Source organism: Rutidosis leptorrhynchoides, chromosome 3, assembly GCF_046630445.1.
Source record: "Rutidosis leptorrhynchoides isolate AG116_Rl617_1_P2 chromosome 3, CSIRO_AGI_Rlap_v1, whole genome shotgun sequence".
Lineage (NCBI taxonomy): Eukaryota > Viridiplantae > Streptophyta > Magnoliopsida > Asterales > Asteraceae > Rutidosis > Rutidosis leptorrhynchoides.
In genome coordinates, this window is record NC_092335.1 from 85,694,610 (window position 1) to 85,838,788 (window position 144,179).

General features: G+C 32.1%; 5 protein-coding genes across 5 annotated transcripts in view; 2 read left to right on the top strand and 3 right to left on the bottom strand.

The window, feature by feature from the left end:
- The window catches only part of LOC139896439 (ribonuclease III domain-containing protein RNC1, chloroplastic), a 5,617-nt gene extending 567 nt beyond the window's left edge, over positions 1 to 5,050 (bottom strand). Inside the window, exons 1-5 of the mRNA XM_071879087.1 lie at positions 4,099 to 5,050; positions 1,591 to 1,795; positions 1,275 to 1,478; positions 1,095 to 1,181; positions 1 to 98 (exon numbers count right to left, since the gene is read on the bottom strand). The exon at positions 1 to 98 is cut by the window's left edge and continues 567 nt beyond it. Coding sequence (XP_071735188.1) covers positions 1 to 98; positions 1,095 to 1,181; positions 1,275 to 1,478; positions 1,591 to 1,795; positions 4,099 to 5,006 — 1,502 coding nt within the window. The 5' untranslated portion in view covers positions 5,007 to 5,050. The remainder of the gene's footprint in view (positions 99 to 1,094; positions 1,182 to 1,274; positions 1,479 to 1,590; positions 1,796 to 4,098) is intronic.
- Positions 5,051 to 6,293: 1,243 nt separating this feature from the next.
- LOC139896440 (uncharacterized) lies at positions 6,294 to 9,154 on the bottom strand. Its single transcript, XM_071879088.1, has 3 exons — positions 8,975 to 9,154; positions 6,970 to 7,160; positions 6,294 to 6,617 (listed from the first exon to the last, which is right to left on the bottom strand). Exons 2-3 carry the CDS (start codon positions 7,141 to 7,143, stop codon positions 6,546 to 6,548), a joined length of 246 nt encoding a protein of 81 aa, XP_071735189.1. The 5' UTR covers positions 7,144 to 7,160; positions 8,975 to 9,154; the 3' UTR covers positions 6,294 to 6,545.
- A 1,270-nt stretch (positions 9,155 to 10,424) lies between these two features.
- LOC139896441 (casein kinase II subunit alpha-like) lies at positions 10,425 to 14,575 on the top strand. The gene is made up of 10 exons (XM_071879089.1): positions 10,425 to 10,793; positions 10,928 to 11,057; positions 11,842 to 12,036; positions 12,748 to 12,905; positions 13,138 to 13,228; positions 13,466 to 13,531; positions 13,716 to 13,798; positions 13,884 to 13,947; positions 14,037 to 14,105; positions 14,256 to 14,575. Exons 1-10 carry the CDS (start codon positions 10,447 to 10,449, stop codon positions 14,310 to 14,312), a joined length of 1,260 nt encoding a protein of 419 aa, XP_071735190.1. The 5' UTR covers positions 10,425 to 10,446; the 3' UTR covers positions 14,313 to 14,575.
- A 207-nt stretch (positions 14,576 to 14,782) lies between these two features.
- LOC139900160 (uncharacterized) lies at positions 14,783 to 115,621 on the bottom strand. The gene is made up of 15 exons (XM_071882954.1): positions 115,591 to 115,621; positions 113,702 to 113,839; positions 113,319 to 113,416; positions 23,593 to 23,680; positions 23,248 to 23,501; positions 22,413 to 23,163; positions 21,978 to 22,316; positions 21,663 to 21,730; positions 21,158 to 21,512; positions 20,062 to 20,996; positions 17,100 to 17,219; positions 16,864 to 16,981; positions 16,453 to 16,752; positions 16,258 to 16,336; positions 14,783 to 15,155 (listed from the first exon to the last, which is right to left on the bottom strand). Exons 1-15 carry the CDS (start codon positions 115,619 to 115,621, stop codon positions 14,783 to 14,785), a joined length of 4,047 nt encoding a protein of 1,348 aa, XP_071739055.1.
- An 18,797-nt stretch (positions 115,622 to 134,418) lies between these two features.
- LOC139900161 (uncharacterized) lies at positions 134,419 to 135,438 on the top strand. The gene is made up of 2 exons (XM_071882956.1): positions 134,419 to 135,045; positions 135,130 to 135,438. Exons 1-2 carry the CDS (start codon positions 134,419 to 134,421, stop codon positions 135,436 to 135,438), a joined length of 936 nt encoding a protein of 311 aa, XP_071739057.1.
- Positions 135,439 to 144,179: the final 8,741 nt, after the last annotated feature.

The following is a 144,179-nucleotide window of genomic DNA, read 5'->3' on the forward strand; positions in this document are numbered from 1 at the left end:
CAAAACTTGTTTAGAAGAAGCCGTCGGTGTCTCTCTTGCAACCATTTTCCTGGTGCGTCTATATGCTTTATAAGCAGTCTCTCGGCCATTACAAGGTCCTGAAACGTTGAACATTCGTTCGGTTCATACATTTTCATCATGTAAACATTCTTAAGGGAGGTTTTGCTAATTGAAAAGTAGAGATAAAAAGGACTAAGTAATTCAAAAGTAGAGACATTATGTAAAAGGGAACTAATTCTCAAACTTGGTTTTGGAAAGGGGTATGTAAATAATTTGATTTTACCCCAAGATAGTCACTATTGTTGCTAATGGACTACTTGCCAGTGTTGTAAATGGCGGCCGTCTCGGTCAACTAGTCAGTTTAGTCAGTTTGGTGACTAGTCCGTCCCGTTTTGTTAACAAATGTCTAATAAGTCGGTCAACGATAAAAAGTCGGGTCAGAGTCGGTCTGAGTCAAGTCCGAGTCAGTCAATGTTGGTCAAAGTTATGTCAAAATTTTTATATTTTTATACTCATTTTTTGTGTCCTATACATCTGTTTGAAATATTTATGTGTAATAATATATATATGTCACATACAAAGGGGGCCAATCAAGAAAGAAGTAAAGGGAAGAGGCAAGTATTCTTTTATTATTTTTTTTTAAAGAGAAGTTAGTTATGAATGTCAAGATCGGGTGAAAATATGAACATTTAAAAAGACACTTAGTGATAAATGTTATTATTTTGACCAGAATACGCTAGGAATAACATTCATCGTGATGAATGTTATTCTTCGAGCGTTTTCTGATCAAAATAATACTAGCATTTTCACAAGGTGTCTTGCGTCAGGTATAACATTCATCGTAATGAATGTTATTTTTCGAGCGTTTTCTGATCAAAATAATATGGGGTAACATTCATCACAATCACAAAGTGTCTTTTTTAAATGTTCATATTTTCACATGATTTTGACATAACTTTGACCAGCCTTGACTTTGAGCCTTGACTTTGACTGACTATACACCAATATTGCAGACCGATTATAGACCAATATTCCATCCGATTATAGACCAATATTCCATCTGAAAGCTTAAAGTTGCTGCATTAAAAGCTTACCTGAATCTTTTGGCCGACGTATTCAAGTCTTTCAAAACAAAACCGGGGATGCTCAAACTTGTGCTTTGATGGGTGCAAGAACGCAAGCTGCATCGTAAATAAGAATGAGACGAATGCATACTAATACTAAAAACATTTAACGCAAACAAATAATAATAAAAAATAAAATGATAACTTCACCTGTAGCCCAAGACCGAGTTCTATGTTTCTAGCATTAGTAATTTCAGGGATCCTATCTTTAATATGTAATAACGGATATCCTAACGCATTCATAACTTGAGGTCTAGCGTCATAATCCCATATATTCCCTCGAAACCTATGCATGCCAGGTGGCACACACGCGCGAAATAGTCTCGGGTGCGTGAAAAGCGCGTCTTCCGGAGGCTGCAAAATGAATAAAAAATATAAATACTTTGTCACTTTGCAGAATTATAGAAGTTATATACCAATATGATGATGTCATGATGATATAACCATTAAATTTATTAGGGCTTACCTTGTACGCAGCGACTTCTTGCCAACTCAGCTTTTTTCCTTCGAATTCAGCAGAAACATAGTCAACATCTTCGAGTTGTCTTCTTAATTTAGGTTGGCATTCTTCATCTTCGGGGTCCATTCCAAATACTTCAAACAGAACACGGTATACTTCGGGCATACCAAAACAGAGATATATTGCACCGAACAAAGCCCAAACCACAGACCTGTTAATAAAATAAAACACAAATGGAAATTATAAAGCTAATTTGTCAATTAACACAGTTAAAACATCTTAATAAGATGTAATAATGTTTGCTACACTACTATAAATGTAGCATTTTCCAAGACAGAGTTCAAATTAATTATTAACATAGGAAATTTCTAAAGTTTCATCTGTTAATGATTTACCACACAAGAGCAACAACCTAAACAGAAACTAAGATCTTTATCTCCCACTTTCGAACTAATCTCTTACATGTAAACTATTAGAAAATGCTAAATATGTACACCGAAAAGTGTGCTTAAAGACATGATTGGTTAATATGGTAAAATGATAGGTAGAAAAAAGAGAGAGATAATACGTTATGTGTACACGAATTATAAGTATACTTTAGGCACATTTAGTGATCAATCCTAGATTATCCTATAAAGGCTAATCAAGGATTGAGTGCAATGAGGGGGTATAATGGATGTCGATTAGGATTTTGGGACCTTATTGTCATATTTCGTTAAGTGCTAAACGATCAACAACCATGTCCCGGTCTTCGTAAATTACCTTAACCAACAAAGATCAAGTCTCGGGCAAACTCACGAGAGAGATCAATATGGCTAAAGCAATTCTTCCAGAATCAACAACCTAAAACGAGAGGCCAAGCTCCCTATTTATAGGTTTGAGATCTGCGCGGAAGTAAGATGTGCGCGCACTTAGGCATTCCGCACAAGTACTGCGAGAATCCTACGCACTCTTTAATATTCCGCGTAATCTCACCGCATTCAATAACATTTACCGCGGTTCATCAGTTTCGCGCCTTTGCCTTTAAGCAACATTTCGCACTAAAATTATACATATACATATGTATGTATATGATCAAGTCCCCCCAGTTTATTGTGTTACATTTTCGCAGAAAATGTAATACAATAAACTCTTAAAAATAAAAATTGTAGTGTACATGATCCTTTTAAAAAATATCCGCATAGGTATATTTTGATATGTAGTGACGCACATTTTTCAAATGATTCATCTGCATCGTATTATTCATTCCAACGGCTATATTTTCAACCGTTAAAATCCCTTCGCATTTTAATAGCCGTTGATTCGTGATGATTACATTTAAACGGCACTTTGCGATCTTGATAGTATAAATAGAAGAAATAACCGCATATTTGAAAGTTCACTTTCCCTTGCCATTTTCTCTCTCAAAAACTTACACTTATAATCTTCAACATAATTTTCTAACTTTCTGCGTTTACTCTACATTTGCGTGCTTACACAAAAGCCTTTATCTTATACCTTCAATATGTCTGCGACACCTTCTCCCTCCCTCTGCTGCTGGTCCATCCGTTAACGACTTTGAGTCGCTTATTACGGATGAAAGGCTTACACAAATCAAACTCAACTATCCAATGCTTGAGTTATTTGAGCCTACTGCACCTATAGTGGGCACCACTGCTAATAATCCACCAAAGGATTATTTTGCTGTATACGAAACTTCAATATATTTGAAAATTACCAGTCTTAACTTCTACATGAGACACAGAGATCTGATTTCGGCTGTTATATCATCAATTTTGGATGTTAAGATTAAGTCCAATCATGATCTTCATCTATAAGCACCAGAGTAGAAACTAAAATAACTATCTACTAATATTTAAAACACAGCTAATTAAATACTTGGTTATCAAGATTGTCTTAGAGTGATCAAAATTTTGCTTTTTGACTCAATATTATGTAAACATAAATTATAACTGTTTCATACAACCACCACCCCCCCCCCCCCCCCCCCCCCCCCCCCCCCGCCCCGCCTTTCAAAAAAAAAAAAAAAAAAAAAAAAAAAATTAAAATTTACAACCTCCCCCTAACTAAAGATGACACCCCCAAATTTCATCTCAAGAAAACGATAATCAAATTCTAATTTCTAATCCTAATTATAACCAAAAGATTATTTTCATCAAAGTTATCGCTAAAACACACTCAGTATGATAAATCATAAGCTTTTACATCAATCTTCTTTCCGTTAAAAGATTAATCCCGAATTCAAGGTTACTTCACCAACATTCAAATCTAGATTAGTCTCAACGGTATCAATCAATTTATTTAGCAACCATTTTGACTTTAAGTTTAGGTCCTGAATGATTCACTAATCATATTATCGAAAAAAAGATTAAAGTGGACATCAGAACACTCTGCCTGATCAAATATTAAAGCATCCTATTCCTATCTAAAGACCAAACCCCAATTGTGCAAGTCTTTTAGTATACAATACAATATATAGATAAAATATGAAGATTGAAATGAATGATAACTTACTTTACAGGCGGTTCTCGCTCTTTTCGAATAAGCTTATCCATCTCATCATACTGAAAAATCAAGTTATGCAAGCTTGCAGCTTTAACCCATTTAGGCAAAAACCTCTTCCCAATTAAAGCATAAACCCTTTCCCTCATCGGACCCGGTGATTCTCTCGGATACCTTTGCAAGAAAAACTCAGCCATTGCCAATTCAAGAACATATTGACCCAAAAACCCTAACCTCGAATGCCCAGACCGAACATGTCTCGTATTCGTCCTATCGCAATGCGGATGCCCGAATGCTAAATACAACAATGTGTCAAATTGCTTAGCTGGATTATCATCATTTCCATAATTTTCAGATGGTTCTAAAGGGTACCCAAGTGCTTGTTTTGCTTCAAGTAAATACTCATCAATCCATGTTTTATCAGCATTGTTTAATTTCATTGAGGGTAAACAAGAACTCAATAAAGGAAACTGCTTTAGTGATAATTGTGGACTATTAAGGAACCTTTGAGCTAATTTAGCATCATCTAATGGGGGTTTTAGTATAAATCTTTTTGGGGGTACCCTTTTATTTGGGGAAATAAATTTCTTTCTTTGTGAGAGTTCTTTGAGTAGTCTTTGTGGGCTGTTTTGAGGAAGTTGTTGTTCTTCTTGTTTTTCTTGGGAATCAATTGCAGAGAAAATTTTAGGGTTTTGTGAAAAGGGTTTGGGAAATTTGCGATTTTGGAAGTGGGTTTTAACTGGAAATGGTGAAATCGAAGATGAGAAAGAGAACTCGTGGGAGTGATGAAATATTACTGAATTTGAGGGTTTTAATGAAGAAGAAAGCTCCATTTGTTGGTGTTTGATTTTTGAATTAGGGTTTTGAATTGTGAAGGTTTGGGGGAAACAAGGTGATTGATTGATGATGGAGGTTCTCATCGGTACTTCGGAGTCGGATAAGGTTTCAGTTCATGTTTTGTGTGTACATGATACAATGAAGATGTTGAATGTAATGGGTTGATTTATGGATTTATCATATGGGCTATTTTTAGCGTGGTGAAATTATTGGGCTTTCTGCGTTATCAAGCCCGATAAATATAAAGACTTCTAAGGGAAATTAACTTAAAATACATTTTTTAAGTTGTTTAAGAAAATACATTTTTTAATTTTTTTTATTAAGCTTATATTCCTCCACACAATACTTGTTCACAGCTGAGACTAATTTTTTCCGGAAAGAGTAACAGCATATACGTACCCGTTAACCAAGTTCGAACAAGTATGAACACAAACATGTTCAAACACGAATACATTCGAACTCTAATCATCATGCGTTAGAAAGGGTCAATGCTCTACCATGTTACAACCTAGCACATTGGTCGAACAACATATAATTAAGGTCATTCTACACTTGACTAGGTTAGAACATTGGCATGTTTTAGCTTAGATTTATAATGGTGTGATCGTAATTTGATATTTTTCGACTCGTATACTAAGTTAGAAAATTGACATGTTCAAACACAAAATTGTGATTTGGTGATTCGACCCGTGTACTAGGTTAGAACGTTGACATGTTTTAACGCATGATGATTGGAGTTCAACCGAACCCGAGTCCGAACATGTTCGGTTCGAACTTGGTTAACGGGTATGTAATAGTTGTTACTAGGTAACATTCCATAAAAGCATGTTACAACAGGTCCAAATAGTGATTGTGCGGACGAATGATGAATTTTTTTAAAAAAAAAATGGTAAAAATGTATTTTCTTACAAGACTTTGGAAAAATGTATTTAAGGTTAAAAAGTGTAAATTCATATAAGATCTGCAGGTAAACTCGTGATCTACGAATGTCCACGGGAATAAGCATAAATCTAACAATTAACTTGTAAATGAAGATCAGTGAGTTAATTGATTGAAAAAAAAAATAAAATCCGGCAAGTATAAGTAATGGATCTAGTGGATCTGCACCATGACGAGCGGGTGCCACCCTAAAAGATCTGTACAAATACATTAAGCATCTATAGTAGACACGTACCATGGTATGCATTCAAATAATGATCATCATCTAGTTGCAGGATTGAATATTGTTGTCGATGTCATTTCCATTTTACTTTTTTTTACCCATTAGTTTGGACAAAAATCATCATCATCAACAACACGGTTTACATATCCACAATTTGTAAATCGACTATACGTGAAGATTAGATTCACTGATTCAGTAAAGTCTGTGATCATAAAAAAGTGTCGAATAGTGAATAAACATAAAATGATACTATTATTTCATGTAGCCAACGCTTGAAAACTTGGTTCTTGTAATTTGCTTACCGAACATAACAATAATATATTCATGTAGAAAAACACTACCGATTTATGATCATTGCGAAAATTGCAAAATAGAGCATAATGGTTCGTTGAAAGACGCCTGAAAATCTGTAATCGCTGCATTAGACGTAATTAATATTATATTCTTCAAACAAGCAAAACTACTTCCTTCCTTTGTTGAGCCTCTGCAAGTGATAATTGAGGGTTCCCCAGGGTTTTTTCTTTTTACCCGTCTGCAAAACATCAATCAGGAACTAGGAGTGTTATCACTTATCAATAGAGAATCAGATACAAATCGATAATTTAGGGGTGACAATTTCGCCCCATTTTCTTTTGAATGGGTTGACTATGGTACTGTTTTAACTTTAACGGGTCAAATGGGTATAAAAGCAGTTAGCAAAAAAAGATAACTGGTCAAACAGATTGAAGGATCTCTGAAGTGTATTTTACACGAACACACTCAGGAAGTTGAATAATATGTACACAATAATACAAAATATATGAAAAGTGTTTGTTTTGACCCGTAACATACATTTAATGATGATTCACCACTGTTGGTGAACATAGTTGATATGAAATATTTACCTGACTCTCCAAACAAGCAGCTAGCTGCTGCCTTTGACGAGCACACTTTTCATCATTGTTATGATTAAGGGACAAGCAGCCAAGAAAAGCCGTCACATCCTTAAGACACGGTTTCGTAAGATTGCCACCAAACTTCTTTGCATTTATAGTTAGCTCACCAGCTTTTTTGCCCATGTTTTTAGAAGTAAAATCTACAGCCCAAATCAATAACACAACAGGTTTACAAAGGTGAACAGACAAAATTTTTAATGCTATGAAGATCAACAACATAAGTGACATTTCTTGATTATAGAAATGATAGTTAAATAGTTACATGGGCATAAGATGTTCAGTATTGCAGTGTTAACATATTGCTCAGAGTCAAGAAGAGGGAATTCAGAGCTTTTAAGAAAAACATTGAAAATGTATGATTTTGTGATAAATAAAAATATATGATCATAAATGCAAGAAAATCATTTTCCCTGTCACTATAGAATCACACCAAGGCCCAGTATTACTATAGCTCACATATGATACTCGTACCTTATAGAACAAAGAACAATACAATATAAATTTGTGATAAATTACTAAACAAACTAAAGCAGTAGCAGGTAACTTTGAAGATAGTAATGTATGAGTGTATGACAAATAAAAGACATATAAAATTGTAGACATTACAAAGCAAATCGGCTAAATACAAAGTGCAAACTATCTCGTAACTGTTATTGGTGGTATGATGATGTTAGAAAAATTAATCCACGTTCTTCTCTAGTTATATTACCTGATCTTAAAATATAAAACAAGATACAACTCTACAGGAATTATAAAGTTACAATTTATAATCTTAAACAAGGCTTAAACCTAAGCACATGAATACAATATTAATCTTCAAATTTTTTTATTGAAAAAGGTTGAAACTTGAAGTTTTTACGCATATATTCGGCAACTGGCATGTGGAGCTAGATCAACTATTATATATAAATTGCTAACTCCATATTTCTCAGTTCTCACAGGTGATTAATGTCCTAGTATTGACGATTTTTAAGTAATCTCCTTAACGCTAATCATAACATGTATTCACATATACACACACATAAGACAGCACATGTGTCTGCTAATAGTCACCACTACAAAACTTATAAACACCAGCTCACTGTGATATTAGTGATTCACATCCTAAAAATGATGCTCAAAAATCTCAGTTCTCACATCACATGTGTAACAAACGACAACATTGCACAAAAACAACAAAAATACGCCTTTCAAAATTCACATCCTAAAAATTATGATCTTTTTCACACTTAAAACTCTAATTCTAGGTATTCAAAACCACACGAATAAAGGTCAGCATACGAGATTCCAATCTTTTATGCTAAACCTTGGAAAAGACTTTAATGTAAGCTTTTTAGTTTCATGGCCATGTACAAATAAATCTAAAGTGCACTTAACTAGAAAACAAAAATTGTACAGCATAGATAAAGCATTCTAAAAATTTGGATATACCTGCATATGTTATTTAGTAACATAAAGTGCTTATCTAAATAGCTAATATTCATGATCCAACCATGAATATAAATACATAATCCTAACTTTACATCAGATCCAGGAAATAGAGCTAAAATGATCCGAACATAGGCAACTATTAGCTCGTTTTAAAAGCTTAATAGTAGTTTAATGACTATGTTTTTACTTTCAATAAACTTTCCATTAAGCAAAAAAATAAACAGCACATCAAAATTCAATATTAAAACAGATTAACAAAGTTAAACATGTTACGTAGTTAAAAATGTCTTCAACTGATTTATAATATTTTCTAAGCGATTCTTATGAAAAAAATCCTATCGATTTTAAAAAATAAAACCCTAACTCCCAAAATAAAACTGAATACCGATGAAAAGCAACGAATGAATGCAATACACACAAATCACAACGTTTATGTCGTAACAGTAACTTCATTCAGTCTTCATATCATATAATACATATAAACTAAACCGAATCGTGAAAACCAAATTGAATAAGTACTTACAAAAATACTAGAGCACTGTGTATAAATGAGACGTGGACGTTAAGAAGGAAAATAAGGAAGCTTCTGGAAGAGCACTCCGATGGGTAGCAGCGGTGATAGTGGTGACGGCGGGAGATAGAAGATGAAATCGAGACGATGCACAGGTTATTTTTTCTTAAACGAAATGGAAAAAGACATCATAAATATTTCATATTAGACCTTAAACTATTACGATATTTACTAAACTAGTGCATCATGACATTGGGCCGGAGCACAATTAAAAAACATGTTCAGAATCCAGACCCATTTATTTACTAAGTAGCGGATAAACGGGTCATGAGACACGAGTACTCAGATCTCCATTTACTTATGAAACATTGGATAACTGTGTTTTTTCAAAGGTATTCAAGTTTTTTCCAAGTATACGAGTCGGGTAATCGGATATATAGGCTGAGTAATTGAGTTCACGGGCTGAGTATATGCCTAAGGCCTTTTTTTTAGTATACGGATCGAGTAATCGGTTTTGTGTCTAAAATCATCCCCGAACCCGCGAAAAAAAACCTCACATACCCGGCCTAGACCATTTACCCAACCCAAACCTAGCCTAAAAACATCAAGTTTCGAATTTTCAATTAGATACGAATTTTTTTTGTCATCTCTAATTGCATTTTAATTTAACTTCTAAAGTTTTTCCTCTTGATCAACCCATTATTATTTACTACGATAAAATTAAATTTCACTTAAAACAAACTTTTATCATGATAAATATAATATGATATAATATAATCAATATAACATCTAAAAAAATGCCCCAATTAATTTTTAATATGATGAATGTTAAATTTCTACTAAAAAGTTATATAATATTTTTTATACATGAATTTATATATTATATATTTAAATTAAAAACACCGATTAAATTATGATGTGATATTTGTCTATATTTTCAATTAATCATTAGTAATAACTAGTGAGAAAAAATTTAAAAAGAAAGAAAAAAACGGTGTATCATAGTTGAAAATATTTACCATGAGATGCCACTGTGAACGGTGACACTCTCATGGTAAATAGTATTGTTGGCAATGGTAATGATAATTATTTTGAATTTTTGATGATTCATTTGAATTTGAACTTTTAATTTAGTAACGGGTAATTTAAATATATATTTGTTTTGTTATTATTGTTCTTGATTTTAAAAGCTTCGCATTAATTATAATTCTAACATTATTTTTTGTGATTGTTAATAAATCATACTCTGTAAATTTTAACTTTATTTTGTGATTATTAATTTTGTGAAGTTGTGAGTAACAAATAAATAAATTAATTATAGTAAATTAGTAATTAGTAAAATAAATTAAAAAGATAGGAAAAGAAAAAGATAAAATGAAAAAGGAAAAAAGAAAAGGATGAGGGTTGGGATCTTGATTGAGATTTGTGTTTATTTTTTAAGACTTTTTGTAACATTATTATTAACACACCCTTCCTTTTGTTTGATGGCCGTACGGCCTTCTCTTCAATTCATCATCCCCAAATTCCCTCCATCATTTTCAACCTTACTCCGCCCTCTCCGTCACATCGCATCCGCACAACCACCGCAACAACATCGTAACAAACAAAAACTCAAATATCCTCATCAAAACCAAACTCCCCGTCAACCACCTCCACCTTCCTTTTACAACAGCCTCCGGCCGACGCCATCTCTACAGGAAACCCTGGCTCAGAAGATTGGTAAAGCTACTCGCCGTCCTGGCGCTCCCTCCAAATCTAGGGTTTATACCGATGTTAATGTTATCCGTCCTAAGGAGTATTGGGATTACGAATCGTTGACCGTTCAATGGGGGTTAGTTAGGGTTTCTGTTTTCATCAATTTCTGTATCTATATATTTAGCTCGTGTTTGAAAGTTACATCATAAGCTGAGTAAATATAAGCTAAAAATTGTTGCTTTTTATTATGATTTTTTTTTTTTGTTTCAGGGAGCAGGATAATTATGAGGTGGTAAGGAAGGTTGGAAGAGGGAAATACAGTGAGGTTTTTGAAGGATTTCACTGTACGGATGACGAAAAATGCATTATTAAAATACTTAAACCTGTTAAGAAGAAGAAGGTTAGTCTATATATGATTGTATTCTTTTATGCTACATTGCTACTGCATGATTAGTTTCTTATACCTTAAATTTATTTCAAAGAATATAGATGGACTTTCATTAGGTGTCTACAGATTAATTACTCCAACAGTTGCATGTTGGTTGAGATTAATCTAACCGATTGGATGTGTACTGCAAATAGGTTTATTTAGCTGTTAATATTAGTAGTTTGACATGTATGGAAATTCAAACTGTTATAAGATAGAAGAAGGATGTGAAAGTTCTTTGTTATGATGTTTAGCTCAGTTACCAGGAGTAGTTTGAAGTGTCTTCGATTTAGATGTGTGTATTATCAAACGATCTTGGCTAGAATGAGTGTTGGAAGTTGCCATTTGGCCCATTTTACAAAGTTTACAACTTGTAATTAGGAAATATGCTTAGCAAGAATTGTGGATATTCATTTGCTAGGGGGTTATAGCTAAAGCTCACTTATGGTTTCTTTTGCATGCAAATCATGTTGCCTTGTTAAAGAAAGTTCTTATGGGCTTTGGCTGATCATATTCAAAGTTCATGTCGCCAAACTGCTTTTGTTAATCCATAAGATACACCGGCTCTGTATATAAGAATTTATAAAAAAGTTCACTTGATCAGTTTATGTGGAGTTGTGAATTATATATGTGGTCAATTCTGTAGATCCATTGTCTATTATTACTTACACTATCTTCTCTCTTCTCATATTGCACTGTGTAAAAGACAAACTTTTAGTTCCATTTTTGATTTCAACATTTTTGTTGTCGAATGCAGATTAAGAGGGAGATCAAAATTTTACAAAACCTTTGTGGTGGGCCAAATATTATCAAGTTACTGGATATTGTTAGAGATCAGCAATCAAAGACACCGAGTTTAGTATTTGAGTATGTGAACAACACTGATTTTAAAGTGCTGTATCCAACTTTATCTGATGCGGATATTCGCTATTATATATACGAACTTTTAAAGGTAAGCATTTCAAGTGCGTGCTTCTTTCGTCTGCCATCTGTTTAATAGAACACACATGATTAAGCGAGTTGTGATTATTCATTTTTCTCTTTAGGTATATGCTATAGCCTATATGTCTTGTGTTGTGCATGAATGAAGCATATACTTGTTGTTCCCTGTCTTCATTCAATTAAATAACATCTGAATTTAGTAAGCCTGTTTTGAATTTAGATAATATTTTTCTATCATGTTGAAACTGCGGCTAAATGCTGCATACACATGTTAACAGTTTTTGGCTACTTATATGTGTACAACAATTTCTTATTTTCCACCTTGGTAGTAAAGATAAGTTAGCAATTTTTGGCCACTTATATATGTAAAATGGACACATGGGCAAAGTTTCTAATTTGTCAGTAATTGATTATGGGAATGGGTAATATTTGATAAGGTTTTATTTGGCATATAAGTGATAACAATGTGTGGATGTAGCACACTTTACATTTTAGTATAAGTCTTAAAAATTTATGCTTGTGAGGTGTAACTGAGTATTTGATATTATGGTAACATTCTTAGTGTCTATGTCGGTGAATTGCGCTTCTGTGGGACCTTTAGTTACTTGTTCTTTTGATTTTTATGCCTATACTCATCTTTATTGGTTTGTGACTCTTCGTGTGACCATTTATAATATGAAATTTTACATGTTTCTAAAGCACTTTGTGTTGATGTGTGTAGGCATTAGATTACTGTCACTCTCAAGGAATCATGCATCGAGATGTGAAGCCCCACAATGTAATGATTGATCATGAAAAGCGTAAGCTTCGTCTTATAGATTGGGGCCTTGCAGAGTTTTATCATCCAGGCAAGGAGTATAATGTTCGTGTAGCATCTAGGTATGTATTTATTTATTTTTATTTGTATAAAACTCATATTTCATAATCTTTATGATGTTCAGGGAAGCAATGAACTTATCCTATTAAACTATCTACCATCCATTTCAAGATGCAAATCTATATTTTCTTTCACATGTATCTGTACTTAATGCAAAATGTTTTATTGTTTTGTTTGTGTTTTATTGCTTTCTATCACGTGTATGTTCCACTTACTCATTTTAGTTAAGTGCAGATATTTTAAAGGTCCAGAACTGCTTGTCGATTTGCAAGATTATGATTACTCATTAGACTTATGGAGCCTTGGCTGTATGTTCGCTGGAATGGTAATTATGTTTTTCTAACCTTATCTTTTTGCATGATGTCATTCATTTCTTTTATTTTTATAGCTGACGAACCTTTTTTAATTCATTGTACTATAGGTGGCACGTTTTCTTTATCAGTCACTATGTTTATGATTAAACCATTTGTACTCCTTGATTGTTATGATTAAGTGTAAGTTGGTCTAGGAATTGCTTATGCCTTAATTCCATTTTGCTTTAATGGCTGTTTTTTTTGTACAGATATTTCGCAAGGAACCATTCTTCTATGGACATGACAATTATGATCAGCTGGTCAAAATTGCCAAGGTACAGATATTAATCATATTAAAGTCTGCATTTTTTATTGTCTCACGTTTTTAATCCCTAGGGAAAAAAGAGTTTTTATTTTTATTTTTTATTATTTATTTATTTATTTTTTGTCTAGAGTACTTTTACCACCAAATAAGCCAATGAAAAGTGTTGATGTTGTATATGGTCTTTATTGTGACAGGTGTTAGGTACGGATGATTTAAATACTTATCTACAGAGGTATCGCTTAGAGTTAGATCCAAATCTCACTGCCCTTGTCGGGAGGTATGTAACTAAATACCCATTCCAGAACTAAGCTTCATTAGTCATTAACTAATGATTGTTACGTTTTTTTTGGTTAATCATGCAGGCATAGCAGGAAACCATGGACAAAGTTCATTAATTCTGATAATCAACATTTAGCTGTCCCCGAGGTACAAAAGTTGTTGGATAAGTGACATAATGATCTAACTGTTTTCTGTTGTGAGCTTATGTTTTACACTTGTAACTGTTTGTTGAACAGGCAATTGACTTTCTTGACAAGTTGCTTCGGTATGATCATCAAGAAAGGCCCACTGCTAAAGAAGCAATGGTATATTTTTATTGGTCATTTATTCACTGAGCAATGTTGGAAATATTATAACATAACTAGCGTAGAAAATCATTTAGATTTACAGGGTTATATACTTATATATGCAAACACAAAGTGATATATGGGATTGTTGTGGTTGGTATGATGCAGGCACATCCGTATTTTTACCCAATAAGAAACGCAGAAAGTAGCAGGACCCGATCATAGTGGAGAAAAAAAGAATAGCTATTGTGCTCCCCTCTCTATGTTATGGCTCGATATTGTTCATCATACTTTCTTTATTATTATTATGATTATGATGTTCCTCTTGTATTTACTTGCATGAGAAACGTGTTAGTGTGTGTGTTTGATTGTATTTTTCTTTCAAGTTGACTTTATTTAAAGGTAAAATGGTTGAGGCTGCTCTATACCCAGTGTTGTAAGTTTTGGAACTGCAAAAATCAATCTATTAAATATAGTACTTGTGCAACTGTGCTCTTTTTCCTTTTCCCTTTAAATCTGAGTTGTTCTTATTTATTCAGAGGGTAATTTACTAGTTTTATTATGGAGTGATAGGAAAAGCTGCAAAGAAATACACAAACCTTGAAGTCCGTTTACATTTATGTATTCAATTTTTTAGTAGTCATCTGTTATATTCATAAGGCCATTTGTAACGCGTTCTCATATGACGGGTGTTTTTATCTGAGGTGGAGCATCGACAACACATGAACACTTCTAATTGGGTGTTTGGGCTGAACTTCTTGACAGCGTACAACTTTGAACTGGCAAAGAAGTCTGCAACTAGACGTTTTCCGGAAGTTTTTGTGTTGGAACTTGGAACCATCCATGAGTGCCCTTTGTGGGCAGTGGACACAAAATTGTGCAAGTACATAAGAAAGTGGGGAGACATACTTGAGGTAGCGACAACCACAATGGGTCCCCACACTGTCGAGTAAACCTATAGGTGATGAGCTCCTGAGCGACGAGACTCGTAACTGAGTGAATTGCGCACCCCTAGTCGAGAGCCCAATTGGACATACTTCACATTCATCTTTCACAATCTTCTCTCGACTACACTCATTTTTCACAACTTTCTACACTACACTCTTTATTACTACAATTGTTACATTATAGTCGCAATACTCAAAAACCTTCCAAAACTTTGTCGTGTCACACTAACTACTAGAAATGTCTAATATGCTTTTGTTATGTTATTAAGATATACTATATATTTTAAGTAGTAGGTCTGTTGTTGTAATTCAATTCTTTACATGTAAAATCAAATTCAGGATTAATTTAAATAATACTCCGCAGGAGATTTTTATATTATCAATAATTTGGTAGACCAAGTTGATATGACGTCACACTTGTATTATATTAGAGATGCCAAACTGCCAATTAATTTTTTTATAAATATATAACAAAATAAGCAAAACACGCAACAATGGAGTATTTCTACAGTTCAACTATATGCAACAGATTTATACTATAATATACGTCGTATATGGTTCGATGATATGAGACGCATATTTTGGTATTATATTTGTTCACTTGTTTTTTTCTCACAAATTTTGCACGATATATAGTGTATCGGTTAATCTTTTGAAGTATATTAAGACATAAGAGTACCAGGAGTAGTGATGGAGTCATTGAGAGTGTACATGTGGAACTATGAGAAGTCGAGAACACTGTCACCAAAAAACGGAAGGAGCAGGAATAATGTTCAATACAATGTTAGTGATTAAAGTTATATGTTTAATGTTTATTTTTTAAGATAATAAAACAGTTAGATAATATGAATTAATTAATAAATCACTGTAAGAATTTAAAGATTCAACAGAAAAATATCAAACTAACATCAGATTGTACAAATCAACAATCTGAACACAATGATTCTCAACAATCTCTCAATCAGAAACAATATACAAACCTTCACAATATACAAACCTTCAGAAAACTCACAACCTATCAAGATTGAACAATATGTTCAATCTAAAATTACAGCCAAAATTGAAAAACGAGAGCAAGATGAATGTGAGAAAAACCTAGATCGAATGATATGAGAGAGAACAGAATAATGAGAATGAGAATACAGAAAAATAAATTAGGTATATAAATAAATTAGTCTTGGGCTTAAAATATCTTGGGCTGGTACATTTGGGCTCCATCTTACACCTTGTGCTCCAAGCTAAAATAAGCCCACTTCCAACTATCTTTAATGCATGCAATAACAGCAACAATAGAGAAATAACCTACAAAACACCAACACAATAACTAACAGAACAAAATATGTTTCATGCTGGATTATCATTTTAACATTCCCCCTTAATCTAGGCATGAAACATATTAACAAGACAAAGTTTGTCACAAAGAAAATTATGTTGATTAATTCCCAACCCTTTTGTAAATATGTCAGCAGTTTGGTTTTCAGAATCAATTTGCACAATATCAATAACACCAGAAGTACATTTATTCCTTACAAGATGTAAGTCAATTTCAAAATGTTTTGATCTTTCATGAAAAACAGGATTAGCTGCAAGTAAAATTGTAGATCTGTTATCACAATGAACAGGAACATGTAAAAGATTTGTATAATTAAGATCTTTTAAAACTTTAAGAATCCATAAAATTTCACAAGTGATAGAAGCTAAGGCTCTGTATTCAGATTCTGTAGAAGATCAGGATACAGCAGCATGTATTTTGCTTTTCCAGGAAATAAGTGAACCACAAAAAAAAATAGCATAACCTGTAACAGATTTTCTAGTAGTTAAACACTTACCCCAATCTGCATCTACAAATGCTGTTAAAGAGATACTATCAGCCTTTTTTAACAGAACACCTTTACCAGGAGATCCTTTCAAGTATCTTAGTAACCTTAAAGCAATATTTAAATGAGACTGTAGAGGAAAATGCATAAACTGACTACGACATTGTACAGAAAAAAGCAATATCAGGTCTGGTCATAGTCAAATAAATCAATTTACCAATTAGTTGTTGATATTTAGTAATATTTACTAATGGAGGATCATTATCTGTAGGTTCAGAAACAATGGAAACATTTGTTTCTAAAGGTGCTCCAACAGGTTTACATCCAGTCAAACCAAATTCATCAAGCAACTCAATACAATATTTCCTCTGACTTAAACACAAACCATCTTCAGACTTAATGTAACGACCCTGACTTTTCCATCTTTAAATAATAATGGTTATTATTAATACTTGTGATTTAACGAATGTATTGTTATACATTTACTTGCTACCATACATGATTCTTGAATGCCCGAAACGACTTTGTGACACACAAAACTTTCACGAATAATATTTTAGAATATTATTTACATTCATGATTAAGTTTATTAATCATTTTAATTAACTAAGGTTTCTAGTTAATTACTTGGGCTTTTGTTGGACTTAATTTGTTAATCACTTGAACTTGGGCTTTCTTTAGTATTATTGGACCTTATGAGCCCACCCTACATCTTTATGGACTTAATTAGCCCATCACCACATGTAAGTACTACTTTCAAACATAACTAAGTGATTAATACATGAAGAATCTTGTTACTAGTTAGTTACTTGTTCTTCCCATGCAACAACCATCTAATAACCAACTTTTAAGACTTTACATACAAGTAACTAGTGAACAAAACCCTCCCTCTTCTCTTCCCCCAAAACCGTGAACTTTGGTGTAGCCAAGGGAGGATTCAAACTTTTTTTTTTATTACTTATCAACTAGCTTTCTTTCATTACTCTCTCACTTTTACACACACAAAAAAATACTTGCATCTTTCCTCTCAACTTTCTCTCCATTCTTGTAAGTAAAATGAACAAGTTTTCCTCTTCCTTTTTCTTACTCAAAACCGAAAACATACATACATATCATCATCATCTTTTGTTCTTTGTTTGTTGTTGATACTTACTAGTTGTTGTTACTTTGTTACTTGTTATTATTTACTTACTAGTTTTCAAGAACCAAACTTGTTAGTTTGTTCTTCATTTATCTTGTATTTACAAGAACACACAAGAACATAAACTTTCTAGTTTATGATTTTACACTTAATATGTTAAAAGATTTTAAGTTCATGGTTGTAGAATCATTACTTGTAAGTCATGATTGTAAACTTAAAGTTTACATTCTTAAAGATCAAACTTTGGTTTGAATCTTTAAAGTATGAACAACCCATGAACTAGTTACTTGTTTACCTAGCTTGTTTCTTTATATTATGCACTTTAAATTCATGTTTGTTGGTTAAGATTGGTCAAGTGTTACTAGTTAACTTTGATCTCATTAATCTTGAACTAAAATTAACTTTAAAAGTTCAAGAACATGTAAGTAAGCTTTCTTTAATTATAACTTTGTACACTTATGTTAGATCTAGACTTTTGAGTCTTGGATCTTCAAGATCAAACTAAGAACTATGTTCTACATCTTAAGATCTTGATTAGTTAGTTTATTTTCAAGTTTGAAGTTCTACATTTCTTTTATATTTCATGTATGTGTTAAATCTAAGACTTTGATGTAACTTTGGTTCATCAAAACACTTGCAACACTTAAGTGAGTTGTGCTTCATGTCTTAGACTTACACTTGGGTTATGATGGTCAAACCTTGGTGAAAATGATGCAAACACATCAACGAGTTGTACACTTGAAGCTATATGCATCAAGGATGAGAACCATGATAAGCATCGAGCACCAAGAACCACCTGAACCTACTGACCCTACTGTTTTACCGTTTCTGTGTCTGACTCGTATGACCTGGGCTGCTGTAATTATGATTTTAAGATAGCTCTGTTCGAGTATATAACTTTTCATATAGGACTCGTCTTAATCCGAGTTTCGTTTTAGGATTTATGGCCCTCCGATCGTCCCTATGTCCTTTTAACGTTGTGCTGAAAATTCTGACCTACTCGTACTTAGACCGTCGCCACGGTCAAACGAAGACGAGTTTGCTTCTGTAATTTTTACCACAACTAAAGGACTCATATACGGAGCCATGACCACTTGTCTCACTTTATTTCAGTAGGTATAGAGGTCGTGGTGACTGACCGAACTCAGCCTTTGTTTTAAACTCTTTTCATGAACGAAACTTACTTTACACCTTTTGTTTGATGATGAATGATGATGACCCTTAAGACCTTATTTACATACTTTTAAACTTATTCGGACGATTTACTGACTTAGTACTATTTGACTTAGGTTGAGGACCCATTTGGACAACCTTCATTACTTGCTTACTTTCCGAGTCATACTTTACCGCTACTTTATCATTGTGAGTTATAACATTCCCTTTTTACTTTAACTTATTTTGGAAACTCAGAATACATGCGGATTTTATGTTTTACATACTAGGCATGAGTACTTAAACTTTATATATGTGTGGGTTATACAACGGCATAAACATTCCCTTTAGCTCGGTAACGTTTAATCATTGGTTTTTGAACCGTGAACGCGAATCTTAGATATGGATCCATAGGGTTTGACATCCCCACTCGGGCTAGTCGCGCTATCATTTAACGAGTGTTTAATACTTCGTAAACATACGCACTTGCCAAGTGTACTTTCAGGGGGTGATATATTATTAAACGTTAAGTTAGTTACCGAGTGCCCACGGTTGAGCATATACTTAAACATACTGATTTGGATTACTGTTTTGAAACGCTCTTTGTAGCACAGAAATCTCGTGGCCTACCTCACATTACTGTTATACTTAAACTATAGCTCACCAACCTTTGTGTTGACGTTTTTAAGCATGTTTTTCTCAGGTGCTTAAGGTTGCTTCCGCTGTTATACTAGTCTTGCTGTTGATGGTCCGTACATGATGATTTAGTTCGGGGCATCACACTTAAGAACTTCAATACCAAGAAAATACTTTAATTCTCCTAAGTCTTTAATAAGAAATTTGGATTTTAAAAAAGATTTAAACTTAGAAATTTCAGACTCATTGTTACCAGTAATAATAATATCATCAACATATACCAGTAAAGCCAGAAACAGAGAATCAGAACATTTAACAAATAATGAATAATCATTTAGACTTTGAACAAAACCATTTTCTTTTAATACTAAAGTTAACTTTTCATTCCATTGTCTAGGTGCATGTTTAAGACCATATAAAGATTTTACAAGTTTACATACTCTAGTCTTAGTAGGAGAAAAATAACCTTGAGGTAACTCCATATAAACATCTTCAGACAAATCTCCATATAAAAAAGCATTATTAACATCAAGTTGATACAAATTCCAATTATTCTGAATAGCAACAGTAAGCAAACATCTTACAGTAACCATTTTAGCAACAGGAGAGTAGGTTTCCTCATAGTCAATTCCCTCTCTTTGACTATAACCCTTAGCAACAAGTCTTACTTTATATCTTTCTATCTCACCACTAGACTTATATTTGATCTTATATATCCATCTGCAGCCAATGGGGTTTCTACCCCCAGGTAAGTCAGTTAATATCCATGTATTATTTCTATATAAAGCCTCCATTTCATCATTCATGGCTGTTACCCAATTAGGGTCAGTAACAACTTGTTGATAATTTTTAGGTTCTATTGACTTATTTAACACAGAAGCAAACACATAATTATCATGACTTAGTTTAGATAGGTTAACAACTCTTTCTAAACCATACTTAACTTTACCTTCAACAACATAATCATCAAATTTCCTAGGTAACACAGTCACCCTTTCAGATTTCCTTTGATTAACTGGCTCATTTACATTTTCAGAAGTATTTTGATTAAAAAGATTACCCTCAGGGAGTTCATTTTCATGAACATTATCATCAACTGAGTCACCAAGGTTACTATCACTCTCTGGTAATAAACTACCAGTAGGTGTTGCAACCTGGCAATCTACATCTGACATTGCTCTCCCTTCATCATTGGGATTTTTATTTACCTTGGCATCTTTTTCAGAATACAAATCAAAAAAATTTAAATTGTTTAAAGATGAATCACTTAAATCATTTTCTTTTGAAGAAACAAGTTTAAAAGGAAAAACATTTTCAAAAAATTTAACATCTCTAGAATAAAACACCAATTTTCTTTCTAAATCCAAAGTTTGTAACCTTTTTTTGAATTAGAATACCCAATAAAAACAGCTTTTTCAGATTTAGAATGAAATTTATCAAAATCATTTAAAACTTTAGAAAAAACAAGACAACCAAAGCTTTTTAAGTGGGAGAGATTAGGTTCAAAACCATGAACCAATTCAAAAGGAGTTTTGCCAGCTAGAATCTTGGAGGGTGTCCTGTTAATCAAATAAGTAGCAGTTAATACACATTCAGGCCACATAATAAGAGGAATTTCCCCCTGAAACATAAGGGACCTAGCAACATTCAGAATGTGTCTATGTTTCCTCTCTACTACCCCATTTTGTTGAGGAGTATAAGGAATAGTGGTCTGATGAATCATACCCATGGACTGAACAAAAGAATCAAATTGATTATTACAAAATTCAGTTCCATTGTCTGTTCTAATAATTTTGATTCTTTTATTAAATTGATTTTGTATTAAGTAAAACAAATTTGAAAATTTTTCAAAAACTTCAATTTTACTTTTTAACGTATATACCCAAACAGCCCCAGTATAATCATCCACAATGGTCAAAAAAATACCTAAATCCTTCTTTGCTAGTAACCCTATAAGGTCCCCACAAGTCCAAATGCATTAAATCACCAAGTTGTGTAGACTTATGTTCACTTAATTGAAAAACATCTCTAGTTTGTTTAGCTTTCAAACAAATCTCACAAGGAAAATCAAAATCTTTGTCATTAATTTTAAGTTTATTTTTAAGAACATGCATAACAGGACTTGAAGGATGACCTAGTCTGCAATGCCAAAGTGTAGCAGACTCAAAACAAAAACTATTACAATTAAAATTATCACCTTGATGTTTATTAAACACATACAATCCCCTAATGTTACTACCAGTCACCAGGGTGTTTCTTGACATCAAATCCTGTACGTAACATTTATGCCTATCAAAATCAATGAATAAACCACTATCTGCAGCTAATTTACTAACAGATAACAGGGATACACAATATCCAGGAACCACCAACACATCATACAAAACAATTTTAGATGTAAGTTGAAGGTTTCCTATTTTGTTTAATTTAGCTTCTGTACCATTAGGATGAGAAACTTTAAGATTAAAATCAGAAATGTCAACAACATTAAAAAGACTATTTTCAGACACAGTCATGTGTTGATTTGCTCCTGAATCTATAATCCATCCCAGATTATCATTAACATGTGAATTACAGTTAAAGAAGGTTTGAAAATTATCATTAAAGAATGTATTCATATTAAACACACTACCTTCCATATTAGAACAAGCATTAGATGACTGCACAGATGGCTCATTCAACAAACTCAGAAGCTTAGTCATTTGATCATTGGTTAAGGAAAGAGGACTAGAAGAAGAACTGGAAGGCATATCACTAACAGAAGAAGCATTATTAGAAGTTACAACATTATTACTACTAATTGACCTGTTATTATTATTCTGAGGTGTCCTTTTATAACTAGATGGATAGCCTATTATCTCAAAACATCTATCAATAGTATGACCAATCTTATTACACTTATTACATTTAAGATTAGGATTAGGACCTTTCTTAAACTTATTATAAGATTGAGTTGATCCAGTATTTCCAGAATTGGTGCTTTTAAAATGAGACAGAAAAGCAGAATTTTGATTTTTATTGGATGAATGATTAGAGGCAATTTTCCTATGAGATTCTTCCCTAGATATAACTGCAAAAGCAGTTTTAACATCAGGAATTGGATCTCTTAAAAGAATATTGCTTCTAATCTGCATAAATTCATCATCCAATCCCATAAGAAATTGATTTAATCTCAAAATTTTCGTATGCTCTTTTAATTCATTAGAAGCAGCACAAGTACAAGCAAGAATTTTGACCATCTCATCATATTGTTTCCAAAGAGTATTAAGACTGTGATAATAATCAGAAATTGGAACACCATTTTGTTTTAAAGAATTTATTTTAATGTGTAAATTAAAAATATTGGATCCATCAACCTTATTATAAGTTTCTTGCAATTCATTCTAAACAACAGAAGCAACAATAGAAAAAATTTGACTAGAATATAACTCTTCAGATATAGACCCAAGAATCTAAGACAAAACAACAGAATTACACCTATCCCATTGACTAGCAAGCACAGGATCATCATTATTCTTAACACAAGTAGCATCAATAAACCCTACTTTATTTTTAGTAGATAAAGCAAGTTTCATAGATCTACTCCAAATAGTATAATTCTCAGTCCCTTTAAGTTTAATAGGTATAATAGGTGTACCTGTCGTATCACTAGCATGCAAATATAAAGGATCACCAAAATCTATCTTACTAACCAAAGTAATAGCAGAACCAGAACCATCATCTGCAGACATGATGAACAATAGCAGATAAAACACAAAAAAATCAGATAAAACATATAGCAGGAAACAAATAATCCTAAAAGGCCTACAAACACAGAATCCTACAAGTAGCACCAATGGCTACCAGAAGAAGAGAAATACTTACACCCTCAGCAAGCAATTGGTTTATAAACCAAGCAACCTGCTAGTGTTAGAAAATAACAAAGATATATAGAAAAATGTGACAACCCTGAAATTTCCGACCAAATTTAAACTTTAATCTTTATATATTTCCGACACGATAAGCAAAGTTTGTTAAGATGAATCTCAAGAATTTTAAACTGTGTTCATACATTCATTTAACCTCGACCAAATTCCAAAGATTCACGAACCATTATAGGAACGGACATGGTTATATATGTATATATGTATATATTATAACTTGAAAACGTTAACAAGTATTAGACGTATAATACTTTATGTGATGACCCGGAAATTTCTGACCAAATTTAAACTTTATCTTTAAATGATTTAATGTTTTGGACACAATAAGCAAAGTCTGTAAAGTTGAATCTCAAAATTTTTGAACTACTCAATTACCCTTCGATTGTTCTCAATGATTCGCGAACAATTATATGTAAATAGATACATATATATATACTATAACTTGAAAACGTAACAAAGTACTGTGTATATGATACTGTGCATTAAACTTATTGGTTTGATTATCCGATTGATATAATTAGATAAGTTAACTAGAACGTTTAAGATGAACCAGTAAAACACTAAATTGCTACAGTATTTTCGAATTGCTACAGTACCCGAAAAGCTACAGTGTTTTCGAAAATCACTATTTGCTACCGTAAAAAAAACTTTGCTACAGTAAAACACTATTTCAAAATGAAAATGTATATATGTATATGTATATACTACGAGACGATGATTTATAGAAGCAAATAACCAAAACACTTAATTGATTAAAGTTACACTTCGAGTGACATAGTTTATCAATGATTAAGTTTAATTTTTGATAAAGGTACACGTCGAGTAACGAAAACTACTAGTTTTCTCAGTGTACGAAAGGACGTTCGAAAAACCGGAACCGGGACATAAGTCGAGTGACGACGTACGACTTATCGGAATGAAAATTACAAGTTAACTATGCACGTGAATTTAATATAATATATAATTAATTATATAAATTAAATATATTATAAATATAATTAATAAATATGTCGACGAGGTACACGATAAAACATTGTGAGCTGTAAAACCAATCCATACGATCGCATGGGAATTGGTCATGGGAGCCATGCGATCGCATGGTGACAGATCCCAGCAAACATCTATAAATTTCGACGATTTTTGTTCATTTGTTGCACAATTACTCCCTCTGTTATATTATTATTATTATTATTATTATTATTATTATTATTATTATTATTATTATTATTATTATTATTATTATTATTATTATTATTATTATTAAGATTAATATTATTATTAATCTTATTATTATTAGTATTATTAATAATTTGTATTATACATAAAATACTACGACGATGTTATGAGCGTGTCACTTTCAAAAATGGGTTTTCGATCAGGATAGAGCTAAGGAAATTATGGGCTATTGTCATGGAGGTTATGGGTAATGTTCATGGGTAATATTCGCAAGTCAAACCTAGTGTTTATCATCTCCGTTGCGTCTACGTACTTTCCTGCAATATTGAATCACAATATTGATACGTGAGCATTCATATCTTATCTTTTATATATTAATTGTGTATCTATGTCTAGTGCTCAAGTATATATATTTATGCATGCATGTATGCTAAATTTTGTCGTTAAACAGTTTATAATGAATCATGAATTAAATACATATATTACTGGTAAATGGTATATGATATACATGTTTTTGGAAAGCTGGCGAAAAATCAATAACTTTTCATTTAGATATCGAATAATTTCAATGAACGGATTAAAAGATATGATCAACTGAATTATGATTGACGTTAATTGAAATTGCTTTTGAATCTACAATTAAGATTTAAACAACTTGTTTACAAGATTGATAAATTGGATTTTTTGAATATTACTAACTGAGTAAATGAATCCTTATATAAGGTACGTCTCGTTTTGTTAAACAACTGTCAAAATTGACTTTTTGAAATGACTTTGGATAACTTTTGTATGTCGATATCGAGCATTAGGATTGTGATACACTATGACCTGACCTAGCTTGATAGACATTTATTGACCAACATATGTTCTCTAGGTTGAGATCTACGGTTATTTGGTAATTCGAGTTTTGATCACATTTTGGTGAACGACTTTATATGCTGCTAAGGTGAGTTTCATTTGCTCCCTTTTTAAATGCTTTTGTAATATATATTTTTGGGCTGAGAATACATGCACTTTATTTTAAACGCAATGGATACAAGTACATACTTAATTCTACACTGAGTTTGAACCGAAAATCCCTTAGCTTTGGTAACTAGTAACTGTCAGTTATAAGAACTGGTGGGCGCGAGTAGTTGTATATGGATCTATAGGGCTTGACATCCCCGTCTGTTCCAGGTATAGAAACCCTAGCCTGAACTATAAAACAGACGTATACTATTTGAGTTTAGTACACGTTGTATTGCGTGTATTGTACATGTTGGTTGCATGTATGTTAAAACAGGGGTACTTATTATAACGTTAAAGCTTAGTTACCAGGGTGCTCAATCTTGTAGAATATTTGATAAACGTTTCTGGATGAAACAACTGAAATCTTGTGATCCACTTGTATATACAGATTATGCGAAACACTAAAACTATGAACTCACCAACCTTTGTGTTGACACTTGTTAGCATGTTTATTCTCAGGTTCCTAGAAGTCTTCCGCTGTTTGCTTATATGTTAGACAAGTTATGTGTATGGAGTCTTACATGGCATATTTATCAAGGAAACGTTGCATTCACCAAATCATCACCATGTATCTTATTTTGACTGCATTGTCAATGGAAGTACTATTGTAAACTATTATTTACGGTGATTGTCTATATGTAGAAATCATCAGATGTCGAAAACCTTTGATTTAAATATTTATTTATGGTGTGCCTTTTCAAAAGAATGCAATGTTTACAAAACGTATCATATAGAAGTCAAATACCTCGCAATGAAATCGATGAATGACGTGTTCATCCATATGGATTTGGAGCGATCGTCACAGTTGGTATCAGAGCGTTAGTCCTAGTGAACCAGGTCTTGCATGAGTGTGTCTAACTGATAGTTGTTAAGATGCATTAGTAAGTCTGGACTTCGACTGTGTGTGCATGTCAAAAGTTTTGCTTATCATTTCTTATCAGAAATTACCTGTCTATCATCTTAAGTCTAAACGCGTCTTATTGCATTGATTGCATAGATAGTGTATAGACCAAATTTCATATCTTATCATATCTGTTACTGTCAACTTTACCTGACAGCTTTCGAAAATTTCTCCGTAATTTGCGGGATCCCTTGTACTATATATTGGTGTTCTATGTAATTAGAATATCATCCGATACCCAAAAATTATTTCATACCAAAAATCCTTTATCTAATCGTGTAAGATGAATCCCGTATCTAGTTCAAATTCCTTAAACTCCGACAGCTATTTCGATATGGATATTCACCTGAATTCCGAAGACAGTGTAACCGGAATGGATCAACCAATTAGTTATCATCTATTCTGGATGAATTGAGGATGGGTTCGTAGTCTACTTAATTATTGGAGACAAGAAGAAGGTGATCCATTCCATTCACCACATTGCCCTCTTGGCGAAGAACCTGAAGCACTTACCGGCGAACCTGTTCGTAATACCATTTTCTCTATCATCTCCAGAATATCTCGTCATGATCATATACTCTCTCAAATTCTGGATCTTATTCATCTGCTCGTTCGAACCGCCAATCATCCAGGTGTAGTAGAAGAAGTCAACGAGCTTCGCGCTCGGGTAGTGGCTTTGGAGAATACGGTGCAAAGGTTACAAGCACCAGCAGCATCACCGGTATCAACAGTACCACCGACAACAACACCAACAGTACCATTACCACCACCAACAACATCCGCATCGCAAACCTCAACTTCACAATCTATTCCACAAGCATCAACGTCATACGCACCATAGTTACCAATAAATACCAGCAACAATAACCGATGAAGTATTAACTCATTTTCCCTGAAGAAATTTTATGTATATTTAATATATATGAATTTTGAAATCAAAATAAATCTTTTCGTACTATGCTATTACGTGTGAATCTTAACTGGTAGGTACTACTCGGTTAGTTCATATTACTAATATGCAATGATGTACATCCTTCCTTAACAACTTAACCATTGTTAACTACAATCTCTGTTTCAACTTAATGAATTCCATTTCATAATAAACCAAGTGTATTATTCAATTACATAATTGATTTTACTTTTTCATTTTCGTTATACTCGAAACTTTATAGAAAACATCATTTGTACCTTGCGAAGTTAGCAAGAGTTCCATAAGCACCAACATGATTCACTGAGGAAATATCAATAAAACTGAATAACGAAGTATTGATTACATTAGTAAAATACTCCACGAAGATTATGAAATCTTTAATATTTTAGAGATTATTCATTTCTAATCCAGCCAAAAATTAAATGAGCTTAATATGATATTAACTCATTAAATATGTGTTACATCTGAAGAAAATATACATACATATATTTTCATAAAGACGGTAATAAAAATTCTTTTGTACAAAGTATTAATTGTGAAATCTTTAATGTAGTGACCCGAACTTTTCCATGTTTATATATATTAATTGAGATTGATATTTACATGATTAAATGTTTCCAACATGTTAAGCAATCAAACTTGTTAAGACTTGATTAATTGAAATATGTTTCATATAGACAATTGACCACCCAAGTTGACCGGTGATTCACGAACGTTAAAACTTGTAAAAACTATATGATGACATATATATGGATATATATATAGTTAACATGATACTATGATAAGTAAACATATCATTAAGTATATTAACAATGAACTACATATGTAAAAACAAGACTACTAACTTAATGATTTTTAAACAAGACATATATGTAACGATTATCGTTGTAAAGACATTTAATGTATATATATCATATTAAGAGATATTCATACATGATAATATCATGATAATATAATAATTTAAAATCTCATTTGATATTATAAACATTGGGTTAACAACATTTAACAAGATCGTTAACCTAAAGGTTTCAAAACAACACTTACATGTAACGACTAACGATGACTTAACGACTCAGTTAAAATGTATATACATGTAGTGTTTTAATATGTATTTATACACTTTTGAAAGACTTCAATACACTTATCAAAATACTTCTACTTAACAAAAATGCTTACAATTACATCCTTGTTCAGTTTCATCAACAATTCTACTCGTATGCACCCGTATTCGTACTCATACAATACACAGCTTTTAGATGTATGTACTATTGGTATATACACTCCAATGATCAGCTCTTAGCAGCCCAAGTGAGTCACCTAACACATGTGGGAACCATCATTTGGCAACTAGCATGAAATATCTCATAAAATTACAAAAATATGAGTAATCATTCATGACTTATTTACATGAAAACAAAATTACATATCCTTTATATCTAATCCATACACCAACGACCAAAAACACCTACAAACACTTTCATTCTTCAATTTTCTTCATCTAATTGATCTCTCTCAAGTTCTATCTTCAAGTTCTAAGTGTTCTTCATATATTCTACAAGTTCTAGTTACATAAAATCAAGAATACTTTCAAGTTTGCTAGCTCACTTCCAATCTTGTAAGGTGATCATCCAACCTCAAGAAATCTTTGTTTCTTACAGTAGGTTATCATTCTAATACAAGGTAATAATCATATTCAAACTTTGGTTCAATTTCTATAAATATAACAATCTTATTTCAAGTGATGATCTTACTTGAACTTGTTTTCGTGTCATGATTCTGCTCCAAGAACTTCGAGCCATCCAAGGATCCGTTGAAGCTAGATCCATTTTTTTATTTTCCAGTAGGTTTATCCAAGGAACTTAAGGTATTAATGATGTTCATAACATCATTCGATTCATACATATAAAGCTATCTTATTCGAAGGTTTAAACTTGTAATCACTAGAACATAGTTTAGTTAATTCTAAACTTGTTCGCAAACAAAAGTTAATCCTTCTAACTTGACTTTTAAAATCAACTAAACACATTTTCTATATCTATATGATATGCTAACTTAATGATTTAAAACCTGGAAACACGAAAAACACCGTAAAACCGGATTTACGCCGTCGTAGTAACACCGCGGGCTGTTTTGGGTTAGTTAATTAAAAACTATGATAAACTTTGATTTAAAAGTTGTTATTCTGAGAAAATGATTTTTATTATGAACATGAAACTATATCCAAAAATTATGGTTAAACTCAAAGTGGAAGTATGTTTTCTAAAATGGTCATCTAGACGTCGTTCTTTCGACTGAAATGACTACCCTTACAAAAATGACTTGTAACTTATTTTTCCGACTATAAACCTATACTTTTTCTGTTTAGATTCATAAAATAAAGTTCAATATGAAACCATAGCAATTTGATTCACTCAAAACGGATTTAAAATGAAGAAGTTATGGGTAAAACAAGATTGGATAATTTTTCTCATTTTAGCTACGTGAAAATTGGTAACAAATCTATTCCAACCATAACTTAATCAACTTGTATTGTATATTATGTAATCTTGAGATACCATAGACACGTATACAATGTTTCGACCTATCATGTCGACACATCTATATATATTTCGGAACAACCATAGACACTCTATATGTGAATGTTGGAGTTAGCTATACAGGGTTGAGGTTGATTCCAAAATATATATAGTTTGAGTTGTGATCAATAATGAGATACGTATACACTGGGTCGTGGATTGATTCAAGATAATATTTATCGATTTATTTCTGTACATCTAACTGTGGACAACTAGTTGTAGGTTACTAACGAGGACAGCTAACTTAATAAACTTAAAACATCAAAATATATTAAAAGTGTTGTAAATATATTTTGAACATACTTTGATATATATGTATATATTGTTATAGGTTCGTGAATCAACCAGTGGCCAAGTCTTACTTCCCGACGAAGTAAAAATCTGTGAAAGTGAGTTATAGTCCCACTTTTAAAATCTAATATTTTTGGGATGAGAATACATGCAGGTTTTATAAATGATTTACAAAATAGACACAAGTACGTGAAACTACATTCTATGGTTGAATTATCGAAATCGAATATGCCCCTTTTTATTAAGTCTGGTAATCTAAGAATTAGGGAACAGACACCCTAATTGATGCGAATCCTAAAGATAGATCTATTGGGCCTAACAAACCCCATCCAAAGTACCGGATGCTTTAGTACTTCGAAATTTATATCATATCCGAAGGGTGTCCCGAAATGATGGGGATATTCTTATATATGCATCTTGTTAATGTCGGTTACCAGGTGTTCACCATATGAATGATTTTTATCTCTATGTATGGGATGTGTATTGAAATATAAAATCTTGTGGTCTATTGTTACGATTTGATATATATAGGTTAAACCTATAACTCACCAACATTTTTGTTGACGTTTAAAGCATGTTTATTCTCAGGTGAATACTAAGAGCTTCCGCTGTTGCATACTAAAATAAGGACAAGATTTGGAGTCCATGTTTGTATGATATTGTGTAAAAACTGCATTCAAGAAACTGATTTCGATGTAACATATTTGTATTGTAAACCATTATGTAATGGTCGTGTGTAAACAGGATATTTTAGATTATCATTATTTGATAATCTACGTAAAGCTTTTTGAACCTTTATTTATGAAATAAAGGTTATGGTTTGTTTTAAAAATGAATGCAGTCTTTGAAAAACGTCTCATATAGAGGTCAAAACCTCTCAATGAAATCAATTAATATGGAACGTTTTTAATCAATAAGAACGGGACATTTCAGTTGGTATCCGAGCGTTGGTCTTAGAGAACCAGAATTCTGCATTAGTGTGTCTTATCGAGTTTGTTAGGATGCATTAGTGAGTCTGGACTTCGACCGTGTTTACTTGAAAAATGATTGCTTAACAAATTTTGTTGGAAACTATATATTTTTAACATGTGAATATTATGTGATATATTAATCTCTTAACGCGTTTGATATTATGTGATAGATGTCTACCTCTAGAACAAGTCCCATTGACTCACCTTATAATAATGAAGAGTCAAATGTAAATTGGAATGATTCGTGGACTGATTCACAAGTTCCCGAAGAGGAACCGGAAGAAGAGTCAGAACCGGAAGAAGAATCGGAACCGGAAGAAGAAATAGAACCGGATGAAGAAATAGAACCGGTGGGGGAAATAATAAAACGGTTAAGTAAAAGAAAATCCTCAACCAACCGACCAAGGTTAATTATGGTCAATGGTGTTTTCGCCAAGGAAGCAAAATATTGGGAGGATTACCAATTCTCCGATGAATCGGATTCCGACGAGAATTCCGATGATGTTATAGAAATTACCCCAACTGAATTTAAAAAGGCAAAAGAAAATAATAAGGGAAAGGGCATAAAAATAGAGAAATCTAATTCCAACCCCGATGAACTTTATATGTATCGTCAACCCCCGAAGTCCTTAAGTTGTAACAATGACCCGGGAACCTCTAAACCACCAGGTTTTTCTAAACCAATGTGGAAAACGACGGCTCGTATTAGGGGAACATCATATATCCCTAGAAACTTGGCAAAACGAACCAAAATCGTAGAAGAAGAAACAAGCGAGTCGGAATAAGATAGTTGTATTCGTGTGGTGTAATATATGTAATATAGTGTGCTTATGCTTTATGATATATGTAAAAATTGCTTGTATTAATAAGTATTTTTTTTATGAATCTAACTCTTGTCTATTTTACAGTATAAAAACACAAAATGGATAGACAACCCAATATTTTAAGAGACCTACCCGGAGACATGATTGATGAAATCTTGTCTAGAGTCGGTCAGAATTCTTCGGCACAACTATTTAAGGCGAGATCAGTTTGTAAGACATTCGAAGAACGTTCCAAGAATGCCTTGGTTTATAAAAGGCTTTCGTTCGAAAGATGGGGGATATCACATTGGGAAATCCATAAGTTACGATGTGTTTACTTTGACGCATATATTGCGGGGAACCCAAATGCTATTTTACGCAATGGGTTAAGAAATTATTTTGACTCAATATATCCGAATATTGGACTTCGTGATTTAGAAAAAGCGGCTAACATGCAACATAAAGAATCATGTTATGCTTATGGATTAGTAATGTTCGCTTCTCACCAAAGTGAGAACAAGAACATCGGGCTACAACTATTAAACAAAACGTTCCCACAAGTGACGGAGTCGGTAATTGGGGTAAGAAATGAGGTTTTTAGATTGTTACGGGACTGTTGGACATTACGTAACCCTCGTCCCTTTGACGACGTTACAACACGCTGTCTTATCAACGGCCATAACGGTTATGTTCCACAAGACCAAGGATGGGAAGTAGTCCTAGTAAAACCAGAATGCATGACTTATTTCTGGACGTATGAATTACGTGTCTTTATTGCCTTTGCTGAACGACTTGTGTACTAGCTAGAATTATCTTCACAACTATCTTGTATCAAAGTTATTGTGTGCTATATTTCATGCTTTATGTAAAATAAGCGGTATTGTAAGTTTGTAAAATATTGTATAAAAGTTTGAACGCGAAATATTATTATAATCAGTTTTTCATATAGAATTGTAGTAGTTGAATTGTATATTAGCTACTAAGTATGAACTTAACGGGTAGGTACTACCCGAATTTAAACTTATAAAACGCTAATATGAAGAAAAAGCTTTTATAAATGAGTTCATATTATGCTACGAAATACTATTAACTACTCTTAATATTCTGTATGATTAACTTGTTCCATTTGACTATTTTGAAGGAAATGGCACCGACTACTCGACACACCGTGAATATGAATGAAGAGGAATTCCGTACTTTTCTAGCTTCAAACATAGCCGCAGTACAGGCTGCGCTACATACCAACAATAACCTTGGATCTAGCAGTACAGGAAATCGTGTAGGATGCACCTACAAAGAATTCACTGCCTGCAAACCTTTGGAATTTGATGGAACCGAAGGACCGATCGGATTGAAACGGTGGACCGAGAAGGTCGAATCGGTGTTTGCCATAAGTAAGTGTACTGAAGAGGACAAAGTGAAGTACGCTACGCATACCTTCACAGGTTCTATGTTAACATGGTGGAATACCTATCTAGAGCAAGTGGGACAAGACGATGCGTATGCACTACCGTGGTCAGCATTCAAGCACTTGATGAACGAGAAGTACCATCCCAGAACCGAGGTCAATAAGCTCAAGACAGAACTTAGAGGGTTACGAACCCAAGGATTTGATATTACCACGTACGAAAGACGATTCACAGAATTGTGCCTATTGTTTCCGGGAGCATTCGAAGATGAGGAAGAGAAGATCGACGCGTTTGTGAAAGGATTACCGGAAAGAATCCAAGAAGATATAAGTTCACACGAGCCCGCCTCCATACAACAGGCATGTAGAATGGCTCACAAACTAGTGAACCAGATTGAAGAAAGAATTAAAGAACAGACTGCTGAAGAGGCCAATGTGAAGCAAGTCAAAAGAAAGTGGGAGGAAAACGGTGATAAGAATCACCAATACAACAACAACAGCAATTACAACAATAATCGCAACAATTATCCCAACAATCACAACATCAATCGCAACTACAACAAACGGCCCAACAACAACAACAACAACAACAACAACTACAACAATCATCCCAACAACAATAATAACCGCAACAACAACAACAATCAGAAGCAGCTATGCCAAAGGTGTGAAAAGTATCGCTCGGGGTTCTGCACCAAATTTTGCAACAAGTGTAAAAGAAATGGTCATAGCGCGGCGAAGTGTGAGGTATACGGACCAGGGGTTAATAGAACGAAAGGAACAAATGGTGTCGGAATGAGTAATGGCGGAGCAAGTAGTGTCGGAGCAAGTTATGCCAATGTAGTTTGTTATAAATGTGGAAAACCGGGCCACATTATTAGAAATTGCCCGAACCAGGAGAACACGAATGGACAAGGCCGCGGAAGAGTTTTCAATATTAATGCGGCAGAGGCACAGGAAGACCCGGAGCTTGTTACGGGTACGTTTCTTATTGACAATAAATCTGCTTACGTTTTATTTGATTCGGGTGCGGATAGAAGCTATATGAGTAGAGATTTTTGTGCTAAATTAAGTTGTCCATTGACGCCTTTGGATAGTAAATTTTTACTCGAATTAGCAAATGGTAAATTAATTTCAGCAGATAATATATGTCAGAATCGAGAAATTAAACTGGTTAGCGAAACATTTAAGATTGATTTGATACCAGTAGAGTTAGGGAGTTTTGATGTGATAATCGATATGGACTGGTTGAAAGAAGTGAAAGCAGAGATCGTTTGTTACAAAAATGCAATTCACATTATACGAGAAAAAGGAAAACCCTTAATGGTGTACGGAGAAAAGGGCAACACGAAGCTACATCTTATTAGTAATTTGAAGGCACAAAAACTAATAAGAAAAGGTTGCTATGCTATTCTAGCACACGTCGAGAAAGTACAAACTGAAGAAAAGAGCATCAATGATGTTCCCATTGCAAAAGAATTTCCCGATGTATTTCCGAAAGAATTACCGGGATTACCCCCACATCGATCCGTTGAATTTCAAATAGATCTTGTACCAGGAGCTGCACCAATAGCTCGTGCTCCTTACAGACTCGCACCCAGCGAGATGAAAGAACTGCAAAGCCAATTACAAGAACTTTTAGAGCGTGGTTTCATTCGACCAAGCACATCATCGTGGGGAGCTCCTGTTTTGTTTGTCAAGAAGAAAGATGGTACATTCAGGTTGTGTATCGACTACCGAGAGTTGAACAAACTTACCATCAAGAACCGCTACCCACTACAGAGAATCGATGACTTATTTGATCAACTACAAGGCTCGTCTGTTTATTCAAAGATTGACTTACGTTCCGGGTATCATCAAATGCGGGTGAAAGAAGATGATATTCCAAAGAATGCTTTCAGAACACGTTACGGTTATTACGAGTTTATGGTCATGCCGTTTGGTTTAACTAATGCACCAGCTGTGTTCATGGACCTTATGAATCGAGTGTGTGGACCATACCTTGACAAGTTTGTCATTGTTTTCATTGATGACATACTTATTTACTCAAAGAATGACCAAGATCACGGTGAACATTTGAGAAAGGTGTTAGAAGTATTGAGGAAGGAAGAATTGTACGCTAAGTTTTCAAAGTGTGCATTTTTGTTGGAAGAAGTTCAATTCCTCGGTCACATAGTGAACAAAGAAGGTATTAAGGTGGATCCGGCAAAGATAGAAACTGTTGAAAAGTGGGAAACCCCGAAAACTCCGAAACACATACGCCAGTTTTTAGGACTAGCTGGTTACTACAGAAGGTTCATCCAAGACTTTTCCAGAATAGCAAATCCCTTGACTGCATTAACGCATAAAGGGAAGAAATTTGAATGGAATGATGAACAAGAGAAAGCGTTTCAGTTATTGAAGAAAAAGCTAACTACGACACCTATATTGTCATTGCCTGAAGGGAATGATGATTTTGTGATTTATTGTGATGCATCAAAGCAAGGTCTCGGTTGTGTATTAATGCAACGAATGAAGGTGATTGCTTATGCGTATAGACAATTGAAGATTCACGAACAAAATTATACGACGCATGATTTGGAATTAGGCGCGGTTGTTTTTGCATTAAAGACTTGGAGGCACTACTTATATGGGGTCAAAAGTATTATATATACCGACCACAAAAGTCTTCAACACATATTTAATCAGAAACAACTGAATATGAGGCAGCGTAGGTGGATTGAATTATTGAATGATTACGACTTTGAGATTCGTTATCACCCGGGGAAGGCAAATGTGGTAGCCGATGCCTTGAGCAGGAAGGACAGAGAACCCGTTCGATTAAAATCTATGAATATAATGATTCATAATAACCTTACTACTCAAATAAAGGAGGCGCAACAAGGAGTTTTAAAAGAGGGAAATTTAAAGGATGAAATACCCAAAGGATCGGAGAAGCATCTTAATATTCGGGAAGATGAAAACTGATATAGGGCTGAAAGAATTTGGGTACCAAAATTTGGAGATATGAGAGAAATGGTATTTAGAGAAGCTCATAAAACCAGATACTCAATACATCCTGGAACGGGGAAGATGTACAAGGATCTTAAGAAACATTTTTGGTGGCCGGGTATGAAAGCCGATGTTGCTAAATACGTAGGAGAATGTTTGACATGTTCTAAGGTCAAAGCTGAGCATCAGAAACCATCAGGTCTACTTCAACAACCCGAAATCCCGAAATGGAAATGGGAAAACATTACCATGGATTTCATCACTAAATTGCCAAGGACTGCAAGTGGTTTTGATACTATTTGGGTAATAGTTGATCGTCTCACCAAATCAGCACACTTCCTGCCAATAAGAGAAGATGACAAGATGGAGAAGTTAGCACGACTGTATTTGAAGGAAGTCGTCTCCAGACATGGAATACCAATCTCTATTATCTCTGATAGGGATGGCAGATTTATTTCAAGATTCTGGCAGACATTACAGCAAGCATTAGGAACTCGTCTAGACATGAGTACTGCCTATCATCCACAAACTGATGGGCAGAGCGAAAGGACGATACAAACGCTTGAAGACATGCTACGAGCATGTGTTATTGATTTCGGAAACAGTTGGGATCGACATCTACCGTTAGCAAAATTTTCCTACAACAACAGCTACCATTCAAGCATTGAGATGGCACCGTTTGAAGCACTTTATGGTAGAAAGTGCAGGTCTTCGATTTGTTGGAGTGAAGTGGGGGATAGACAGATTACGGGTCCGGAGATTATACAAGAAACTACCGAGAAGATCATCCAAATTCAACAACGGTTTAAAACCGCCCAAAGTCGACAAAAGAGCTACGCTGACATTAAAAGAAAAGATATAGAATTGGAAATTGGAGAGATGGTCATGCTTAAAGTTGCACCTTGGAAAGGCGTTGTTCGATTTGGTAAATGAGGGAAATTAAATCCAAGGTATATTGGACCATTCAAGATTATTGATCGTGTCGGACCAGTAGCTTACCTACTTGAGTTACCTCAACAACTCGCGGCTGTACATAACACTTTCCACGTCTCGAATTTGAAGAAATGTTTTGCTAAAGAAGATCTCACTATTCCGTTAGATGAAATCCAAATCAACGAAAAACTTCAATTCATCGAAGAACCCGTCGAAATAATGGATCGTAAGGTTAAAATACTTAACGAAAACAAGATACCAATTATTAAGGTTTGATGGAATGCTCGTAGAGGACCTGAGTTCACCTGAGAGCGTGAAGATCAGATGAAGAAGAAATACCCGCATCTATTTCCAGAAGATTCGTCAACACCTTCAACAGCTTAAAATTTCGGGACGAAATTTATTTAACGGGTAGGTACTGTAGTGACCCGAACTTTTCCATGTTTATATATATTAATTGAGATTGATATTTACATGATTAAATGTTTCCAACATGTTATGCAATCAAACTTGTTAAGACTTGATTAATTAAAATATGTTTCATATAGACAATTGACCACCCAAGTTGACCGGTGATTCACGAACGTTAAAACTTGTAAAAACTATATGATGACATATATATGGATATATATATATATAGTTAACATGGTACTATGATAAGTAAACATATCATTAAGTATATTAACAATGAACTACATATGTAAAAACAAGACTACTAACTTAATGATTTTTAAACAAGACATATATGTAACGATTATCGTTGTAAAGACATTTAATGTATATATATATCATATTAAGAGATATTCATACATGATAATATCATGATAATATAATAATTTAAAATCTCATTTGATATTATAAACATTGGGTTAACAACATTTAACAAGATCGTTAACCTAAAGGTTTCAAAACAACACTTACATGTAACGACTAACGATGACTTAACGACTCAGTTAAAATGTATATACATGTAGTGTTTTAATATGTATTTTTACACTTTTGAAAGACTTCAATGCACTTATCAAAATACTTCTACTTAACAAAAATGCTTACAATTACATCCTTGTTCAGTTTCATCAACAATTCTACTCGTATGCACCCGTATTCTACTCGTATGCACCCGTATGCAACCTCAAGAAATCTTTGTTTCTTACAGTAGGTTATCATTCTAATACAAGGTAATAATCATATTCAAACTTTGGTTCAATTTCTATAACTATAACAATCTTATTTCAAGTGATGATCTTACTTGAACTTGTTTTCGTGTCATGATTCTGCTTCAAGAACTTCGAGCCATCCAAGGATCCGTTGAAGCTAGATCCATTTTTCTCTTTTCCAGTAGGTTTATCCAAGGAACTTAAGGTATTAATGATGTTCATAACATCATTCGATTCATACATATAAAGCTATCTTATTCGAAGGTTTAAACTTGTAATCACTAGAACATAGTTTAGTTAATTCTAAACTTGTTCGCAAACAAAAGTTAATCCTTCTAACTTGACTTTTAAAATCAACTAAACACATGTTCTATATCTATATGATATGCTAACTTAATGATTTAAAACCTGGAAACACGAAAAACACCGTAAAACCGGATTTACGCCGTCGTAGTAACACCGCGGGCCGTTTTGGGTTAGTTAATTAAATACTATGATAAACTTTGATTTAAAAGTTGTTATTCTGAGAAAATGATTTTTATTATGAACATGAAACTATATCCAAAAATTATGGTTAAACTCAAAGTGGAAGTATGTGTTCTAAAATGGTCATCTAGACGTCGTTCTTTCGACTGAAATGACTACCCTTACAAAAATGACTTGTAACTTATTTTTCTGACTATAAACCTATACTTTTTCTATTTAGATTCATAAAATAGAGTTCAATATGAAACCATAGCAATTTTATTCACTCAAAACGGATTTAAAATGAAGAAGTTATGGGTAAAACAAGATTGGATAATTTTTCTCATTTTAGCTACGTGAAAATTGGTAACAAATCTATTCCAACCATAACTTAATCAACTTGTATTGTATATTATGTAATCTTGAGATACCATAGACACATATACAATGTTTCGACCTATCATGTCGACACATCTATATATATTTCAGAACAACCATAGACACTCTATATGTGAATGTTGGAGTTAACTATACAGGGTTGAGGTTGATTCCAAAATATATATAGTTTGAGTTGTGATCAATACTGAGATACGTATACACTGGGTCGTGGATTGATTCAAGATAATATTTATCGATTTATTTCTGTACATCTAACTGTGGACAACTAGTTGTAGGTTACTAACGAGGACAGCTGACTTAATAAACTTAAAACATCAAAATATATTAAAAGTGTTGTAAATATATTTTGAACATACTTTGATATATATGTATATATTGTTATAGGTTCGTGAATTAACCAGTGGCCAAGTCTTACTTTTCGACGAAGTAAAAATCTGTGAAAGTGAGTTATAGTCCCACTTTTAAAATCTAATATTTTTGGGATGAGAATACATGCAGGTTTTATAAATGATTTACAAAATAGACACAAGTACGTGAAACTACATTCTATGGTTGAATTATCGAAATCGAATATGCCCCTTTTTATTAAGTCTGGTAATCTAAGAATTAGGGAACAGACACCCTAATTGATGCGAATCCTAAAGATAGATCTATTGGGCCTAACAAACCCCATCCAAAGTACCGGATGCTTTAGTACTTCGAAATTTATATCATATCCGAAGGGTGTCCCGGAATGATGGGGATATTCTTATATATGCATCTTGTTAATGTCGGTTACCAGGTGTTCACCATATGAATGATTTTTATCTCTATGTATGGGATGTGTATTGAAATATGAAATCTTGTGGTCTATTGTTACGATTTGATATATATAGGTTAAACCTATAACTCACCAACATTTTTGTTGACGTTTAAAGCATGTTTATTCTCAGGTGAATACTAAGAGCTTCTGCTGTTGCATACTAAAATAAGGACAAGATTTGGAGTCCATGTTTGTATGATATTGTGTAAAAACTGCATTCAAGAAACTGATTTCGATGTAACATATTTGTATTGTAAACCATTATGTAATGGTCGTGTGTAAACAGGATATTTTAGATTATCATTATTTGATAATCTACGTAAAGCTTTTTGAACCTTTATTTATGAAATAAAGGTTATGGTTTGTTTTAAAAATGAATGCAGTCTTTGAAAAACGTCTCATATAGAGGTCAAAACCTCGCAACGAAATCAATTAATATGGAACGTTTTTAATCAATAAGAACGGGACATTTCATTTAACGGGTAGGTAATACCCGAAAAATATATAAGTTCACAATTAATATGTTATACTGTACATTCTTTAACTTTGATTCAAAAAAAAAATTATTAACTATGCTCACAGCGATATACAATCGTTTCCATACAAATTCAATTACATATTCTGATATTGACGGATCAGAATCCAAGTCAAGATTTAACAAGTGATATCATTCTTAGATCTCTACATCTTTCAAAGCTATACTTTGACTTCAAAACGGTGAAAGATCCTTTAGCATTGTTATTACCGAAAATAATCTTGAAATTTCTTTTCAAAGTATCCAGTTTTATCACACTTCCAACTAGTCAACTTCGACTTTTCAGATTAGCCTTATTATAACCTTGACATATACGTTCTTGTTACTGGAGAACCTTTCATGTTCCACCACATTAGCAGTAAATTTACCAAACAACTTTATTAATCCTTGACCTTTCGAAAAATCCTTATACTCATTGAAACCCTATCATGTACTCATCCAAATCTTGTAACAATAATTGCCATACCAACCACCGGAAATTAGCAATCAGTATTTTGAATCTCGCAGCATTTTCTACGACAACAGTTATATATAGATAACATCTACCTTCTAGACTTACATACTTCAAATGTGAAGTTTTAGAAAAACACCCCAAACTACGAAACTAGTTCTTCGAATTTTGGAAAAATGCTGATGAAGCAGCAAAAACTGTAAACGACTTTAACAGTCGAAAGTTTGATGATAAAGAATAGTATGGTGGTAAAGCTGAGAAAAAGAGAAGGTTTGGAACTGAAAAACGGATTGAGCAGACCATGAAGGAGGATGTGGACAAATCACAAAGACGAAATCTACCTTTAAAGAATACAAATGATTCAGTGTCTGCTGAAACCATTAGTAAGAACCTTACTTCTTATTCTAAACCTTCACAGACAGATTTTCCGCATCATCCTCTGATATTAGAAATTCTAAGATATCATCGTATCTTCCATTATAAATATCCTCCATATTTCTGAAGATATTTTCATAACTATTCTTATCTGAAATCATTTATCTCTTCACGCTATCGGTGTTATATCATAAAAGAAACTATTTTAGTTTCTAATTTCTGAAAATTTCGAAAAATGAATGTTTTTGAAGTAGTGTTGGGAATTGAAGCACGAGTTAGTATAATATAATGACACTTGATCAACGTGATTATATTACAGTAAGTCATGCTGAGTTTCTAATGGAACGTGATAAAGGTTCACAGATCACACCCTCATCATAAACCATGTTACATAACTCTTTCATTCTATTTAATCTATAAATATATCAAGAAAATACTTTTCTTGATGATTCGGTCTTTTTCAGATATTCTGGTAATTTGACAAATCAAGATCGTGTTATTACAATTTCTTTCTTAGAACATTAACTATGTTCATTCCGAAATGTATAGCTACGAATTCTGGACCATTATTCGATTGACTTGAAGTCGGGAAGGAAAAATGAAAGCATGGAGTTCCTAAATATAATGGAAAATATAAAGCCTGACAACAACACATATATTACAAACCGTTTATATCAATGCGTATAGCAATATAAAAACATGGGAGAATGAAAAATACTATAACCCCAAGGTAATAGTAGAAGAAAATAACTTCCTCTGGTGGCAGATGAAAAAGAAGAATGAAGGATACGATAGCCAAGAAAATATCAAGAATCAGAACTGGATTAAGCATTTCACAATCTTTTGGAAGTATGAAATAAGTAAGAAGATGTAGGAGTGGTGAAAATAATAAAATGGAAGTGGTTAATTTCTAGCGAAATATCAGACATAACAATCGAGGCAGATTACGCATTTAAAGGAAATCTTAATTTCCTTAAATTTCGAAGAATCAAATCGTATTTAGATTATGAAGATTTTCTATTCCTTAAATTCTAGAAATCAATCTTAACTACGTCAAAAGTTAAGACGAATCTCTATTCTTTCATTTCACTCTTTTACGATAACTTCTCTCATACGCTTCAAGAAATCGGATTGTTTTATTCATATTATTCAATGGTGATAAAATTCTATTTATCAACTCATATTCGTAATGAAAACATTTTTATTGTTAGCCATGATGACCTCACTTAAATTTCGGGACGAGATTTCTTTAACGGGTAGGTACTGTGATGACCCCGAAATTTCTGACCAAATTTAAACTTTATCTTTAAATGATTTAATATTTTCGACACGATAAGCAAAGTCTGTAAAGTTGAATCTCAAAATTTTTGAACTACTCAATTACCCTTCGATTGTTCTCAACGATTCGCGAATAATTATATGTAAATAGATACATATATATACTATAACTTGAAAACGTAACAAAGTGTTGTGTATATGATAATGTGCATTAAACTTATTGGTTTGATTATCTGATTAATATAATTAGATAAGTTAACTAGAACATTTAAGATGAACCAGTAAAACACTAAATTGCTACAGTATTTTCGAATTGCTACAGTACCCGAAAAGCTACAGTGTTTTCGAACATCACTATTTACTACCGTAAAAAAAACTTTGCTACATTAACTTTGCTACAGTAAAACACTATTTCAAAATGAAAATGTATATATGTATATGTATATACTACGAGACGATGATTTATAGAAGCAAATAACCAAAACACTTAATTGATTAAAGTTACATTTCGAGTGACATAGTTTATCAATGATTAAGTTTAATTTTTGATAAAGGTACACGTCGCGTAACGAAAAGTACTAGTTTTCTCAGTGTACGAAAGGACGTTCGAAAAACCGGAACCGGGACATAAGTCGAGTGACGACGTACGACTTATCAGAACGAAAATTACAAGTGAACTATGCACGTGAATTTAATATAATATATAATTAATTATATAAATTAAATATATTATAAATATAATTAATAAATATGTCGACGAGGTACACGATAAAACATTGTGAGCTGTAAAACCAATCCATACGATCGCATGGGAATTGGTCATGGGAGCCATGCGATCGCATGGTGACAGATCCCAACAAACATCTATAAATTTCGACGATTTTTGTTCATTTGTTGCACAATTACTCCCTCTGTTATATTATTATTATTATTATTATTATTATTATTAAGATTAATATTATTATTAATTTTATTATTATTAGTATTATTAATAATTAGTATTATACATAAAATACTACGACGAGGTTATGAGCGTGTCACTTTCAAAAATGGGTTTTCGAGCGGGATAGAGCTAAGGAAATTATGGGCTATTGCCATGGAGGTTATGGGTAATGTTCATGGGTAATATTCGCAAGTCAAACCTAGTGTTTATCATCTCCGTTACGTCTACGTACTTTCCTGCAATATTGAATCACAATATTGATACGTGAGCATTCATATCTTATCTTTTATATATTAATTGTGTATCCATGTCTAGTGCTCGAGTATATATATTTATGCATGCATGTATGCTAAATTTCATCGTTAAACAGTTTATAATGAATCACGAATTAAATACATATATTACTGGTAAATGGTATATGATATACATATTTTTGGAAAGCTGGCGAAAAATCAATAACTTTTCATTTAGATATCGAATAATTTCGATGAACGGATTAAAAGATATGATCAACTGAATTATGATAGACGTTAATTGAAATTGCTTTTGAATCTACAATTAAGATTTAAACAACTTGTTTACAAGATTTATAAATTGGATTTTTTGAATATTACCAACTGAGTAAATGAATCCTTATATAAGGTACGTCTCGTTTTGTTAAACAACTGTCAAAATTGACTTTTTGAAACGACTTTGGATAACTTTTGTATGTCGATATCGAGTGATGTTAAAGCTAAGGGGTATAAAATACTATTAAATTTTACAAGGAAATAATATTAAATACGATACAATTTTACACAAGATATTTATTTATTTAGAGAATGGATATACTTAAACCTTGCTACAACACTTATAGGCAGTGTACCTAATCGTACAGTAGTGTAGTTTTTAGTAAGTCCGGTTCGTTCCACAGGGAATCTTTTAATCAAAGCTTAACGCTATATTAGTTTTATTTTATAAAAATACAAATATATATATAAGTAATATTATTATTATAAAGGGGGCTTTTTACCATTTAATGACCGGTTTGTCGATTTTAAAAACTTTAGTTGCAGTTAAAACAAAATGTAAAATATTAAAAATAAATACAACTTAATTTAAAGCGTAAAGTAAATAACGATAATGAAATTGCGATAAAATAAACTTGCGATAATTAAAAAGTACGATAATTAAAAGTGCAATTAAATACAATAACAATAAATAAAAATGCGATAATTAGAAGTGCAATTAAATATAAAATAAAGGAAATTAAATATGAAATAAAAGAATTATGCTTATTTAAACTTCCGTAATCATGATGTTTGACGTGTTGATTTTAGTTTTATGTCCATGGATTAATTGTCCTTTGTCCTGGATTATTTAATATGTCCGTCTGATTTTTGTCCATAACAGTCCATCAGTCATAAATATAAAGTGCGAGTGTCCTCGTTAAATTATCCTTATACCCGAAGTTAAATATTCCAACTAATTAGGAACTTAAACTGTAACAAGGTTTTAATACTTTGTTTAATAATTACACCAGGATGTCGACTGCGTGTAATCCAAGGTTTTAATACTTTGTTATCAATTATGCCAAGTGTCCTTGTACATAATTTCACCCCTGTTTTAATAATTCTAGTGGTTATTAATCCGTTCCCGTGTCTGGTTAAATGAACGATTATTCGTACATATAAATATCCCGCCCATCGTGTCCGATTGAGTGTATATGGTTATTTATAGGGACGTCTAATTGTAAATCTTTATATTAAAATTAACAAACTATCATTTAGTTAAACAAATATAAAGCCCATTAATAGCCCATAGTCTAATTTCCATAAGTGTCGTTCTTTTGTCCAAATCCCAATTATGGTACAAAGCCCAATTACATAATTTTAGTAATTAGCCCAACATCATGATTACTTCGTTTTAAATAAGCATAATAATAACTTAGCTACGAGACATTAATGTAAAAAGGTTGAACATAACTTACAATGATTAAAAATAGCGTAGCGTTACACGGACAGAATTTCGACTTACACCCTTACAACATTCGCTAACATACCCTTATTATTAGAATTAAAATTAAAATTAAAATTAAAATTAAAATTAAAATTAAAATTAAAATTAAAATTAAAATATAAATATTTACGTATAGATATAGAGAGATTGATATTTTATGATATTTTTTTTCGTCGAACTGCGTTGGCTTTTATAGGAATTTGAGTCCAGGTGAACTCCGCGAGTCGCGTAATTTTTTGCCTTCAAACTCCACAACTCGCGGAGTTTGAAATTACAGCTCACCCAACTTTGGCTCTTTGTTTGCCGACGATTTATAAATATATTATAATATATATATTAATTTTAAGAATTAATTATATATTATATTATATTTATATACATAGTTAACTTGTAATTTTTAGTCCGTTGCGTCGAGTGTTGAGAGTTGACTCTGGTCCCGGTTCCCTATTTTCGAACGTCCTTGCGTACAATTTAATATCTTGTACTTTGCGTTTTGAATCTTGTACTCTTGCAATTTTGAGACGTTTCTTATCAATAATTGGAACTTCTTTGATTGTATTTTGTACTTTTGAGCTTTTTGGTCGTTTGCACCTTCAATTCGTCGAATCTGTCTTTTGTCTTCACCTTTTATTATTTAAACGAATATCACTTTTAAATAGAACAATTGCAACTAAAAGCTTGTCTTTCTTGAGGAATAATGCTATGAAATATATGTTCGTTTTTAGCATTATCAAATATTCCCACACTTGAGCGTTGCTTGTCCTCAAGCAATATAGTCTTGAAATACTAGAATCACTTCTTTATTCTTCACACTTTGTACATCAGTGATTTCTATACGGCGGTATAAACAATGGTAGTAGCGATATGGTTTACAGTCCCACATGACTATAAAATTTAGATCCATTAAGGAAATTGGATCTTTATGAAAACATTTGATCTTTTGAAAATTAAATCTAGTTTTTTACCCTAGATAAGTTTTCCGGAATAACCCTTCACCGTTGTTTGCAAAATATTTTTATGGGTTGTGTGGGTTTCAGATTTGAAAATTTTAGCTCAACACTTGTGGTTTTGTGTTACCCACTTGCTAACCTTGTATTAGAAAAGCAACACGTCCAGTTCACTTGTCCCGTATATTACCTTTCGATAAACTACCGTCCGATTGTAAAGGAAAGCGTTGAACAAGCAACTGTTAAGGCAATGTCCCCTGACATGCTTTTAATTATGGTCTATAACATGTCGGACGCAATTACTATCCTTGGTAGGAGCAATAGTAAAGCTCACCCTTATGATTTTTCGGTCTGGCACAAGGTCCTGTCTTTGACCATGCTATGCAACCACCGTTCTTACGGTTGACACCCGATTTGGTTCAGGTGACCTAATGAATTCCAGGTGAATTCCTAGGATTTTACGTTCAATGGTAATGAACGCATTGAAAATGGGTTTTCAGAAAACAAATCGGTTTGTAATTTGATCAAAATATTTTTCTCGTTCAAGCTCGAGTTTAGATATCATTGAATTCCATGAGTTTGAATTCTCAATCTTTAAGGTCAATCTCAAGGATTGAGTAATATCAGGCTTATAAGCTGATTTTTAATCTTTAAGGAGATTATCCTTTCTGGGGATCTGATTCATTAGTCTTATCAAGCTAATTTACACGGTGCCCCCCATTGTACGAGATAAATCCTTCTCATGGTTAGGATAAATCTGACCACTTGGCGACCATGTTTTATGCTGAGGTCTGTGGATTTCCTGCTGATTTTAGAGATGATTTTTCTAGATTTTTCATCAACCTACAGCTGGTCTGGACGACAACTTCATGACCTAAATCAAGAAGCGCGTGTCTTTTTCGGAAGACTTTACTTCCTTTTAATGATGGAATTGATTCATCGTGTAGATCCATCTTTCATTACAGTAAATCGGGTAAAACAGTTAATTTAGTCCAAAACAAAAGTATTTTCAATTATTTGTTACAGAAATATGTGACATATGTTTAAGATAACTAGGTAATTTTTCCCACACTTGGCTTTTATTTTCCTTTTTATTGTCCTCTATTCCATTTAAATGAATTTTAACATTTTGGTTTGTTTCTCAATTTATGTTCTTTCCGAGGTAACAATAATTTCGGTGTTAATACCTAATTTTATCATTCATAAATATGTATAAACATGATTTTGAGTTCATTTAATTGAAAATTTTGAAAAATTTTACTAGAATTGGGTAGTCAGTATATAAGACTAGGGCTGTTCTTTATTATCAGAGAGCACTAGATTCTAATACAACTACTGCTTTACTAGTATTTTTAATGGTAACCAAGTGTTTAAGATAAAAAATTTTAAAAATCCGAAAGAATTTAACCCCTTCCCACACTTAAGTTCTTGCAATGCCCTAATTTGCAAGAAATCAGCAACAATTTAAATTATTGAGGGTGATTAGTGTAGAATTGATTAAATTTTACCAAAGTTTCCAAACATATTTGTGTTTGTTTGCTGAATGATAAATGGTGCATATCATTTGTTCATATCTTGTTGTTCCATGCATAACCATATGTGTTATAAAATACTTCGGCTGGGTTATACGTAGGATACGGTGGTTGGATCTCTATAGACCAGGGAGGAAATACGGGCGATGGAGTAGGAATATAGTTTCTACCTACATGTTGGCAATGAGCTATGATTTGGTTTTGATGAACTTGCCAATCTTCAAATGCTCGATGTCTAGCATTTTCATACTCTTGTGAAGCTATAAACCTTTGCATTTCTGTCATTTCATTTCCCCCTCCCACATTTCCTGGCTATTGGTTTCTCTCAACCTGTGGATGTCTACCATGGTATTGTACTGTGGCGTTATTTCGCCTCTTCAAAACCTTCGCACCATGGTATACATTTAAACCTATTGTATCGCGGGGTTCTGGTTCTTCGACTAATAATCCCCCCCGACTTATATCCACACCGAGATATTCAGCAATCAAAGTAATAAATATACCACTTCCTATTATGCTAAGCGGTCTCATCCCCCTAACCATAGCTGATAAATAATAATCCACACAATAAGGTATACTTACAGCGCTTTGTGGGTCTCGAATACACATGTGGTAAAATAAATCCTGTTCATTTACCTTTTCCTTATTCTTACCTCTTTGTGTAATCGAATTAGCTAAAAACCTATGAATTACTCTTAACTCTGCTCTATCTATATCCAAATAAGAGTAATTTCCCCCTTTAAATCGGTGATGGCTAGTCATTTGACTCCATACACCATGCGTATCAAAATTTTCATCAATTTTTCTACCGTTCAATATCAACCCTCTACAATCGGCAGATGCTAACTCCTCAGGCGTATATATACGTAAGGCCTGAGCCATGTCTAGTAGAGACATGTGGTGCATCGAACCTTCTAACAAAAATCTAATAAAAGATCGATCGGTTAAACTAGCTACCCGATCATTTATTTCTATACTACACAATAATTCTTCACACCATACTTTATACACAGGTCTACGCATGCTGAATAATCGTACCCAATCGTTAAAAGTAGAATTACCATACCTCTGTGTAAGTAATTCCCTAATTGGCCCGGCCAATTCTACAGCTTCTAACGGTTCCCATTCTATTACCCTAGGTACTTCAACAGCTTTAGAATGAAGAGTATGCAAGCCCCTTTGGTATTTTGGATAATCTATCCAACGTCTGTCAAATCTCAAGTTCGGGTGCAAATCTTCCAAGTGTATATCAGAAAATGTCATAACTGGATGAGGTATTTATTGTTTGTAGTAGTTATCCACCTCCTGTTGTTCCGCATTCTCAGCAGGAGCATTGCGAGCTTAGGATGAAGATTCACCCCTTTCAGTCTGCAAAACACATCAAACACAATTTTTGTGCATCCAAATATGCATTAGTGTCAGCAAAATCATCAATCAAAATAATTACAATGACATGTTCAATTTATATCATACTTAAGCTCATTTTCATATATTTATCAAATCTACACTTTTTCAAATAAGCATATACGAAAATGTTCGCCAAGTTCATAAGCATTCAACTCAAATAACATGTCAAAATAATCATTACTAGCAATTAAACAAGTTTCAAATGGCATTATCTCTTAAAAATCAAGTTCATGAATTTTAGACTTGAAAAGTCCACTTTAATTCTCAAAATCATGTTTAGGCTCAAAGTTTGGATCATTTAACTACCTAAATATGTTACACTACTTAATTTAGCAACAATTCATGACAAAAATCGGCCATAACCTGTTTATATCAAAAAGCCCCAAATTGCTCAAGAACACAAACCCTAGATTACTCAAAATTTGAAGTTTAAGGCTTCTAATCATGTTAAATAGCATCAATCTAGGTTATACAAGCATAATACACAAGTAATTTAAGCATAATTACACTAAAAAGCATCAAAATCGAATTGGGTATAAAATTGCTCAAGAACACTAATTTTCGGATTAAATGGTGTTTAGGTGTAGAAATTTACCATTTTTCTTGAGTAATTCTTTGATAGCATCCTTCTCAACATGATTTTAGTAAAAAATGTGATGATTTTTGGTGAAAAAATTCGATTTTGTGATGTGTTTGTGTGTGTTTTTCGCAGTATTTTTGAGTTGGGTTTTGTGGACTGATCCATTCGTTCAGCTTTTTATTTTTTCTGGATTTTGCAAGCTCCGCGACTTGTGGTGTTTGTGTTCTTCAAACTCCGCGAGTCGCGACCATATTTTTTTTTATTATTATTTTTTTTAATAAGCCTTAACTTATAAAACAAATATAAAATAAATTTAAAATTTTGTTTTCCTTTGTTTTAGGACGAGGTCGTTTCGGATCGATGTCCTAGTCCGTCCCTCGACAAAATTTTAAAATTTGTCATTTTGTAGCGATTGTTTTAAAAGCTAAGATTTTTGGGTTTTTTAAATGTTTTTGGCATACTTTAAGTCAATAAGATTAAAAATAATGATAATAAAAGTTCTCGTCCTTCCCTCGGGTAAAGCAATTTCGGTTCAAAGACCTAGTCATCAACTTACGACGAATTTTAAAAATCATATTTTTAACTTAGCGAAATAAAGTAAATTTTTGCTTTTAAATTCACACCAAACTTAAATTTAAAATGCATAAAATTTTAAATTCACACCAAACTTAATTAAAAATTCATATTATAAATTCACACCAAACTTATATTTAATTTTGTTGTTATACATACAAACTTATATTAAAAATATTAAAAATTTTCAAATATTGACAAACTTAAATATATTGATCTTACAAAGTTCACAATATTAATTTAAGATTTATATATTAATTTTAAAAACATGGTAAAAATAAAATTAAAAATCTTTTTTGGCTTTTATCCCACTTTAATCAATCAAATATTATTAAAAATATACGCCCCTCTTTCCGGTAAAGTAATTTCGGTTCCATGACCTAATTTAACTCATGACGAATTTTTGAAATATTTCAGGTTGATTGATTAAAGATATTTATACCTTAAGAATAAACGTTAAATTTCGCAGTGATGTAATAAATTTTTGAATGATATCAATAATTTCGGTCGCCAAACCTAATTTTATTCAATACCAATTTAATACTTTATAGCGAACAAATTAGCGTTTATTATCAAAAGGTTAAAAATAAAAATAAAAACTGTACAGACTTACCTGTGAAATATATTTCTTAGTTATATGATCTATCCCATTCATAAGATAGTCGGTTTAATTGGTTTTCCATAGCTACATAAGCGTAACCTTGAGCATTCAGTGTTTTTTCTTCTAAACATACGAACGGTCCGTCTCTGCATAAAGTAACAAATTCGGTGTTTGAATAGGTTTGATTATTTGAACATTTACCTCCATGTGACCATTTTCCGCATTTGTGACATCTTTCAAGGTGTCGTGCTCTTCTTTTCGCTGCGGATTTTGATTTTCCTTTACCAAATTGTAACTTATTATCTTCGCATCTGGATTCTTTTCTTACTCCGTCCAAACTTTCTCTGATTACTGATACTATTTCACTCGGCAGTGTGTCATTATTACGTTTAGTGATCAAATCGTGTAGCATTAGACCATGGTTTAGTTCACAGGAAGTCTTCATTTCCTAAAAAAATAAAAATTCAGAATGGGGGGAGAAGACTAGTTCTTTAGGGTCTGCTAGGGAAAGACCATTCGGGTTCCATTTTCGAGAACTACACGAAAACAGACAATCTAACTTTAACAGAAATACATATTATCCTTTAAAGACTTGATTCTCCCCACACTTAGTTAGCTGTGGTATCGAAATTGTGATTAACTTCATTATTGATTTCCATTGGACTATCTATGTAATGTTTAACTCTGTGACCATTAACCTTAAATTCAATCCCATTTGAATTTATTAATTCTATCGTTCCGTATGGAAAAACTCTTTTGACTATGAATGGTCCAGACCATCTTGATTTCAATTTTCCAGGAAATAGCTTGAATCGTGAATTGAAAAGAAGAACTCTGTCTCCTTCTTTGAATTCTTTTGAACTTCTGATTCTTTTATGATACCATTTCTTCGTTCTTTCTTTATAGATTAACGAATTTTCGTATGCTTCATGTCTTAATTCTTCTAATTCATTTAATTGACTTAACCGTAGACGTCCAGCTTCATGTAAATCAAGATTACATGTCTTCAAAGCCCAAAATGCTTTGTGTTCAATTTCTACTGGAAGATGACATGCTTTTCCATAAACGAGTCTAAAAGGTGTGGTTCCAATTGGAGTTTTGTAGGCTGTTCTAAAAGCCCAGAGTGCATCCTCCAATTTAATGGACCATTCCTTCGGATTTGATCCTACAGTTTTTTCTAGAATACGTTTTAAAGCTCGGTTGGTATTTTCAACTTGTCCACTTGTTTGTGGATGATATGCGGTGGAGATTTTATGAGTTACTCCATATCTTTTGAGAACTTTCTCAAGTTGATTATTACAGAAATGAGTACCCCGATCACTTATTAAAGCTTTCGGTGTTCTAAACCTTACAAAAAGACGTTTTAAAAAGTTGACTACAACTCGTGCATCGTTAGTTGGGAGAGCTTGTGCTTCCGCCCATTTAGATACATAATCAATGGCTACGAGAATATAGAGATTATTATGAGATTTTGGAAATGGACCCATAAAGTCAATACCCCAAATGTCAAATACTTCACATACTTGAATGACATTTTGTGGCATTTCATCACGTTGACTTATTTTTCCGACCCTTTGAAAAGCATCACAGGATTTGCAAAGAAGGTGTGCGTCTTTGTAAATTGTAGGCCAATAGAATCCAGCATCATAAACTTTTCTTGCTGTTAGTTGAGGCCCATAATGCCCTCCTGTTGGTCCTGTGTGACAATGGTTTAAAATTTTACTAGCTTCATCTCCGAATACACATCGGCGTATTATTTCATCTGGACAACTTTTAAACAGATGTGGATCTTCCCAGAAATAGTGTTTTATATCACTGAAGAATTTCTTTCATTTTTGGTACGATAATCCTATTTCAAGGAATCCACATACTAAATAGTTTGCATAGTCTGCAAACCATGGAATTTCATTATAATCTATCTTCAATAGATATTCATCAGGAAAATTGTCTTGTATGGCCGATTCATTTAGAACTTCTAATTCAGGATTTTCAAGACGAGAAAGATGATCAGCGGCGAGATTTTCTGCTCCTCTTTTATCTCGGATTTCAATATCGAACTCTTGTAAGAGTAAGATCCAACGGATTAATCTTGGTTTGGCATCTTGTTTCGAAAATAGGTATCTAAGAGCAGAATGGTCGGTATAGACCACCGTTTTTGCTGGAACGAGATATGAACGAAATTTGTCAAAAGCAAAGACAATAGCAAGGAGTTCTTTTTCAGTAGTTGTGTAATTCGTTTGTGCTCCTTGTAACGTCTTACTAGCATAATATATAGGTTGAAATCGTTTTTCAATCCTTTATCCTAAAACGGCTCCCATTGCAAAATCACTTGCATCGCACATTAGTTCAAACGGTAAATTCCAATTCGGTGTTATCATGATCGACGCATTAGTGAGTTTCTCTTTAATAATATTAAAAGATTTGATGCATTCATCTGAAAAGATGAATGGAGCGTCCTTTTCTAGGAGTTTATTCATAGGAGTGACAATTTTAGAAAAATCTTTTATGAAACGTCGGTAAAAACCGGCATGCCCTAGAAAACTCCTAACTCCTCTAACATTGGTGGGATGTGGAAGTTTAGCAATTACATCTACTTTAGCTCTATCCACTTCAATTCCTTCTTTTGAAATTTTATGTCCAAGAACGATGCCTTCTTTAACCATGAAATGGCATTTCTCCCAATTAAGAACTAGATTTGATTGTTCGCATCTAATAAGCATTCGTTCAAGATTAGCTAGACATGATTCAAAAGTATCACCGAAAACTGAAAAGTCATCCATGAAAACTTCCATGCATTCTTCTATCATGTCGTGAAAAATCGCCATCATGCACCTTTGAAAGGTTGCAGGGGCGTTGCAAAGTCCAAATGGCATGCGTTTGTAAGCAAAAGTACCATAAGGGCACGTGAACGTGGTTTTTTCTTGATCTTCGGGTGCTATTGGAATTTGAAAATATCTGAAAAATCCATCAAGAAAACAATAGTAACTGTTTCCGGCTAATCTTTCCAACATTTGATCAATAAAAGGTAAGGGAAAGTGATCTTTTCTGGTGGCGTCATTTAATTTTCTATAATCAATACACACACGCCATCCTGTTACAGTCCTAGTAGGAATAAGCTCATTTTTTTCATTTGTAATGACAGTCATGCCACCCTTCTTAGGCACGCATTGAACTGGGCTTACCCATGGACTATCAGAAATTGGATAAATTAAACCTGCATCTAGCAGTTTAATTATTTCTTTTTTAACAACATCTTGCATATTCGGATTTAGTCTTCGTTGGCGTTGCACATACGTGTTATGACCTTCTTCCATAAGGATTTTATGTGTGCAATACGAAGGACTTATTCCTTTTATATCATGAATCTTCCATGCAATGGCTGGTTTATGAGCTTTCAACACAGAAATGAGTTGCGATTTCTCATTTTTGGTAAGAGAAGACGATATTATTACAGGTAATTCAGATTCACCATGTAAATAAGCGTATTCCAAATGGTTTGGAAGTGGCTTTAACTCTAATTTCGGAGGTTCTTCTATCGATGATTTATATCGATATCTGTCTTCTTCTTTTAGCATTTGAATTTCTTCTGTTGTTGGTTCATATCCATTAGCTATTAGTGTAGCTAACATTTCAGCTTCATCAATTGGTTCAATTCCTTCTCCTAAAGAACATTCTCCTGTTCCTTGTAATTCTAGAAATTCTTCTAATAATTCTGCATGTGAATCTATAGTTTGAATATAATAACATGTATCATCTACAGATTGCGGTTGTTGCATTACTCTATCAACTGAAAAGGTAACACTCTCATCCTCTATACTTAGGGTCAATTTCTTACCAAACACGTCTATCATTGCTTTAGCCGTGTTTAAGAATGGTCTTCCTAATATGAGAGGAACTTGAGAATCTTCTTCCATGTCCAGAACAACAAAATCTACTGGAAATACTAAAGTATCAACTTTAACTAGCATGTTCTCCATTATCCCTCTAGGATATTTTATTGATCGATCGGCTAGTTGTATGTTTATTCTTGTTGGTTTCAATTCTCCGAGGTCTAGTTTAGCGTATAGTGAATACGGCATTAAATTTATACTAGCACCTAAGTCTGCCAATGCTTCTATTGAACTAAGACTACCCAGAAAACATGGAATTGTAAAACTTCCTGGATCAGATAGTTTTTCTGGTATCTTATTCAACAGCACTGCTGAACAATTAGCATTCATAGTAACAGCCGAGAGTTCTTCCATTTTCTTTCTATTCGAGATTAGATCTTTCAGAAATTCAGCATATCTAGGCATTCCTGAAATCACATCAATGAAAGGAAGATTTACATTTATTTGTTTAAACATATCCAAGAATATGGATTGCTCGGCTTCAAGTTTCTCTTTTTTCATTTTACTCGGGTAAGGAAGTGGTGGTTGGTATGGTTTAACATAAGGTTTATCCTTAACTGTGTTATCTTCATTAACCTTTTCAACTACCGGTTCTTTTTCCTTATCTTGATCAGGTTGTGGTTCTTGTGGAGTAGGAATAGCTTCATCAGAAGTTACAGGTATTTCAGGTGGTTTAAGTGTTGTACCACTTCTTGTGGTAATAGCTTTAGCTGTTTCATTCCGGGGGTTTGCATTTGTATCACTAGGTAAACTTCCCAATTTTCTTTCACTTATTAACCTTGCTAGGTTACTTACTTCTTGTTCCAAGTTTTAAATAGAAGCTTTTTGATTTCTAAATGCTTGAGCATTTTGTTCATTGGTTTATTTCGGAGATGTGAAAAACTGCGTTTGAGTTTCAACTAGCTTCATCATCATATCTTCTAAATTTGGCTTTTTATCATCGGTTGGTGGTTTGTTTTGAAAATTAGGTCTTTGCTGGTTGTAAGTATTGTTGGATACTTGTTGATTGCTAGGACCTTGTTGGTTGTTGTATGGAATATTTCGATTATAATTCTGGTTTTGATTGTAGATCGGTCTTGGCGGTTGATAATTATTCTGATAATTATTTCCAGGCCTTTGGTTTAGATATGAAACATTCTCTCTTTGTTCCATTGTTAGTTCAATACTGAGACAATCTTTTGTCAAATGTGGTCCTCCACACTGCTCACAACTAATTCGTATTGAGTGTATATCCTTAGTCATCTTTTCCATTCTTCTCTCGACAGCATCTATCTTTGCAGAAATGGAATCTAAGTCATGGCTAGAATCGGCTCTAGCTGCTTTAGATGATCTAACGATATCTTTTTCTTGGTGCCACTCATGTGAGTGGGAAGCAGTGTTATCAATAATTTTGTAAGCATCAGTTTCGGTTTTCTTCATAATAGAACCACCAGCTGCTATATCTATGTCTTTTCTTGTAGTGATGTCGCATCCTTGGTAGAATATTTGTACTATTTGACAGGTGTCTAAACCATGTTGCGGACATCCTCTTAATAATTTTCCAAATCTTGTCCACGCCTCATATAGAGTTTCATTCGGTTTCTGTGTGAACATAACAATTTCTCCTTGAAGTCTTACGGCTTTAGATGTCGGAAAGAATTGTTTAAGAAATTTTTCAACTAAAACATCCCATGTATCAATCGCCCCTTCAGGTAACGATTTCAACCAATCTTTGGCTTCTCCCTTTAAAGTCCAGGGAAATAACATGAGATATATCTGTTCATCCTCCACTTCTCGGATTTTAAATAGAGTGCAGATCCTATTAAAGGTACGAAGATGTTCATTTGGATCTTCCTTCGGCGCACCACTAAATTGGCATTGATTAGTCACCATATGTAGAATTTGTCCTTTGATTTCATAATCTGGAGCATTAATGTCTGGATGAGTAATTGCGTGACCTTGGCCAGTGCGTTTAGCTCTCATTCGGTCTTCCATACTTAAAGGTTCCATTACTTCCATAATTGAATTTGTTGAATCGGAATCACTAGAGTATTCTGATTTAATGGTTCGTTCCTCAACAATCTCTGTTTGAATGATTGGTGGTTCCGGAGGAAAATTTAATGGTTCAGGATCTATGAATTGTCCCTGAATATTCTTCGGATTCTCAATTGTGAGGTCGGGTTCAAAAAATGGATTATCGGAAATTTGAATTGGAGTACTTGGTCGACTGGATGACGATTCTAAAGAAAAATCAACGGCGGTAATATTTGCTAAATGTCTTGATCTAGTTACAGGTGGTGAACGTACAAAAGGTGGTGAACGTCTTACTCGGTGCATTCACTGAATATCCTATTAATTTTTAAAAGGAAAGGAAAATTATATAAGTTATCCAATTAATAGACTTTTCTGATTTTGCCCACGTTTCGAATAGCCAAAAGATGCAGCAGAGGGGCAGGATTCATTTGGTCTCAATATAATTGAGGACTGTTTGGCTCCAATAACCCTGGTCCACGTACAAATCCAACTATTACTACGAACCAGAAAATTTTGATGTCTATCAATTTAACCACTTAAAATAAAATTTTCGTAATTTTAAGAAATTTAGATAAGAAGTAGAATAAAAATCTATGTCCTAAAAACTAGAATAGCGAGAAATAAGAAAGAAAAAGAGCGCGTCGAAAAAGAAAAGGGTTGAAAAATAAAAGGCGTCAAAAAATAAAAAAAAATGACTTATAGAACTTAAAAACACTCGATTAACCCAACCTTATTACTACCACTAACTTAAAATTATAATCGCAAATTGAGATTACTAATTGAAATGATAATTGATACATAGGTAAAAGGTGTCTAAAAATATTAAAGCTTACAGGAAAAATTATATCCCAAATGGCAATATCTTAAAAAGGAACTAAAACTTAAAAAGACGTCGCAAAATTCTAAAGCACCTATATCTTAGTCTAAAGAAAAAGCACTTAAGGAATTTTACGGCAAAGCCTAAAAATCTAGAAATAAAAATAACTATGGCAAAAACTATGAATTAAAACTAAATACGAGCGAAAAATACAAAAAATTATGCTAAAACAATTAAAAAGGGACAAAATATTAAAATATACTAAAAGTTGTAAAAAGTACAATTTTTTATAAAAATATTATTTTTATATTATTTATTTTATAAAATTATTAATTTTATAATTTAATTAAACTAATTTAACTAAATATATAAATTAAATCTAAAAATCTAAACTAAATAATAAATTAACAAAAACTAATTAGGGTTTAATTAAAAATTAATAATAATAATTACTCCGTAATAAATGCTTTTAGGGTTCCTGTGTACCCGTGTCAGGGCTGCTCCGCGAGTTGCGGTGCCCAAAGCTGGAAAACTCTGCGAGTCGCGGGGTTCGAAAATTCAGATTAGGTGCAGGTTTAAATTCAACAGGTCAGTTTTATTTATATTTTATTTATTTATTTTTCTTTTTTAAATAAAATATATTTATATAAATTTAATAAATCTTATATTTTAAAACCTAAAATAGAAATATTTTATAATTTTATAAATAAAACTCTTAAAACTAGATTTATAAATGTTTTTTTTTTGGTTTTTTTGATTTTATGTTTATAATAAAAACAAAATAAATAAAACTTATATTTTTATAAAATAAAAATAAAGAAACTTTATAAAACTTAAATATTTAACAAATTCTTAAAAATATTTATATTTTTGTTTTCGAATATTTAAAACGTATTTTTACAAAAGCAAACTAAAAATAAAAATCTTTTTTTTCTTCTTTATATTAGCGTTGCGCTTCCGGCTTTTAAACTAGAAATTGAGTTCCCCGGCAGCGGCGCCAAAAATACTTGATGTTAAAGCTAAGGGGTATAAAATACTATTAAATTTTACAAGGAAATACTATTAAATACGATACAATTTTACACAAGATATTTATTTATTTAGAGAATAGATATACTTAAACCTTGCTACAACACTTATAGGCAGTGTACCTAATCGTACAGTAGTGTAGTTTTTAGTAAGTCCGGTTCGTTTCACAGGGAATCTTTTAATCAAAGCTTAACGCTATATTAGTTTTATTTTATAAAAATACAAATATATATATAAGTAATATTATTATTATAAAGGGGGGTTTTTACCGTTTAATGACCAGTTTGTCGATTTTAAAAACTTTAGTTGCAGTTAAAACAAAATGTAAAATATTAAAAATAAATAAAACTTAATTTAAAGCGTAAAGTAAATAACGATAATGAAATTGCGATAAAATAAACTTGCGATAATTAAAAAGTACGATAATTAAAAGTGCAATTAAATACAATAACAATAAATAAAAATGTGATAATTAGAAGTGCAATTAAATATAAAATAAAGGAAATTAAATATGAAATAAAAGAATTATGCTTATTTAAACTTTCGTAATCATGATGTTTGACGTGTTGATTTTAGTTTTATGTCCATGGGTTAATTGTCCTTTGTCCTGGATTATTTAATATGTCCGTCTGGTTTTTGTCCATAACAGTCCATCAGTCATAAATATAAAGTGCGAGTGTCCTCGTCAAATTATCCTTATACCCGAAGTTAAATATTCCAACTAATTGGGAACTTAAACTGTAACAAGGTTTTAATACTTTGTTTAGTAATTACACCAGGATGTCGACTGCGTGTAATCCAAGGTTTTAATACTTTGTTATCAATTATGCCAAGTGTCCTTGTACATAATTTCACCCCTGTTTTAATAATTCTAGTGGTTATTAATCCATTCCCGTGTCCGGTTAAATGAACGATTATTCGTACATATAAATATCCCGCCCATCATGTCCGATTGAGTGTATATGGTTATTTATAGGGACGTCCAATTGTAAATCTTTATATTAAAATTAACAAACTATCATTTAGTTAAACAAATATAAAGCCCATTAATAGCCCATAGTCTAATTTCCACAAGTGTCGTTCTTTTGTCCAAACCCCAATTATGGTACAAAGCCCAATTACCCAATTTTAGTAATTAGCCCAACATCATGATTACTTCGTTTTAAATAAGCATAATAATAACTTAGTTACGAGACATTAATGTAAAAAGGTTTAACATAACTTACAATGATTAAAAATAGCGTAGCGTTACACGGACAGAATTTCGACTTACACCCTTACAACATTCGCTAACATACCCTTATTATTAGAATTAAAATTAAAATTAAAATATAAATATAAATATTTACGTATAGATATAGAGAGATTGATATTTTATGATATATTTTTTTCGTCGAACTGCGTTGGCTTTTATAGGAATTTGAGTCCAGGTGAACTCCGCGAGTCGCGTAATTTTTTACCTTCAAACTCTGCAACTCGCGGAGTTTGAAATTACAGCTCACCCAGCTTTGGCTCTTTGTTTGCCGACGATTTATAAATATATTATAATATATATATTAATTTTAAGAATTAATTATATATTATATTATATTTATATACATAGTTAACTTGTAATTTTTAGTCCGTTGCGTCGAGTGTTGAGAGTTGACTCTGGTCCCGGTTCCAGATTTTCGAACGTCCTTGCGTACAATTTAATATCTTGTACTTTGCGTTTTGAATCTTGTACTCTTGCAATTTTGAGACGTTTCTTATCAATAATTGGAAGCTCTTTGATTGTATTTTGTACTTTTGAGCTTTTTGGTCGTTTGCGTCTTCAATTCGTCGAATCTGTCTTTTGTCTTCACCTTTTATTATTTAAACGAATATCACTTTTAAATAGAACAATCGCAACTAAAAGCTTGTCTTTTTTGAGGAATAATGCTATGAAATATATGTTAGTTTTTAGCATTATCAAATATTCCCACACTTGAGCGTTGCTTGTCCTCAAGCAATAGAGTCTTGAAATACTAGAATCACTTCTTTATTCTTCACACTTTGTACATCAGTGATTTCTATACTGCGGTATAAACAATGGTAGTAGCGATATGGTTTACAGTCCCACATGACTATAAAATTTAGATCCATTAAGGAAATTGGATCTTTATGAAAACATTTGATCTTTTGAAAATTAAATCTAGTTTTTTACCCTAGATAAGTTTTCCGGAATAACCCTTCACCGGTGTTTGCAAAATATTTTTATGGGTTGTGTGGGTTTCAGATTTGAAAATTTTAGCTCAACACTTGTGATTTTGTGTTACCCACTTGCTAACCTTGTATTAGGAAAGCAACACGTCCAGTTCACTTGTCCCGTATATTACCTTTCGATAAACTACCGTCCGGTTGTAAAGGAAAGCGTTGAACAAGCAACTGTTAAGGCAATGTCCCCTGACATGCTTTTAATTATGGTCTATAACGTGTCGGACGCAATTACTATCCTTGGTAGGAGCAATAGTAAAGCTCACCCTTATGATTTTTCGGTCTGGCACAAGGTCCTGTCTTTGACCATGCTATGCAACCACCGTTCTTACGGTTGACACCCGATTTGGTTCAGGTGACCTAATGAATTCCAGGTGAATTCCTAGGATTTTACGTTCAATGGTAATGAACGCATTGAAAATGGGTTTTCAGAAAACAAATCGGTTTGTAATTTGATCAAAATATTTTTCTCGTTCAAGCTCGAGTTTAGATATCATTGAATTCCATGAGTTTGAATTCTCAATCTTTAAGGTCAATCTCAAGGATTGAGTAATATCAGGCTTATAAGCTGATTTTTAATCTTTAAGGAGATTATCCTTTCTGGGGATCTGATTCATTAGTCTTATCAAGCTAATTTGCACGGTGCCCCCCATTGTACGAGATAAATCCTTCTTATGGTTAGGATAAATCTGACCACTTGGCGACCCTGTTTTATGCTGAGGTCCGTGGATTTCCTGCTGATTTTAGAGATGACTTTTCTAGATTTTTCATCAACCTACAGCTGGTCTGGACGACAACTTCATAACCTAAATCAAGAAGCGCGTGTCTTTTTCGGAAGACTTTACTTCCTTTTAATGATGGAATTGATTCATCGTGTAGATCCATCTTTCATTACAGTAAATCGGGTAAAACAGTTAATTTAGTCCAAAACAAAAGTATTTTCAATTATTTGTTACAGAAATATGTGACATATGTTTAAGATAACTAGGTCATTTTTTCCACACTTGGCTTTTATTTTCCTTTTTATTATCCTCTATTCCATTTAAATGAATTTTAACATTTTGGTTTGTTTCTCAATTTATGTCCTTTCCGAGGTAACAATAATTTCGGTGTTAATACCTAATTTTATCATTCATAAATATGTATAAACATGATTTTGAGTTCATTTAATTGAAAATTTTGAAAATTTTTACTAGAATTGGATAGTCAGTATATAAGACTAGGGCTGTTCTTTATTATCAGAGAGCACTAGATTCTAATACAACTACTGCTTTACTAGTATTTTTAATGGTAACCAAGTGTTTAAGATAAAAAATTTTAAAAATCCGAAAGAATTTAACCCCTTCCCACACTTAAGATCTTGCAATGCCCTCATTTGCAAGAAATCAGTAACAATTTAAATTATTGAGGGTGATTAGCGTAGAAATGATTAAATTTTACCAAAGTTTCCAAACATATTTGTGTTTGTTTGCTGAATGATAAATGGTGCATATCATTTGTTCATTCCATCTTGTTGTTATATCACATTTATTTTGCATCTTGTCGTCAAAATTAGTTGCTTTTGCTGAACTTAATGTCAGTCTTTGAAAATACGTTGTTTTACCCTGTTGTGTACATAAGATAAACTGCAAACATATATACATATTTTTGAAGTTTGGTATATTACCCCACATTCAAAAATTATTAAAATCTAATAAAAAAAATAGAAAATTATAAAAACTATTACAATATTAACATAAGTATTAAATGTATCAACATTACAAATTATAAAATAAATAAAACTAAGTAAACTAGGGATGATACTGATACCAGTAGGGGTTCCATGCATAACCATATGTGTTATAAAATGCTTCGGCTGGGTTATACGTAGGATACGGTGGTTGGATCTCTATAGACCAGGGAGGAAATACGGGCGATGGAGTAGGAATATAGTTTCTACCTACATGTTGGCAATGAGCTATGATTTGGTTTTGATGAAATTGCTAATCTTCAAATGCTCGATGTCTAGCATTTTCATACTCTTGTGAAGCTATAAACCTTTGCATTTCTGTCATTTCATTTCCCCCTCCCACATTTCCTGGCTGTTGGTTTCTCTCAACCTGTGGATGTCTACCATGGTATTGTACTGCGGCGTTATTTCGCCTCTTCAAAACCTTCGCACTATGGTATACATTTAAACCTATTGTATCGCGGGGTTCTGGTTCTTCGACTAATAATCCCCCCCGACTTATATCCACATCGAGATATTCAGCAATCAAAGTAATAAATATACCACCTCCTATTATGCTATGCGGTCTCATCCCCCTAACCATAGCTGATAAATAATAATCCACACAATAAGGTATACTTACAGCGCTTTGTGGGTCTCGAATACACATGTGGTAAAATAAATCCTGTTCATTTACCTTTTCCTTATTCTTACCTCTTTGTGTAATCGAATTAGGTAAAAACCTATGAATTACTCTTAACTCTGTTCTATCTATATCCAAATAAGAGTAATTTCCCCCTTTAAATCGGTGATGGCTAGTCATTTGACTCCATACACCATGCGTATCAAAATTTTCATCAATTTTCCTACCGTTCAATATCAACCATCTACAATCGGCAGATGCTAACTCCTCAGGCGTATATATATACGTAAGGCCTGAGCCATGTCTAGTAGAGACATGTGGTGCATCGAACCTCCTAACAAAAATCTAATAAAAGATCGATCGGTTAAACTAGCTACCCGATCATTTATTTCTATACTACACAATAATTCTTCACACCATACTTTATATACAGGTCTACGCATGCTGAATAATCGTACCCAATCGTTAAAAGTAGAATTACCATACCTCTGTGTAAGTAATTCCCTAATTGGCCCGGCCAATTCTACAGCTTCTAACGGTTCCCATTCTATTACCCTAGGTACTTCAACAGCTTTAGAATGAAGAGTATGCAAGCCCCTTTGGCCCGGCCCCTTTATTTTAAACGTAATGGATACAAGTACATACTTAATTCTACACTGAGTTTGAACCGAAAATCCCTTAGCTTTGGTAACTAGTAACTGTCAGTTATAAGAACTGGTGGGCGCGAGTAGTTGTATATGGATCCATAGGGCTTGACATCCCCGTCTGTTCCAGGTATAGAAACCCTAGCCTGAACTATAAAACAGACGTATACTATTTGAGTTTAGTACACGTTGTATTGCGTGTATTGTACATGTTGGTTGCATGTATGTTAAAACAGGGGTACTTATTATAACGTTAAAGCTTAGTTACCAGGGTGCTCAATCTTGTAGAATATTTGATAAACGTTTCTGGATGAAACAACTGAAATCTTGTGATCCACTTTTATATACAGATTATGCGAAACACTAAAACTATGAACTCACCAACCTTTGTGTTAACACTTGTTAACACGTTTATTCTCAGGTTCCTAGAAGTCTTCCGCTGTTTGCTTATATGTTAGACAAGCTATGTGTATGGAGTCTTACATGGCATATTTATCAAGGAAACGTTGCATTCACCAAATCATCACCATGTATCTTATTTTGACTGCATTGTCAATGAAAGTACTATTGTAAACTATTATTAACGGTGATTGTCTATATGTAGAAATCAGCAGATGTCGAAAACCTTTGATTTAAATATTCATTTATGGTGTGCATTTTCAAAAGAATGCAATGTTTACAAAACGTATCATATAGAGGTCAAATACCTCGCAATGAAATCGATGAACGACGTGTTCGTCCATATGGATTTGGAGCGATCGTCACACTTTACATGAACGTTGTTGTTTTAAAATATATTTAATAATTATCGATGAAATTAAAAGATAATATCAAATGATTGAATTATTAGATACATTGAATTATGATTACAAGTCTTTGTTGAAAGGTCCACTATGATTTGAGAAAATCTATTCCTCTTAACCATATTCGAAAAATGGTAAAGTGATTCACAAGTAAGAACAAAAGTGTCATTAACAAAGATTAGACAAAAGTTAGTGGTAGACTAAAGTTAATAAGAATGATTTAGTTACAAGTGTACGAAAACGTTTTCGATATAATTAAACTTGTTTATTAAAATATCTTTGTTTAAATAATGTAAATTGGGATATTGATTATTAGATATATATATATATATATATATATATATATATATATATATATATATATATATATATATATATATATATATATATATATATATATATATATAGAAAACTTACAACTTGTATTTAAAATATATGTTTTCTAATTAAGTACACGATAGTAACACTCACTTAGTAAATGCGATTGATATTTAAAACGTTAGTGTATAAATAAATTGTATCTATTTAAGCTTTAAAGTATAAACGAAACGTGTTATTATATTTTTCTAAAAGATTATAAAAATAAACTTTGAAATATAAATGGTTTTGAAAAACTAAATGTTATATTATTAAATAAGGATTTTGAACACAAGCTTATATTTCTGAATATGTATATGAATATCTATATATTTTAACTTAGTCACAAAACGTCCTAATTTAAAATAAAATATTTTGACAAACAACGAGCCACTGATTTATAGAAGCAAATGACCACAACACTCAATTTTATAAGTTACATTTTTATAAAGTAATTTGTTGATGAGAAAGTCAAATTATTAATAAGGGTACTTGTTGTACTTAGAGTCGAGAATAGAATAAAAAGGCAAAGAGCTCCGAGATATAAAGGAAAATATAAAGCTCGACAACAACACATAAATTACAAACCGTGCATATCAATACGTATTACCACGTAAAGGTACGGGAGAATTAAAATTACTATAACCCCAAGGTAATAGTAAAAATAAATAAAATCTTCTGGTGGTAAATGAAAAAGAAGAATGATAGATATGAAAGTTAGGAGTATATCGAGAACCAGAACTGGATGGAGCATATTGACAAATGATTCAAAGTACGAATTAAAGGAGAAAGAATAGAAGGTGTGAGTGGTAAGGAAATGAAGGGGTGGATTTATAGTAAGATATTCGACAGAGCAATCAAAACAGATAATCGCATTTAAAGGGAATTCTAATTCCCTTGATTACCGAGGAATCAAATCTTATCACGAAGATTTTCTCCAAATCCCTTGAACTCCGGAAACCAACCATACCTACGTCAAAGGATATGACGAAACATTATTTTTCTCATTTCACTCTTTTGTGATAGCCTCACTTATACTCTTCGTGTAATCGAATTTTTTTATCCATATTACTCAATGATGATAGAACTCTAATTTCTAGCTCATATGCGTCATGAAAACATACTTATTGTCAGCCATGACCATCTCAATCAAATTTTGGGACGAAATTTCTTTAACGGGTAGGTACTGTAGTGACCCGGAAAATTTCGACTAATTGTAAACCAAACTCTCGATACGATTTAATATTTTTAGCACGATAAGCAAAGTCTATTAAACCGAGTCTTGAAATTCTTTGAACTATTTATATGTAATCAGTTACCCTTTTGACTATTCCCGACGATTCACGAACATCGATGTATAAATAAATATGTAAATATATATGAAATCTATATATATGTAATATTGTAACAAATGTATATGTAATTAATAAATAATAAGAATTCAATAAAATTATATAGTTAAAAGATATTATAATAAATAATAAACTTAATTATAAGCTGAATATAATTGTTATATTAATACTATTATCATTATTAGTATTATTATTATTAAGTAACATTATCAATAATATTATTAAATAGATTGTTATTATTATTATTATCACTCTTACTATTATTATTAACATTATTATTATTATTATTATTATTATTATTATTATTATTATTATTATTATTATTATTATTAGTATTTATATTATTATAATTATAATTATTAATTATTATTATTATTTATATAAAAATCATATATACTACTTTAGAATATGAGTCTGTTTAGGGTAGTAATCAACTGTATTAGAAATTTGTCTTCTGACTATAATTTGTTACAAATCGTTTTCAAGTGATCACATTACAACAAATTTCATTGAGGGTCTCAATCTACTTTTATTTTTTTATTTTTTTTTCTTTCTTTGATGTACGATTGATTCTGTCCAAATCATGTTGAGATTTTAATCCTCATATAACAAACGACCAACTAGTGGATACATTAAGCTCCTTCAATTTTCTATCAACAAATATCAATTATAACTGATAAAGTTAAACAATTTTTTTTTTGAATTCGTTAACTCTGTTCTTAACCATAATTTGCAATAGTTCGATTTCGTATTAAATTTCAAAATCTTGAAATGTCATTTTGTTAGGAATCATCCATTTCAACTATCTGCAAATCTTGAGTCTCCAATTCTTTTTCTTGATGTCGAATTTTGGAGTTAAACATTTAAATTAAAAAGTCAACCAAATTGTTCATAAGGAAATTCGAGTTCGTATGGATGTTTTAAGTTTAACTGACGATTCCAAAAGTTTCTAGGGTTGATTTAAAAAGTATTTCGTTTTATAATTTTGGTTCAAAACGTTCTCAAAAGGGGAATCAATTTCTTTGTTCTTCCTATTAAACAGCGACGGCAGTAGGAGTGCTGTAAACTCTATATTTTTTTTCGTTTTTAATTAACTCAAAAATCATTATAAGTTGATTATATTTCGTTTGCAAGTTAAAAAAAAAATCAAACTTATTAGTCGTAGTTATTGATTGGTGGAGTGTTGGTCGATGTACGCTGTGAAGGAGAAGAAGAATAAGGGAATAGATAGATACAGAATATATTAATTATTAAGGAGTATAAATCAGAAAAGTAGAGGTGGTGGAGTGGTGATGAGTGTGTTCGGGTGTGCGAGAGGTCAGGGGTTCGAGTCTGATTCACGACTGTATTTTTTTTAAAAAACAAGCTCCTTTTGAGGTAGTCATTTAATTAACTAATTATTTTTATCATTTTCATTATTATTATTATTATTATTATTATTATTATTATTATTATTATTATTATTATTATTATTATTATTATTATTATTATTATTATTATTATTATTATTAATCTGATTATTGTTATTATCATATTATTACTTGTATTAAGGATATTATTATTGTCACCATTATTGCTAATACACGTAATAAATATTATTTACTCAGTGTAATCTTACTAATATAAGTATTTGTACTAAGTAATGGTATTATTATTGTAGTATTATTATTAGCTCAATTATTATTACTAGCATCATAACTAAAATTATCGTAACCAATTAACCATTAGTAGTATTATTATTGATACTATGATCATTATTAACTATTGTTATTGTTATAACATGATTTTTTTATTATTATCATTTTTAGTTATTATTAGGTAATATCGTTATGAACCAAAAGTATTATTAATAATACAAAGTAGGAGTATTATTATTATTACGAATATGATTATTATTATTATTGTTCCTACGAAAATAACACAAACTATTATTATTATTATCATTAATATTAGTATCATTGTAACTTATTATTATTATTATTATTATTATTATTATTATTATTATTATTATTATTATTATTATTATTAATAAAAGTATTATTACAAAGATTATCATTAGTAATAAGATCGTATATTAATAATTAGTACTATTAAGTATTATGTACTATTATTAAAATTATTATTTCCATTATCATTATTATTATTAAACTTATCATTTTATATAAAATTTGCATTAATAATATTATTATTAAATCTAATATTATTATCATCCATATCTTAATATTTCATTAATTTAACTAGCAAATGATATTCATATAACAATATATTTAACAACACAAAAGTAAACTATATTAATATCTTATTTATTAAAATAAATAAAACGAATATAATGAAACATATAAGTTATTAATATTAAAACTTATATTATTAATAACATACACATTTGTCTGATTACAAGTATATGTATTAATATATATATGAATGATATAGGTTCGTGAATCTGAGGCCAACCCTGCATTATTCAGTTTGTCTAATGTCGTCATATGTATTTTTACTACAAAATACATTATGTGAGTTTCATTTGCTCCCTTTTACTCATTACATTTTTGGACTGAGAAAACATGCACTGTTTTAATAACTGTTTTACAATATTTATATGCGTGAGTTTCATTACTCTCTTTTTAAATGCTTTTGCAATATATATTTTTGGGACTGAGAATACATGCGCTTTTATAAATTTTTTACGAAATAGACACAAGTAATCGAAACTACATTATATGGTTGAATGATCAAAACCAAATATGCCCCTTTTTATTAAGTCTGGTAATCTAAGAATTAGGGAACAGACACCCTAATTGGCGCGAACTCTAAAGATAGATCTATCGGGCCCAACAAGCCCCATCCAAAGTACCGGATGCTTTAGTACTTCGAAATTTATATCATGTCCGAAGGAGGATCCCGGAATGATGGGGATATTCTTATATGCATATTGTGAATGTCGGTTACCAGGTGTTCAATCCATATGAATGATATTTTTGTCTCTGTGCATGGGACGTATATTTATGAGAAATGAAAATCCTGTGGTCTATTAAAATGATGGAAATGATTATTTATGTTAAACTAATGAACTCACCAACCTTTTGGTTGACACTTGAAAGCATGTTTATTCTCAGGTACGAAAGAAATATTCCGCTGTGCATTTGCTTATGTTATAGATATTACTTGGAGTCATTCATGGCATATTTCAAAAGACGTTGCATTCGAGTCGTCGAGTTCATCAAGATTATTATTAAGTCAATTATAGTTAGATATATTATGAAATGGTATGCATGCCTGCCAACTTTCGATGTAATGAAAGATTGTCTTTTCAAAAATGAATGCAATATTTGTAAAATGTATCATATAGAGGTCAAGTCCTCGCGATGTAATTGTTGTGAATTATTTATAATCGATATGGACTTCGTCCGGATGGATTAGGAGGGGTCATCACAGTTGGTATCAGAGCGGTGGTCTTAGCGAACCAGGTCTTGCATTAGTGTATCTAACTGATAGTCGTTAGGATGCATTAGTAAGTCTGGACTTCGACCGTATCTGCATGTCAAAAGTTTTGCTTATCATTTTTGTCGAAAATCATCTGTTTATCATCCTTAGGAAATTATCTGCTTATCATTCTTAGTCTAGACACATTTTACTGCATTGACTGCATGAATAGTGTATAGACAAAATTCATATCTTAGCATATCTACTAATCCATATCTTAGTGTATCTGTCACTGTAGACTTTATCTGACACGTTTCCTTAATTTTCTCCGTAATTCACGGGATCTTTGGAAGTATGTATAGATATTCTATATATAATTAGAATATCATTCGATATTCGAAAATCATTTCATATCAAAACCCTTAACTGATCGTGAGCGATGGATCCTACACCTAGCTTGGATTCCATTAGTTCCGGAAGTGATTTCGAGATGTATATTGAAGCAGACTCCGAATTCAATGAACCAGAAGTGCCCCAATCATTTAGTTATTTTTCTTTCTAGAGGAGATGGGGGTGGGTCCGAGACTTACTTACTCGATAGAAAAATGAAGAATGCGAGCCCTACCGCGAACCAAACTTACCTCCTAACATCGGAGAAAATGATGTACTCACCGGTGAACCTATGCGCAACACTGTTTTCACCCTTCTTGCCAAAATTTTCCACCTCGAAGGTCACATTACTGCAATCTCAGAAAATATTCAACCTCTACTTCCGAATACCAATCGAAGGGGAATATTAGAAGAAGTTAGGGAACTTCGAATTGATAATCAAGATCTATTGAATCAGATGAGTGGATGGATAGAAAATGATAGAGGGTAGGATAGAAACCCTGAAAAGAATGGTGCGTGATCTACAAGCTATACTTACTACACCAACATCATCACCAACCTCAGCACCAACAACACTTGTAGCACTGACAGCAACAGTACCACCATCAGCAGCACCAGCAGCATAAACCAGTACCAAAAACAACAACATCATTACACGTCTCAACCTCACAATCTATACCTCAAGCATAATCATCATTCTACGAATCGTTCTACATAAACTATCTTCGTCCTTCATGGCAATTATGTAATCTCTAATGTTTTAGAGATTATGTACTCTAGTTCTAGCCGCAAATCTGATGAGTTTAATATCACATTGACTCATTAAATCCATGATTATGTCCGAAGAAAATATATGTATATATGTTTTCATAAAGATTGTAATTAAAAGTTTTATTGTACAAACTGTTAATGGTGAAAATATTTTAACGGGTAGGTAATACCCGAGGAATATTTAGATTCCACATTAATAAGTTACACTGTACACTCTTCGAATCTGGTTCAACAGTCATTTACTATTCTACTTACATCCACACATATACGTATCCATTCACCGCAGAATAACCATTTTCATTCAATTTCATATTTGGATTTTGATTTATCATAATCCAACAAGTGGCATAATGAAGAAAACATTTGACAAAAATAAAATTTGTTAGAAACAAACAAATTAACTATGAGGAAATTTGTTAAGAATCCACGCTAACTGTTCCTAGCTAACTGTTCCTAGCTAACTGATTACATTTTACTTTATCACAATTTATTTATCGCAATTTAATTATCACAATTTGTTTATCGCAGTTTATTTATCGCAATTTCTATTCTCGCAATTTTATTTATCGTCATTTAATTTCTGTTATTTATTTTATGCACTTTAAATATCGGGACACGTATACAACGTTTTGACATATCATATCGACCCATCTATATATATTATTTGGAATAACCATAGATACTCTATATGCAGTAATGCGGGAGTTAGCTATACAGGGTTGAGGTTGATTCTATAATAATATATATACTTTGAGTTTTGATCGAGTCTGAGACGTATACGGGTCACGATACGTATTAAATAATTCGAATATTATATATTAAACTATATATGAATTATTGAATTACTAACTGTGGACTATCAACATTGTGGACTACCAACATTGGACAATTAAAATGAATTAAAATATTGACTATAACATATGAAACTAAACAATTCTTTAAGTTTGCCACTTGATTTCATCTTAAACCTCATTTGTATCTTGACGATTACAATCTGCATTCAAAACCTTTCATGACTCATGGAAACACCTCAATCGAGAGGATGAACCAACCACACTTCATCTACAAAAGGAAGAACTTATGCATATAGTTATGCATCTGAAAACACTAGATACCTGAGTAAACGTTTAACACATATCTGTGCTAGCTCCTTTGACGTTATTGTTACCGAAAATAACTTTGCAACTCCTGTTCGATTAGCCAATTTTGTCACAGCTCCAGCAAATCAACTTCGATTTTTATTCGAATTAGCCTTATTATAACCTTGATATACGAGTTTGCCTTTCGTCATCATCACCGAAGAATCGTTTATATTCCACCACGTTAGCATTAAACTTACCAGCAACTTCACTACTCATTGACTTAAGTCTCTCCGAAGAATCATTATATTTGTTCATTAAACCCCTATCATATACTTATCCACATCTTATAACGAGAATTGTCATATCAATTACCGAGAATTAGCAATCAGTATTTCGAATCTCGCAGCGTTTCTACATCAACAGTTATATGTACACATATAACATTTATCTCTTAGAATTATGATCTTACACACTGAAATTTTGAAAAGCACCCAGTCTACACATCAATACTTCAAATTCTGAAAAAGCTGAATACAGCAGCAAAAACTGTACAAGCTGAATACAGTAGCAAAAACTGTACACGACCTTAACTGTCGAAGGTATAAAGATAAAGAATAGTATATTGGCAAAGCTCAGAAAAGTTGGAACTGGAAACCGGATTGAGCAAACCATGAAGGAGACTCTGAACAAATTACAAGGACTAAACTTTTACATAAAGAATCCAGATGATTCTGTTTCTGATGAAATCTTTAGCGAATACCTTACTCCTTAACCACTCTAAATCATCGTGAATAAATTTCTTCATCACAATTTGATTCTGAAATCCTAAGATATCATCGTACCTTTCTTTATTAATATCCTCAATATTTCTGAAGATATCTTCATAAATATTCTCGTTCGATATTAATTATCTCTCTGCGCTATCCGTATTATATCATAAAAGGAACTGTTTTAGTTTCTATATTCTGCGAACCTTCAAATTTAAAATATGAATGTTTTTGAAGTAGTGTTGGAAACTAATGCATGAGTTAGCATACTATAATGACACTTGATCAACGTGATTATATTACAGCAAGTCATGCTGAGTTTCTAATGAAATGTGATGATTCACAGTACCATCATCATGTGCCATGTTACACGACTCTTACATTCTATCTAATCTCTAAACATATCAAGAAAATATTTTTCTTGATGATTCGGTCTTTTCCGGGATATTCTGTTAATTTGACAAATCAAGATCGTGCCATTACGATTCGTTTCTTAGAACACTAACTATGTTCATTCTGAAATTCATAACTACGAACTCTGGACCATTACTTGTTGTACTTAGAGTCGAGAATAGAATAAAAAGGCAAAGAGCTCCGAGATATAAAGGAAAATATAAAGCTCGACAACAACACATAAATTACAAACCGTGCATATCAATACGTATTACCACGTAAAGGTACGGGAGAATTAAAATTACTATAACCCCAAGGTAATAGTAAAAATAAATGAAATCTTCCGATGGTAAATGAAAAAGAAGAATGATAGATATGAAAGTTAAGAGTATATCGAGAACCAGAACTGGATGGAGCATATTGACAGATGATTCAAAGTATGAATTAAAGGAGAAAGAATAGAAGGTGTGAGTGGTAAGGAAATGAAGGGGGTGGATTTATAGTAAGATATCCGACAAAGCAATCAAAACAGATAATCGTATTTAAAGGGAATTCTAATTCCCTTGATTACCAAGGAATCAAATCTTATCACGAAGATTTTCTCCAAATCCCTTGAACTCCGGAAACCAACCATACCTACGTCAAAGGATATGACGAAACATTATTTTTCTCATTTCACTCTTTTGTGATAGCCTCACTTGTACTCTTCGTGTAATCGAATTGTTTTATCCATATTACTCAATGATGATAGAACTCTAATTTCTAGCTCATATGCGTCATGAAAACATACTTATTGTCAGCCATGACCATCTCAATCAAATTTCGAGACGAAATTTCTTTAACGGGTAGGTACTGTAGTGACCCGGAAAATTTTGACTAATTGTAAACCAAACTCTCGATACGATTTAATATTTTTAGCACGATAAGCAAAGTCTGTTAAACCGAGTCTTGAAATTCTTTGAACTATTTATATGTAATCAGTTACCCTTTTGACTATTCCCGACGATTCACGAACATCGATGTATAAATAAATATGTAAATATATATGAAATATATATATATGTAATATTGTAACAAATGTATATGTAATTAATAAATAATAAGAATTCAATAAAATTATATAGTTAAAAGATATTATAATAAATAATAAACTTAATTATAAGCTGAATATAATTGTTATATTAATACTATTATCATTATTAATATTATTATTATTAAGTAACATTATCAATAATATTATTAAATAGATTGTTATTATTATTATTATCACTCTTACTATTATTATTAACATTATTATTATTATTATTATTATTATTATTATTATTATTATTATTATTATTATTATTATTAGTATTTATATTATTATTATTATAATTATTAATTATTATTATTATTTATATAAAAATCATATATACTACTTTAGAATATGAGTCTGTTTAGGGTAGTAATCAACTGTATTAGAAATTTGTCTTCTGACTATAATTTGTTACAAATCGTTTTCAAGTGATCACATTACAACAAATTTCATTGAGGGTCTCAATCTACTTTTATTTTTTTTTCTTTCTTTGATGTACGATTGATTCTGTCCAAATCATGTTGAGATTTTAATCCTCATATAACAAACGACCAACTAGTGGATACATTAAGCTCCTTCAATTTTCTATCAACAAATATCAATTATAACTGATAAAGTTAAACAATTTTTTTTTTTGAATTCGTTAACTCTGTTCTTAACCATAATTTGCAATAGTTCGATTTCGTATTAAATTTCAAAATCTTGAAATGTCATTTTGTTAGGAATCATCCACTTCAACTATCTGCAAATCTTGAGTCTCCAATTCTTTTTCTTGATGTCGAATTTTGGAGTTAAACATTTAAATTAAAAAGTCAACCAAATTGTTCATAAGGAAATTCGAGTTCGTATGGATGTTTTAAGTTTAACTGACAATTCCAAAAGTTTCTAGGGTTGATTTAAAAAGTATTTCGTGTTATAATTTTGGTTCAAAACGTTCTCAAAAGGGGAATCAATTTCTTTGTTCTTCCTATTAAACAGCGACGGCAGTAGGAGTGCTGTAAACTCTATATTTTTTTTTCGTTTTTAATTAACTCAAAAATCATTATAAGTTGATTATATTTCGTTTGCAAGTTCAAAAAAAAAAATCAAACTTATTAGTCGTAGTTATTGATTGGTGGAGTGTTGGTCGATGTACGCTGTGAAGGAGAAGAAGAATAAGGTAATAGATAGATACAGAATATATTAATTATTAAGGAGTATAAATCAGAAAAGTAGAGGTGGTGGAGTGGTGATGAGTGTGTTCGGGTGTGCGAGAGGTCAGGGGTTCGAGTTCGATTCGCGACTGTATTTTTTTTTAAAAAGAAGCTCCTTTTGAGGTAGTCATTTAATTACCTTATTATTTTTATCATTTTCATTATTATTATTATTATTATTATTATTATTATTATTATTATTATTATTATTATTATTATTATTATTATTATTATTATTATTATTATTATTATTATTATTGTTATTATTATTATTAATAATCTGATTATTGTTATTATCATATTATTACTTGTATTAAGGATATTATTATTGTCACCATTATTGCTAATACACGTAATAAATATTATTTACTCAGTGTAATCTTACTAATATAAGTATTTGTACTAAGTAATGGTATTATTATTGTAGTATTATTATTAGCTCAATTATTATTACTAGCATCATAACTAAAATTATCGTAACCAATTAACCATTAGTAGTATTATTATTGATACTATGATCATTATTAACTATTGTTATTATTATAACATGATTTTTTTATTATTATCATTTTTATTTATTATTAGGTAATATCGTTATGAACTAAAAGTATTATTAATAATACAAAGTAGGAGTATTATTATTATTACGAATATGATTATTATTATTATTGTTCCTGCGAAAATAACACAAACTATTATTATTATTATCATTAATATTAGTATTAGTATCATTGTAACTTATTATTATTATTATTATTAATAAAAGTATTATTACAAAGATTATCATTAGTAATAAGATCGTATATTAATAATTAGTACTATTAAGTATTATGTACTATTATCAAAATTATTATTTCCATTATCATTATTATTATTAAACTTATCATTTTATATAAAATTTGCATTAATAATATTATTATTAAATCTAATAGTATTATCATCCATATCTTAATATTTCATTAATTTAACTAGCAAATGATATTCATATAACAATATATTTAACAACACAAAAGTAAACTATATTAATATCTTATTTATTAAAATAAATAAAACGAATATAATGAAACATATAAGTTATTAATATTAAAACTTATATTATTAATAACATACACATTTGTCTGACTACAAGTACATGTATTAATATATATACGAATGATATAGGTTCGTGAATCCGAGGCCAACCCTGCATTGTTCAGTTTGTCTAATGTCGTCATATGTATTTTTACTACAAAATACATTATGTGAGTTTCATTTGCTCCCTTTTACTCATTACATTTTTGGGCTGAGAATACATGCACTGTTTTAATAACTGTTTTACAATATTTATATGCGTGAGTTTCATTACTCCCTTTTTAAATGCTTTTGCAATATATATTTTTGGGACTGAGAATACATGTGCTTTTATAAATTTTTTACGAAATAGACACAAGTAATCGAAACTACATTATATGGTTGAATGATCGAAACCAAATATGCCCCTTTTTATTAAGTCTGGTAATCTAAGAATTAGGGAACAGACACCCTAATTGACGCGAACTCTAAAGATAGATCTATCGGGCCCAACAAGCCCCATCCAAAGTACTGGATGCTTTAGTACTTCGAAATTTATATCATGTCCGAAGGAGGATCCCGGAATGATGGGGATATTCTTATATGCATATTGTGAATGTCGGTTACCAGGTGTTCAATCCATATGAATGATATTTTTGTCTCTATGCATGGGACGTATATTTATGAGAAATGAAAATCTTGTGGTCTATTAAAATGATGGAAATGATTATTTATGTTAAACTAATGAACTCACCAATCTTTTGGTTGACACTTGAAAGCATGTTTATTCTCAGGTACGAAAGAAATATTCCGCTGTGCATTTGCTCATGTTATAGATATTACTTAGAGTCATTCATGGCATATTTCAAAAGACGTTGCATTCGAGTCGTCGAGTTCATCAAGATTATTATTAAGTCAATTATAGTTGGATATATTATGAAATGGTATGCATGCCTGCCAACTTTCGATGTAATGAACGATTGTCTTTTCAAAAATGAATGCAATATTTGTAAAATGTATCATATAGAGGTCAAGTACCTCGCGATGTAATCAATTGTTTTGAATCGTCTATAATCGATATGGACTTTGTCCGGATGGATTAGGACGGGTCATCACAAATAGTGCTCGAGTATATAGGATTATGCATGTTTGTACTTTTGATATTGCCTTTAGTTAGGTTATGTTGAATCCTGAATTAGTTATATATGCGGTTGAGATAGGGTATAAGATATGCATGTCGTTGGAAAGCTAGCGAAAAATTAAGAACTTTTCCTTTAGATATCGAATGGTTTCGATGAACGGATTTGAAGTTATAGTCAATCGAATTTTTGTAAAAATGATTATTATTATCGTCGTTATTATCGTCGTTCTAGTTTTATCTTATTATTATTATTATTATTATTATTATTATTATTATTATTATTATTATTATTATTATTATTATTATTATTATTATTACCTTGATCAATAAAAGGATTTATCATTAAAAATTGTTATTTTTATTATTATTACTATTCTTATTATCGTTAAAGTTATAATTAATATTATTATTATTAATATATATATCATTATTTAAAAATGGTTATTGTTATTGTTATTATTATTATTATATTATCATTAAAATAATTATTAGTATTATCGTTAACAATGTCATAGTAATTATCATTATTAGTATTATTGTAATTAAAACTAATATTAATAACACCTAATTATTTTGATTATTATTATTATCATTATTATGCACACGATATAAAAGACGATTAAAAACTATTAAATGAAACAATTATGAAATAATGAGTAAGTGTATCATGATGAAATTAAAATATTATAAGATATTGATTTAGATAAAATTATCGTTCTTCTTATTTTTTTTATTATTACTATTATTATTAAAAGTATCGTTAGTATTAAAACTATCATTTTAACAAAAATTATCATTTTAATATAAATGTCATTGTTACTATAAAATATCATTATTATTATCATTTTAAATAGAATTATTATTTTAAAAATAATATTAAAAAGTATCGTAAATATTAAAGTTATCATAATTAAAATTATTATTTTATCATAATGTCATCTTAGTAATTATAAATATTGATATTTTTATGATTATTATTACAAAATAATACAACTTTTACTTACTATTATTATAGATATTGTTTTATCAAATAAATATGTGATACAAACATATTTTACTACGTGTAATAAATTACTTTAATAATACCTATCATATTATCTTTATGATATTAAATAAACTCTATAAATTTTATTACTTAATAGATATAAAAGTATATTATAAATTTTAATATAAAATTTTATTTATTAATAAATGAATTATATTATTTACTCTAATAGATCTTTTAAAAATATTTAAAAATATAAAACGACGATATTTAAAATATATTATAATCATGTATAAATTTTGGAAATCATTTTGAGTCAAATTGACTTTTGTTGACTTTTGCATAATAGTCTCGAGCATTAGAATTGTGGTACACTATGACCTGACCTAAATTGCTATACAAATAATGACCAACATATAAATATATATATACTTAATTTATGTTCGTGAATTCGAGGCCAACCTTGCACTTGTTCAATGACGTTATATGTATTTTTACTAAGAAATACAATAGGTGAGTTTTATTTGCTTCCTTTTTAAATGCTTTTGCAATATATATTTTTGGGAATGAGAATACATGCACTGCTTTTATAAAGCAAATAGACACAGGTGATCGAAACTACATTATATGGTTGGATTATCAAACCGAATATACCCCTTTTTAGCTTTGTAGCCTAAGAATTGATGTTTATTATAATTGTTACCAATTGACGCGAATCCTAAAGATAGATCTATGGACCTCGAAAAGTCCCATTCGGGTTACGAATTCTTTAGTACTTCGATTATCATATCTGATGAGAGTCCCGGAATGATGGGGATATTCTATATGTATCCTGTTAAGGTCGGTTACCAGGTGTTCAATCAATATGAATGAATTTTAATTCGCGGGTTACGCGTGACAATATATGAAATCTTGTGGTCTATTAAAATGATGAAAATGAATGATTATGATAAACTAATGAACTCACCAACCTTTTGGTTGACACTTTAAAGCATGTTTATTCTCAGGTATTAAAGAAATCTTCCGCTATGCATTAGCTCATTTTAAAGATATTACTTGGAATCATTCATGGCATATTTCAAAAGACGTTGCATTCAAGTCGTTGAGTTCAGTAAAGATTACAATTAAGTAAATGACAGATTAGATCATTTATAGATAGATATTGTGAAATGGTATGCATGCCTGTTAACTTTCGATGTAGTGAAAGTTTGTCTTTTAAAACGAATGCAATGTTTGTAAAATGTATCATATAGAGGACAAATACCTCGCGATGTAATCATATGTTATTGTATTCGTTCTTATGGATTAGGACGGGTCATTATAAAAAAGAAATAAACAGACTCAGACAGAACAGAGTTATTAGGTCTGTGAAAATTAATCCTCAACAGACAACTCCAAACACTGCAAGATATCAAGGTCTTGATTGACTAGAGCCAGGGTTTCACACTAATCAAACGTTAGCAGATGAAAGGACCGCTACTAATCCATCTGGACGATGTCCTTAACATTTGGTCCCATTGCGATGATCGACTTCAAGTAATGTCCTTAATATGAGCAAATGCACAGCGGAAGACTTAATTCGTACCTGAGAATAACATGCTTTAAAACGTCAACATAAAGTTGGTGAGATATATAGGTTTGATGCTAGCAGCGTAATAACTATGGACCACAAGATTTTATATATTTAAACATAATACACTCGCAAGTGTATGTAAAAGTAGTTGAGCACTTGGTAACCATACTTAACATTCAAATCATCACATCATATTCTTAAATAATCGCTACACCGTACCAAGTGTAGTATATAGAAACGAAATACTGTGCAACCGTTGAAAACTGGTCATCCAGCCCGGTTGGGGTTGTCAGGCCCGATAGATCTATCAACAGAATTCGCGTTTACATTCCTCATGTAAATATTAGCTATCAAGTATAAAGAAATATGCCATGGTACAACTCAACATAGAATTTATTTTTGATCACTTGTGTCCATAACGTAAATCATAAAATGCATGTATTCTCATCCCAAAATATTTAGAGTTTAAAAAGGGACTATATACTCACCATACTGTATTTTGTAGTAAAAATACATATAACACCATTGATCAATTATAAGGTTGGCCTCGGATTCACGAACCTATATCATTTGTATATTTATTAATACATATAATGTAAATCACAAAATTTCATTTATGTATTATTTATATATTTGTAATTTTATAGATTTTATACCGAATTCCATTTTTATAAAATATATACTTATATTATTTCTTAGATTATATTTTATATATCGATTTTTGTGTATATATATTTATATTGATTAATATTTATACAACTAGTGATATTAATATATCTAGATATATATGTGATTTATTAATACAATCCTAGTATACAAAATATTTATTTGTAAAAATAATAATTTAGATAATAATGATTTACTACTACTAATATTAATAACCTTGTTAGTAATGATAATACTAGTAGTAAAAATGAAAATGATAATTTTAATGTTATTTATAATAATATTTATGAAAATAATAATAACAATAATATCATTAATAATAATAATTTATAATATTAATAGTAATAATGATAATAATTTTTAATACTTAATATTAATAATTATAATAACATTAATGTTAAGTGTAATAATAATAATAATAATAATTAATAATAACCATAATAACAATAACAATACTAATAAAATTAAAAGTAATAATAATAATAATTAAATAGTTACCTCATATAAACAGATTCTAAAAAAATGTTGCCTAGGCCGGGACTTGAACCCCCGACCTCTCGAAACACGCTAACACTCTTAACCAGTGGGCTGTAGCCCGTTTATCTGTTTTATAGTCCTACTCACTTAAACATAACCCGTATACTGTGTGTTCCACCTTCTTCTCCACCAATTACCTCGACCAGAGATTAAATCCCAACTAAACACTAATTATTCGTTATTTTTAAATTCTTTAATTAAATCAAATAGAACGATCCATATTTATTGTTTGAGTTATCTAAACAGATCGATAATATAAAAAAAAAAATTGACCCAGCAGGCATTACTAACCGTTTATGAACTCCAATCCCATATTCATGATTTTCGAATGTTTTTGATAAAACTTATAACATGAAAAACATTGTAACAGACTCCTAGAAACTATATGGATCCTTAATTTGGCTTGAAACTTCGAATTGAATTCTAATTTCCCTAAGAACCGAAGGTTGACTTTTTAAATTCTAAATTTTGACTCTAAAATTGGAGATCGATAGTAAGAATTGGAGCTTTATAGTTTGCAGATACTTTGAGTTGGAGATTACAAAGACAACTGAATTAATACATTTTGATTTGGCTTACGATTTCGTTCTAATTGCATAATGGAGTATGAACAGAGCAGGCGTGCTCCATAACTGATAAAAATTAAATAAAATAAATTATTTTTAACAATAATTTACTTGTTGTAGTCGATAATGAGGAATGAAGAACTGAGTTAGCCATTAACACTTCACAAATCGTGGTTTAAATAAGAAAACAGTCGACAGATGTTCACAGGCATCACAGGAAGAAATAAAAAAAATCTGATATGGTACGCGTGTATATCTGCTTTTATATATATATATATATATATATATATATATATATATATATATATATATATATATATATATATATATATATATATTTTAATAAATACATAATATAATAATATATTAATATAATTAATATAATTAGTAAAAAGTACTAATAATAATATGACAATTTTATTAATAATAACAATAATCATAATTTTACTAAAAATGATGAAAATACTAATAAGTAATAATAATAATATGAAAATTTTAATAATAAAATTAATGATTTCTTTGACAATTAATTAGTATTAGTGATAGTTATAATAATGACTCTTAATTATACTATCTAATAATAGTACTAGTAATATCAAGTTATGTGTTTCATTTTCTATACCTATATATTACACATAATAATATTAATAATACAGATTTTTATTTAATATTCAAATATTGTGATTTTTAAATAATCTTAAAAATTAATAACCAATAATTATGTTTACATTAAAATACTAGTAATAATAATAATATTAAAATTAATAATAATAATAAAAGAAATATTAATAATAAGTCATTCAAATTTTTAATGTAATTGATAATTATAACATTATTAATGGTAATTATAATATCAATACTAATAATAATTATTTTTATAGTATTTATATTATTAATATATAATATCTGATAATAATAATTTTATTCCTGATAATAATACTATTTGTATAATAATGATAATCATAATACTAATAATGATATTAATAGTAACAATAATAACATTAGTAATTTTATATCGAAATTAAATATTACATATCTAATACTTTGTTAACGTTACCAATTAATAAGTATATAATGTATATACACATAAATGTTCATGAATCGTCAGGCTTGGTCAAAGGGTAACTGATTATCCGAATATAGATTTCAAACTTTCTAGACTCAACATTACAGATTTTGCTTATCGTGTCGGAAACATATAAAGATTAAGGTTTAAATTTGGTCGGAAATTTCCGAGTCATTACAGTACCTACCCGTTAAAGAAATTTCGTCCCCGAAATTTGATAGAGGTCATCATGGATAACAATAAGAATGTTTTCATGATGAATATGAGGAAATAATGGAGTTTTATCATTATTGGGTAATATAGATTAAACAATTTGATAACACGAAGAGTATAAGCGAAGCTATCGCAAAAGAGTGAAATGAGTAAATAAATATATTTTTTTCAACCGATGACGTAGTTACTATTGATTTCTGGGATTTAAGGGATTTAAAGAAAATCTTACGTAATAAGATTTGGTTCTTCGGCGATCAGGATCTTCTTTGATTTAATGCGGAAATCTGTTTCGATTTCTCTGTCGGATACTTCACTATAAATCCACCCCTTCGTTTTTCTTATTCTCCACACCTTCTATTCTTTCTCCCTCTATTCATTCCTTAATATGCTCCATCTAATCCTGATTTTTGATATACTCTTAATCTTCACATCTATCATCCTTCTTTTTCATCTACCACCGGAAGAATCTATTTACTTCTACTATACTCTTAGGTTTATAGTGTTTCTAGTTCTCCCGTGTCTTTATATTGCTGTATGCATTGATATACACGGTTTGTAGTTTCTGGGTGGTTGTTGGGTTTTATATCTTCCCTTATATTTCGATGTCCCTACTTCTGTCTTCCATAATCATCGTCATCCATAGTTAATACTCTCTCCTATTTGCTGCGATTTTTACTCCAATTTTTATTTCGGGGCTTTGTCCCTTCGTTTCTTCTTCCCGTCCTCGAGTCAAGCGAGCAATGGTCCGGAATTTGTAGGTATGAAATTTGGAATGAACATAGCTAATGCTCTTAGAAAGAAATGGTAATGACAAGATTTTGATTTGTCAAATTACCAGAATATCCTGGAAAAGACCGAATCATCAAGAGAATATTTTCTTGATATTTTTAGAGATTTTATGGAATGTAAGAGTCGTGTAAATGACACATGATGACGATACTGTGAATCATCACATTCCATTAGAAACTCAACATGACTTACTGTAATATAATGACGTTGATCAAGTGTCATTATATTATACTAATTCATGCTTCAGTTTCCAACACTACTTCAAAACATTCCTATTTTAAACTTGAAGGTTTCAGAATTTAGAACTAAAATAGTTTCTTTTATGATGTAGTACAGATTGAGCGGAGAGATAATTAATATCGGACGAGAGTATTTTGAATATATCTTCAGAAGTATTGAAGATATTTTCAATGAGAGATACGATAATATCTTGAAATTTCTAATATCGAAGAATGATGATGAAGATTTACCCGTAAGGGTTTAGATTCAGAAGCAAGGTGTTCGCTAAAGATTTCATCAGATACAGAATCATCTGGATTCTTTGAATATAGGGTTTGATCCTTGTATTTGTTCTTTGTTTCCTTCATGATGTGCTCAATTCGATTTTCAGTACCAAATTTTCTATCGAGCGTTCCTAACACTTCCTTCTTTATTATCAACTTTTGACCATTAAGACCATCTACAACATGCTGCTTCATCAGCATTTTCAAAGTTAACGAATCCGGGTCATCGGTTATTAAACCAAGGTGGTTTTAGGAGAATTGTATTTTTAGATGGTTAAACGCTGATGGTAGCAGGGTGAAACATAAAAGATTTTCCGGTAATGAAGGCGAGGAGACAACGTATATATTTCAAGGTTATAATAAGGTTAGTCCAACTGTAAAGTCGAAGTTAACTTGCTGAAGCTGTGACAAAATTGGCTACTTCGAAAAGAAATCGTAAGGTTGTTTTTGCTAATGAATGATAAAGAATTCGATGCGGTGCGTGTTAAACTATGACTTTGGGTTCGAGAGTTTTTCAGGTGCATATATCTTTTCTTCCGTAGATGAAGTGCGGTTGGTTCAACTTCTCGGTTGAGGTGTTTTCAAGAATCATGAAAAGATTTGAACGCGAATTGTAACTGTCGAGGTACAAATGAGGTTTAAGATGAAATCAAGTGGCAAACTTGAAGAATTATTTAGTTTCATATGTTATAATCAATATTTTAATTCATTTTAATTGTCCAAAGTTAGCAGTCCAATAGTCCGATTGTCCAATGGTCCAATAAGTTCATAAATTAAATATATAATATTCGAATTAATTAATACGTATCGCGACCCGTGTACCGGTCTCAGTATTGATCACAACTCAAACCATATATATATTTTGGAATCAACTCCAACCCTGTATAGCCAACTCCAACATTCACATATAGAGTGTCTATGGTTGTTCCGAAATATATATATAGATGGGACGATATGATAGGTCGAAAACCTTGTATACGTGTCCCGTTATTTAAAGTGCGTAAAATAAATAAATATATATCATGACCCGTGTACAACGTATTGTCTCAGAATTAATCCGACGTATTGTGTACATGTGTCCCGATTTAAAGTGCGTAAAGTAAATAATAGAAATTAAATGACAATAAATTAAATTGCGATAAATAAAATATAATACGGAATTAACAGTTAGCTGGGAACAGTTAGCTAGGAACAGTTAGCGTGGAATCTTAACAATATTTCAATTAGTTAATCCGTTTGTTTCTAACAAATTTTATTTTGTCCAATGTTTTCTTCATTATGCCACTTGTTGGATTCTGTTAGGTCAAAATTCAAATATGAAATTTGAATGGAAATGGTTATTCTGCAGTGAACGGATTCGTATATCGGTGGTTGTAAGTAGGATAGTAAATGACCATTGAATCATATTCGAAGAATGTACAGTGTAACTTATTAATGTGAAATCTAATTATTCCTCGGGTACTACCTACCCGTTAAAATATTTTCATCATTAACAGTTTGTACGGAAGAATCTTTAATCACAATCTTTATGAAAATATACTTGCATATATACTTTCTTCGGATGTAATCATGGATCTAATGAATCAATAAGATATTAACCTCATTTGATTTATTGTTATTACTAGATTACATGATCTCTAAAACATTAGAGTTTACATAATCGTCATGTCAAATGAAGATAAATGAGATAGAACGATATGTTAAGCGAAGATAATCGATGTGGAACGATATGTAGAACGAAGATCGTATTCGAAGTACAGATGGTGATATTGAGGCGTGTGATGTTGATATCCAAGGTATAAATTGTGATGTTGAGGTTTACGACGCGGTTGTGGTTGGGGTGATAAGGGTATTGTCGGCGTTGATGATGGTGGTACGGATTATGCTGCTGGTGCTGCTGCTGGTGTTTGTAACCTTCGCACCACATTCTCCAAAGCCGTCACGCGAGCGCGAAGTTCGTTAATTTCTGCTAGTACACTGGAATGATTGGCTGTCGGAGCGAGCGAATGAACAATATTCGAGATATGGGATAGTATATAGTCGTGACGAGACACTCTGGAAATGAGAGAGAAAATGGTTACTCGAACAGGTTCACCGGTAAGTGCTTCAAGTTCATCGCCAAGGGGCAATTTGGTAGATGGAAGGGATCTTCGATGTGAAATGATTTTCGGATATCGGATGATATTCTAGCTATATAGAATATCTATATATATTACTAAAGATTTCGTAGACTACAGAGGAACCTACGGCATATGTCAGGCAAGTCTACAGATGTGCTAAGATATGAATTTTGTCTATACACTATCAATGCAGTAAATGCAGTAAGACGTTTCTAGACTTATGAATGATAAGCAGGCAATTCCTAAGGATGATAAGCAGATGATTTCCGACTTGAAATGATAAGCAAAACTTTTTGACATGTAGACACGGTCGAAGTCCAGACTCATTAATGCATCCTAACAACTAATAGTCAGACACACTAATGCAAGACCTGGTTCGCTAAGACCACCGCTCTGATACCAACTGAAAGGACCGCTACTAATCCATCTGGACGATGTCCTTAACATTTGGTCCCATTGTGATGATCGACTTCAAGTAATGTCCTTAATATGAGCAAATGCACAGCGGAAGACTTAATTCGTACCTGAGAATAACATGCTTTAAAACGTCAACATAAAGTTGGTGAGATATATAGGTTTGATGCTAGCAGCGTAATAACTATGGACCACAAGATTTTATATATTTAAACATAATACACTCGCAAGTGTATGTAAAAGTAGTTGAGCACTTGGTAACCATACTTAACATTCAAATCATCGCAGCATATTCTTAAATAATTGCTACACCGTACCAAGTGTAGTATATAGAAATGAAATACTGTGCAACCGTTGAAAACTGGTCGTCCAGCCCGGTTGGGGTTGTCAGGTCCTATAGATCTATCAACAGGATTCGCGTTTACATTCCTCATGTAAATATTAGCTACCAAGTATAAAGAAATATGCCATGGTACAACTCAACATAGAATTTATTTTTGATCACTTGTGTCCATAACGTACATAATAAAATGCATGTATTCTCATCCCAAAATATTTAGAGTTTAAAAAGGGACTATATACTCACCATACTGTATTTTGTAGTAAAAATACATATAACACCATTGATCAATTATAAGGTTGGCCTCGGATTCACGAACCTATATCATTTGTATATTTATTAATACATATAATGTAAATCACAAAATTTTATTTATGTATTATTTATATATTTGTAGTTTTGTAGATTTTATACCAAATTCCATTTTTATAAAACATATACTTATATTATTTCTTAGATTATATTTTATATATCGATTTTTGTGTATATATATTTATATTGATTAATATTTATACAACTAGTGATATTAATATATCTATGTACATATATATGTGATTTATTAATACAATCCTAGTATACAAAATATTTATTTGTAAAAATAATAATTTAGATAATAATGATTTACTACTACTAATATTAATAAGCTTATTAGTAATGATAATACTAGTAGTAAAAATGAAAATGATAATTTTAATGTTATTTATAATAATATTTATGAAAATGATAATAACAATAATATCATTAATAATAATAATTTATAATATTAATAGTAATAATGATAATAATTTTTAATACTTAATATTAATAATTATAATAACATTAATGTTAAGTGTAATAATAATAATAATAATAATAATAATTAATAATAACCATAATAACAATAACAATAACAATACTAATAAAATTAAAAGTAATAATAATAATAATTAAATAGTTACCTCATATAAACAGATTCTAAAAAAATGTTGCCTAGGCCGGGACTTGAACCCCTGACCTCTCGAAACACGCTAACACTCTGAACCAGTGGGCTGTGGCCCGTTTATCTGTTTTATTGTCCTACTCACTTAAACATAACCCGTATACTGTGTGTTCCACCTTCTTCTCCACCAATTACCTCGACCAGAGATTAAATCCCAACTAAACACTAATTATTCGTTGTTTTTAAATTCTTTAAATCAAATAGAACGATCCATATTTATTGTTTGAGTTATCTAAACAGATTGAAAATACAAAAAAAAAAAAAAAATTTGACCCAGCAGGCATTACTAACCGTTTATGAACTCCAATCCCATATTCATGATTTTCGAATGTTTTTGATAAAACTTATAACATGAAAAACATTGTAACAGACTCCTAGAAACTATATGGATCCTTAATTTGGCTTGAAACTTCGAATTGAATTCTAATTTCCCTAAGAACCGAAGGTTGACTTTTTAAATTCAAAATTTTGACTCTAAAATTGGAGATCGATAGTAAGAATTAGAGCTTTATAGTTTGCAGATACTTTGAGTTGGAGATTACAAAGATAACTGAATTAATACATTTTGATATGGCTTACGATTTCGTTCTAATTGCATAATGGAGTATGAACAGAGCATGCGTGCTCCATAACTGATAAAAATTAAATAAAATAAATTGTTTTTAACAATAATTTAGTTGTTGTAGTCGATAATGAGGAATGAAGAACCGAGTTAGCCATTAACACTTCACAAATCGTGGTTTAAATAAGTAAACAGTCGACAGATGTTCACGGGCATCACAGGAAGAAATAAAAAAAAAATCTGATATGGTACGCGTGTATATCTGCTTTTATATAAATATATATATATATATATATATATATATATATATATATATATATATATATATATATATTTTAATAAATACATAATATAATAATATATTAATATAATTAATATAATTAGTAAAAAGTACTAATAATAATATGACAATTTTATTAATAATAACAATAATCATAATTTTACTAAAAATGATGAAAATACTAATAAGTAATAATAATAATATGAAAATTTTAATAATAAAATTAATGATTTCTTTGACAATTAATTAGTATTAGTGATAGTTATAATAATGACCCTTAAAGATACTATCTAATAATAGTACTAGTAATATCAAGTTATGTGTTTCATTTTCTATACCTATATATTACACATAATAATATTAATAATACAGATTTTTATTTAATATTCAAATATTGTGATTTTTAAATAATGTTAAAAATTAATAACCAATAATTATGTTTACATTAAAATACTAGTAATAATAATATTAAAATTAATAATAATAATAATAAAAGAAATATTAATAATAAGTCATTCAAATTTTTAATGTAATTGATAATAATAACATTATTAATGGTAATTATAATATCAATACTAATAATAATTATTTTTATAGTATTTATATTATTAATATATAATATCTGATAATAATAATTTTATTCCTGATAATAATACTATTTGTATAATAATGATAATCATAATACTAATAATGATATTAATAGTAACAATAATAACATTAGTAATTTTATATCGAAATTAAATATTACATATCTAATACTTTGTTAACGTTACCAATTAATAAGTATATAATGTATATACACATAAATATTCGTGAATCGTCAGGCTTGGTCAAAGGGTAACTGATTATCCGAATATAGATTTCAAACTTTCTAGACTCAACATTACAGATTTTGCTTATCGTATCGGAAACATATAAAGATTAAGGTTTAAATTTGGTCGGAAATTTCCGGGTCATTACAGCAGATCAAGGATAATCAATCACCTATGATACTCACGAGTAAGACTCAGATAAAGAAGGAAACGAAAGAAGACTTACAGACTTCTTTAATAACAGAAATAAGAAGAATAGCAGCGGAAGAAAACACAAGAAGAATCACCAGATGTAAATCTTCAATTAACCAATCACCAGATGTAAATCTTCAATTAACCAACACGTAGCCAGCAAACCCTAATTCCATAATTAGGGTTTCTAGATCTTAAAACAAGATCTAACGCCACAACACACGAAGAACAATACCAGATGATCTCACACGTCACTGATCTAAAAACCAAGAACCAAAATTAGGAAACCCTAATTTGAAGAAAAAAAAACCCCAAACCTTCGATCGAAACAATCGAAACAAACGAAATAACGATCACAGAATCAAGACAAACGCTCTGATACCATGTAAGAATTTAAAGATTCAACAGAAAAATATCAAACTAACATCAGATTGCACAAATCAACAATCTGAACACAATGATTCTCAACAATCTCTCAATCAGAAAAATATACAAACCTTCAGAAAACTCACAACCTATCAAGATTGAACAATATGTTCAATCTAAAATTACAGCCAAAATTGAAAAACGAGAGCAAGATGAATGTGAGAAAAACCTAGATCGAATGATATGAGAGAGAACAGAATAATGAGAATGAGAATACAGAAAAATAAATTAGGTATATAAATAAATTAGTCTTGGGCTGAAAATATCTTGGGCTGGTACATTTGGGCTCTGAAAGGACCCGTCCTAATCCATCCGGACAATGTCCATATTGATTACAAACGATTCACAATAGCCGGTTACATCGCGAGGTACTTGACCTCTATATGATACATTTTACAAACATTGCATTCGTTTTTAAAAGACAACCTTTCATTTACATCGAATGTTGACGACATGCATACCATTTCATAATATAACCAACTATAATTGACTTAATAATAATCTTGATGAACTCAACGACTCGAATGCAACGTCTTTTGAAATATGCCATGAATGACTCCAAGTAATATCCCTAAAATGAGCAAATGCACAGCGGATTTTTCTTTCATACCTGAGAATAAACATGCTTTAAAGTGTCAATCAAAAGGTTGGTGAGTTCATTAGTTTAACATAAATAATCATTTTCATCAATTTAATAGACCACAAGATTTTCATATATCATTTCTCATAAATATACGTCCCATGCATAGAGACAAAAAATATCATTCATATGGATTGAACACCTGGTAACCGACATTCACAATATGCATATAAGAATATCCCCATTATTCCGGGATCCTCTTTCGGACATGATATAATTTTCGAAGTACTAAAGCATCCGGTACTTTGGATGGGGCTTGTTGAGCTCGATAGATCTATCTTTAGAGTTCGCGTCAATTAGGGTGTCTCTTCCCTAATTCATAGATTACCAGACTTAATAAAAAGGGCAAATTCGATTTCGATAATTCAACCATAGAATGTAATTTCAATTACTTGTGTCCATTTCGTAAAACAGTTATAAAAACAGTGCATGTATTCTCAGTCCCAAAAATATATATTGCGAAAGCATTTAAAAAAAGGAATAATGAAAACTCACCTAATGTATTTTGTAGTAAAAATACATATTACGACATTGAATAAATGCAGGGTTGGCCTCGGATTCATGAACTTATATCATTTGTATATATATTAAAATATATAATCGTAATCGAACAAATTTATATATTATAACCTTATATAGTAGTTATTTGATTTGTATATAAAAAAATGATTTTTATTCGTATGGTTTTGAAATATACCTAATTTGTTCTATATGGGCATTTATATAAAGATTATTAATATAATTAATTAATACTTATATGTATTATTACTTTTAAGTATATTTTTATATACATCATAATATGTAATAGTAATAATAGTGAATAAAAGTCGTATTTGATTATAATTATAATAATTTTCAATGTTGATAATACTAATAATAATAACCTTATTATTGATACTTAGGTTAATGATAATAACTCTAATACTTATAAAATGATAATAATACCAATATTTATGAACAAAAATCGTATTATTTTTCATGATAATAATAATATTAATCATACTCCTAATAATGATATTAATACTAAAAATTTATATTTTTAGTAATACTTATAATACTAATGATAATGTTATTTTTTACTGTTAATATATATACGATTCCTATATAACTAACATTTTCGTTTTAAAGTTAATGAGCATAATAAATAGTAATTATTAATTAAGTCCTCATTAATATTTATGTTAAATTTTAATCCTTTAAGTAATATATATATATATATATATACATATATATATATATATATATATATATATATATATATATATATATATATATATATATATATATATATATATATATGTGTGTGTGTGTGTGTGTGTGTGTTCATGTGATTCTTTCATATAGCTATATATATATCATCATAACTTGCATCTTCGATTAATCTTATCATCATACCTATGATTTATACATATATTTCCAAGTTTAAGTCAAAACCATAATATATTGATTATTACATTCAATTCATAATTATTAACAACTATGTTGTTTTCTAACTATTTTATCATCATAAATTTATAACTTTACACAATAATAATAATAATAATAGTAATAATAATAATAACAAGTATAATAATAATACTAATCATAACAATAATAATAATAATAATGATAATAATAATAATAATAAAAGAAAAAAAAATTCTACTTCATAAGTGTTCAAAAAAAATAATTGCCTACGCCTGGGCTTGAACCCGAGACCTCTCGGTAATCCGACATTACACCAAACCGTCTACTCCAATTCACTTATCTATTTTACAACCTACTCGATTGTTTATAACCCATGTTTAAACTGTTTTCTTATTCATCTCCTCCTTCAAGATCGAATCAATCCAATCTCAAATTCAATAACAAATATAACGAGTTTGTTGATTTATTTAAAACTTGAAAACGTTTACTAATCTGTAACTGTGTTTTTGATTAACGAAAACAAAAACAAAAAAAAAATATAAATAAGAACAAGCAGTCGCTGCTGTAGCAGCTTTTAAAAAAAAATTGATGTTTTGATTTCGTGAACGATTTAGGCCAAGGTTATAACATAAAGTATGTTTCTAATCACTCATATAAACTTTTCAAATCGTTAATTGAACTTGAAACGTCAAAACAAAATCAAATTTTACCAAGAACGAATCTGTTGACTTTATTTATAACAAACTTTGACTCGACAATTCTTGCTCGTTAGAACGAATTAGAAACCGAGATTTTGAAGATAGTTTGAATGGAAGATTCCTAAGGTAACTACATTATTAGTTTTTGAAAAACAGATTCGAAATTGAATTAAAAAAAAATGAGCAGCGTACAAGTAAAAGAAGAAAACAGAGAAAAAAAATAAATAAATAAATAAAAACGTTGTGCTCTCCCATCTCCATCTGGTTTCTGTTTCGACATCTAGTGATAACAAATAAAAGGATCTATTAGCTGTACACAATATCTGGTGGGATTGGTGGCCACTTCTTCACGGGTGCAAGATCAGAAGAGAACAAACAGATTAAAACAAAAAAAATGACTGTTATATATCTATTTCTATATATTTATTATTTTAGTTTTTTTTTAATAAAATATTTTATTAATAATAATAACAAATAATAATAATAATAATATATCAATGATCATGATTCTTTTTAATAATAATACAAGTAATATCAAGTTATATATTTCAGTTATATATATATTAACAATACAAATAATAATATTCATAACAACAATGAGAGTAGCACTAAATATATTAAAATAATCAATCAATAATGTCAAACTTCCTATCTACATACATATATATATATATATATATATATATATATATATATATATATATATATATATATATATATATATATATATATATATATATATATATATATTAATATTAACATGAAATAATAATGAGAGTAATAATAATAATATTGATATAATACTATATTCAAACTTGTGATTATATATTATTAGTTGTGGAAAAATTCAATATTCATAACATATATTTTATCATGACTTTTATAGGATAGTTATTATTTATAAATTTCATATATTATGATATACATAATAATAATGATACATGTACATTATATTATATATATATATATATATATATATATATATATATATATATATATATATATATATATTCATTTTTAATTACATCTAATTATTTTGTATCTTATTTTATGTATTATATTTTATCATTTCAAGTTAATATACATATACTTACATTTATATATACATATTTATTTTTAACAACATAAATTTTAATTAACTAAAGTATACTTTATTAATTTAAAATATTATATATACATATATTTATTTTCTTTATATCTACATATGTATTTACATATTTATTTACAAAGGATTGTTCGTGAATCGTCGGAAATAGTCAAGGTCAGATGCATTCATGGAAATAGTTCAAACATTATGAGACTCAGTTTAATAGACTTTGCTTATCGTGTCAAAACTATATAATATTAAGTTTAAATTTGGTCAGAAATTCCCGGGTCATCACAGTACCTACCCGTTAAAGAAATTTCGTTCCGAAATTTGAGTGAGGTCGTCATGGCTAACAATAAAAATGTTTTTATGACGAATATGAGCTGATAATTAGAGTTTTATCATCATTGAGTAATATGGATAAAACAATTCAATTATTCGAAGAGCACAAATGAAGTTATCACCAAAGAGTGAAATGAGAAAGACAAGTTTCATCATAACTTTTGACTAGTCATGGTTGAATTTAGAAAATAAGGTGCGTCTTAACCTTTGACATTGCCTTGGTTGAATAAAATTATCATTAGAATACATAATTCATATATGAAACAATTCGATAATTCGAAGCGTATGAGTGAAGTTATCACAAAAGAGTGAATTGAAGAAATAATGTTTCATCAAATCTTCTGACGTAGATGTGGTTGATTTCTAGAATTTAAGGGATTTGAAGAAAATCTTCGAAATCTAAAAGATTTGATTCTTCTGCGAATAAGGAAATTTAGATTTCTATAATTAAATGCGGTGATCTGCCTCGATTCCTCTGTCTGATATTTTATAAATTTTACTTTTTCCGTTCCATTAATCTTCACCGCTTCAATACTCAATTTCCCAAATTCCAAAGATCGTGAAATGCTTAATCCAGTTCTGATCCTTGTCCTTATCCTGATTATCGCAACAATTATTCTTCTTTTCCAACTTCCACCAGAGGAATCTGCTTACTTCTGCTTTGCCCTTGGGGTTATAGTACTTATAATTTTCCCGTGTCTTTATGTTGCGATAAACATTGATATACACGGTTTGTAATTTAGGTGCTATTATCGGACTTTATATCTTTCCTTATATTTCAATGTCCCTATATCTGTTTTCTATAATCATTGTCATCCATAGTTAATATTCCTTCCTCTTTGCTGCGATTTATACTCCAATTTCTATTTCCTTTGGAGCTTTGTCCCTTCGTTTCTTCTTTTTACGATTGGACATCTCTTGCAATGGTCCAGAATTCGTAAGTATAGAGTTTCGAATGAATATAATGTTCTAAACAAGAAAGAACGTAATAACATGATTTGATTTGTCAAATTACCAGAGTCACTGAGAATAGAACTATCAAGAATATATTTTCTTGATATGTTCAGAAGTTAATCAGAAGGAAAGAGTTATGTAACATGTCACATGATGACGTTATAATCTGTGAATCATCATGTTCCATTTAGAAACTCAGCATGACTTACTGTAATATAATCACGTTGATCAAGTGTCATTATATTATACTAACTCATGCATCCGTTCCCAACATTACTTTAATAACATTCATATTTTTAAGCTTGAAAGTTTACAGAATATAGAAACTAACAGTTTCTATATGATGTAACACTGATATCAGGAAGAGATTAATAATTTCAGATAAGAATAGTTATGAAAATATCTTTAGAAATATGGAGGATATTTATAATGAAAGATGCGATAATATCTCGGAATATCAAAGATCGGAGGATGATAGAAACTATTATCTGCAAGGGTTTAAAGTAAGGAGCAAGATATTCACTAAAGATTTTAGCAGACATTGAATCATTTAGATTCTTTGAAGTCAAACTTATTCTTTGTGATTTGTCCACGGCTTTCTTCATAGTTTCCCATAATCTGTTTTCGGTACTAAATTTTCTATTGAATGTTTCCAATATAATGATACACAGGAAGCACGAAGAGGTATATAATTTCGGACGAGAATATTTATAAAAATATCCTCAGAAATATCGAAGATATTGATGATGATATTTTGAAATTTTGAAGTTCGATGGTTGATGGAGAAAGATTTTCCGCAAGATTTTAGCATGACTTCGGAGCAAGATATTCTCTAAAGATTTCAATGGATCCAGAATTTTCTGGATTCTTTGAATATAGGGTATGGTCCTTGTATTTGTCCTTGGTCTCCTTCATGGTTAGCTCAATCCATTTTTCAGTTCCAGCTTTTCTGAGCTTTTCCAACATACTATTCTTTATCATTAAACTTCCGACGATTAAGGTCGTTTACGGTTGTCTACAGTTTCTGCTGCTTCATTCAGCTTTTTCAACATTAAGAGTATTAATTCGCAGACTAGGTGCTTTTCAGAATTTCAAAATGAAAGATCATAGTTCTAAGAGATAAATGTTATATGTATACATATAACTATTGATGTAGAAACATTGCGAGATTTAAAATACTGATTTGCTGATTCCCGGTAAGGCAATCCTTGTTACAAAAGGAGGATGAGTATATGATAGGGTATTTATGAATAAATATAGTGATTTATCGAAGTGACTTACGCCAAAGAGTAGTGAAGTTGCTGGTACGTTTACTGTTAATGTGGTGGGATATAAACAGTTCCCCGGTAACGAAGGCGAAAAGACAACATAGGTATCAAGGTTATAATAAAGTTGTTTCAAACGAAAAATCGAAGTTGACTTGCTGGAGCTGTGACAAAATTGGCTATTTTGAAGAAGAACTACAAAGTTATTTTTTTTTTTTTGCTAATAAATGCCAAAGGATCTGACGCGGCTACGTGTTAAACTTTTACTCAGTTGTCGAGAATTTCTCAGGTGCATAACTATATGCACAAATCTTTCCTTCCGTAAATGAAGTGAGGTTGATTCATCCTATCGATTGAGGTGTTTTCAAGAATTATGAAAGTTTGAATGCAGATTGGAATCGTCAAGGTACAATTAAGGTTTTAGATGAAATCAAGTGGCAACTTGAAGAATTGTTTAGTTTCATATGTTATAATTAATTTTTTTTTTAATTGTTTAATGTTATTAGTCCACAGTCGATAATCCACAGTTGACAGTCCAATAATTCATATATATAGTTTAATATATAATATTCGAATTAATTAATACGTGTCGTGACCCGTATACGTCTCAGACTCGATCACAACTCAAACTATATATATTATTGTAGAATCAACCTCAACCATGTATAGAGAACTCGATCATTACTGCATATAAAGTGTCTATGGTGATTCCAAATAATATATATAGATGCGTCGATATGATATGTCAAAACCTTAAATACATGTCCCGATATTTAAAGTGCGTAAAATAAATAACAGAAATTAAATAACGATAAATAAAATTGCGAGAATTAAATTGCGATAATTAAATTGAGATAAATAAAATGTAATACGGAATTAATAGTTAGCTAGGATTTTGTTAGCGTGGATTCTTAACAAAATTTCATATTGTTGATTAGTGTGTTTCTAATCAATTTTTATTGTGTCCATTTTTTTTCTTCATTATGCCACTTGTTGGATTCTGATATGTCAAAATCCTAATATGAAATTTGAATTTGAATGAAAATAGTTATTCTTTGATGAACGGATACGTATATCGGTGGATGTAAGTAGGATAGTATATGACTGTTGAAACAGATTCGAAGAATGTACAGTGTAACTTATTAATGCGAAATCTAAATATTCCTCGGGTATTACCTACCCGTTAAAATATTTTCACCATTAACAGTTTGTACAATAAAAATTTTAATTACAATCTTTATGAAAACATATATACATATATATTTTCGTCAGACGTAATTATGGATTTAATGAGTCAATGTGATATTAAACTCATTTGGTTTACCATTAGAACTAGAATACATAATCTCTAAAACATTTAGAGATTACTTAATCGTCATGAAGAACGAAGATAATTGATGTAGAACGATACGTAGAATGGTGATTATACTCGAGGTACATAATGAGATGTTGAGACATGGATTGTTGATAGTACGGGTGTTGTTACTGATGGTACTGTTGGTGCCGGTGATGTTGCTGAAGCTGGTACATTTTGTACCATATTCTCCAGATTGATTACTCGAGCGCGAAGTTCGTTGACTTCTCCTATTATTCCAAGATGATTGTCGGTCGGAACGAGTAGATGAATAAGGTTTAGAATTTTAGATAGAATATAATCGTGACGAGCTACCCTGGAAATGAGGCTGAAGATGGTGTTTTGGATAGGTCCGCCGGTAAACGCTTCAGGTTCATTGTCAAGAGGTGAATTCGGTTGGTGGAAGGGATTTCCTTCTGCGCATTTCCATTAATTAAGTCGACTACGAACCCATCAGATGAATTGATAATGGCTGATTGGTTGATTCATGCCGATGACGCTGTTTTCAGAGCTTAGGTGAACATCTATGTCGGAATAACTGTCGGAATAACTATCGGAATAGCTATCGGAATCTGAGGAACTCGAACTGGTTGCAGGATTCATCTCGTACGATCAGATGAAGGATTTTCGATAAGAAATAGATTATAGGATGTAGATTAGTACCCTGCAATACATAGTTTACATATGCATATATAATACTAAAATCCCATAAGTTACGGAGGAATCTACGGAAGCTGTCAGGCAAAGGTAACAATAACAGATGTGCTAAGATATGAATTAGCAGATACGCTAAGATACGAATTTTGTCTATACACTATTCATACAATCATTGCAGTAAGATGTGTCTAGACTAAGAATGATAAACAGGTAATTTCCTAAGGATGATAAGCAGATGATTTCCGACTAGAAATGATAAGCAAAACTTTTGACATGCAGACACGGTCGAAGTCCAGACTCACTAATGCCTCCTAACGACTTATCAGTTAGACACACTAATGCATACCTAGTTCGCTAAGACCTCTGCTCTGATACCAACTGAAAGGACCCGTCCTAATCCATCCGGACAATGTCCATATCGATCACAAATGATTCACAATAGTCGGTTACATCGCGAGGTACTTGACCTCTATATGATACATTTTACAAACATTGCATTCATTTTTAAAAGACAACCTTTCATTTACATCGAATGTTGACGACATGCATACCATTTCATAATATAACCAACTATAATTGATTTAATAATAATCTTGATGAACTCGACGACTCGAATGCAACGTCTTTCGAAATATGCCATGAATGACTCCAAGTAATATCCCTAAAATGAGCAAATGCACAGCGGAAGATTTCTTTCATACCTGAGAATAAACATGCTTTAAAGTGTCAACCAAAAGGTTAGTGAGTTCATTAGTTTAACATAAATAATCATTTTCATCAATTTAATAGACCACAAGATTTTCATATATCATTTCTCATAAATATACGTCCCATGCATAGAGACAAAAAATATCATTCATATGGATTGAACACCTGGTAACCGACATTCACAATATGTATATAAGAATATCCCCATCATTCCGGGATCCTCCTTCGGACATGATATAATTTTCGAAGTACTAAAGCATCCTGTACTTTGGATGGGGCTTGTTGAGCCCGATAGATCTATCTTTAGAGTTCGCGTCAATTAGGGTGTCTGTTCCCTAATTCTTAGATTACCAGACTTAATAAAAGGGGCATATTCGATTTCGATAATTCAACCATAGAATGTAATTTCAATTACTTGTGTCCATTTCGTAAAACAGTTATAAAAACAGCGCATGTATTCTCAGTCCCAAAAATATAAATTGCGAAAGCATTTAAAAAAAGGAATAATGAAAACTCACCTAATGTATTTTGTAGTAAAAATACATATTACGACATTGAATAAATGCAGGGTTGGCCTCGGATTCACGAACCTATACCATTTGTATATATATTAAAATATATAATCGTAATCGAACAAATTTATATATTATAACCTTATATAGTAGTTATTTGATTTGTATATATAAAAAAAATGATTTTTATTCGTATGGTTTTGAAATATACCTAATTTGTTCTATATGGGCATTTATATAAAGATTATTAATATAATTAATTAATACTTATATGTATTATTACTTTTAAGTATATTTTTATATACATCATAATATGTAATAGTAATAATAGTGAATAAAAGTCGTATTTGATTATAATTATAATAATTTTCAATGTTGATAATACTAATAATAATAACCTTATTATTGATACTTAGGTTAATGATAATAACACCAATACTAATAAAATGATAATAATACCAATATTTATGAACAAAAATCGTATTATTTTTCATGATAATAATAATATTAATCATACTCCTAATAATGATATTAATACTAAAAATTTATATTTTTAGTAATACTTATAATACTAATGATAATATTATTTTTTACTATTAATATATATACGATTCCTATATAACTAACATTTTCGTTTTAAAGTTAATGAGCATAATAAATAGTAATTATTAATTAAGTCCTCATTAATATTTATGTTAAATTTTAATCCTTTAAGTACTATACACACACACACACACACACACACACACACACACATATATATATATATATATATATATATATATATATATATATATATATATATATATATATATATATATATATATATATATATATATATATATATATATATATATATTGTGACAACCCAAACCAACCACCGACTAAACCTCGTTAAATTTTAGCTAAAAATTTTTTTTTGCTGGAAGACTGTTTGCGCGCCGCGCAAAAGCTGGCTGTTGCCGGTTGCCTTTAATGCGAAAAAGATGAGCGACTTCCCGACACATTTAGCCAAAACGCTTTTAACCGTACATTAATATATGTAAAACTAGCACATAACTAAGGTTTGAGCGAGTTTTACAAAGTGGGGCCCACACGTGCCCAAATTGCCACTAAGTGTAAGAATACAAGTTTAATACAAATTAGAGTTTCGACCACAAAAGTTTAATTGCCAAACGACACAACGAGCATGGTGTTTGGGGTTAAACTACCCAAGTCTCGGTCAAACTCCAAGCCAAAACCAAAAGCGCTTCTTAATCATTGAAGCGGGAAACTCAATCCAAGGTAATGCCCTTACCCTTATCCACACACGAACCTATAAAAAGGTAAACAACGAGAGGGTAAGCAAAGCTTAGTGAGCACAATAATTATACATATACATATATAATCTACCTACTTGCATCACTTACGCAACCTCATACGCGGGATCAACAATTCGACAATCATGCAACAATAATATGCATATACCAATATCCGCAATTCCACAAGTAGCTAATAATACAATAGCATACGATTCATAATTAAGCACTTTCACTACATAATTCACGCAACCTTGGTTAACCGATTCGAACAAGGGAAACGGTACTTACAAGACCGTTGGAGTTCATAACATCCACTAGTGTTACTTACACACCGCGTAATCACTAGTCCCCGGGTGATGTCTTAAACACCGCGACTAACTCACCCTTACAACAATGTGGCGTCTTAAACACCGCGACGAATCCACACTTCATTCAATACAATGAGTGGTGTCTTGAACACCGCGACACTTCCACTCCCATGACATTGTGGCGTCTTAAACACCGCGACAATACCACAAGTCAATTACACAATGAGTAGTGCCTTAAACACCGCGACAATACTACTCGTTACCTAGAATGTGGTGTCTTGAACACCGCGACAATGCCACATTCACGCAACACAAATAAATACATTATATACACATACGCATAATTATTCCACTCACCTTAAACCTTCGGTGATTATTAAACCAAGCTTGAATTCCAAGGTAACGTACCTATTTCACAAGCATATAATTAATCAATCAACTTGGCCTAATCTCATAACACACACCATCCTAGGTCATCTTGACCCATTTTGACACTTAACCCTAATTTGGGTCATTCTTACCAAAAACCCTAACTCTTGGCACTCAAGGCCTTCATACACTTTAAATCACTAGGTTTTAACACAAAACACTAATAACGTTAACCAATCTTGGTCCATTTTGACCCGTTTGACTCAATAAAAGTCAATACACCCATTTTGGGTCATTTATACCCAAATCACACCCATTTTCACTTCCTTAAGGTGTTCTAGCAAATTATTAGCCAATTAGGGTTTCATAACAACAATTAATACATTTAAAACCTTAGCTTACACATAATTGAGTCTACATGACCCAATTTACCCAAGAACCCCCAAATTTACCAACAAATGGGTTTTATGAGTAACACTAACTCAAACCCTTACCCATACACGAAATCAAAACAAGAATTGAAAGTTAAGGCGTACCACAACTATCAAGATGTAGCAATTGACGAGATGAACAACTTTAGAACTTGGACTTTAGCAAGAAACCCTCTTCTTCCTCTTCAAAGTGAGCTTTCCCTCTCTAAAACTCACTCTCTCACTAAAATCAATTTGGATAAGTGTTGGTGGTTGTGGGAGTGATTAATGAACTCCCAAAACTGATCCAAAGGCATTAAATTCGGCTCTAAAGTGCATTTACCAAAATACCCTCGTTTCCATTTAATTAAAAGCAAAAATGAGCTGGCAGACAGGATCTGCGCGGCGCGCCCCTATCTGCGAGGCGCGCATATGGTCTGTTTCAGCTACTTCTTCCATTTTACAACATAACGAAAACTCTATACCCCGGTTTACTATTTACACATTATATACAATAAAAATACACGGGTCTTACAACTCTCCCCCACTTATTCGGATTGCGTCCTCGCAATCCAAGCCGCATGACAAGCGGGAAGATACACGAACACAAACTCTTCGGGCTCCCATGTAAACTCGGAACCTTTATTCCGTCGCCATTGAACTTTGTAGGTCCTAACCTCCTTATGTCTCAATCGTTTGACCTTCTCATCAAGTATGGCAATCGGCTCTTCAATATACTCCAACTTATTGTTTAGTTCGATCTCATCTAAAGGCATCCATGAGGAATCGTCCGCAAGACACTTACGGAGGTGAGAAACATGAAACGTATTATGGATCCCCGCAAGCTCTTCGGGCAATTCCAATCGATATGCAACTTCGCCAACACGAGCCAAAACTTTAAACGGCCCAATATACCGAGGACCTAACTTTCCCCGTTTTCGAAATCGAATAATACCCTTCCATGGCGAAACCTTAAGCATGACCATGTCGCCCTCTTGGAATTCGATCGTCCGTCTACGTTTATCGGCATACGACTTTTGCCTATCTTGAGCCTTTTTCAAATGCTCCCGGATAATATCAATCTTGTTATTCGTCTCTAGAACCAAATCGGTACTCCCGATTTCCCTTTGTCCCACTTCTCCCCAACAAATGGGAGTTCGACACCTTCGACCATAAAGCATCTCGTACGGTGGCATCCCGATACTAGTATGAAAACTATTATTGTACGAAAATTCCACCAAAGGTAGATGCTCATCCCAACTACCACCGAAATCGATAATGCACGCCCGTAACATATCTTCTAAAGTTTGGTTCGTACGTTCGGTTTGACCGTCCGTTTAAGGATGATACGCCGTGCTCAACTTTAATTGTGTACCCATATCTTCGTGAAACTTTTCCCAAAATCGAGATGTAAAACGGGTATCTCGATCCGAAATAATAGATATAGGAACGCCATGTCGCGAGACCACTTCCTTGATAAACAACTTAGCCAAGGCCTCCGACGATATTGCTTCTTTAATAGGAAGAAACAAAGCGCTTTTCGTCAACCGGTCCACGATCACCCAAATCGAATCATATTGAGTTCTCGCCGTCTTAGGTAATTTAGTGATGAAATCCATGGTAATGTGCTCCCATTTCCATTTCGGGATCTCTAACGGTTGCAACTTACCATACGGCTTTTGATGCTCGGCTTTAACTTGCAAACAAGTAACACATCGTTCAACGTATTTTACAACATCGCGTTTCATGCCCGGCCACCAATAATCTTTCTTCAAGTCATGATACATTTTCGTCGCGCCCGGATGAATGGAATATTTCGACTTATGTGCTTCATCGAGTAACACCCGTCGGTAATCACCCGCCTTAGGCACCCACACCCTTCCTTGAAACGACAATAAACCCCGCGGGCCCATTGTAATGAACTCCGATTGGCCCACAATTCGTTCCGCGTGCTTATCGTGAACATAAGCCTCTATTTGGTCTTCACCCATCTTTTCAAGAAAGTCATTAGTGATAATCAAACGTAACGATGCTACACGTATCGCCGGATGTTGAGTCTTCCGACTTAACGCATCCGCGACCACATTCGCCTTACCCGGATGGTAAAGTATCTCACAATCAAAATCCTTCACCACATCCATCCATCTACGTTGACGATAATTCAAATCTCTTTGAGTAAAAAGATGTTTCAAATTCTTATGATCCGAATATATCGTACACTTGACACCATACAAGTAATGGCGCCAAATTTTCAACGCATGCACAACCGCCGCCATTTCAAGATCATGAGTCGGGTACCTCGTTTCGTGTTCCTTTAATTGCCGAGAGGCATAAGCAATGACTTTACCCCTTTGCATAAGAACGCACCCGAGCCCATTTAAGGAAGCATCACAATAAACCACCATGTCTTCGACGCCTTCCGGTAACACTAATACCGGAGCTTGACACAACTTCTCTTTCAATAATTGAAAAGCAATTTCTTGCTCGTTTTCCCAATTGAACTTAGCACTCTTCCTCGTCAACTTTGTTAATGGAGAAGCAATCTTAGAAAAGTCTTGGATAAACCGACGATAATAACCGGACAATCCGAGAAAACTTCAGATCTCCGTGGGCGTAGTCGGTCGTCCCCAACTCTTCACCGTCTCAATCTTCCCCGGATCCACTTGGATACCGCTTTCGTTCACAATGTGACCAAGGAATTGAACCTCCCTTAGCCAAAATTCACATTTAGAGAACTTTGCATACAACTTCTCTTTTCTTAGCGTCTTCAAAACTTCACGCAAGTGACGTTCATGTTCGTGCATACTTTTCGAGTAGACTAGTATGTCGTCAATGAACACAATAACCGACTTGTCCAACATAGGTTGGCACACCCGGTTCATAAGATCCATGAATGCCGCCGGTGCATTCGTAAGACCGAAGGGCATAACTACAAATTCATAATGCCCGTAACGCGTTCGGAAAGCCGTTTTCTCAATATCTTCCTCACGGACCCGCAGTTGGTGATAGCCGGACCGTAGGTTGATCTTAGAGAAATACGTTGCGCCTTGAAGTTGATCAAACAAATCGTCGATCCTAGGTAGTGGATAACGATTCTTGATCGTCACTTTATTCAACTCACGGTAATCAATGCACATACGCATACTACCGTCTTTCTTCTTCACAAATAAGACCGGAGCGCCCCATGGCGAAGCACTCGGTCGGATAAAACCCTTCTCGAGCAATTCTTGAATTTGATTCAATAACTCTTGCATCTCCGTTGGTGCTAAACGATAAGGAGTTTTAGCAATGGGGGTAGCCCCCGGAACCAACTCGATGCGAAATTCTACTTGTCTTTCCGCCGGAACACCCGGTAACTCATCCGGAAAGACATCTTCAAACTCATTAACTACCGGAATTTCACGAATAGGTGGTGGCTCATTACGAGTGTCGACAACATGAGCAAGGGAAGCCATACCACCGGTAATAACGTGACGTCGTGCCCGAGCAAAAGTGCATATCGGCACCGATCTCCTTCGTTTATCACCATGAATAATCATCTCTCCCCCACTTGGGGTCTTTACACGAATAAACTTGTCGTGGCATGCAATATCGGCTCTATAACGATCGAGCCAATCCATACCAACGACTACATCAAAATCACCCAAAGTCATCGGAATAAGATCAATTTCGAAACTTTCGGCGCCAAACACAACATTGCAATTTTTACACACATCAACCACTAGTGCCGTCTTGCCATCCGCTATTTCAACTTCTACCGGACGACTCAACTTTACTAGCGGTTTACTTAACTTAGGCACAAATCTTGGAGATACGAAAGACAAATTAGCACCACTATCAAAAAGTATCCGAGCCGGATTAGAGTTAACCATGAAAGTACCTGAAACGACTTCATTGGATTGTTTAGCTTCTTCATTAGACATCAAGTAGTTACGACCCCTAGCCGTACCCGCCGCCTTCTCGATTCATTTAGTATTATCATTACGCAACTCGGGACACTCGGGTTTCTTGTGTCCTTCTTTCCCACAATTGTAGCAAGTGAATTTGGTAGTAGAAGATGGTTTGGTGCAATCACGGGCCATGTGCCCCCTTCGCCCACAATTATGACAAGAATAGGGGAAATCCCCCGAAGCACCCTTCTTCACACTCCCCACACTCTCGGTTGCGCCTTTCTTTGACTTCTTGCTTGAAAAATTTGAATGACTCGAACCTTCAAACTTCCTCTTCCTCAACACAAGCGCTTCAAACCCTTTTGCCATATTAAACAATTCATCGAAGCTCTTCACCACATTCACACTAATCTTTTCTTGATAACTATCATTCAAGGTTCGATAGAAATCTTCTTTCAACATTTTATCATTCCCGACATACTCCGGGCAAAATTGCGTCCTGGACAAGAACACAGATTTGAGAGTGTTCAAGTCCATCGACCCTTGCCTCAAGGTACGTAGCTCGTCCTTAAGCCTTGTAAGATCGGCCGAAGTTCGGTACTCATCGAAGAACTCCTCTTTAAATTCGTCCCAATTGAAGTCCATACATTGTTCTTCACCATAGAGTTGGATCTTTGCATCCCACCATAACTTCGCATCACCCCGTAACATGCTACAACCATACCTAGTCTTTTTATCGGGAGGGCACTCACAAGTACGGAAAGCCCCCTCCATATCGGAGATGAATCGGGCACTCTTGAGTGGGTCCCTATCGCCCTCAAAAGTAGGAGGTTGAGCATCCTTAAAGTTCTTGAAGAAAAAGTCACGCCTTCCCACATTTTCTTCTTGAAGAGCAATCTTAATTTGCTCCTTAACCATAGTGACGACATGTTCGTCAATCGTCTCTAAAAACATCTTCTTAACATCTTCGCGAAACTCCGCCTTTTGGCGTTGAAAGATGGCCTCAACCTTGGCCGTGAACTCGGGGTCCTCGCTCGTGCCCCCATTATCGGTGTCGTGTCCGTTTCTCATCTTCATTCTATAAAACGGAAAAGATTAAACAACGAAACTAAAGACATGACACATATATACATATACACCATACCACTCCATCTCGCTCGACAATCGTCGTACATCGCTTGTTTGACACGATTTGCACCCGTAGTAAGGGTAGCTAATCATTACTACGCGAGCACGTCGCGTTAACTCGCGAGTACAACGTTCATTTCGCTCGATGATTGCTATACAACACAAACAATAACGCATGATTAGTTCATATAAACCTATGCGCTAACCAAGACCCGGTCCGACCCAAAGTCCTACAAGTCCGCACAATGCACACACAAAAGTCTAAGTCTAGGCGCCTATCTCAAGTCACCTAAATCCCTTAGACCATGCTCTGATACCACTTGTGACAACCCAAACCAACCACCGACTAAACCTCGTTAAATTTTAGCTAAAAAATTTTTTTTGCTGGAAGACTGTTTGCGCGCCGCGCGCCCCAGCTTGCGCGCCGCGCAAAAGCTGGCTGTTGCCGGTTGCCTTTAATGCGAAAAAGATGAGCGACTTCCCGACACATTTAGCCAAAACGCTTTTAACCGTACATTAATATATGTAAAACTAGCACATAACTAAGGTTTGAGCGAGTTTTACAAAGTGGGGCCCACACGTGCCCAAATTGCCACTAAGTGTAAGAATACAAGTTTAATACAAATTAGAGTTTCGACCACAAAAGTTTAATTGCCAAACGACACAACGAGCATGGTGTTTGGGGTTAAACTACCCAAGTCTCGGTCAAACTCCAAGCCAAAACCAAAAGCACTTCTTAATCATTGAAGCGGGAAACTCAATCCAAGGTAATGCCCTTACCCTTATCCACACACGAACCTATAAAAAGGTAAACAACGAGAGGGTAAGCAAAGCTTAGTGAGCACAATAATTATACATATACATATATAATCTACCTACTTGCATCACTTACGCAACCTCATACGCGGGATCAACAATTCGACAATCATGCAACAATAATATGCATATACCAATATCCGCAATTCCACAAGTAGCTAATAATACAATAGCATACGATTCATAATTAAGCACTTTCACTACATAATTCACGCAACCTTGGTTAACCGATTCGAACAAGGGAAACGGTACTTACAAGACCGTTGGAGTTCATAACATCCACTAGTGTTACTTACACACCGCGTAATCACTAGTCCCCGGGTGATGTCTTAAACACCGCGACTAACTCACCCTTACAACAATGTGGCGTCTTAAACACCGCGACGAATCCACACTTCATTCAATACAATGAGTGGTGTCTTGAACACCGCGACACTTCCACTCCCATGACATTGTGGTGTCTTAAACACCGCGACAATACCACAAGTCAATTACACAATGAGTAGTGCCTTAAACACCGCGACAATACTACTCGTTACCTAGAATGTGGTGTCTTGAACACCGCGACAATGCCACATTCACGCAACACAAATAAATACATTATATACACATACGCATAATTATTCCACTCACCTTAAACCTTCGGTGATTATTAAACCAAGCTTGAATTCCAAGGTAACGTACCTATTTCACAAGCATATAATTAATCAATCAACTTGGCCTAATCTCATAACACACACCATCCTAGGTCATCTTGACCCATTTTGACACTTAACCCTAATTTGGGTCATTCTTACCAAAAACCCTAACTCTTGGCACTCAAGGCCTTCATACACTTTAAATCACTAGGTTTTAACACAAAACACTAATAACGTTAACCAATCTTGGTCCATTTTGACCCGTTTGACTCAATAAAAGTCAATACACCCATTTTGGGTCATTTATACCCAAATCACACCCATTTTCACTTCCTTAAGGTGTTCTAGCAAATTATTAGCCAATTAGGGTTTCATAACAACAATTAATACATTTAAAACCTTAGCTTACACATAATTGAGTCTACATGACCCAATTTACCCAAGAACCCCCAAATTTACCAACAAATGGGTTTTATGAGTAACACTAACTCAAACCCTAACCCATACACGAAATCAAAACAAGAATTGAAAGTTATGGCATACCACAACTATCAAGATGTAGCAATTGACGAGATGAACAACTTTAGAACTTGGACTTTAGCAAGAAACCCTCTTCTTCCTCTTCAAAGTGAGCTTTCCCTCTCTAAAACTCACTCTCTCACTAAAATCAATTTGGATAAGTGTTGGTGGTTGTGGGAGTGATTAATGAACTCCCAAAACTGATCCAAAGGCATTAAATTCGGCTCTAAAGTGCATTTACCAAAATACCCTCGTTTCCATTTAATTAAAAGCAAAAATGAGCTGGCAGACAGGATCTGCGCGGCGCGCCCCTATCTGCGCGGCGCGCATATGGTCTGTTTCAGCTACTTCTTCCATTTTACAACATAACGAAAACTCTATACCCCGGTTTACTATTTACACATTATATACAATAAAAATACACGGGTCTTACATATATATATATATATATATATATATATATATATATATATATATATATATATATATATATATATATATATATATATATATATATATATATATATATATATATATATATATATATATATATATATATATATATATATATATATATGTATGTGTTCATGTGATTATTTCATATAGCTATATATATCATCATAACTTGCATCTTTGATTAATCTTAACATCATACCTATGATTTATACATATATTTCCAAGTTTAAGTCAAAACCATAATATATTTACTTTCAATTCATAATTATTAACAACTATGTTGTTTTCTAACTATTTTATCATCATAAATTTATAACTTTACACAATAATAATAATAATAGTAATAATAATAATAACAAGTATAATAATAATACTAATCATAATAATAATAATAATAATAATAATAATAATAATAATAATAATAATAATAATAATAATAATAATAATAAAAGAAAAGAAAAAAAAAATTCTACCTCATAAGTGTTCAAAAAAAATAATTGCCTACGCCTGGGCTTGAACCCGAGACCTCTCGGTAATCCGACATTACACCAAACCGTCTACTCCACTTCACTTATCTGTTTTACAACCCACTCGATTGTTTATAACCCATGTTTAAACTGTTTTCTTATTCATCTCCTTCTTCAAGATCGAATCAATCCAATCTCAAATTCAATAACAAATATAACGAGTTTGTTGATTTATTTAAAACTTGAAAACGTTTACTAATCTGTAACTGTGTTTTTGATTAACGAAAACAAAAACAAAAAAAATATATAAATAAGAACAAGCAGTCGCTGCTGTAGCAGCTCTTAAAAAAAAAATTGATGTTTTGATTTCGTGAACGATTTAGGCCAAGGTTATAACATAAAGTATGTTTCTAATCACTCATATAAACTTTTCAAATCGTTAATTGAACTTGAAACGTCAAAACAAAATCAAATTTTACTAAGAACGAATCTGTTGACTTTATTTATAACAAACTTTGACTCGACAATTCTTGCTCGTTAGAACGAATTAGAAACCGAGATTTTGAAGATAGTTTGAATGGAAGATTCCTAAGGTAACTACATTATTAGTTTTTGAAAAACAGATTCGAAATTGAATTAAAAAAAAAATGAGCAGCGTACAAGTAAAAGAAGAAAACAGAGAAAAAAAATAAATAAATAAATAAAACGTTGTGCTCTCCCATCTCCATCTGGTTTCTGTTTCGACATCTAGTGATAACAAATAAAAGGATCTATTAGCTGTACACAATATCTGGTGGGATTGGTGGCCACTTCTTCACGGGTGCAAGATCAGAAGAGAACAAACAGATTAAAACAAAAAAAAATGACTGTTATATATCTATTTCTATATATTTATTATTTTAGTTTTTTTTAATAAAATATTTTATTAATAATAATAACAAATAATAATAATAATAATAATAATAATAATAATAATAATAATAATATATCAATGATCATGATTCTTTTTAATAATAATACAAGTAATATCAAGTTATATATTTTAGTTATATATATATTAACAATACAAATAATAATATTGATAACAATAATGAGAGTAGCACTAAATATATTAAAATAATCAATCAATAATGTCAAACTTCCTATCTACATATATATATATATATATATATATATATATATATATATATATATATATATATATATATATATATATATATTAATATTAACATGAAATAATAATGAGAGTAATAATAATAATATTGATATAATACTATATTCAAACTTGTGATTATATATTATTAGTTGTGGAAAAATTCAAAATTCATAACATATATTTTATCATGACTTTTATAGGATAGTTATTATTTATAAATTTCATATATTATGATATACATAATAATAATAATGATACATGTACATTATATTTTATATATATATATATATATATATATATATATATATATATATATATATATATATATATATATGCATTTTTAATTACATCTAATTATTTTGTATCTTATTTTATGTATTATATTTTATCATTTCAAGTTAATATACATATACTTACATTTATATATACATATTTATTTTTAACAACATAAATTTTAATTAACTAAAGTATACTTTATTAATTTAAAATATTATATATACATATATTTATTTTCTTTATATCTACATATGTATTTACATATTTATTTACAAAGGATTGTTCGTGAATCGTCGGAAATAGTCAAGGTCAGATGCATTCATGGAAATAGTTCAAACATTATGAGACTCAGTTTAATAGACTTTGCTTATCGTGTCAAAACTATATAATATTATATTTAAATTTGGTCAAAAATTTTCGGGTCATTACAGACTCCATCTTACACCGTGTGCTCCAAGCTAAAATAAGCCCACTTCCAACTATCTTTAAAAGAATGCATGCAATAACAGCAACAATAGAGAAATAACCTACAAAATACCAACACAATAACTAACAGAACAAAATATGTTTCATGCTGGATTATCATTTTAATAATCACAAGATAGTTCAATCTCACTCTCAGTGTATCTTGAGGTAACGATGAAAAAAATGTCAATAACGGTCATTAAATAATTAGTTAGGTTGCATACACTTGAATAAAATACCATCTTCTCTATGCAACTTGAAATTGGAAAATCATATCTATTTAAAAATACGAAAAATTTAATACGCGCTATAGATTAAAAAATTTCGTAAATCAAACCCCTAATCACGATTTATCGAATGATGTTCCACAAGGTCAACTCGAATAGTCTCGCGCATGTCTGAATCACATAATTCCTTGGTGGTTTCTGTTCGTGCAAAACGTTCGATTCTAGTACTACCATGTAGATTTTCGCCAGCACCTAGACCTTATACGTTCACACAATATAATTGAAACACACATGGTTTTTGTAAGGAAAAACAATAGTCGAACATAACTTATAAATCCGATGAGTAAAACATGAGTTTTGAACATTAGAATTTTTATTAACATATAGAGTGAAAAATTCAAAACTGAGTGTTTTTTCGCACATACGGAGTATATTGTTATAAATAATGATAATAAATATTGAATCATTTATTGTATTATATACCTATATCTAAAAGGTAAACTGGAAATGAATAGTACTATTTATCTTTCCAAACTTAACCTCTTAACTTTCATTAAAATACAAATCGAACCCCCCTCTTATACTTATATTTTTTCCCAAATTTCACACGCTTAACCCCCTAACTTTTATTAAAATACAAATCGAACCCCCACTTTACTAACTTTTTTTTTACTAATATTCAATTTTCACAAACTTAACCCCCTAACTTTCTTTAAAATACAAATCGAACCCCCACTTTATACGTATATTTTTTCCCAAATTTCACAAGCTTAACCCCCTAACTTTTATTAAAATACAAATCGAACCCCCACTGTACTAACTTTTTTTTTACTAATATTCAATTTTCACAAACTTAACCCCCTAACTTTTATTAAAATACAAATCGAACCCCCACTTTATACGTAAAGTTTTTTTCAAATTTCACAAACTTAACCCACTAACTTTTATTAAAATACAAATCGAACCCCCACTTTACTAACTTTTTTTTTTAAAATAAAACCCGAACGCTAAAAGAAGCAACTTTCACAAAAGGAACAACCCTTCAATGTTATGTCGAAAAAAATTCTTTTTTACAAAATAGATCAAGACTTTTTTTTTTAACTCGCATTCAAAACGAAGCCCCCGGCGCGAAGCGAGGGCTCCACAACTAGTTGTAACTAAGTTGCGAATCTATTACTGTATACTAGAACCCATCAGTTATCACAATGTTTACATTATACTCTCTTGTCGATCGATTGATATCGTAAATGCTAAGATCCTTATTGAACACCAAGTCTCCTCAACATAATAATGAAAACAAGTTTTTTTTTTAAAGGACAATCTCTTCGACTCTTTGTACGTAACGCTATACAGTAGAATATACCATAACATAACAAATCTGACATACATGTCAACTTCAATACTTCACTAGCTTATACATTAAAGTTTACGGAGTACTACGTATAATATAATGATAAATAAATAATAAAAAATGAGAAACGGCGTGAGGGTCTCGATAAAGACGTACGTACGTCATGCTTTCACCGTAAACTTATGCCCACTAGTGCCCCCACCCTTGTTTCCTTCCGCAGTTTCGCTACTAAAATTATTGTCCACTAACCAACTAAATTAATTAATTTTTAAGTTAATTTTGACATCATATGATGATCATAATATTAATTAGTTAGTATATTGATCTGATTTAAATTATCATTTTACTCGTTCCTCAAAAACCTCACTTCTATATTTGACGGTTTTTGACCTTTCTTTTTATTCTTCCGAAAAAAGACAAACTTTTATAACAAAATTAATTTTCATCAAAGATGAAAGAGCCATCTGAACCACAAACGAGATCAGTTTTATCACTTTCTAATATACTTAGTCGTGTGTTTACATATTGTTATCATGGTTTCCTTTGATCGACTAATCCACAAAATCTAAACTCACCGTCACACTTTCGAACCACTAACTAAAGGTTCGACTAATATATCTTTTTTGACCCGAAGTATGAACAATCTAGGTGTTCTTACCTTTAAGCACATGCCACCCTGATTCTTCCATTTTTTAATTTACAATCATTAATTTATTCATTTTTGTATAGTTAAATTCTACTATAAATTGATGTACGTGTGATAATGTCTCAATTTATTGAATATTTAACTGCAAATTAAGGACCAAACTAAGCTGAGCAAATCATTAATTTTGATACTATGGGTTATATGTAGTATGTCGATATCGAAAGGCTTATAAATTAGCGGTATGTTATGAGCCTCTTCAACTAAACAGTGGTGTAGCACGAATAATTTTGTTGAGGAGGTGAACATAACATATATTATCTAAAAGATCAAATGAATATAGCGTATAATATTAATTTCTAGTTTGTTAAAAGCAGTATTGGAAAAAATTCGAATACTCGCCGATTAATCTCCGATTAATCATTTTTAAGAATAATCTGTTCCGATTTTCTAAAATCCGTTAATTAATAGGTCAACGTCAATTCATTAGTAAAAATCAAATTTAGTAATCAAAGTCGGTGAGGTCAAACATTGTCAACATTTTAATATGAATTTAAGCTAAAACTTTATAGTTTTTGAAGAATATAAACAATTATGTTGAAGTTTATGCTTATGTTTATAGTTTTCTTCTATATTTACACATATAATTTTTAAAAATTTAATGTATAAATGTATAAAGTACAATCCGATTAATCTCCGAATTGCCGATTAATTCTTCCATAGTTTCGACCGATTAATCCCCGAATAGCGAATTTTGCAACCTTGGTTAAAAGGTATGTATGTATCTATCTATAAAAAATAGTAATATAACGACGAAATGATCTGAATATCAGGTAACCAAAAGTTAAAATTGTAGCTCTATGAATTGCGATCGTCTGAACTTTATAATCGGATAAATATGAGTCCGCATTACTTAATCCATTATGAGCGCCTTCACCGTTTTGATTATATCTCCTTCATACGAACTCCGATTTTATTGCCTAAAAAGCTCAAATATTCGTAACTAAAAAGACTAAATCTCATTGCTTAATATGATGACCCGAAAATTTCTGACCAAATTTAAACTTTATCTTTAAATGATTTAATGTTTTCGACACGATAAGTAAAGTCTGTAATGTTGAGTCTCAAAGTTTTGGAACTATATTCATGTAATCAATTATTCTTTGACTGTTCTCGAAGATTCACGAACAATATATATATAACTTAATGTGCATATATATATATATATATATATATATATATATATATATATATATATATATATATATATATATATATATATATATATACATATACATATATATATATATATATATATATATATATATATATATACATATATATACATGATTTCAAGTTATTTAGTAAACAATATTAACATTCGATTATTGATTCGATTAATATTTAGATAAGTTAACTAAAACGTTTAAGATGAACCAGTAAAACACTAATTTGCTACAATATTTTCGAATTGCTACAGTACCCGAAAAGCTACAGTGTTTTCGAAAATCACTATTTGCTACAGTAAAAAAATATTTCAAAATGAAAATGTATATGTATATACTACGAGACGATGATTTATAGAAGTAAATGACCAAAACACTCGAAAGTTTAAGATACACTTTGAGTGATATAGTTTATTGAAAATTTAAGAATATATTTTAACAAAGGTACGAGTCACGAAACGTAAAGAGCCAGTTTTCTCAGCGTATGAATGGACATTCGAAAAAATCGGAACCGGGACAAAAGTCGCGTGATGACGTACGACTTATCGGAACAAAAATTACAAGTCAACTATGCACGTGAATTTAATATAATATATAATTAATTATATAAATTATATATTATAAATATAATTAATAAATATGTCGACAAGCGTAGGACAAAAAAGATTGTGAGCTGGAAAAAGAGGCCATACGATCGCATGGCCATTGTACCTCAGACCCATGCGATCGCATGGAGGGCAGGGACAGGCCACATCTATAAATTTGATCGAATTCGCGATTTGTTTCTCACAATTCAATTCACTCTCATCTCTGTCTCTTTATATATACTTATATTATTATTATTATTATTATTATTATTATTATTATTATTATTATTATTATTATTATTATTATTATTATTATTATTATTATTATTATTATTATTATTACTATTAAGATTAATATTATTATTATTATTATTAGTAATATTATATTATTAGTATTATACATAAAATACTACGACAAGGTTATGTCCAAACGATTTCAAAAATGGCTATCGAGTGAGTCAAAGCTAAGGAAACTATGGGATATAGCTAAGGAAATTATGGGTAATGTTCGGGGGTATATTTATGAATCAAACCTAGTGTTTATCATCTCTGTTGCGTCTACGTACTTTCCTACAATATTGAATCACAATATTGATACGTGAGCATTCATATCTTATCTTTTGTATATTAATTGTGTATCCATGTCTAGTGCTCGAGTATATATATTTATGCATGCTTGTATGCTAAATTTTGTCGTTAAACAGTATATAATAGATCACGAATTAAATACATATATTACTGGTAAAAGGTATATGATATACATGTTTTTGGAAAGCTGGCGAAAAATCAATAACTTTTCATTTAGAAATAGCGTAATTTCGATGAATGAATTAAAAGATATGGTCAACTGAATTATGATTGACGTTAATTGGAATTGCTTTTGAATCTGCAATTAATATTTAAACAACTTGTTTGTAAGATTGATAAATTGAATTTTTGAATATTACCAAACGAGTAAATGAATCCTTTTATAAGGCACGTCTCGTTTTGTTGAACTATTGTCAAAATTGACTTTTTGAAACGACTTTGGATAACTTTTATATGTCGATCTCGAGCATTAAGATTGTGATACACTATGACCTGACCTAGCTTGATAGACATTTATTGACCAACATATGTTCTCTAGGTTGAGATCTACGATTATTTGGTATTCCGAGTTTTGGTCACATTTCGGTAAACGACTTTATGTGCTACTAATGTGAGTTTCATTTGCTCCCTTTTTAATTGCTTTTGCAATCTATATTTTTGGGCTGAGAATACATGCACTTTATTTTAAAAAAAATGGATACAAGTACATACTAAATTCTACACAGAGTTTGAACCGAAAATCCCTTAGCTTTGGTAAGTAGTAACTGCCGGTTATAAGAACTGGTAGGCGCGAGTAGTAGTATATGGATCCATAGGGCTTGATATCCCCGTCCGAGCTAGAGCACCAGCCTTTTAACGGACGTATGCTATTTGAGAAGCGTACACGTTGATTTGCGTGTATTATTAATATGATTATACAAAGGGTACAAATTATATATACGTTAAGTTTAGTTACCAGGGTGCTCAATTTCGTAGAATATTTTGATAAACGTTTCGGATGAAACAACTGAAATCTTGTGATCCACCTTTATATACAGATTATGCGAAACACTAAAACTATGAACTCACCAACCTTTGTGTTGACACTTGTTAGCATGTTTATTCTCAGGTTCCCTAGAAGTCTTCCGCTGTTTGCTTATATGTTAGACAAGCTATGTGCATGGAGTCTTACATGGCATATTTATCAAGGAAGCGTTGCATTCACCAAATCATCACAATGTATCTTATTTTGACTGCATTGTCAACGAAATTACTATTGTAAACTATTATTTACGGTGATTGTCTATATGTAGAAATTATCAGATGTCGAAAACCTTTGATTTAAATATTCATTTATGGTGTGCCTTTTCAAAAGAATGCAATGTTTACAAAACGTATCATATAGAGGTCAAATACCTCGCAATGAAATCGATAAATGACGTGTTCATCCATATGAATTTGGAGCGATCGTCACACTTAATCAATTTTTTTGAGGATAGGAAGCCATTCACCCTTGCAACTAAAAGTTTAGTGGTTCAAGCCGCGTAGTTGTTATGCATATATTCGTGATGGGTGTGCAAGTTTATTTTTTTTAAATAAAATTTTTTAGGTTAATAATGATAATTATAGAAGAATGCTAAACTTTATTATTTAGAGTTATGTTTAAATTTATTATATATATATATATATATATATATATATATATATATATATATATATATATATATATATATATATATATATATATATATATATATATATATATAAATTTAATTTCTTATTTATTATTTAAATTTGTCATAAGTAAACATTTATACAAAACTTAAATAAAAACGGTCAATGTTAAAAATAAATATTTATTTATAATTGTCTTAGCTGAGTTTATTTATTTAAATTTAGTACCCTTAAACGTATTCCTAAAATTTAATATATATTTATTATTGTCATAATTATATCCAGTCATTCAGTGAATGGAGCAATGGCTCAATGCCTCAATGCAAGTATTTACGTTCTGATATATATATACTTTACTCTTTATGTGTTGCCAATCATATAAAAGATGCATCTCTTTTTGAGCAACTGTTTATCCCTACTTTTGTACTACATGTTTATTAATTAAAAAGAACTCTATTGATATATTTATAAATATAAATACGCTACGATCGCAGGTGTTTTGGTCACTTTAACTTTATTTTATACTCATATTTAATATAGAATATTTATATATTTATTTATTAAATGTATATATGTATACACTTATGAATATATGTATACATGTATGAATATATATTTTTTGTAGGATACTATTTCATTTTTTTTTAAAGATCAACTTTATTAAATTATATAGGAATTTACAGCGGGAATTTACAACAAGATAGGCGAAGCCCATTACAAACACGAAAGCAACTAAACTACAATAATACAAGGAGAGATCTCGATATAACAGGAGGAGGAGGCGCGGTTTGTCAGGAAAATACCCTAGGGGCTTCTTCTATTACCTAAGTAGGGTGGAGACTTGAAGATACTAGCGGAGCAGCCTCGATGTATAATGATACGCATACCCGAATGGCTCGTGTTGCGCATCACACTTGCACCATGCGCATACCCTCCGCGCTTCTGCACTCTTGGCGCAAGTAAAAGTGCGCTATGTGCGCCAACTAGATGATGGCGCGCGGGAAGTGTAGTGACCCGAACTTTTCCATGTTTATATATATTAATTGAGATTGATATTTACATGATTAAATGTTTCCAACATGTTAAGCAATCAAACTTGTTAAGACTTGTTTAATTGAAATATGTTTCATATAGATAATTGACCACCCAAGTTGACCGGTGATTCACGAACGTTAAAACTTGTAAAAACTATATGATGACATATATATGGATATATATATATAGTTAACATGATACTATGATAAGTAAATATATCATTAAGTATATTAACAATGAACTACATATGTAAAAACAAGACTACTAACTTAATGATTTTTAAACGAGACATATATGTAACGATTATCGTTGTAAAGACATTTAATGTATATATATCATATTAAGAGATATTCATACATGATAATATCATGATAATATAATAATTTAAAATCTCATTTGATATTATAAACATTGGGTTAACAACATTTAACAAGATCGTTAACCTAAAGGTTTCAAAACAACACTTACATGTAACGACTAACGATGACTTAACGACTCAGTTAAAATGTATATACATGTAGTGTTTTAATATGTATTTATACACTTTTGAAAGACTTCAATACACTTATCAAAATACTTCTACTTAACAAAAATGCTTACAATTACATCCTCGTTCAGTTTCATCAACAATTCTACTCGTATGCACCCGTATTCGTACTCGTACAATACACAGCTTTTAGATGTATGTACTATTAGTATATACACTCCAATGATCATCTCTTAGCAGCCCATGTGAGTCACCTAACACATGTGGGAACCATCATTTGGCAACTAGCATGAAATATCTCATAAAATTACAAAAATATGAGTAATCATTCATGACTTATTTACATGAAAACAAAATTACATATCCTTTATATCTAATCCATACACCAACGACCAAAAACACCTAAAAACACTTTCATTCTTCAATTTTATTCATCTAATTTATCTCTCTCAAGTTATATCTTCAAGTTCTAAGTGTTCTTCATAAATTCCAAAAGTTCTAGTTTCATAAAATCAAGAATACTTTCAAGTTTGCTAGCTCACTTCAAATCTTGTAAGGTGATCATCCAACCTCAAGAAATCTTTGTTTCTTACAGTAGGTTATCATTCTAATACAAGGTAATAATCATATTCAAACTTTGGTTCAATTTCTATAACTATAACAATCTTATTTCAAGTGATGATCTTACTTGAACTTGTTTTCGTGTCATGATTCTGCTTCAAGAACTTCGAGCCATCCAAGGATCCGTTGAAGCTAGATCCATTTTTCTCTTTTCCAGTAGGTTTATCCAAGGAACTTAAGGTAGTAATGATGTTCATAACATCATTCTATTCATACATATAAAGCTATCTTATTCGAAGGTTTAAACTTGTAATCACTAGAACATAGTTTAGTTAATTCTAAACTTGTTCGCAAACAAAAGTTAATCCTTATAACTTGACTTTTAAAATCAACTAAACACATGTTCTATATCTATATTATATGCTAACTTAATGATTTAAAACCTGGAAACACGAAAAATACCGTAAAACCGGATTTACGCCGTCGTAGTAACACCGCGGGCTGTTTTGGGTTAGTTAATTAAAAACTATGATAAACTTTGATTTAAAAGTTGTTATTCTGAGAAAATGATTTTTATTATAAACATGAAACTATATCCAAAAATTATGGTTAAACTCAAAGTGGAAGTATGTTTTTCTAAAATGGTCATCTAGACGTCGTTCTTTCGACTGAAATGACTACCTTTACAAAAACGACTTGTAACTTATTTTTTCGACTATAAACCTATACTTTTTCTGTTTAGATTCATAAAATAGAGTTCAATATGAAACCATAGCAATTTGATTCACTCAAAACGGATTTAAAATGAAGAAGTTATGGGTAAAACAAGATTGGATAATTTTTCTCATTTTAGCTACGTGAAAATTGGTAACAAATCTATTCCAACCATAACTTAATCAACTTGTATTGTATATTATGTAATCTTGAGATACCATAGACACGTATACAATGTTTCGACCTATCATGTCGACACATCTATATATATTTCGGAACAACCATAGACACTCTATATGTGAATGTTGGAGTTAGCTATACAGGGTTGAGGTTGATTCCAAAATATATATAGTTTGAGTTGTGATCAATACTGAGATACGTATACACTGGGTCGTGGATTGATTCAAGATAATATTTATCGATTTATTTCTGTACATCTAATTGTGGACAACTAGTTGTAGGTTACTAACGAGGACAGCTGACTTAATAAACTTAAAACATCAAAATATATTAAAAGTGTTGTAAATATATTTTGAACATACTTTGATATATATGTATATATTGTTATAGGTTCGTGAATCAACCAGCGGCCAAGTCTTACTTCCCGACGAAGTAAAAATCTGTGAAAGTGAGTTATAGTCCTACTTTTAAAATCTAATATTTTTGGGATGAGAATACATGCAGGTTTTATAAATGATTTACAAAATAGGCACAAGTACGTGAAACTACATTCTATGGTTGAATTATCGAAATCGAATATGCCCTTTTTTATTAAGTCTGGTAATCTAAGAATTAGGGAACAGACACCCTAATTGACGCGAATCCTAAAGATAGATCTATCGGGCCCAACAAGCCCCATCCAAAGTACCGGATGCTTTAGTACTTCGAAATTTATATCATATCCGAAGGGTGTCCCGGAATGATGGGGATATTCTTATATATGCATCTTGTTAATGTCGGTTACCAGGTGTTCACCATATGAATGATTTTTATCTCTATGTATGGGATGTGTATTGAAATATGAAATCTTGTGGTCTATTATTATGATTTGATATATATAGGTTAAACCTATAACTCACCAACATTTTTGTTGACGTTTTAAGCATGTTTATTCTCAGGTGATTATTAAGAGCTTCCGCTGTCGCATACTTAAATAAGGACAAGATTTGGAGTCCATGCTTGTATGATATTGTGTAAAAACTGCATTCAAAAAACTTATTTTGTTGTAACATATTTGTATTGTAAACCATTATGTAATGGTCGTGTGTAAACAGGATATTTTAGATTATCATTATTTGATAATCTACGTAAAGCTTTTTAAACCTTTATTGATGAAATAAAGGTTATGGTTTGTTTTAAAATGAATGCAGTCTTTGAAAAACGTCTCATATAGAGGTCAAAACCTCGCAACGAAATCAATTAATATGGAACGTTTTTAATCAATAAGAACGGGACATTTCAGTTGGTATCAGAGCGTTGGTCTTAGAGAACCGGAATTTTGCATTAGTGTGTCTTATCGAGTTTGTTACGATGCATTAGTGAGTCTGGACTTCGACCGTGTTTACTTGAAAAATGATTGCTTAACAAATTTTGTTGGAAACTATATATTTTTAACATGTGAATATTATGTGATATATTAATCTCTTAACGCGTTTGATATTATGTGATAGATGTCTACCGCTAGAACAAGTCCCATTGACTCACCTAATAATAATGAAGAGTCAAATGTAAATTGGAATGATTCGTGGACTGATTCACAAGTTCCCGAAGAGGAACCGGAAGAAGAGTCGGAACCGGAAGAAGAATCGGAACCGGAAGAAGAATCGGAACCGGATGAAGAAATAGAACCGGTGGGGGAAATAATAAAACGGTTAAGTAAAAGAAAATCTTCAACCAACCGACCAAGGTTAATTATGGTCAATGGTGTTTCCGCCAAGGAAGCAAAATATTGGGAGGATTACCAATTCTCCGATGAATCGGATTCCGACGAGAATTCCGATGATGTTATAGAAATTACCCCGACTGAATTTAAAAAGGTAAAAGAAAATAATAAGGGAAAGGGCATAAAAATAGAGAAATCTAATTCCAACCCCGATGAACTTTATATGTATCGTCAACCCCCGAAGTCCTTAAGTTGTAACAATGACCCGGGAACCTCTAAACCACCAGGTTTTTCTAAACCAATGTGGATTACGACGGCTCGTATTAGGGGAACATCATATATCCCTAGAAACTTGGCAAAACGAACCAAAACTGAAGAAGAAGAAACAAGCGAGTCGGAATAAGATAGTTTTATTCGTGTGGTGTAATATATGTAATATAGTGTGCTTATGCTTTATGATATATGTAAAAATTGCTTGTATTAATAAGTATTTTTTTTATGAATCTAACTCTTGTCTATTTTACAGTATAAAAACACAAAATGGATAGACAACCCAATATTTTAAGAGACCTACCCGGAGACATGATTGATGAAATCTTGTCTAGAGTCGGTCAGAATTCTTCGGCACAACTATTTAAGGCGAGATCAGTTTGTAAGACATTCGAAGAACGTTCCAAGAATGCCTTGGTTTATAAAAGGCTTTCGTTCGAAAGATGGGGGATATCACATTGGGAAATTCATAAGTTACGATGTGTTTACTTTGACGCATATATTGCGGGGAACCCAAATGCTATTTTACGCAATGGGTTAAGAAATTATTTTGACTCAATATATCCGAATATTGGACTTCGTGATTTAGAAAAAGCGGCTAACATGCAACATAAAGAAGCATGTTATGCTTACGGATTAGTAATGTTCGCTTCTCACCAAAGTGAGAACAAGAACATCGGGCTACAACTATTAAACAAAACGGTCCCACAAGTGACGGAGTCGGTAATTGGGGTAAGAAATGAGGTTTTTAGATTGTTACGGGACTGTTGGACATTACGTAACCCTCGTCCTTTTGACGACATTACAACACGCTGTCTTATCAACGGCCATAACGGTTATGTTCCACAAGACCAAGGATGGGAAGTAATCCTAGTAAAACCAGAATGCATGACTTGTTTCTGGACGTATGAATTACGTGTCTTTATTGCCTTTGCTGAACGACTTGTGTACTAGCTAGAATTATCTTCACAACCATCTTGTATCAAATTTATTGTGTGCTATATTTCATGCTATATGTAAAATAAGCGGTATTGTAAGTTTGTAAAATATTGTGTAAAAGTTTGAACGCGAAATATTATTATAATCAGTTTTTCATATAGAATTGTAGTACTTGAATTGTATATTAGCTACTAAGTATGAACTTAACGGGTAGGTACTACCCGAATTTAAACTTATAAAACGCTAATATGAAGAAAAAGCTTTTATAAATGAGTTCATATTATGCTACGAAATACTATTAACTACTCTTAATATTATGTATGATTAACTTGTTCCATTTAACTATTTTGAAGGAAATGGCACCGACTACTCGACACACCATGAATATGAATGAAGAGGAATTCCGTACTTTTCTAGCTTCAAACATAGCCGCAGTACAGGCTGCGCTACATACCAACAATAACCTTGGATCTAGCAGTACATGAAATCGTGTAGGATGCACCTACAAAGAATTCACTGCCTGCAAACCTTTGGAATTTGATGGAACCGAAGGACCGATCGGATTGAAACGGTGGACCGAGAAGGTTGAATCGGTGTTTGCCATAAGTAAGTGTACTGAAGAGGACAAAGTGAAGTATGCTACGCATACCTTCACAGGTTCTGCGTTAACATGGTGGAATACCTATCTAGAGCAAGTGGGACAAGACGATGCGTACGCACTACCGTGGTCAGCATTCAAGCACTTGATGAACGAGAAGTACCGTCCCAGAACCGAGGTCAATAAGCTCAAGACAGAACTTAGAGGGTTACGAACCCAAGGATTTGATATTACCACGTACGAAAGACGATTCACAGAATTGTGCCTATTGTGTCCGGGAGCATTCGAAGATGAGGAAGAGAAGATCGACGCGTTTGTGAAAGGATTACCTTAAAGAATCCAAGAAGATATAAGTTCACACGAGCCCGCCTCCATACAACAGGCATGTAGAATGGCTCACAAACTAGTGAACCAAATTGAAGAAAGAATTAAAGAACAGAATGCTGAAGAGGCCAATGTGAAGCAAGTCAAAAGAAAGTGGGAGGAAAACGGTGATAAGAATCACCAATACAACAACAACAGCAATTATAACAATAATCGCAACAACTATCCTAACAATCGCAACATCAATCGTAACTACAACAAACGGCCCAACAACAACAACAACAACAACAACAGCAACCACAACAATCATCTTAACAACAATAATAACCGCAACAACAACAAAAATCAGAAGCAGCTATGCCAAAGGTGTGAAAAGTATCACTCGGGGTTCTGCACCAAATTTTGCAACAAGTGTAAAAGAAATGGTCATAGCGCGGCGAAGTGTGATGTCTACGGACCAGGGGTTAACAGAACGAAAGGAAAAAATGGTGTCGGAACGAGTAATGGCAGAGCAAGTAGTGTCGGAGCAAGTTATGCCAATGTAGTTTGTTATAAATGTGGAAAACTGGGCCACATTATTAGAAATTGCCCGAACCAGGAGAACACGAATGGACAAGGCCGTGGAAGAGTTTTCAATATTAATGCGGCAGAGGCACAGGAAGACCCGGAGCTTGTTACAGGTACGTTTCTTATTGACAATAAATCTGCTTACGTTTTATTTGATTCGGGTGCGGATAGAAGCTATATGAGTAGAGATTTTTGTGCTAAATTAAGTTGTCCATTGACGCCTTTGGATAGTAAATTTTTACTCGAATTAGCAAATGGTAAATTAATTTCAGCAGATAATATATGTCCGAATCGAGAAATTAAACTGGTTGGCGAAACATTTAAGATTGATTTGATACCAGTAGAGTTAGGGAGTTTTGATGTGATAATCGGTATGGACTGGTTGAAAGAAGTGAAAGCAGAGATCGTTTGTTACAAAAATGCAATCCGCATTATACGAGAAAAAGGAAAACCCTTAATAGTGTACGGAGAAAAGGGCAACACGAAGCTACATCTTTTTAGTAATTTGAAGGCACAAAAACTAATAAGAAAAGGTTGCTATGCTGTTCTAGCACACGTCGAGAAAGTACAAACTGAAGAAAAGAGCATCAATGATGTTCCCATTGCAAAAGAATTTCCCGATGTATTTCCGAAAGAATTACCGGGATTACCCCCACATCGATCCGTTGAATTTCAAATAGATCTTGTACCAGGAGCTGCACCAATAGCTCGTGCTCCTTACAGACTCTCACCCAGCGAGATGAAAGAACTACAAAGCCAATTACAAGAACTTTTAGAGCGTGGTTTCATTCGACCAAGCACATCACCGTGGGGAGCTCCTGTTTTGTTTGTCAAGAAGAAAGATGGTACATTCAGGTTGTGTATCGACTACCGAGAGTTGAACAAACTTACCATCAAGAACCGCTACCCAATACCGAGAATCGATGACTTATTTGATCAACTACAAGGCTCGTCTGTTTATTCAAAGATTGACTTACGTTCCGGGTATCATCAAATGCGGGTGAAAGAAGATGATATTCCAAAGACTGCTTTCAGAACACGTTACGGTCATTACGAGTTTATGGTCATGCCGTTTGGTTTAACTAATACACCAGCTGTGTTCATGGACCTTATGAACCGAGTGTGTGGACCATACCTTGACAAGTTTGTCATTGTTTTCATTGATGACATACTTATTTACTCAAAGAATGACCAAGAACACGGTGAACATTTGAGAAAGGTGTTAGAAGTATTGAGGAAGGAAGAATTGTACGCTAAGTTTTCAAAGTGTGCATTTTGGTTGGAAGAAGTTCAATTCCTCGGTCACATAGTGAATAAAGAAGGTATTAAGGTGGATCCGGCAAAGATAGAAACTGTTGAAAAGTGGGAAACCCCGAAAACTCCGAAACACATACGCCAGTTTTTAGGACTAGCTGGTTACTACAGAAGGTTCATCCAAGACTTTTCCAGAATAGCAAAACCCTTGACTGCATTAACGCATAAAGGGAAGAAATTTGAATGGAATGATGAACAAGAGAAAGCGTTTCAGTTATTGAAGAAAAAGCTAACTACGGCACCTATATTGTCATTGCCTGAAGGGAATGATGATTTTGTGATTTATTGTGACGCATCAAAGCAAGGTCTCGGTTGTGTATTAATGCAACGAACGAAGGTGATTACTTATGCGTCTAGACAATTGAAGATTCACGAACAAAATTATACGACGCATGATTTGGAATTAGGCGCAGTTGTTTTTGCATTAAAGACTTGGAGGCACTACTTATATGGGGTTAAAAGTATTATATATACCGACCACAAAAGTCTTCAACACATATTTAATCAGAAACAACTGAATATGAGGCAGCGTAGGTGGATTGAATTATTGAATGATTACGACTTTGAGATTCGTTACCACCCGGGGAAGGCAAATGTGGTAGCCGATGCCTTGAGCAGGAAGGACAGAGAACCCATTCGAGTAAAATCTATGAATATAATGATTCATAATAACCTTACTACTCAAATAAAGGAGGCGCAACAAGGAGTTTTAAAAGAGGGAAATTTAAAGTATGAAATACCCAAAGGATCAGAGAAGCATCTTAATATTCGGGAAGACGGAACCCGGTATAGGGCTGAAAGGATTTGGGTACCAAAATTTGGAGATATGAGAGAAATGGTACTTAGAGAAGCTCATAAAACCAGATACTCAATACATCCTGGAACAGGGAAGATGTACAAGGATCTCAAGAAACATTTTTGGTGGCCGGGTATGAAAGCCGATGTTGCTAAATACGTAGGAGAATGTTTGACGTGTTCTAAGGTCAAAGCTGAGCATCAGAAACCATCAGGTCTACTTCAACAACCCGAAATCCCGGAATGGAAATGGGAAAACATTACCATGGATTTCATCACTAAATTGCCAAGGACTGCAAGTGGTTTTGATACTATTTGGGTAATAGTTGATCGTCTCACCAAATCAGCACACTTCCTACCAATAAGAGAAGATGACAAGATGGAGAAGTTAGCACGACTGTATTTGAAGGAAGTCATCTCCAGACATGGAATACCAATCTCTATTATCTCTGATAGGGATGACAGATTTATTTCAAGATTCTGGCAGACATTACAGCAAGCATTAGGAACTCGTCTAGACATGAGTACTGCCTATCATCCACAAACTGATGGGCAGAGCGAAAGGACGATACAAACGCTTGAAGACATGCTACGAGCATGTGTTATTGATTTCGAAAACAGTTGGGATCGACATCTACCGTTAGTAGAATTTTCCTACAACAACAGCTACCATTCAAGCATTGAGATGGCGCCGTTTGAAGCACTTTATGGTAGAAAGTGCAGGTCTCCGATTTGTTGGAGTGAAGTGGGGGATAGACAGATTACGGGTCCGGAGATTATACAAGAAACTACTGAGAAGATCATCCAGATTCAACAACGGTTGAAAACCGCCCAAAGTCGACAAAAGAGCTACGCTGACATTAAAAGAAAAGATATAGAATTTGAAATTGGAGAGATGGTCATGCTTAAAGTTGCACCTTGGAAAGGCGTTGTTCGATTTGGTAAACGAGGGAAATTAAATCCAAGGTATATTGGACCATTCAAGATTATTGATCGTGTCGGACCAGTAGCTTACCGACTAGAGTTACCTCAACAACTCGCGGCTGTACATAACACTTTCCACGTCTCGAATTTGAAGAAATGTTTTGCTAAAGAAGATCTCACTATTCCGTTAGATGAAATCCAAATCAACGAAAAACTTCAATTCATCGAAGAACCCGTCGAAATAATGGATCGTGAGGTTAAAAGATTTAAGCAAAACAAAATACCAATTGTTAAGGTTCAATGGAATGCTCGTAGAGGACCCGAGTTCATCTGGGAGCATGAAGATCAGATGAAGAAGAAATACCCGCATCTATTTCCAGAAGATTCGTCAACACCTTCAACAGCTTAAAATTTCGGGACGAAATTTATTTAACGGGTAGGTACTGTAGTGACCTGAACTTTTCCATGTTTATATATATTAATTGAGATTGATATTTACATGATTAAATGTTTCCAACATGTTAAGCAATCAAACTTGTTAAGACTTGTTTAATTGAAATATGTTTCATATAGATAATTGACCACCCAAGTTGACCGGTGATTCACGAACGTTAAAACTTGTAAAAACTATATGATGACATATATATGGATATATATATATAGTTAACATGATACTATGATAAGTAAATATATCATTAAGTATATTAACAATGAACTACATATGTAAAAACAAGACTACTAACTTAATGATTTTTAAACGAGACATATATGTAACGATTATCGTTGTAAAGACATTTAATGTATATATATCATATTAAGAGATATTCATACATGATAATATCATGATAATATAATAATTTAAAATCTCATTTGATATTATAAACATTGGGTTAACAACATTTAACAAGATCGTTAACCTAAAGGTTTCAAAACAACACTTACATGTAACGACTAACGATGACTTAACGACTCAGTTAAAATGTATATACATGTAGTGTTTTAATATGTATTTATACACTTTTGAAAGACTTCAATACACTTATCAAAATACTTCTACTTAACAAAAATGCTTACAATTACATCCTCGTTCAGTTTCATCAACAATTCTACTCGTATGCACCCGTATTCGTACTCGTACAATACACAGCTTTTAGATGTATGTACTATTGGTATATACACTCAAATGATCAGCTCTTAGCAGCCCATGTGAGTCACCTAACACATGTGGGAACCATCATTTGGCAACTAGCATGAAATATCTCATAAAATTACAAAAATATGAGTAATCATTCATGACTTATTTACATGAAAACAAAATTACATATCCTTTATATCTAATCCATACACCAACGACCAAAAACACCTACAAATACTTTCATTCTTCAATTTTCTTCATCTAATTGATCTCTCTCAAGTTCTATCTTCAAGTTCTAAGTGTTCTTCATAAATTCCAAAAGTTCTAGTTTCATAAAATCAAGAATACTTTCAAGTTTGCTAGCTCACTTCAAATCTTGTAAGGTGATCATCCAACCTCAAGAAATCTTTGTTTCTTACAGTAGGTTATCATTCTAATACAAGGTAATAATCATATTCAAACTTTGGTTCAATTTCTATAACTATAACAATCTTATTTCAAGTGATGATCTTACTTGAACTTGTTTTCGTGTCATGATTCTGCTTCAAGAACTTCGAGCCATCCAAGGATCCGTTGAAGCTAGATCCATTTTTCTCTTTTCCAGTAGGTTTATCCAAGGAACTTAAGGTAGTAATTATGTTCATAACATCATTCGATTCATACATATAAAGCTATCTTATTCGAAGGTTTAAACTTGTAATCACTAGAACATAGTTTAGTTAATTCTAAACTTGTTCGCAAACAAAAGTTAATCCTTCTAACTTGACTTTTAAAATCAACTAAACACATGTTCTATATCTATATGATATGCTAACTTAATGATTTAAAACCTGGAAACACGAAAAACACCGTAAAACCGGATTTACGCCGTCGTAGTAACACCGCGGGCTGTTTTGGGTTAGTTAATTAAAAACTATGATAAACTTTGATTTAAAAGTTGTTATTCTGAGAAAATGATTTTTATTATGAACATGAAACTATATCCAAAAATTATGGTTAAACTCAAAGTGGAAGTATGTTTTCTAAAATGGTCATCTAGACGTCGTTCTTTCGACTGAAATGACTACCTTTACAAAAATGACTTGTAACTTATTTTTCCGACTATAAACCTATACTTTTTCTATTTAGATTCATAAAATAGAGTTCAATATGAAACCATAGCAATTTGATTCACTCAAAACGGATTTAAAATGAAGAAGTTATGGGTAAAACAAGATTGGATAATTTTTCTCATTTTAGCTACGTGAAAATTGGTAACAAATCTATTCCAACCATAACTTAATCAACTTGTATTGTATATTATGTAATCTTGAGATACCATAGACACGTATACAATGTTTCGACCTATCATGTCGACACATCTATATATATTTCAGAACAACCATAGACACTCTATATGTGAATGTTGGAGTTAGCTATACAGGGTTGAGGTTGATTCCAAAATATATATAGTTTGAGTTGTGATCAATACTGAGATACGTATACACTGGGTCGTGGATTGATTCAAGATAATATTTATCGATTTATTTCTGTACATCTAATTGTGGACAACTAGTTGTAGGTTACTAACGAGGACAGCTGACTTAATAAACTTAAAACATCAAAATATATTAAAAGTGTTGTAAATATATTTTGAACATACTTTGATATATATGTATATATTGTTATAGGTTCGTGAATCAACCAGTGGCCAAGTCTTACTTCCCGACGAAGTAAAAATCTGTGAAAGTGAGTTATAGTCCCACTTTTAAAATCTAATATTTTTGGGATGAGAATACATGCAGGTTTTATAAATGATTTACAAAATAGGCACAAGTACGTGAAACTACATTCTATGGTTGAATTATCGAAATCGAATATGCCTCTTTTTATTAAGTCTGGTAATCTAAGAATTAGGGAACAGACACCCTAATTGACGCGAATCCTAAAGATAGATCTATCGGGCCCAACAAGCCCCATCCAAAGTACCGGATGCTTTAGTACTTCGAAATTTATATCATATCCGAAGGGTGTCCCGGAATGATGGGGATATTCTTATATATGCATCTTGTTAATGTCGGTTACCAGGTGTTCACCATATGAATGATTTTTATCTCTATGTATGGGATGTGTATTGAAATATGAAATCTTGTGGTCTATTATTATGATTTGATATATATAGGTTAAACCTATAACTCACCAACATTTTTGTTGACGTTTTAAGCATGTTTATTCTCAGGTGATTATTAAGAGCTTCCGCTGTCGCATACTTAAATAAGGACGAGATTTGGAGTCCATGCTTGTATGATATTGTGTAAAAACTGCATTCAAGAAACTTATTTTGTTGTAACATATTTGTATTGTAAACCATTATGTAATGGTCGTGTGTAAACAGGATATTTTAGATTATCATTATTTGATAATCTACGTAAAGTTTTTTAAACCTTTATTGATGAAATAAAGGTTATGGTTTGTTTTAAAATGAATGCAGTCTTTGAAAAACGTCTCATATAGAGGTCAAAACCTCGCAACGAAATCAATTAATATGGAACGTTTTTAATCAATAAGAACGGGACATTTCAGGAAGAAGGTGACGTGTCCTGTACTTGTCACGGCCTCTGTACAGAAGGCCGACAGGCAGGAAAAAAGGTAGTAGTACTGTTCCCTGGTCCCCTTCACGAGGTTACCAGGTAGTACAGGCGAAAAAGTAACGTAGAACACGTGGCTCCAATGAATGAACAGCACTGTAGCTATAAATAACGGACTCGAATCACAAGGCAGGAGCTGGTTCCCTTCAGAAAATTACACACATACTATTTTCAGTGTATTCGTACGGATCAGTCGCGCTGTCTATACAGCGCCACTCTTACCCGCGCTACCGGACTTATAGCACTTCACTAGACATCCTTGATATACAGGTAACGTTCCTCGAACATAAATCCTACCCTATTGCGCGAGCCATCACGGACCGGACTACCCGCTGATGGTGGGTCTAACGTTTAACCACCCCTGTTGAGATCATCATCTCGCAAGGGGTTATTCACGGTACTCCGGACCAGAGAGTTAAACTCAATTGACCCTTAAATCCCCCCTTATTGATGTCGAGCATGGACCGAACCCGACCCGATTATTATATGCTTGATCATTTGGTGCCATCCGTGGGACATACAAGTTAAAAGGTTTTGATTTGATCTTTTATCTATATGTCCACTTCTCATTTATTTTTTCTATACAGGCACCTGTCACGAAAAAATAAGTGCATTCAATGGCCAACTGCCTACCGCAGCAAGGAACGAAGCGCAAAGCCAGCACCGCCGAAGGCTCGGCGACAATGGAGATATCATTTCCCGCCATACAGGCATTCAACACTTCCTGCGCACCAATTGTAGTACAGGGATACCTGCCAGAGTCAGGGCACGGCGTCAAGCGCCTTCATATAGACAACGGCAGTAGTGTCGACATCATGTACGAGCATTACTTCCGACAGCTACCCACAATAGTGAGGCGAACTATTAAACCTCCGACTACGGCCTTGTTCGGATTTTTCGGAGAGTCAGCGTGGCCCATCGGAATCTTGGATTTAAAGCTAGAGCTGAGAGACAGTAGAGATAGATCAAAGAGGCGTACCGAGAGCATAGAGTTCTGCGTTGTACGCTCGTACTCTAGGTACAACGCTATACTGGGAAGGACTTCCATTCAGAAATTTGGTGCTATACCATCCACAATTCAAGGGATGGTCCGATTCCTGACGGATCAAGGAGTTGCCACACTTGAGTCAACGCCACTGGACGCTTTGTGCGCATCCGTTAATGATAAGGGAAGTGCTACTGATGAAGAAAAAGGCGCGAATGAAAGGTGGGTTATAGTCAATCCCGAGTATCCGGAACAAAAGGTAAAAATAGGGGGAAGCCTCACACAGGAGATTAAGGAAAAGCTGAGGAATATCCTCATCGCTAACTCCGATGTGTTTTGTTAGCGCGATGCTGACATGACTGGAGTACCACGAGAGATAGCGCAGCATCACCTCCGCGCCAGCATCAATCTGACCCCAATCAAACAAAAGAAGCGGCCAATGGCCCCAGAAAGAAGCGAATGGCTGCGCAGAGAAGTGGATAAGCTGGTTAAAGCCAACATACTGCGCAAAGTAAACTATCAGACATGGGTAGCCAATCCTGTGCTGGTAGCCAAGCGGATGGAACATGGCGGCTTTGCATTGATTTCAAAGACATCAACAAAGCTTGCCCTAAAGATAACTATCCTTTGCCAGAAATTGACTGGAAGGTAGAGTCACTTGCTGGTTTTAGGTTTAAGTGCTTCCTAGATGCCTACAAAGGATATCATTAAATACAAATGGCGGAAGAGGATGAAGAGAAAACCACTTTTCACACAGACCAAGGGATCTACTGTTATACCAAGATGCCCTTTGGATTGAAGAATGCGGGCGCTACATATCAACGCACTATCGATACAGCATTCGCTAAGCAGATAGGGCGCAACCTTGAGGCGTATGTCGACGACCTCGTCATTAAGAGCAACACCGAGGAACAGTTGTTGGTTGACATACTTGAAACATTTAACACGCTACGAAGCATCAACATGAAGCTCAAACCGGCCAAGTGCAGCTTTGGAGAAGAAGAAGGGAACTTTTTGGGGCACACTGTGACTCCGCGCGGAATCAAGGCTAACCCAAAGAAGATAGAGGTGATTGAAAAAATGCCCTCCCCTAAAACAAAGAATCAAGTTCAAAGCCTCAACGGGAAGTTAGCCGCATTAACGCGATTCTTGTCCAAGGCCGCTGAAAGATCACTACCGTTTTTTAACACTTTGAAGGACTGCGCTAAGAAGTCAGCTTTTAAGTGGACTGACGAGGCAGAAAAGGAGTTCCAGGAGATGAAGGCGCTCTTCAGAGACCTCCCGACGCTAACAGCACCGATTGCAGGCGAAACTCTGATACTTTATCTTGCGGTATCTAGGGAGGCTGTTAGTTCCGTCTTAGTTGCTGAACGAGGGAGTGCCCAGATACCAATTTACTTTGTCAGCAAAACGCTGTCAGGAAGCGAACTGAATTATCGCCCCATCGAAAAACTTGTGTACGCGCATGTCGTCACCGCTCGACGCTTGCGCAGGTACTTCCAAGCGCATCTGATAACGGTACTCACTGATCAACCTATCCGGCAGTTACTCCAAAAGCCCGAGATATCAGGTAGGCTGACCAAATGGGCCATAAAGCTAGGTGAACATGAGATCTCATACTGCGCTAGAAGCGCTATCAAGGGGCAAGTGATGGCTGACTATTTGGCCGAAACGGCCGCCGACATGCCGGCAATTGACGACCCTGAGCAACTTCCCGCGCTACCACTCGAACTGTGGGAGCTCTATACCGACGGCGCGACAAGCTCTGAAGGTGCCGGCGCGGGATTAATCCTCATCGGCCCGCATCAAGAAGAGCATACATATACACTACGATTTAACTTCAAGGTGACAAACAATGAGGTGGAGTATGAAGCCCTGCTAGCAGGAATGCGCATAGCCCGAGAGCTGGGAATCAAAAAGGTGCAAGCTTACGTGGATTCACAGCTTGTCGCCAATCAGATAAACGGTACCTTTGACGCCAACGATAAATCCATGCAATCATACCTGGCTCTGGTTCATTCTCTCGCCGACGCGTTCATCGACTTCAGAATCAGCCAAATTCTAAGGAGCCAGAATAAGCAGGCAGTTGTGCTCAGCAAACTGGCGGGCCTCACCTTCAACCACCTAGAAAAGAAAATATTAGTAGAGCAAATCTTCACGAACTCCACATAGCCCGAAACAACGATCGCATCGTTGAAGAAGAAGAAGCGACTTGGATGACAGATATCATAGAATTCCTGAAAACCGGATCTTTACCCGAGGGAGAGAAGGAAGCGATGAAGACCAGGGAGAAGGCACCAAACTACGAGTTGCGAGGAGAAATTTTATATCGAAAATCCTATTTAGGTGCATCTCTGCGCTGCGTGGGACCTAAAGAGGCTGCCATTGATAATGCTAAAAACGAACATATATTTCATAACATTATCCCTCAAGAAAGATAAGCTTTTAGTTGCAATTGTTCTACTTACAAGTGATATTCGTTTAAATAATAAAAGGTGAAGACAAAAGACAGATTCGACAAATTGAAGACGCAAACAACTAAAAAGCTCAGAAGTACAAAATACAATCAAAGTGGTTCAAATTATTGATGAGAAACGTCTAAAAGTTACAAGAGTACGAGCCACAAAACGCAAAGTACAAGATATTAAATTGTACGCAAGGACGTTCAAAAATCCAGAACCGGGACCAGATGAAAGGACCCGTTCATATACATTATAAACGATTCACAATAGTTGATTACATCGCGAGGTATTTGACCTCTATATGATACATTTTACAAACATTGCATTCGTTTTTAAAAGACAAACTTTCTTTACAACGAAAGTTGACGGCATGCACACCATTTCATAATACATCCAACTATAATTGGCTTAATAATAATCTTGATGAACTCAATGACTCGAATGCAACGTCTTTCAAAATATGCCATGAATGACTCCAAGTAATATCCTTAAAATGAGCTAATGCACAGCGGAAGATTTCTTTAATACCTGAGAATAAACATGCTTTAAAGTGTCAACCAAAAGGTTGGTGAGTTCATAGGTTTATCATAACAATCATTTTAATATATTAATAGACCACAAGATTTCCGTTTATAAATATATGTACACTCGCAAGTGTATAAAAGTATTCTATAAGTTGTAGGCACCCGGTAACAAGCCTTAACGTTCATGTTTTACCCTCTGAAGTACACCAGATCAGGTGTGTTTAAAATAACCTCGAAGTACTAAAGCATCCTATAGTCAGGATGGGGTTTGTCAGGCCCAATAGATCTATCTTTAGGATTCGCGCCTACCGTACATAGACAAGTAGTTTAATGTTACCAAGCTAAGGGTATATTTATGGTTTAAACCCACATAGAATTAGTTTTTGTACTTGTGCCTATTTCGTAAAACATTTATAAAACAGCGCATGTATTCTCAGCCCAAAAATATATATAAAAGGGAGCAAATGAAACTCACAATACTGTATTTCGTAGTAAAAATACATATAACGTCATTTAACAAGTGCAAGGTTGGCCTCGGATTCACGAACGTATCAATATTGAGATTCAATATTGCAGGAAAGTACGTAGACGCAACGGAGATGATAAACACTAGATTGACCTCACGAGCATACCCATGAACCATACCCATCACCTCCATAGCTATAACCCATAATTTTTTTAGCTTCGACTCATTCAAAAAAACTATTTTGAAATCACTCGAACAGCACTCCGTCGTAATATTTTATATATACTAATAATATCTTGAAATAATACAGAGCAAATATATATATATATATATATATATATATATATATATATATATATATATATATATATATATATATATATATATATATATATATATATATATATATAAATCGATTGAGAGAGTTTAGAGAAATATATTTTCAAGTTTCTATGAAATAATGAAACCTATTGAATTCTATTTATAATAGATTTTTGAATTATTAAAGTGAATTATTAAAGTATGAATTATTAAAGTGAATTATTAAAGTATGAATTATTAAAGTGAATTATTAAAGTATGAATTATTAAAGTATGAATTATTAAAGTGAATTATTAAAGTATGAATTATTAAAGTGAATTATTAAAGTATGAATTATTAAAGTATGAATTATTAAAGTGAATTATTAAAGTATGAATTATTAAAGTGAATTATTAAAGTTAAAGTAAAGTAAAAGTAAAGTAAAGGTAAAGTTAAAATATAGTAAAAGTATAAAAACTATGTATGTATAATACGCGTATAAATATATATAATATTAATTTAAATCGTTATATATATTTAATGAAATAAAATATAAATATCGTTATATTTATTATACTGGTTAAGTAATGAGTTGTCAAAAGTGATTCTAGATATTTATAAAAGTTATATACGTTTTAATAATAAAGTTCTTTTTTAAACTGAAATAGTCTTTGTACGTTTGAAAATAGATTAATAGAATATTATGGAAACCAATTCTCCACTAACTTTTGTCTAACTTTCGTAAATGACACTTTTTGTTTTTATTTATAAATAGATTTACAAATTATTCTGAATATCGTTAAGAGGAATAGATTTTCTCAAATCATAGTGGACCTCTCAACAGAGACTTGTAATCATAATTCAATGTTTCTGATAATTCAATCATTTAATATATTTTTTTAATTTCGTCAAAAATCATATTGAAACAAATACGTTCGTGTAAAGTATTATACGTTTAATACTTTATTAATATTCTCAAGTTATAATATATATATATATATACATATACATATCTATTTATATATAACGGTTCATGAATCGTCGGAATTTGGTCGAGGTTATAATGAATGTATGAACACAGTTTAAAATTCTTGAGATTTAACTTAACAAACTTTTCTTATTGTGTCGGAATAATATAAAGATTAAAGTTTAAATTTGGTCAGAAATTTCCGGGTCGTCACACCAGAGTCAACTCTCAACGCTCGACGCAACGGACTAAAAATTACAAGTCAGCTATGCACATGAATATAATATAATATATAATTAATTCTTAAAATATATATATATATATATATATATATATATATATATATATATATATATATATATATATATATATATATATATATATATTATATAACACCGTCGGCAAACAAGAAAACAAACGAATGTGAGCTGGAATCCCAGGCCATGCGATCGCATGGCCAGCAAGACCAATTTCCATGCGATCGCATGGCCCCAAATTTTGGGTCAGGTCCTATAAATTTCGCAATTTTGGTCGAATTTCATACATCCTTTTTCTATCTCTCACTCTACGATATATATATATATATATATATATATATATATATATATAATTTATAATTTATAATTTTAATTTCAATTTAATAATAATAAGGGTATGTTAGCGAATGTTGTAAGTGTGTAAGTCTAAATTCTGTCCGTGTAACGCTACGCTATTATTAATCATTGTAAGTTATGTTCAACCTTTTTAAATTAATGTCTCATAGCTAAGTTATTATTATGCTTATTTAAATCGAAGTAATCGTGATGTTGGGCTAAATATTAAGATTAGGTAATTGGGCTTTGTACCATAATTGGGGTTTGGACAAAAGAACGACACTTGTGGAAATTAGACTATGGGCTATTAATGGGCTTTATATTTGTTTAATTAAATGTTAGTTTGTTAATTTAATATAAAGATTTACAATTAGACGTACCTATAAATAACCATATACACTCGATCGGACACGATGGGCGGGATATTTATAAGTACTAATAATCGTTCATTTAACCGGACACGGGAATGGATTAATAGTTAATGGACTTATTAAAATAGGGGTGAATTACATACAAGGAAAATTGGTGTAATTATAGTTTAAGTCCCCAATTAGTTGGAATATTTGACTTCGGATATAAGGATAATTTGACGAGGACACTCGCACTTTATATTTATGACTGATGGACTGTTATGGACAAAAACCAGATGGACATATTGAATAATCCAGGACAAAGGACAATTAACCGATGGTAATAAACTAAAATCAATACATCAAACATCATGATTACGGAAGTTTAAATAAGCATAATTCCTTTATTTCATATTTAATTGCACTTTTAATTATCGCACTTTAATTTATTGTCATTTTAATTATTGCACTTTTTAATTATCGCAATTTTATTTATTGTCATTTTATTTATCGCACTTTAATTTATCGCACTTTAATTATTGTTATTTACTTTACGCTTTAAATTAAGTCTTATATATATTTAATATTTTACATTAGGTTTTAACTGCGACTTAAGTTTTTAAATCGACAAACCGGTCATTAAACGGTAAAAAAAACCCTTTTATAATAATAATACTACTTATATTTATATTTATATTTATACAAATATAGTTATAAAAATATAGCGTTAAACTTGGCTAGCTCCCTGTGGAACGAACCGGACTTACTAAAAACTACACTACTGTACGATTAGGTACACTGCCTATAAGTGTTGTAGCAAGGTTTAGGTATATCCACTCTATAAATAAATAAATAACTTGTGTAAAATTGTATCGTATTTAATAGTATTTTGTAGTAAAAATATAACTATTTCGTATACACCTCTACGCACATCAAGTTTTTTTTGGCGCCGCTGCCGGGGACTGCTTAAACGCCGGAAGCGAAACGCTATAAAAAAAAGATTTTTAAAAATTCTTTGTTTACTTTTGTAAAAATACGCTTTTGTAAAAATACGTTTTAAATATTAAAAATACAAAAATATAAAAAGAAAAACAAAATATATATATTTTTAAGAATTGTTCAAAATATATAAATTATAAATATTTCTATTTCTATTTTTAGTTTGTAAAAATATAAGTTTTTATTTCATTTATATAAATATTTATAAAAATATTAAAACAGAAAAATATATATATATATATATATATATATATATATATATAAGTTTACGGCCCGGTACTGTAGCAGCCCATGATCAGGCCTGGTATCTGATCTCATGCGACCGCATGATCCCAAGCCGTAAAATCCATGCGACCGCATGAGAGGTTCTGACACGCCCAATTTGACCTAGTTCTGCATTAATTACGGGTATAATTTAATTATTATAATTATAAACCCTAATTAGTTTTAGTTTATTTTAATATTTAGTTTAGTTTTTAGTTTTAATTTGTAATTTAAGTTTTCATTAATTTTGTATTATAACTAGTTTTATTAAATTATAAAATTAATAATTTTATAAAATAAATAATATAAAAATAATATTTTTATAAAAATTAGTAATTTTATCATTTTTGTCTCTTTTTATAAATTGTATATTTTTATTATTTAATACGTAATTTGTATTTTTATCGCTCGTAACTAGTTTTAAACTTAGTTTTTGCCGTAGTTATTTTTATTTCTAGATTTTTAGGCTTTGCCGTAAAATCCCTTAAGTGCTTTTTCTTTAGACTAAGACTTATGCGGTTTAGAATTTTGTGACGCCTTTTTAAGATTTTTGTATTTTTTTAAGTTATTACCGTTTTTGGATATAGTATTTCTTTTAAGCTTTAATATTTTTAGATGTAACTTTTAATTTTTAGTTTTTAGACTTTTAAGTTTTGACGCGCTACGTTTTTTTATTATTATTTTTCGACCATTTATTTTTTGACATTTTTCGACGCGCTCTTTTTCTTTCTTATTTCTCGACGCTCTAGTTTTTAGGACATAGAATTTTCTATTTCTTCTCTAAATTTTCTTTAAACTTCGACGAAAAATTATTTTAAGTGGTTAAATTGATAGACATCCAAAATTTTCTGGTTCGTAGTAATAGTTGGATTTGTTAGTGGCGAGTTGTGGGCTTCCGATTTAAAGGGTCCTGGATACCTGCTGCATCTATTGGCTATTCGAAACGTGGGCAAAATCAGAAAAGTCTATTAAATTGATAACTTATATAATTTTTATTTTTATAACTAATAGGATATTCAGTGAATGCACCGAGCAAAACGTTCACCACCTTTCATACGTTTACCACCTGTAACTCGATCAAGACATCTAGACAATATTGTTGCCGTTGATTTTTCTTTAGAATCGTCATCTAGTTGACCAAGTACTCCAATTCAAATTTTCGATAAACCATTTTTTGAACCCGACCTCACAATTGAGAATCCGGAGGATATTCAGGGACAATTCAGAGATCCTGAACCATTAATCTTTCCTCCGGAACCACCAATCATTCAAACAGAGATTGTCGAGGAACAAACCATTAAATCAGAATCCTCTAATGATTCAGATTCAACATATTCAATCATGGAAAATCTGGAACCTCTAAGTATGGAAGACTGATGTGCGAAAAGTGGTATATGAATTATCGTATGGAAAATACCGGTTTTAGAGATTGCTACACACTAACGGGCAGTGTACCCGATCGTGTAGTAGTATAGTAACTGGTTTAGTTCCGTGTATCGTTCCAAGGACAGTTATATCAGTCAAACTAGAATTAGAAACTATATTATGATTAACTAAGTGAATGAAAGTTAAAAGTACAAGTTTTATGTTTTGGTGGCTATTTAACGATTTAGCCAAATCAAAGAAGGTTAAATGTAAAAACAATATTTTTGTCTTTTAAGTTTATGAAATGAGAATAAATGCAAATAAAGCAAGTAAGATAGTTTTGAATTAAATCAAAGAGATGAAATGTTTATCTAGATATTTTACCCTCGGTATTGGATGTATTTTTAGATATTAAGTCCTGATTGAATAATTATGTGTGTAGTTATCTAATAGGTTCACTAAGAGTTCTCTCGGATAAACACGCAAATACAATAACAAGATCAAGGGTTCCCTTTTCACTATGGTTCTTGTATTTGTAATCAAATAACTATAAGCATGCTAATCACCTAAATCGACTCGCCAAGAGTTCTCTTTAGCAAGTACTCAAACTAGAATTACTAAGCGAGGGTTCCCTATTACTTAGACCTTTTCGTTTGTGACTAGTTGATCAACAAGATCAAAGACTTGAATAACAATTGTCTTTGCGTTCGCTCTACACAATTCATTCCTATTTTGTTTAACCGTTTTAATCTAGTTTACCCCCTTGGTCCGGTTTAGCAAACAATCAATCTAAGACAAGTTGATTGTAAATCAATATGATACATCAACAAGAGTTCTCTTTATCAACAACATATCAATTAACTAGATACAAATGATTTTAACAACAATAAGCATGGTTCTTAATTCAAGCTTCAATCTATCACGCATAATACATTCAATCAATAAGATTATATCCAATACCTTGGTTATTAATCTAGACAAACATTACAGAAACTAGCCAACAATCATGGTAACAGACAACAATACAATCAAATTATTAACTGAAATCATTGCTGAGAACAAGTAAATAACCTACAAGAACAAGAGTTCTTGGATGAAGAAGG

Excerpts from the sequence above, each read along its gene's own strand:
- LOC139896440 (XM_071879088.1), bottom strand. The coding sequence starts at position 7,143 with ATGGGCAAAAAAGCTGGTGAGCTAACTATAAATGCAAAGAAGTTTGGT. Across the intron at positions 6,618-6,969 it reads CTGCTTGTTTGGAGAGTCAG|ACGGGTAAAAAGAAAAAACC; the intron begins GTAAATATTTCA and ends GATGTTTTGCAG.
- LOC139896441 (XM_071879089.1), top strand. The coding sequence starts at position 10,447 with ATGGCCGTACGGCCTTCTCTTCAATTCATCATCCCCAAATTCCCTCCA. Across the intron at positions 13,799-13,883 it reads CTCACTGCCCTTGTCGGGAG|GCATAGCAGGAAACCATGGA; the intron begins GTATGTAACTAA and ends TTAATCATGCAG. Across the intron at positions 14,106-14,255 it reads CCACTGCTAAAGAAGCAATG|GCACATCCGTATTTTTACCC; the intron begins GTATATTTTTAT and ends GGTATGATGCAG.
- LOC139900160 (XM_071882954.1), bottom strand. The coding sequence starts at position 115,621 with ATGGAAGAATCAGGGTGGCATGTGCTTAAAG. Across the intron at positions 113,417-113,701 it reads GGAACATCATTCGATAAATC|GTTATTTCTCTATTGTTGCT; the intron begins GTGATTAGGGGT and ends GGTATTTTGTAG. Across the intron at positions 23,164-23,247 it reads AATGGGATAGGTGTAATTCT|AATGAATTGCAAGAAACTTA; the intron begins GTTGTTTTGTCT and ends TCTGTTGTTTAG.
- LOC139900161 (XM_071882956.1), top strand. The coding sequence starts at position 134,419 with ATGGCCAACTGCCTACCGCAGCAAGGAACGAAGCGCAAAGCCAGCACC. Across the intron at positions 135,046-135,129 it reads CCGAGTATCCGGAACAAAAG|CGCGATGCTGACATGACTGG; the intron begins GTAAAAATAGGG and ends GTGTTTTGTTAG.